The sequence below is a fragment of the Heptranchias perlo genome, chromosome 29, assembly GCF_035084215.1.
Source record: "Heptranchias perlo isolate sHepPer1 chromosome 29, sHepPer1.hap1, whole genome shotgun sequence".
NCBI lineage: Eukaryota > Metazoa > Chordata > Chondrichthyes > Hexanchiformes > Hexanchidae > Heptranchias > Heptranchias perlo.
The window spans coordinates 23,341,210-23,485,388 of NC_090353.1; the positions used below are offsets into that span (position 1 = coordinate 23,341,210).

General features: G+C 43.1%; 2 protein-coding genes across 2 annotated transcripts; one reads left to right on the forward strand and one right to left on the reverse strand.

The window, feature by feature from the left end:
• Positions 1-882: 882 nt before the first annotated feature.
• atp8b3 (ATPase phospholipid transporting 8B3) lies at positions 883-70,958 on the reverse strand. Its single transcript, XM_067968282.1, has 26 exons — positions 70,807-70,958; positions 67,398-67,511; positions 65,718-65,816; positions 62,346-62,407; positions 58,901-58,973; positions 58,738-58,808; positions 56,330-56,412; positions 53,187-53,345; positions 47,155-47,243; positions 44,860-45,053; positions 43,422-43,630; positions 42,413-42,444; positions 40,691-40,847; positions 35,637-35,825; positions 31,569-31,681; positions 27,287-27,451; positions 26,749-26,860; positions 24,884-24,959; positions 23,737-23,881; positions 22,642-22,918; positions 16,089-16,312; positions 14,240-14,323; positions 10,989-11,234; positions 10,366-10,504; positions 7,116-7,246; positions 883-4,433 (listed from the first exon to the last, which is right to left on the reverse strand). The coding sequence occupies exons 1-26, from the start codon at positions 70,942-70,944 to the stop codon at positions 4,194-4,196; spliced, it is 3,621 nt and encodes a 1,206-aa protein (XP_067824383.1). The 5' UTR covers positions 70,945-70,958; the 3' UTR covers positions 883-4,193.
• Positions 70,959-121,032: 50,074 nt separating this feature from the next.
• LOC137299499 (uncharacterized) lies at positions 121,033-138,778 on the forward strand. Its single transcript, XM_067968284.1, has 4 exons — positions 121,033-121,345; positions 131,552-131,753; positions 133,658-133,724; positions 136,719-138,778. The coding sequence occupies exons 1-4, from the start codon at positions 121,113-121,115 to the stop codon at positions 137,087-137,089; spliced, it is 873 nt and encodes a 290-aa protein (XP_067824385.1). The 5' UTR covers positions 121,033-121,112; the 3' UTR covers positions 137,090-138,778.
• Positions 138,779-144,179: the final 5,401 nt, after the last annotated feature.

Consider the following 144,179-nt stretch of genomic DNA (forward strand, 5'->3'; position numbering starts at 1 on the left):
TAGAGCTGATCTTCCTAGTTCATGCTGATGGCAGGAACCTCACATGATGACTCCCGCATATTGGAAAATTATGGTCGTGCTGCCCATGGTTTTCTGTCTGGAATGGGCAGCGTGCCCACAATTTCCTGATGCGCATGATTAGCAGGTGAGGCCGTGAACCAGCGGCATGAACTCCAAATATATTTAGAGCACATATAAAAACATGCATGAAAGTCCAGTTTATATGAAATTCACACATTAACAGGCGACTTCCCCCAAATGTGAACCTTCATATTTGTTACTTTAAACTTGCTGTAGTTTGACGCGCTAAAAAGAGTCATGCAGGATGTCATATCTCCTCTATAACAAAGTCACTGCACTTAAACATATATTAAATGTGTGAAGCATTTTAAGATATTTCAATGGAGCTATATAAATGTAAGTACTTCTTTCTATAAACATTGCAAAAGAGTAATCTAGGCCAGGGGTGCTCGACCTGAGGCCCTTGTGCCATATGTGGCCTTGATCCCTGGCAATCCACCCCTCAAAGCCCAACTAACACAGTCCTATTTGTTCTAATATTTCTTATTTGCAGACTTGTCCTGTTCGAATTTCCTGGGCCAGGAGGTTGTAAAGTGCTATATTTAGTGTTCTGGCCTCATTGGAAGGAAAAGTCCTAAATCAGAACACTAAGATCTGCCAGTATCAGCAAATTCAGATAGTAACAAATTAATGAACATTGATTTAAACTTTACATGTGGCCCAAGGCTCCATGGTATGCTATGCAGTCCATGAGGGCAAAAGCTTGGACACCCCAGATGTGGTAAAAAAAAACAGGAACTTACAACTTTCTCAAAGAAAGGAACTTGATTGGCAGCAGCAGAAAATTGTTTTATAATCTCATTCATTTATTTAACAGAACTATTTACTCAAGTGGAGTAATGTTTAATTACACTTTATTTTCTTACACATAAATATGGGAATAGAAATTACGATCGGCACAATTCTTATACAGATTATTGCCTGTGATAAAATACTGCACAGAAGAATTTGGTAAAAGTGCGTTAAGTGTTTGTATAAGAACAGCGCTCATCATAATTTCTACCCATGAACCTGTTGCACATTCCTCATAGTTTTGTCACAATGATAATCTACTTTTAGGCAAAATACCCTAGCCATTCTTCATCCAAACATATCTCCAATCTACATCTGATCTGGACCTGATAACATTTGTGAAAGGCCATTTATTCATTGAATGTCTACAGTAAAATCATTTTTATGAATGGCTTATTTCAGTCACATTGAATAGGAGTATAAAAATATCAAAATTACAATATGTACAAATACAGCCTCTGTGTAATGAATTCTAATGACATTATTTAAAAATAATATGGAGTATTCTGATTTTTGTCTTCTCACACAACACATGCCACATAAAGGCCAGTAATAAAGCATCTCCCAGCCCATTCTCCAGTCTGCAGATGTTAGATCTTGCAGGCTCAGAATAGTAGGTCTGAGCATGTTAGGAATAGAGGGGAGAAGAGATCAGAATCAATTTGATTTCAGAGTCAGGTTCCAAGTCTAACCAGATATGTGAATTCTGAAGCATCCAAACAAATGGGCATTTGCAACTATTTAGATATGAGGACGGAGGTGTTTAAGTTGATCAAATAATTAGGAGCTGTAGTGGTCGGATCATGAGGAGGCATTTTGGTTCTGGGAATAAAGGGAGGGTCCCTTCCTAACACCTAACTTGCTTTAGTCAAATGGGAGAGAGATCATTTTCCTTCTCTGATCCTCAAGAGTTAGCACCATTGATTAAGGCTGATTGTATGCTGGAGGTTATAAGATTTTCTTTGGAACACATGAGGCCAGACCAGGCTGCAGATCAATGAAGCTCTGGGAACATTACAAAACTACCCAGAGTATAGCTTGCTTTTACTGTCCTCTGTTAACCTTGGGTTCAATAATAAAAAAAAAGTTGATTTGGATTCAACATTCATGTGAATCCATTATTGAAACTTCCTAAAGAACAGTGCCTGAGGCATATAAATCACCTGAGAGTATATGCTAGAGCCTAGACTCATCATTTAGTATGTAATCCCAAAAAAACAGAATATCCTTTGGAACTCCAAACACATAAGTTTAACCATATAATAGTTTGCAAAATAACTACATGCTGGCTACTAATAGCGATGAGTGTTGAATTGAACGTGAGTCCCAAAGTGACTTTAAATGGTCCAATTTGGGCTATTCCTACTCCTAATAAAAAGGCAGCATGCATGTGCAAACAGCAATGCTGAACACCAAATTTTGCTGAAGCCACAGCAACAAAGGTAGACATCATCTGAACAAAATACAAACTATCAGCAATCAAGTGGTGGAAGTGTTGGTCATGGTGGAAGAGACGGTGAGAGGGTATCAATCTCTGACTCCTGGCAGTCTCACGCATAGTTGCATCTGATTACTCAAGGCATTGCAGGAAGTAAGTGCCTAATCCTAGGTGCCCTAGGGGGGGGAAGTATGCATCTAAACCCTGGTGGTTTAGTTAGTGCAGGTGTGGTATGTATTCAACCTCTAATGTTCCAGTGCAATGCTGTCCAGTACATTAGCCACCAGCCACGTGTGGCTAATTGGGAATTCAGATATGCCTAATTGAATTTTTGATGAGTAAATAAAAAATGAGTAATAGACAGTCATTAGGCATGAGATTTCAATACTCCGCATGGCGTATGCTTGTGTACTTTAACATTTTTGTGTGTTTGTTGGTGAAAAGCAGAGTGTGCAAGTGTTTTTTAATCGTTGTGCATGCTTTACTGCCTTGGTTACTGATTATTGGTTAACTGCTAAAACGGTGTGTAACTTGCATGAAAAGACTGAACTTCAGCACCATGGAAACACCAGCAACTTTGTATGGAGGGGGGAGCTGGCGTTGTGATCAGTTTGACCAATTGGAATAACCCCTCCAGGCCAGTAGAAAAAAGCAAGCCCAACCAATAAAGAGCAGCTCCAACAGGGCACGTCATGGCAACGGGCAAGCAGCATCCAACCCCGCTCTGGATGGTGAGCAGGGGTGGGTCAGCAATCTCGCCGATGAAGCCAAAGTACTGCTCGCAACTGCTGGACAAAAACCTAGAAGCTGCACTAAGACAAGCTCGGTCTGGCCCATTCATGTCAGAATTCCAAATTTTGGTGAAAAAGACTACAGAGTTTCGCCTTGAATGGTGGTAGATATTTGTTATTTAAATAAACACGCAAAGTACATTTACCCATATTGTATGTAAAGCGTTTTCTACTAAAATTAGTGCATGTGGCTAAAACAGTGTTGCTGGAGTCATGCTTGTGACTAGTCAGCGATTTCTATTGGACAACACTGTTCTAGTGAGGAATAGGTAGGGATGCATCTGACATTTGGTTGTTTAGCAGTTATGTGTGTCATGTTACTGGAGTTTATTGGGTGATATGTGTTTTGATGCTCTAGTGAGGGTTAATTCCTATTAAGGGAATTTATTTATAAGGGGGCAATTTTAACCTAACCCACCTGTCGTGAAACTGGCGGGATAGGGTGCAATGCTGGTTTTACACCCCGCCCACTTTTACTCTCCATTGATGTCATTGGAGAGTATTATTGGGTGGGATTTAAAACCAACATTTCACCAATCCTGTGGGTTTCCTGCCTGGCGAGTTAGGTTAAAATTGCTCCCTTAATCTCTGATGGTCTAGTATGGGTTATGTATCCAACCTCAAGCATTGTAATGGGGCAGGGGTATGCCCGATCGCTGCAGGTACAATGGCAGATTGTGATGGCCATCTCTATTCCTGGTGGGGGTAAAGCCTCGCTTTCTTTCTGTGTGGAAACTTGAATGGGCTTTGGCTTTCACAAACCAAACAAAGAAATCCAATCACTGATCTCTTACTCCACAGAACAAATTAAAAAATGAACAGTACAAAGATAATCTCTTACTGGATTTAAATAAATTGAAATGATAGAATGTGCAATACGCAGGCACTAACAAATCAGGAGGAGAGGCACTCTGTTTCATTCAAGTTGCAGGGACGAGACAAACTGTTCTTATGGGCTCAGCAATGTCCTCAGTCAGTCAGAATCCTCCAGTAACCTGATATTTTGCATATTTACCAGAATAGCCCATTGAACAGAATCAGAGCACTTTCCAGCATCTTAATAAAAGAATGAAATGAAGTGTGTGATGACTTCAGACTCTTTCATGCACCACATCCTTTTCTCCCTTGGGCACAGTTTGAGCACTGCTGTCCATATCTGCTCCTGACGCAGGCCTTTTCTTCCGTATGCTTGTTCCTGAGGTAATGAGGTCAGCATACCCTTTGTCCTGTGAAAAGACATAGGCCGAGCGGCGTTGTGTTGAATTTCTTCTGAAAGGAGTGGTCTTATTGTCTGACCTCTGTTTACCTTTGTTTGGATCTTCATAAGTTGCCTGGAAATAATCAAAAAGGCTAACGTTTAGTGAAAGAATTAGCATTCCCTCTCAAGTATCCATTTAGGTTACAGTTTGTAAATCTTAACTCATTAAAGGCTGGCCCTTATTCACTTCAATAATTCACCCACAGACAGAATCCTGAGTGAAGCATTGACCTGCTCTGTAGGGCTGTGGCAAAATGGCTTTCAGACATGAGGGGTAATTTTCAACTTCACCGCATGGGCGGTAACCTGGTGAAGTGGATCGCCAGCCTGTTGTAAACCAGCCAATTCGCTTTGCCAGATTACTACCCAGGCGTGGGCTGCTAGCTATGTTTATCTTTCTTCCTTGCTTTTTTCTACCATAAGATCAAGCTGTGACTTTTGTCTACTAACTTAATGATTAGATCACGAGGCTTGTTGCAGGTCCACCTGGAATTATGTTTTACTGCGAAATCCCCTCACGTTGAAGTCACCATACAACAGCATGATCGCAGTTATGGGAATCTTTCTGCAAACCATGCAAAGGTATTTTTACAGACTTATTGAAACAGAGCACTAATTAATGTTTGCATATTTTATTCATTTTTGTTCTCGAGGATTCCCATTTCAGAACTATAACTAATGGAATCAAATGAATCCACAATGCCAGGATTCACACAAATCCCATTTCAAAAGCGGTCTGGTAGAACACTGGCCATCCACTTTGGATCGAAGACAAATCAAAGTATTTTCTAAATGGTGAGAAACTAAAAACTGTGGACAAGCAAAGTGATTTGGTTGTCCATGTACAAAAATCACTAAAAGCCAGTAGACAGGTACAAAAAGCAATCAAAAAGGCTAATGGAATGTTGGTCTTTATCTCAAGGGGGCTGGAATACAATGGGGAGGACGTTATGCTTCAGTTGTATGGAGCTTTGGTCAGACCCCATCTGGAGTAATGCATTCAGTCTGGGCACCACACCTCAGGAAGGATCTATTGGCCTTGGAGGGGTGCAGTGCAGATTCACCAGAATGATATCTGGGATTAAATGGTTAAATTATGAAACCAGGTTGCATAAACTTGTCTTGTATTCCCTTGAGTATAGAAGATTGAGGGGTGATCTAATTGAAGTACTTAAAATGATAGAAGGATTCAATGGGGTAAATAAAGAGAATCTATTTCCTCTGTGGGGGAATCCAGAATAACCAGGCATAATCTTAAAATTTGATCCAGATGGTAGTAGAATACTGGAACTTTCTCTCTCAAAAGGCTGTAGATGCTGGGTCAATTGAAACTTTCAAGTCTGAGATAGATAGATTTTTGTTAGGTAAGGGTATCAAGGGATATGGTCAAAAGAAGGTATATGGGATTGACGTACAGATCAGCCCTGATCTAACTGAATGGTGGAACATGCTCGAGGGGCTGAATGGCCTACTCCTGTTCCTATGTTCCTACTAATTGGCTCAGCAGGTAATGGATTCAGGATTAGTGCTCCTGCTTCTTGCCTCTGAACACAATTTTATCGGCTATCAACAGGTATGCTAGGTGGGATGTTTGCCTACAGCAGGTACTCCACATCAAGATGGAAGCTTTCAATTCAGATGAACAGACCTCATGCAGCAATTGTTGGGATGTCTGCAGTGAAGCTAAAGGAGAATATGTGGAGAAGATGGTTATGGGAAAAATGCGGAAGTCTGAAATACAAGTTTAATTTTGGGAGAATTGGGTAGGGCAGTGAGCAAAAACTCAGTCCTTTATAACGTCTGAATACAGAGACGAACTTATGAATAAGAAAAAAGTGCTTCATGCAGTCCTCTGAGAACCTTCAGAACTCACTGCATCAGACGTCAGACACTCTGCAGAAGTTTAGCTTTGACATCTGAGCAGGCATGTGAGAGGATTTCAGGAATCTGCAGCCCACGTGGCAGCTCCATGTCTATTTGCAACGAGTCTCCCAAAAACAGGAGTCAAAACATATAGAATTAATGGGTGGGGTATCAGCCCTATAACACAGATTAGGATAGTGCTGAATGTTTGAAATTGAGATGAGATTCTTTCTCAGTAGATGCAATGTTTCCAAGCAAATTAATTTGGATGGTCCTTACCCCATTTTTAAGGACCATCATGCCTAGCATAAAAATGTCCAAAATTGACATTTGGAGAATCTAGTGAGAGAAATGGAAATAGAGATGTGACACTACTGCAGTAGGCAACACTCTAGTGAGGTTAAGAACAATGTTGAGGCAGAGTAGAAGAGCTTTAGATGCATCTAATCCTGATGTAGGATTGCTTGAAGTACAAAAGCATTCCAGTCCTCCGGAACTAACATCTTGACAAGCACAAAGATTCACCCCTCAAAAGTAATTTGGAAATGTTGTTTTATATTTTCATCATTATTCTTTAGAACGCTTTAAAATCCCAACTATCTACCAAGGCTGCTCTCAGTAAAGCTCCAAAGGTATGTATGGGACCAGTGTACTGAACTCATCTTCCGGCTTTCTTTCTTCTCTCTGGAGAAGAGTCTTACCTTCACTTGCTGCCTCTCACCAAACATCTTAGCCAAGATTGAGAGCTCATTGCAAGGGAAATAGCAGGGATAAACTTCCCCTATCCATATAATTTAAATGAAGTAATACCGTCACTTATTTTCTTTTTAACTGCAAACAAATACCAGATGCAGTGAAGAAAAACAGACCAATTCAAAGCTGCAGCACTTACTCTTCCCGCATTTTTGGAGCCAAAGACGCCCCAAATTGATCGAATTGTAATAGAGGGGATAAGACTGACAGTAACAGTCAGTAGGATGACGAGCCAGATGTAAGGCTGTCCGAAAGTGTTCGTTGCTGCTTCTGTAAAATAAAAGTCAAAAACATTAAGAACTCAAACTTCTGACACTAATCATATCTTAAGATTATTTGGGCAAATATGAACTACCTTAATGTACTGTAGTACTGCAAAAATTTAACAAAGCAGTCGGCTTGATCGATCACCCCCTCGATCACCAGCATATTGTGGCTACAGTGTGTACTATCTACAGGTTGCACTGCAGCAACTCAACCAAGGTTCTTTCGCCAGAACCTCCCAAACCCATGACCTCCACCACCTAGAAGGACAATGGCAGCAGGTGCAGCACATCCAAGTCACACACCATCCTGACTTGGACCTATATCGCCGATCCTTCATCATTGCTGGGTTAAAATCCTGTAACTCCCTACCTAACAGGGAGTAGTACCTTTACCACACTGACCGCAGCAGTTCCAGAAGAAGGCCCACCGCCACCTTCTCAGGATAACTAGGGATGAGTAATAAATGCCAGCCTTGCCAGAGACGCCCACAACCCGAGAATGAAAAGAAAAAGAGAAGTAGGTCTAGATTTTCCTCCTAAAATCTGCTATTTTCTGGGTGGTCACAGAGCAGTGTCCCAAGGAAAATTGGGAAATCCTAGAAATTGGCCCCCAATAATTTCCTCCCACCCCCAATGATACCGATATCAGCTGCCCGCCCATTGCCTGCCCCGTCACGTGTAAATAAGGCGTGGGACTGTCTGACAGGTAAGTAATGGCCACCACTGTATCCCAGGCCTATGAAAGGATTCACCAGCAGAAGCTGGGCTCATTCTAAGCAGCAGCATTTGGAGATTTCTGCCCTCCTTAATAATAGTTCTGTTCTTTGAGTGGCCACCTGCAGCACTACAACAGTTTCCTTCCCGGCAATGCAGATTCCACTGGGAGCCCGTCCTCTGTATGTAACTGACCCAGTAAAATGGGTCAGGATCTCAGCGAGATCAGGCCAATGGGCGGAAGTCCCACCCCAACCCATTGAGGAGAATCGAGGCCTTTAGTAAATTGTAGTGACCAATGGTAGGAGGCAATTTGGAGGGAGTCTTTAAGAGCAATGTTAAAGCAGAAGTATCTACATTCATTTAATGTTAATTTATTCTCTTGGCAACTTCAGAATTAAGGAACATAAAAGGGCCGTTCAGCCCATCAAACTTGCTCCTTGCACTGTTTATTCTATCCCAGATTCTTCATCACCTGTGTTTTGCATAAAAACTTCCTGATCTCATCTCTCACCTATTTATTCAACGCTGTGTCCAAAAACAACTCCCCAAACTCCCTTAAAACACAGGAGCCATTATGTCCTGTGGAATACTCAGTCTACACTAGCGGTCCTGGTCCCAGCCTATGTGTGGAATTTCCTTGGAGGTTCTCCCGATCTTTTCTGTCGTAACTTCGGCGGGAGATCAAAAGATCCTGGAGAAATGGTGTTACGACAGGAGATCAAAAGATCCCCTCCAGAAATCCTACCCCCAAATGTTTATCTGGCTCCTTTTTGAAGGAATTAATTGATGCAGTACTAACTGTTTTTTTGGAAGCCCATTCTACATTCAGTAGGGTATAGTAGTTTAATCTAATCTGAAGTCTCACTTGATTATGTTTGCTGATTATCAACTTTTTTGCTTGAGCGAAATAGGGATGAGAAGATATAGCAGACACACACATAGAAACAGAGATTCACATACAGAAATACGTGTGCATGCACACAAAGAAATGGAGACACATGCAGAGAAACAAGAGATACATGCACAGGGAAACAGGGATAGGTGCGCATGCACACACAGAAATGGAGACACATACACATGCACAGAAACGAAGATGTACACAGAGACAGACAGACACACACAAAAAGAGAAACATACTTAGACAGACAAACATACACACGCATACAAGCACACTGATACTTATAGTCATATACACAGAGACACAAAGATACATTCATATAAACATAGAGAGGCACACACAGCTCAATCATTTATTTGAAGAAAACTTTCAGCCTTTTCTTTATTTTCTTTTTATTTTACACTATCACAGACACGGAGTACCATAATCCTTCTCTTTTTCTTTCATTCTCTGTCTCTCATTCTTTAATTAATTCTCTAGGTATCTTTCACTTTTTCCTGCCCTCCATTTTCTCCTGTCTGAAAGCATTCGTTCCCACTGGCTACAATTCCAAAGATGTTATTTATCCTCTGTCATTTTGTGCAAGTGGCCATTCTTCGTGTGTGCTGCTATACAGTGAGCATCGGCAGGCTATTCACTCATAGGGTGCGGATACTCACTGTATGAAGAATGTCCACCTGGACAAAATACCTAACTCAATCCTTTCCTCACCTAATATCTGTACATGCTCCAGAAGGCTCACCGATTTGTGATCAGGTGCAGGGACCCTGGCTGATTTCTCCCCTCCTTAGTCTGGAGACACTGAGGTGGATTGTTGTGCCCATGCTGTGTCATCCAGCTGAAATCAGCTAAGTCCATACAAACCAGGAATCAAACCTGGGACTTGCATGGTTTAAATGGCCCAGTTTATCCACTGAATCACTGTGAGAGCAAATCTCCTTCTTTTAGCATATCCAACTGAAAAGATATGATTGCTAAAGACCCCTAGTTAATAACTGCACTGCTACTGTATTAAATTGATATTAATTCAACTTCTTCACACTATGAGGGTCAGTAACGTCTTTGAGCCAGTCTTCCCAATTATATCAGCATTCATTGTTTAATTAGAAATAGTTTTAAAAGACAGGAAGATAAACAAAATGTGTAACGTTCATCACTTTTTGTAACTCCTTGGCACAGAAGATGACACTACACTGCTTGGATGTAAAAAGATATTTATTAAAATGCCAGGTAAGATAAGCACTTGGGAAAAGTGCAGGCTGCGATTAGGGCGTACTTCAGAATGCAGAAATATTATTTGAAGCCCCGCAGAGTCACAGATACTAGAAGACTTCTCAGAGCACTTCAACATTACAGAGTTGAGTGAAAAAGCCTGAAGTAAAATTACAAATTATATTATATTTGCTAATCTTAAATTCTGTTACAAATTGATATTGAGCAAACTACTAAAATAATTCACTTGTCCTCTATTAAAAGAACAGATCAAAACTGACTAATTGCTTTCTTACCAGTGAACTGAAACATTTCTGAATTCAGTCGAGTCAAGAAAGGACTTTGGGTTATAAAGGTGATACAAAAGTATAGCCCAACACTGATGATGATTGACAAAGCAGTGGGAACTGTCCAGTATGAGACCTCCATCATAACCTGTTCAGAGAATAAATTATTATCTAGAATACTTCCAGACAGATACAAACATTTAATGATTAAGGAAGTAGGAACTGCCTCTATTTCTGAACACTTTCAAATGAAGGTACTTTCATTTAGACAAATTAAGCATTTGAAAAAATACTGCACACTAGAAATACTACAGCATTACTTGGCATCTAAATTCTAATCAACATAGCAGCAGATGGCTCCAGGAGATGCCCTTCACTTCCAGGGTGCAACAAAATAGCAACAAGGAATCTCCTTAGGACTTTGGGAGGCTCAGAAAGCCTAGAAATGGAACCTGTACAAAAGGGTTAGGCGGCCACATTACAGGATCTTCTGCTTAAACTGACCACTCTTTCAACTAGCCTGAGCTTCACAAGCATTTATATTTGTCAATAGGATTCTTAGTGTTGAAGGTCATTAAAACAGCTTCCGCTGTATAGTCTTATGATTTCCAAAGATTTAATTGTGGACTTACCTCGATATTAACAGACAGCACCACAGCAGTGCCGACAGTCACTGATAAGGACTGGTAATCTGAGAATGTTGTGCCATCTTGCCCCATAACCTCCAAGAATGCTCCATATGGTATAAAAAATAACAACATTGAACTCAGAAGGCCATGACATACAGTCATTAAGAAGATCCTGTAATTAAATAGCTCATTCCGTTGTCCAATTTTGTAGAGTTTGGGATACTTGATACTCAGATTGTCACTTATATCCTGTAATTCCATAAAAACAGACATAGTACACGGTTAGAAGGAGAAGAAACCATCAGTTTCGAGCAATGGGATAACCCAAAACATAACATAATCCTAAATATTATAAAGGGAGGTACCAATGTTTCCTTGTTTCCAAAATTTTCAGTTTTCATTTAACTTTCAGCAGGTCAGGCAGCATCTATGGAGAGAGAAACAGAGTTAACGTTTCAGGTCGATGATCTTTCAGTTCTGACGAATGGTCATCGACCTGAAATGTTAACTCTGTTTCTCTTTCCGCAGCTGCCTGACTTGCTGAGTGTGTCCAGCATTTTCTGTTCTTATTTCAGAATTCCAGCATCCGCAGTATTTTCCTTTTGTTTTAATGTTTCTTAGTTGCCTGCAGTGACAATGTTAAAAATGGTGGCCTGGGAGTTCCAACATCATTATGAATGAAAATAATGGGATGTGGGCAGCATAGACGAGTCAGCAAAATAAAGTTACTAAGAACACTCACACTCACACTGATGACTATTGTTATGTAGGCATACAATAGTACTTAAAGGGGAATGCACTTATTTTACTGTTGTCATCCACACCATGCTCAATCCATAAGATGGCCAAGTGCTGTTGAAATTTATCCAGGGAGGTTTCAGTGACTATGGGGTTAATTTTAACCTAACCTGCTGGGCGGGAAAGGGGTGGGTTCGGGTCAGCTGTCTGTTTTACACCACGCCTGACTTTACTTACCACTGAAGTCAGTGGGGAGTAAAATCGATCGGGCTGTTAAACGGCTGGCCGACCCGATCAAGTCAGCTTCCCGCCAGGTGAGATAGGTTAAAATTAGCCCTCATGAACGTTCTACTGTCAAAGCTACCAGCATACCCATCCTGCAAGGATGAACTCAAACTGGTGAATCTTTATCCCTGTTTCAGATGGACACGAGCACACTTGAAAAACATTTGCACTGAACTATTCAAAAAGAAATTATGCAGTGCAACAGCGCCATCTTTTGGCAGAAAAATAATAAATATGAATCAAATCTTTCTGTCACATAAAAGGATTCATACCAGTAAAGCCCCTTGGATTATTTATTCCTAGCTTCCTGCTCCACTATATTCAATGTTTTGCTAACCAATTGTCCTTGATTAAACGATAATTTTTGTTTAAAGTTCTTACCACAGTTTGTACTAAATTCCTTTGTCATAAACTTAAACCGGAATTTGGCAGGGAACGAGCCACAAGGACCACCGTCTGAATTTCTAGGATCAGGGTCATTGGCACCTTTTAGGCAGTTCCCTGGCTCCTGTTGGGAAATCCACCTGGAGGGAGGGGGGGGGGTGGGATTGGCCGCAGAAGCTGCTCTGTGGCCAACGGCCTCTTTTGCTGGCTGCAAGTCTTTAATTGTTTTTTAAAATTTTGATGAAAAGGCTCCATTTCTTGTGCTATCGATCACTCTGTGAGCAACTGCATAGGCTTTTTGGCTCATTCATCTTCAAATCTCCTCCTGTTGCCCATAGCAACACTGGATGCCAGGAATGCACAGGCAGCCAGTGTTGCAAAAGCGCAAATGATGGAAAACACGTCACATAGTGTGTTCTTGTCATTGTGTGTAACTATAATACATCCGCCCACATCTGGGCAAGTATTTTATATGCCAGATGTTACTTCTGGCAGAAAATGGCAGAATTGGCGGGGAGAGTAGGGTGCCAGCAGAGCTATTCCCAAAGAAGTTTCTGCCTCATTCCGCTAGAGTTACAGCAGAGATCTAGTGTGCCGTCAGCAGAAAATCTAGGGCTAATCTCATTGACTTGATCCCACCTAGTGATTTCCAATAGTCAGCTCAATATGGCGTCTGGCAACTGGAATGCACTGAAATCTACAAAAAGAACTGGTTTCGCCAATAACAATATTGGCGAAACAAACTAGCGAAATAAAATAAATTTCACGCTGAGACATAAGACAATCATGAATGCCAGAGATCTGAAATAAAACAGAGAAAGTGCTAGAAATGCACAGAAGGTTGATCAGCATCAGACATAAAAATCCAGGCTCGTATTTAGCAGAGACCCTTCAACAGTGGTGATCTTTTAAGAGGACATTTGAAGGCTCCCACCCAGAATATTATCTTATTTTTCTTTTTCAGATTCTGATGCACCTGCTGTGCATTTGCACCTTTTTCTATTCTTTAACTGTTTTTGTCTGCAGCCACTAAGCTTTGACACAACCATTCTCTGGCCATTCCCAGCTACAGAATTATTCAACGTTAGCGTAACATTGAATAATCGTCCACCAATGTGGCAGGTGGAACTTCCACTGTGACCAAATGCACTGGAATTCCGCAAAAGCGAAAAATCCCATTTGTGCCATCCCAGCGGTGGAGGTCACTGACTGGACAACCATCTTTACGGGTTTTAGTTCGAGGTGTGACTGTTTACACGACTCACAAGAGATGGTGTCATCAACGAGTTATGCTCACCTTTGTGATTGGGAACAGATTTAAAGAACGTGGATGGACAGCTACTCGGGTCTTATTTCATGGTTAAACTTTTTGAAGGTTGAGAAAAACCAAGTAAACGATTTGGTTCCACTACGAGGGGGCATAAATATAAGATAGCCACTAACAGATCAAATAAAGAATTTAGGAGGAATTTCTTTGCAGAGAGTGGTTAGAATATGGAACTCGCTGTCACATGCGGTGGTTGAAGCAGATAACACTGATGCATTTAAGGGAAGGCTTGATGCTACATAAGGGAGCAGGGAATGAAGGGATATGGGGGGCAGAATGAGAAGAGGTAATTAGAGTGGGACGAGGCTCGTGTGGAGTATAAACACCAACATTGACCAGTTGGACCGAGTGGTCTGTTTCTGTGCTGTACATTCCGTGTAATTCTATGATGGATCTTAATCTTCTCACAATGCTAGAAGCTCACAAATGTTCTGAGCATGCTCAAGAGCGCCTTATAGATTTTTGCTGATAGAATTTGGTGAACAATGAGAATGTGCACTGAGGTTTGATGACATCTTACCTGATCTAGTATCCCCAATGCCAGCACAGGCATCCAGCTGTATGCAATTTTGTAGAAGGTGATACACCACTTCTCAAAAATAGACTTTGGATAAAACAATAATTAAGAATGTAAAAGTTACTGCGTGCTGGTTAAAGAACAATCAGACACAAAACAAATAAAAAATAAATCATACTAAGGTGCAAGTTTAGATTGATTGGTAAAGAGTGTATTTGTTAGTACATGGAGGCATATTTTGCATTTCAGATTTTTTTTATTCCTGCCAGAGAATTGGCACATTTTATTATTTTTCTACTGCAGTTCGTACACTGCAAAGCAACATACTGGCCGTGAATTTGCTGTTGGAAGATTTTCGAATTGGCTGACAAACTTCCTTCAGACAGTGTTAAACAAGTGTGGTGTGATTAGAAAGTCTCAAGGAGGCTGATTTTCTTGTCGAAAACATCTTCTATCTTTATAAGGGGAGAGGCTGAAAGTTCTGGAGATGTGGTGGCTGAGGTGTAAAGATAGAGATTGTTTTTTTGGAGGCCGGTCACCAGGGCTTTGGAATAGGAGAAGGAAGTTCAATCTTCCTCATTCAGGGTCCAGGCTATCTACATGTCTTTGAGCCCAGGGGTGGGGTCAGGGGCCAGAGCCTGCAGAAGCAGGGCCCTTCATAATTGGGGGCACATCTGCAGTGAAGACCCTGGAAACTGGGGAGGAAGTTGGCCGGTCCGTGGAGGGGGGGGGTGGCGAAATGAGGGGTACAGCTCTCTTCAGATAGCTACAGATAATGGCCCAAGCTGCCCTTTGACCCTCCTCAATTATATGTAGAGCTCCATTATAATTCTGTTTCTACAGACTCAGTAGTTAATAAAAGAGACACACACAGGACTGTTTACAGACTGAAAATTGAGAAAGAGCAGTGACTTTAATATTAAAACATATCATGACCCCTCCCCCGCCCCCTCAACAAATGAGATTTCCAATTTGTGCCAAGCTATGGGCAATTTTGGTCTGTGGACTATACCTAACATGACCTGAGTTGAGACCCAAACTCATTACATGAATTACTTTGCTAGCCAGTAGAAAGAGAGCTTAATCCCATCAGTTGGGTTTAGAAGCCATGTCCTAGATGTGAAAGGAGAGTTTACTAGACCAGTTCGTATGAAGGATTGACTTGTATTGTCTCTTTTAGATGCTGACAGACCTGCAGTATAATTTTGCCATTTATCCCACCGTTTCTTAGAATCCCTCAAATGGACAATTTCTGTTAATTTAAGGTTTTTAAACAGTGCTGATAGTATGTGGGAACATTAGTAGGGAATGTTTACAAACAATTTAACAAATTCAACATTCTAACTCCCACTAAAGAAGAACAGACCCAGGAGAGATTAATGGTAGGGATCAGGTGACCTAGAAACATGTCTCCACTGGGATATCGGAATGACAAACATTTGGAAATTCCATTTTTATTGGGTCTCTAACCTATGAAACATAAGCAGGTGAGAAATTCTTGACCACTTTATGCCAAGGAGACAAAAAATTATTAAAGTTAAAAGAAAGGAGGAGAATTTCCTGCACAATTATGTATAATGAAATCATAATCCCGTTTAAGAACAGGATGCTAATTTAGGTACAAGTGGAAATCTTCTCCCAAAGTTTTATTTATATTTTCATATTGTCAAATCATGTTTGTTTTTGATCAAACAAATTTTGTGGGTTTTAGGTCCTTGAAGTCAGATATTTTCTGTACCAGAAAACTCACAAACTCAGCCTCTGACTGCTTAAACTCCTTGAATCCCCCCCTTTCCCATTATATCTGAACTTTAGAAAAACAAAGCAGCATTATTAAGACATTCGTACTTACCTGACAAGAAAATCCACTGAAGAATGAAAACCAGATTTGGACAAAGGAAAATGCAAACGTCTTGTATAGGAAATATCTCAGGAACTTGCAGATCCTCAAGTAGGCCCACCGCCCGTGAACCAGAAGCAGTCGTTCAAGGTAGCGGAACTGTGCAAGCGAGTAATCGCTGGACAAAACGGCCTGCATGCCTTCCCGCCCGCTGATTCCAACTCCAATATGTGCCGCTGAGGAAAGACACAATAGTTTGTAAAGTCACTCACTATGTACGGGGGCACACATAGTTTCTATCAGACCATTCACAGATTATAGATTGAGATGTACTTTTGTGACTAAGAATGGATTGTTTAAAGATGAACCCAATGCCACTCAAGAAGAAGGCACACGAGCACCTTCTCAGGGCAACTAGAGATGGACAATAAATGTCAGCCTTGCCAGCGATGCCAACATCCCAAGAATTAATTTTTTTAATTCCATAGGTCTATATCAGTAAATGAGTTTTTAAAATCTTTCCTGTTATTTCACTCAGTGATTTTTAAAAAAGATTTCTGAGCTGGAGCTCCTTTATTAATTAAGTGATTTGGTTACGGATGTAACTGCATCAGTATGCTGTTCTCTGGCTGACATCAGTTCTATTGTGCATTCTGGTGTTATCTTGTCACCGCCCGCCCACACAATCCAACATCAGCCCAACATTGTGATCACAGAGCTGATGTGGGACTAGATCTTGTACAGAGCATTGTACATCTAACAACCTAACTATTCTGCACTTTCTGTTCTAGACATCTAGTTCCAAAGCCAGCACAAAGCAAATCTAATTGCTAAATTACTGTCCTAAATTATTGCTGCCAATATTTAATAACAAAAGATCTGGACTCATTGGGGCCGGGGAGGGACTGGGGAAGACTGATCCGTGTCAAGGTGGATGGCGGGGGAGGGGCAGAGAGAGACAGAGAGCAGAGACCAGTAACGCACCCTGCGGGAAACTGATAAGAACATAAGAAATAACAGCAGGAGTAGGCCAAATGGCCCCTCAAGCCTGCTCCGCCATTCAATAAGATCATGGCTGATCTTCGACCTCAACTCCACTTTCCCGCCCGATCCCCATATATCTTAACTTCCCTGGAGTCCAAAAATCTTTTGATCTCAGTCTTGAATATACTCAACGACTGAGCATCCACAACCCTCTGGGATAGAGAATTCCAAATATTGACAGCCCTCTGAGTGAAGAAATTCCTCCTCATCTCAGTCCTAAGTATCCCACCCCTTATCCTGAGACTATGTCCCCTAGTTCTAGACTCTCCAGTCAGGGGAAACAGCCTCTCAACATCTACTCTGTCTAGAATCTTATATGTTTCAATGAGATCACCTCTCATTCTTCTAAACTCCAGAAAGATTCTACTCAATCTTTCCTCATAGAGGAATCAATCTCATCTGAGGAATCAATCTAGTGAACCTTCGTTGCACCGCATCTATGGCAAGTATATCCTTCCTTAGATAAGGAGACCAAAACTGTACGCAGTACTCCAAGTGAGGTCTCACCAAAGCCCTGTAAAATTGCGGCAAGACTTCCTTACTCTTTACTCCAACCCCCTCGCAATAAAGGCCAACATACCATTTGCCTTCCTAATTGCTTGCTGTACCTGCATGTTAACTTTCTATGGTTCATGTACAAGGATACCCAAATCCCTCTGAACACCAATATTTAATATTTTCTCACCATTTAAAAAATATTCAATTTTTCTATTTTTCCTACCGAAGTGAATAACCTCACATTTCCCCACATTATTCTCCATCTGCCACCTTCTTGCCCACTCACTTACCCTGTCTATATCCCTTTGCAGACTCTTTGCATCCTCCTCACAGCTTACTTTCCCACTTAGCTTTGTATCATCAGCAAACTTGGATATATTACACTCAGTCCCTTCATCTAAGTCATGAATATACATTTTAAGTAGCTGAGGCCCAAGCGTCGATCCCTGCGGCACCCCACTAGTTACAACCTGCCAAATCGAAAATGACCCGTTTATTCCTGCTTTCTCTTTTCTGTCTGTTAACCAATCCTCAATCCATCCTAATATATTACCCCCAATTCCATGAGCCCTAATCTTGTGTAACAACCTCTTGTGTGGCACCTTATCGAATGCCTTTTGAAAATCCAAATATACTACATCCACTAGCTCCCCCCTTATCTACCCTGCTAGTTACACCCTCAAAAAACTCTAATAGATTTGTCAAATGCAATTTCCCTTCAATAAAACTGTGTTGACTCTGCCTAATCATATTATGATTTTCTAAGTGCCTTGTTATTATGTCCTTGATAATAGATTCTAGCATTTTCCCTACTACTGATGTCAGGCTAACTGGCCTATAGTTCCCTGTTTTCTCTCTCCCTCTATTCTTGAACAGCGGGGTTACATTTGCTACCTTCCAATCCACTAGGACCATTCTAGAATCTAAATCTAAAACCAATGCATCCACTATCTCTGGAGCCACGTCTTTTAAAACCCTAGGATGCAGGCCATCAGGTCCAGGGGTTTTGTCAGATTTTAGTCCCATTAATTTTTCTAAAACTTTTTCTTTACTAATCTTAATTACTTTAAGTTCCTCCCTCTCATTAGACCCTTGGTTCCCCACTATTTCCGGTATGTTTTTTGTGTCTTCTACTGTGTCGACAGATACAAAATATTTGTTTAACATCTCTGCCATTTCCTTATTCCCCATTATAATTTCTCCTGTCTCTGCCTCTAAGGGACCCACGTTTACTTTCACTAATCTCTTCCTTTTTATATACTTCTACAATCTGATTTGATATTTTTTGCTAGTTAACTCTCCTATTACATTTTCTCCCTCTTTATCAATTTCTTGGTTATCCTTTGCTGATTTCTAAAACCCTCCCAATCCTCAGGCTTACTATTCTTTTTGGCAACACTGTAAGCCTCTTCTTTTAATCTAATACTATCCTTAACTTCCCTAGTTAGCCATGGTTGGATCACATTTCCCTTGGAGTTGTTATTCCTCAAGGGTATGCATATTCGTTGGGAATTATGAATTATTTCTTTAAATGTTTGCCATTGCTTATCTACCATCGTAACTTTTAATTTAATTTCCCAATCTACCATAGCCAATTCACCCCTCATACCTTCATAAATGGCCTTTTTAAGACCCTAGTTTCGGACTTAAATACATCACTCTGAAACTCAATATGAAATTCTATCATATTATGATCACTCTTCCCCAGAGGATCCTTTATTTTAAGATTACTAATTAATCCTGTCTCATTACACCATACTAGATCTAAAATAGCCTGTTCCCTAGTTGGTTCCTTGAAACATTATTTTTAAAAACTGTCTTGGATACATTCCATGAACTCATCCTCCAAATTACTTTTGCCAATTTGGTTTGCCCAGTCTATATGAAGATGAAAGTCCCCCATGATTATTGCATTGTGAGAGCACCTTTACCACCCCGACTGCAGCAGTTCCAAAAGAAGGTCCACTACCACCTTCTCAAGGTAACTAGGGATAGGCAATAAATGCCAGCCTTGCCAGCGACACCCACAACCCGAGAATGAAAAGATTCCTAGAATTCCTCCTAGAATCTGTTGTTTTCTGGGTGGTCACAGAGCAGTGTCCCAAGGAAAATTGGGAAATCCATGATCCTAGAAATTGGCCATCAATATTTTCCTCCCACCCCCAATAACACCGATGTCAGCTGCCCGTCCATTGCCTCCCCGGTCATGTCATGTGTAAATGAGGTGTAGGACTGTCTGACAGGTAAGTGATGGCCACCACTGTATCCCAGGCCTATGAAAGGATTCACCAGTAGAAGCTGGACTCATTCTAAGCAGCAGCATTTGGAGGTTTCTGTCCTCCTTAATAATAGTTCTGTTCTTTGAGTGGCCACCTGCAGCACTACAACAGTTTCCTTCCCGGCTGTGGCGGTCTCCCTCTGCACAGTGCAGTTTCCACTGGCAGCCTGTCCTCTGTATGTAACTGACCTCAACCCAGCAAAATGGGTCAGGATCACAGCGAGGTCAGACCAATGGGCGGAAGTCCCACCCCAACCCATTTCCCATTGGAAGAGGAAAATCCAGGCCGTAGTATATTGTATTGACCAATGGTAGGAGGCAATTTGGAGGGAGTCTTTAAGAGCAATGTTAAAGCAGAAGTATCTACATTCATTTAATGTTAATTTATTCTCTTGGGAACTTAAGAATTAAGGAACATAAAAGGGTCATTCAGTCCATCACACTTGTTCCTTGCACTGTTTATTCTATCCTGGATTCTTCATCACCTATGTTTTACATAAAAACTTTCTGATCTCATCTCCCACCTATTTATTCAACCCTGTGTCCAAATACAACTCCCCAAGCTTCAATGTGTTGCAATGCTGAAGATGATAAAGTAGCTATTATGGAAGCCACCAGATGGTATCACAGTCCCTGTAAACAGTGCTATGCACTAAGTATATTTACATAGATGCAATACTGTAGGTTGAGCCCAATTTTTATGTCTCAGTACTAGCTGCAGGCCACAGGCCTTTCTTGAGGAGAAATGAAGAAGTATTTAACCATAACGTAAAAGGCAAATCCAGAAAATTACATAAAGTAAAATTGGGAGAGTAGGACAAGGGGATACAGGTTCAAACTCGCAAAGGGCAAATTTAGGACAGATATGAGGAACTTCTTCTCATGAAGAGTGATCAATACGTTGAATTAGATTTTGTGATCGAATAGTGGAGGCAAAATCCTTGGAATCACTTAAGAGCCAACTGGATGCTGTAATGGGGGAATTTTAGGATGAACAAACAATGTTGGACCAAATGGTCTTCCTTGTCCATAATTAGCTTGTGATTTTGTGGTAATGCAATTATAACGTGGATAAGTATCTGAATTATGGAAGAGTAACCAATCCAAAGTAGTCTAGGTAGAAGCAAACTTCCAGTATTCAAGTCATGAAGCTACATAGTCCATTTGGAAAAAGATTTGCCTCCCTACACACACAGTGTTACTTTTAATTCCCATCTCTGTAGGCAGCAGCAATGTTGCTATCATTGACTGGAGGAAGAAAACTCCAAGCTCTCTGCTCATTGCACCCCTTTTTCATGATGGTCCATGTGATGCTGTTTGACTCTCGAGGGTTTAAGTAGTGAGAATAATTACAAGCTCATTAAGCATACGTGTGCCTCTGAGTAACCAGCAGTTTAGTGGCACCTGACTCCGTGGCAATTTTTGGGGCCAATATGTATCCAAGTTTTGTGGTGGACATACATTCTAAAGGAGGATTTGCATTGGAATCCCCGGGAGTCCAGTGCCAGATGTGCCTGCAACCCCCTGTCAGTCTGGTCGACGGCCTCTGACTGCCTGGCTTTTAAGCGTCTGATTTGTCTTCTTATCAATAGATGAGAGACATGTGACATTAGGAGTGTGATGGAATACTCTCCACTTGCCTGGATGAGTGCAGTTTCAACCACACTCAAGAAGCTCGACACCATCCAGGACAAAGCAGCCTGCTTGATTGGCACCCCATCCACCACCCTAAACATTCACTCCCTCCACCATCGGCGCACCATGGCTGCAGTGTGTGCCATCTACAAGATGCACTGCAGCAACTCGCCAAGGCTTCTTCAACAGCAACTCCCAAACCTGTGACCTCTACCACCTAGAAGGACATGGGCAGCAGGTGCATGGGAACAACACCACCTGCACATTCCCCTCCAAGTCACACACCATCCTGACTTGGAAATATATCACCATTCCTTCATCATCGCTGGATCAAAATCCTGGAACTCCCTACTTAACAGCACTGTGGGAGGACCTTCACCACACGGACTGCAGTGGTTCAAGAAGGCTGCTCACCACCACCTTCTCAAGGGCAATTAGGGATGGGCAATAAATGCTGGCCTTGCCAGCGATGCCCACATCCCATGAATGAATAAAAAAAAACTGTTATTACATAGGTTCATAGCATGTTTCTAACACCATGCATGTGTCTAATAACGTTACTAATCATTTAAATGCTCAGAGTCCTTATAAAATGAAGTTGCCACCACTTCTGACATTTATAGTCATAGAGTGATAGAATATTATAAAATAGAAACAGGCCGTTCGCCCCATCAAGTCTGTGCTGTAATATTCTATCATTCTAGGATTCTCTGTTGGTGTTTTTCTCCACATGAATCACTTGGTTTATTCCCACTCTCCTGCTTGCTCTTCATAACTGTTAATATTCTTCATTTTCCTCCCTCTGCCTGAAATCCTGCTCCCGCCCGCCGGCACTTCCCACCGAGTTAGGGTGGGAGACCGACTCCGATCATGCGGATAAGGCCCGGGAATTAAGACCTCACGGGCCTCAGGCTGTGGAGGGCCGGTCGGCTTCCCATCCACCTCACCCCTCTCCCACCCCTCGCACCAATCCTGCTCATCCTTAAAATCGTTCCACAGTTGGTGACCAACACCTGTAGAAAACTAACTGCCTTACAATTTTATGACTTATCCCCATTTCCCCTTTTTAAAAGGGAAGTCCCATTTGTAACTTTGTGAGTTTTCTCTTACTTTTCAGCATGTTAACATCATTCGCTCCATCCCCTATGGCCAGTGTGATGGCGCTTTTGTATTTTTTGACCAGCTGCACCACCATGGCTTTCTGCTTGGGAGTGACGCGGCAGCAGATGACAGCCTGACACTGGCAAGCCAGCTCCACGAAGGCTCTCTCATGAGCCTCTTCCTCAGAGTCAACGTCCTCTCTTGTTTTCGGATTAATGGCAGTTCTCAGCTTCCAGCAGGATTGCTTTTCCCTTTTTGATTGTTTAGACTGTTTAATGAATTCATCCTAAACGTAGATTGAAAATGAAGTTACAAATTCAAGGAGCAGGAAGCAAGCACTGCTGAAAGGGAGCCGTTACTTGCAACAAAAGGCAGTGGGAAGAGGCGTTCCATCGAAGCCTCCCTGCTGCTTTATCGCAATCTCTCACTGGCAGTCAGTGCCCGCTGGTGGAGTGACAGCGGGACTTGCTACAGTGAACTCCTCTTGCTGTAGGCAGCAGCGTAGCAGAACAATAAAAGATGCAATTTCCACAGCTTTTTACGATGTACGCAGAATCTTTTACAATAAGATCAGCCTTTCAAAGAATGTTCCAACGGTGCTACGCTCGCAGCAGAGTGACAGACCGCCATGTCGTGGGTGTGATTCATCAGCCACTGACCAATTTCTCCCTCGCAGAGAATAACATTATGCCAATGTAAAAATTTTAAGTCTCGACTTTTAAACAAAATGTAGGGAAAACAATTGGAGAGTCAAACAGACTGGAAAACCCCTGACATTACATTCCTGGGCAGAGTTACTTACAAAGGCCCCATCCACTTCGTTTTATTAATCAAGGCAATTAATTCACTCAATTCATTCTCTGTTATATGGCTGCCTAGTCTCAGCTCCAGATTTTTTTCATGTTATACCCTCATAATGTGTACTGCGATATTGTTACAACATACACCATTAGAACATACAAAATGCTTCCATTTTGTCGTCAGTTGCTGGTCACTGACCCCTCCCCTCTCCCAACCCTCAGCATCGCTACATTCTGCATATGACACAGTTGCTATCCTTAATGGACTCCACAAGTAAACATGTCAAAGAACTGGGTAACATACCAAGAAGTTTCCTGTGATAATCAGTGCCTTGTTGTCACACGACAGTACATCAGGATGCTCGCTGCTGCTTATGGCCCCTGAAATGTTTGCAATGTTGATGTCTTTGTATCTGTAGTTGTTCCTCTGCAATTTCTCTAGGACTTTGCTGAGGTCGTGATATGACAGAAATGTGCACGTTATTGTTGGCTCACCGATGAGACAGCTCACTCTTCACACTCTAGTAGTTAAGTCGGACGCGTGAGAAACTACTCTCTGAGCATTCAGAATGATCAGTGTTAGCGGTCCAATTAAACAAAGAGAATGAGCAGCTGAACATTCCTTGTTTCAAAATAGTCTCTGTGTGAGAAACAAAAAGCACCTCACAAGAAAGCAGGGGTGGGAGGGTGATGGACCCTGATGTTGCCAGGGTTGTAATCTTGAGGGAGAAGGGCTACAAGAGCCATGAGACATTTTTATTTGGATAATTTCACACCCACAAGTGATGTGATGATGTGCTTTGACACATTTGTGTTGTTGTGTCACGTGCTTAGAGACAAACAAAATAGAGTTTGCAATTACTTTTCGTGATTACAGTGGCCCTGAATTTCCACAGGTCTTCCCGTGTACTCCCTCTGGAAGTCAGGTAGGAGTGCGGTGGATGGCCTGGGAACTAGGTCAGGATCCAGATACACCAGGTCCCAGTTTTCACCTCTGTCCACCTCAAAAAAGGTCGCCCACGACAGAGGAGGTCTGGCCGGAAGGAGAGGATTCCCAGACTGGGAGTACGCTCAGTTCTGATCGGGGACCTGCCAACAGGCCAGTACGCTAAGAGAAAGGAGGTGTACCTGCCTTGCCCACAGCAGAAGTGAGTCTCACCTGAGGACCCAGGCCTGGGCCTTGGCCTAGAGCCCTGAAGACTCATACAGGCATTATTCCAAAATCGACCCCTTTTACAATGGTGCTAATAGACTTCAACCAAATGACCGCTGGGTCTGGGGGTTCCATGGCAATTCATAGCAGCAGGCCCCTGCCACTACTTCATTCCCCCCCCCACACCCACAAATGCCAGAGACATTTAAATTGGATAATAACTCCCATACCCCACATACCCTGGTGGGCCAAAGCTGAAGTAATTTATCAATGAAGAACAGTATTATTCATTACTTACCTGATGTTGTGTCCTTCAAAGAGCACCATTCGTTCTGATAGTAACTTACAGGAATATCCAATATTAATTGCTGTTTCTGTTAAAAATGGGAAAAGACAGAAAAAAATGAAAGAAAGCTAACCCCCATTCATCACTCATTATATATATGTCTGGGTGACGGACTCTGCTCTCGCCAGTGGCAGCTCCAAAATAAACTGACTGGATTTGCAGTGCCCACGAGCCAGGAAAACCTTTTTTTTTACTGGGTCTTCCCAACTGCCACTGGTCTTTGGTGCTCCAGTGATCTGGGTAAGAGTCCCTCGCTGTGATGTCATGGAGCATTGGCTGTAGAAGGAATTCTTGGAAGTTTTGGGTGTCATGACAACAGCACCAAGCAATCAAAACCAGTCTGCATTTGTCAGGTTTAAGTTTGCAGCCGGTCTGCATTGAGATCAGAAGCCTTGTTTAGGCATGAGCGTGACAGAGATTATAGCTTAAGTCATTGTTCCAAGACCTGGTCTTCTTGGACCAGGAAAGGTCAAAGTACCTTTAATGTAAGTTTGTGTCATGCAACAACTTCTCAAAAATACGGAGTTTGTACACAGTATCAAAATGAGCGTATATCTATCAGGGGCTTCTAGGCTCTGGTACAATCTCAGGGATCCAAGGACTTGTGACCTATTCTACCTTTATCACGTCCTATTCCCTTTTCACTGGCTAAGGTGATTCTTAGGCATTTACTTTTACTCTTCTTAAGATGATTCTTAGGCATTTATTTTTACCCTTCCTGTCCAGGGATGGAGACCGATCTGTGCCTTTCTCTTCCTTTTGTCATTCAGTTGGACATCGATCATGCTAAGCTCCGCAGTGTAATGTGGAGACCCAATTGTCATTAGGCTACAAATGTGGGAAATTGGCTCCCTGCATGTATTTTATAGGCATGATGTGGAGATGCCGGTGATGGACTGGGGTGGACAAATGTAAGGAATCTTACAACACCAGATTATAGTCCAACAGTTTTATTTGAAAATCACAAGCTTCACTCACTCACCTGACGAAGGAGGTAAGCTCCGAAAGCTCCGAAAGCTTGTGATTTTCAAATAAAACTGTTGGACTATAACCTGGTGTTGTAAGATTCCTTGTATTTTATAGGAATCAGGTACCTGAGCCTCATGCCGGATTCATAATCCACATTTTCATGGATTTACAATGCCATCGGTTCCAGGTAGTTTGTGTCTTTTATATTAAGGAATGCAGCTGAAAGGGAGATATGGCAGCTGTTCTCCTGTAATGTGAAAGTGCTTTACGTATATCACCCAACACTTTCTTGTCCCTTTCCAAATTTTGAAAAATCTATTCAGAGACTAGTAAACCCTTCTTTGTGTTAGTAGTTAGCATACCTTACTCATTACTGTTACCTGCTAGTCTCCATTCCCTTCATTTTGTTCCATGTACTACAATGGTACTAGTTATAATGAAAGGTCTACACACAAAATGTTAACCTGTTGTTTCTCTTTTCAGATGCTGATGAGCCAGCTGTATAATTCCAGCATTTGCAGGTGTTATTGGTCTCAAATATTCTCTGACAACATCTGAGACACCCCCCCCCACCCCACCCCAGAACACCCCAAGATTCTTGCATCCCCATCAGTATCTAATTTCTTGTGGCTTTAGTGGAAACATTTCTGTCCTTCCCGCAACAAAACACATCCCTTGGTTGAAGACAGGCCGCACTCAGAATTAATCATAGAGGAGCTGCCTGCTATCCAGTCAGCTGATGAAAAGTGTGTGGACATGAATGGCAATATGGCAGTAAGAAAATTAGGAGAAACTGGTGAGGAATGGAAATAAAAATATAAATAAATAAATTCCAATAGTTCCAGCACCTTTCTTGTCTCCAGTCAGTACCCAGATTTTAATATCTGCCTCCTTCAAGTTCTGAATGGTTTCAGGGACTCCATCTTGCAATTTATCCTCGATAGCAGTTGCTCCAATAAGCTGCAACGTAAGTTCAAATAAAGACTTAACTCCACTTTAACAAAGGTCTTTTATAGATTTGCAAATATTATATTCAGCATAACAGTGTATTATAGAGAAACATGTCTGAAGATTAATAGAGATGAAGATTCTGCTGCTGTTATATTTGAATTTCATAACATTCATAATTGTCTGGTAACATTTTCATTCTTTCTGCATTCTCTTTAAAATTTGACTTTGGTTTCTAATTTTTCTTTACATTGTTAAAGGCCTGAATGATGAGGTTATCCTGCTGATGGCTGCCTTACTTGAGCGCATCCTAGACTGTATATGCCTGATACTAGAGGTGGTAGTATTCATTAATGTGTCTGTTGCTGGACAAATCATAGAACTTGACTTACAACAACTCTTTGAGGCACATCTCACTCAATGAAAGCAACGGCTTACCATCAGATCTGTTTCAATTTCTTCATACAACTCATCAAGCAATCTTCCACGATTCTGCAGAGTGACGCTGGCTTTATGGTGCCTTTGGCTCCAGTCTTTGAAGTAGTTTTCCTCTATATCTTTGTATGCCAGGCACAATGTCCGCAGTGTTTCCGCAGCAAAATACTGCAAAAAGCATATCAATTTTCATAATACAGCTCTGGCAAATGAAACTTACCTTCAAGCAAGCATTGATTTACACAGGATTTATGTGAGAAAAGATTATTGAAGATGCAGTATTCCCTCTGCTGTCTGCCTCAACAATATTTCATAAGCAAGAGATGCTCTTTCTAATATGACATTTCTAATATCTGCGCTGAGACACTAACACATTTATAATAAGAAATGTTTACAGTACTTCAGGGAGAAAAATCACTCGAAAAGTTAAACTTTAGTTAAGCATTCAAACAGCACTTTGAAAGTGATTTTCATAATTACTGAAAATGTATTTTAAATCTTGCTTGAAAATAATGACCTTTGGCAAAGATAAAGCTTTAATGCTATTTCCCCCCTCCCCCATATTTTAAAAACATCTCCACTGCTGTTTCTAGTTGCCACACATCCTCCCTCAGTGGGATGGGGTGAATCTCGGCCAGTGTCACTCAGGATAAGCTGACAGAAGGATTGATTTTTCAGGGTGGGATTGGTTTGGACACTCCTTCCTTCGCTCCAAGGTGGAGTACTTGATCATAAAGGGATACATCTAGTAGACCAGCAAAGAACGAACTGCTCAGTGACAGCACTCAAGTTGAAATCAAGGTTGAGGCTTTGATTTGTTCTCGACAGATGATATTGACTCACTGGCGTTACCAAGCCACTCGGATGAAGGTTTTTACAAGCATTGCAGATTCTTTCAAAATGGTATGGGTGTAGGCCAATCAAAGAAGCAATATTGAAACTTTCAAAATGGCTCCTGCTGTCCTAATATGGCAACATATGTAATTATCAGCCAATCAGAAGGTCAGGTGATTTCATTCATTCACTGTTCTGTCTGGAGCCAATCAATCAGCAAAATAATTTGTTACCTGACAATGTGACAGTATTACCCAATCTTAACACAGTAACTGTGTCGCATGATGTTACAATGCTATAATCATCAAGATACTTTAATTTGAAACTTGCCCAGTTCTTTCGATTTGACGTGGTCACAACTTTAATTCTTGAAATTCAGCATAAAAGTGGTAAATAGGAGAAGGCTAAGTGGAATTAAAGGGAGCAGTACTCCCCATTGAGTTCGAGATTACAGCAGTATTAAATGATTTTAATTCACTAGCTGCCTTGAACGGAGTTCCCATTTCAAGCTCCTAGTTTTGCCGCTGGTAATAAATTCTGTTTGGCTGCAGTTGTTTGTGTTAATCATTGTTTCCAGCACTTTGATTAAACACCTTGGCCTGCTGCTTTAGAAGTTAATCTCCATTGGAGCCAATTATTGTCTCATACAGTTCTGACAAATGGGAGTTATCACTTATTTTTAGGGCATCACACTGCTGATGTTGTGCTCCCATTATGCATTGCCAAGTGTGAAAAGATCCATAACTCATTACATTAACACTACAAGCATGAGTCCATAACACCATGATTATATTGCATGTCGTTGATTGGATCAGTGCTGAAAATGGCCACAATCCAATCCCCATTGCGCAGCAACGACTACACATATCACAGCGCAAACAGGCAGGGGATGGTTTCACGCTGGCTCTTATTTAGGTAGCCAATGTATGGTTCCTACACAGGGTCTCAGTATAACAAGATCTAAGGCCATTCTTATGAGTGAAAGTACAGTTCTACCCTCCCTCATGATATCATGGGCAGTGGTTTAGAATTGTTTTGAAATCCAGGATATGAAAGTTCACAATGTTCCTTAAATTCATTTTCTTTCAATTGGAAGAAGTTGTTCGCACTGCTTGGCTTTTGTCGCCCAAATCAATGTATTTTTTGAAAATGTACCATCTTCTGCTTAATGCCCAGTTGAGATTTTTTTTCGGTTTTGTCTTATTTGCACATGTGATTGGAATATTCATTAAAAAAAACTAACCACAGCAGCACTGCCAATTTAAAGTTGCCTAATTCCAGTGACCTCTTGTATCGCAATCATCACAGTGAACACTTTGTGACTTTGGGGCTACAATCATATGGGAATTATAAACAGTGGTGTTCCCACAAAGCCGCCCTTCGCCCACATCAGCACTGATGTCCAGTCACTGGTTCGGAGACTTGCTGATCTAAGTCAGGATGATATGGTACTGGAAGACCATATAGGTTAAAGGGTTACCAAAGTAAACAAATAGACATTTTTTTTCCAAGAGTTAGAAGAAAAATTGCAGATTGATTGCATCTTCAGCAAAGTATTTCCTATTATTCACAATTCATATCAGTATTAGTTGTTAAAGAGATAAACCATCTCAAATGTTTATTTTATGCTCAGAATTATTTTGGGCACATGCAGGCTATAAGTATTATAACATATGATATGTGGGTTCTCAGATATTACTTGGATCTTGTATCTCCAATGTAATCTATCTGAACATCTAAATTGTGTCGGACCACCTGACTAGTAACAATGGTCCCGATTTTAAGTCACCCTGCCTGACGGAAACCAGGCCGGGGGCGAGGGGGGGGCAGTTAAAATGAGGGCAGTCACTTATCCCCTCTCATTCCGCTGCATTCCCATCGTGTCCCGATCTTAACCTGCTCTTTTGATCAGGCAAGTGGGAGACCCGCAGGAAGTACCCGGGGTCCGTCTCTAAATGTTGCCAAGGGTACCCGGCTGCGGCCTCCTGCCGCCGAATTCCCGCTCCCGCCCGGTAGTGGATCTGGCCCGGGTTTGGGCGGGGCTCTGGAAGAATTCATGCAAATATGGGCCTGGAGTTAAGATCAGCTAGGCCTCCACATCCCCAGACTCCCCAGGTTCGTCACCCACTTCAGAGCTCGGGGGTACCATACCCTCCCCCCCACTGAAATCGGGGCCGATAAGTTCTATAATGAACCAGTGACAGAACGTCAGTGCTGATGTGGGTGAAGGGCGGCTTTTGAGGGCATACCGCTGTTCATGGGATGTGGGCGTCGCTGGCGAGGCCGGCATTTATTGCCCATCCCTAATTGCCCTTGAGAAGATGGTGGTGAGCCGACTTCTTGAACCGCTGCAGTCCGTGTGGTGAAGGTTCTCTCACAGTGCTGTTGGGAAGGGAGTTCCAGGATTTTGACCCAGCAACAATGAAGGAACGGCGATATATTTCCAAGTCGGGATGGTGTGTGACTTGGGGGGGAATGTGCAGGTGGTGTTGTTCCCATGTACCTGCTGCTCTTGTTCTTCTAGGTGGTAGAGGTCACGGGTTTGGGAGGTGCTGTCGAAGAAGCCTTGGCGAGTTGCTGCAGTGCATCCTGTGGAAGGTACACACTGCAGCCACTGTGCGCCGGTGGTGAAGGGAGTGAATGTTTAGGGTGGTGGATGGGGTGCCAATCAAGCGGGCTGCTTTGTCCTGGATGGTGTCGAGCTTCTTGAGTGTTGTTGGAGCTGCACTCATCCAGGCAAGTGAAGAGTATTCCATCACATTCCTGTCTTGTGCCTTGTAGATGGTGGAAAGGCTTTGGGGAGTCAGGAGGTGAGTCACTCGCCGCAGAATACCCAGCCTCTGACCTGCTCTTGTAGCCACAGTATTTATATGGCAGGGCCAGTTAAGTTTCTGGTCAATGGTGACCCCCAGGATGTTGATGGTAGGGGATTCGGCGATGGTAATGCCATTGAATGTCAAGGGGAGGTGGTTAGTGACCCCAAAGTCACAAAGTATTCACGGTGATGACTGTGTTACAAGAGGTCACTTGAATTAGGTCACTTTAAATTGGCAGTGATGCTGTGGTTAGTTCTTTATGAATATTCCAATCATATGTGCATTCCTGCTTTGGGCAGCTCTGTATCTAACAACCTTCAGAGTAAAGTGCGCACCAGGAAATATCAAATCAATTTATCAGTTCAATGCAGACTGACAGTTCTTAACCTGTGGGATCCTCACTTTCCTTTATAACTTGTGGAACCAGAATATTTACAAGACTGAGGGTCGTTGAAATTACAACGTGGGAAACTGAACAATTTTAAAAAGGAAACTTAAAAAAAATCATTTCCACTTCTAGTAATCTCTGAACAAATTCAAATACTGCTAACTTTTTGAATGATGACAAAGTGAACCCACAAACCTCAAAGGGACAGTTAGTCTAAGTGAACTTGGAAAAAAAATTGTAGCCTTACATCTAGTGCCATTTGAGTGCTGTCCTTGTGGGGGCAGTTGAGACGAAGCCTTTCATATATCACCACATCTGCTCCTTTTGAGTAGAGTTTAATCTTCCCTTCTGAATCTTTCACTGCAAGAGAAAAGGTGCTCTGAGTGTAGAAAAAGCTGCTTTTGAACTTTTACTGCAAGTCTTTTACTTTTTCAAATAATTCACAACATCAATCTTTTGAGATTAGGTTCAGGGCAACAAATAAGAGGAAATCTTGAATTATATCTGGCTTAATGCTATCACACAGGGCAGTGCTTTCCAAACAGGCTTTTTTGGGGGAAAAAAATGAACACAATAAAGTCAGAGCTTGATTTTGAAGTTATATTATTTTCTGATTTTCTGGTTCTAGCAGAGCCCAGGGAATAGGGAGAATATATTTAAAAATCTGGCCTCATACTCACAAGGAGAGTGTTTTACTTCTACACGATGCAGCTTTACTCAGAGAACCAACCCCTCCCCCAAAGAGGTACTGAGCCCTATAAACCAGGAAGGTTTCAGCTTTGATCCCCAGTATGTGCTGAGTTAGAGAGTAGGGTATAATTGGACAAGGCATGCAGATGGAATTCAGCACCATTTTAAAGCCATAGGTTCTGTCCTTATTTGTTTCTAATACTTCGATTTTATATCACTATTTATGGTTAAATAGCAAAACTTACAGCAATTTTGGAAGCACAGAATAGGATAGGTTGGAGCATAAGAGTCTCACTGCAGTACAGGCTGAGGTGCTGAAAGATGCAAAGCTGTGGTGCTACAGCACCACCACTGGCAGGAGGGTGTAATTACAGTGTGATGAGTTTACATAGGTAATTTCTGTTATAAATGCGGAGAAAGGAATTTATAAAGGGAAAAGTTAACACAAAAATGTGATAACAGAAAGTAAGGTTCTATAAACAGGAAATGCACATAGATGTAAATTTTAAAAATATATTACTAGTGGTATTGCACACAGAGAGCAAAGAATTCACTTCAGCACCTCAGCCTGTAGTCGTAAGTACAATAATAAAATCAAATATAATATATTAATCTCCTAACATATTAAATATAGTGTAATCTATCTATATCTATTTAAGTACATCAAAAATCTTACATCTGTGTGCATGTCAAGTTTGTTTTTCATTGTAAATTCCTATCACCACATTTATAAAGACAACTGTTGCAGTGCCACCACTGGTGTTAAGGTGCAATTACAGTGTGACAAGTTTACATGGGCAATTACCATTGTAAGTGTGGGCACGGAAATTTATAATGAGAAATGTTGACGGGATGTGTGCGCAGACATAAGATTTTTTAATATATTATAGATAGATATGTTTCTATTGAAAACCAATAAGAACATTTTTTTTAAAATCAATAAATGACATTAAGTGAAATTAGTAAAAAAGAGTTAACATGGTCAGTGATTAGTAATGGGCCAGTAAAAATATTGGGCTGCCTTTCCAACAGATGCGTGCTGTAAATCCAGTGGAAATCAAGTGGAAGAGCCTGCAAAAGGCTGGGACCCAAATACACGAGGTCCCGGCCTGAACATTTTCCACCTGGTTTTGTAAGGAGTGAGCCTTCACCCACCCTTACAAGGTACTGACAGGGATGGGGCGGGACCATGAGCAGGGTCTTATAAGGTACCGTCCCACTAACCCAAAGTACTCTGGAGGGTCAATGCTGCAGGGCACTAGTGGAAGTGATACTGGTACAACTGTTAGAATCGCATCCCGATGATTTTCAGCCCCAGCGAGATTAAGCAGTTTGTGCGGAAAAAATGACAAAGAACTCCACTGAATTTTAAGAAACGCAAGGATGTAATCAGCTGCACCTAACAGTCTATGGATTGTTTACAACAGTAATAAGAATTATTTAGAAGACCTTCACTAAAAGGCAACATGATGGCACTGTGCATTAGCCCACTAACACTTACTGTTGGCAATAGCAGCGGATGAATGTTTACAGAGTTCATCTGACATTCTTCTGTCCACTTTTCAAATACAGGTGTTAACTTGCGTACTTTAAATGGATTAATACCTCCACTAAAATAGCAGACAAAGGAATGTCATATTAACTGGATGAGCAATCGGAGACTGTGAGTTCAAATCTCACCGCGGCAAAGATCCCTGTGTCAGAACGGGTAGGCCTGAGGCACACTCGATCGTGGGCCATGGGCCTCATTAAAATTAGGGTGGCGAGTTGCAGACGCCTGCTGCGCACAACCAGACAGCTCGGCAATGAAGAAGATTTAAATTTTGAGCCACTGCATTGCTGGCAGTGGCCCTCAGGTAGGTCCTGGGAGAGAGGGGGGCAATCGGTGGGGGGGAGGGGGAGGCGATTGAGATGGGGTGAGGCAATTGGGAGAACGAGGGAGGCGATCAGCAGAGGGAGAAAGATGATTGGGAGAAAGGGGCAGATCAGGAGTTAGGGAGGTGATCGGGAGAGGGGGAAGGTGATTGGGAGAGGGAGGGGGGAAAGGGGTCTGAACGGGGGCCGGCAACGGTCTTCAGGACTGCTGTGGAGCCGAGCAAACGTGCCAGCTCCGTTCAGGGCAGCCCAATTTTGGGAAGAGGTCCTGAAACAGGTTTCAGGCCTCCACTTTGCATGTGCAAAGGGCCTAACGCCTGTTTCAGGCATCATTCCTGGACGCCTATAATTCAGCCTTCACCGATATAGCGGGCGGTGCACTTCTGGCTCGGAATGTGTGCACCGACCACCATGTTGGACACTTAGGTGCCAGTTTTATGCCTGTAATACAGCCGTGGCGCCAATTAATGTTTAGGCTAAGTCGTGTGCTAATTTGTGGACTGGTACCAGAAAAGTATCAATGAAAGCTGCTGTCGTGAAAACCGCACTGGTTCATTAACATCCTTCAGGGAAGGGACCCTGCCACCCTTACCTGGCCTGGCCTGGCCTATATTAACTCCAGATCTTTCCCTGTGCTTATGCCAAGAGGAGGCCTAATGCCTGTTTCAAGACCTTTTCCCAAAATTGGGCTGCTTTGACAGGAGCCGGCACAATCTCTCAGCTCCACAGCAGTCCTGAAGACCGTTGCCGGCCTCCATTCGGTCCCCTCACCACCCCCCCTCTCCCAGTTGCCTATCCCCACCTCTTGATCGTCTTCCCCCACTTCTCGATCGTCTTTCCCCACTTCTTGATCACCTTCCCCCACCTCCCCATCGCCTTCCCCCACCTCCCGATCGCCTTCCCCCACCTCCCGATCGCCTTCCCCCACCTCCCGATCGCCTTCCCCCACCTCCCGATCGCCTTCCCCCACCTCCCGATCGCCTTCCCCCACCTCCCGATCGCCTTCCCCCACCTCCCGATCGCCTCCATCAACACTTAAGTAGACCCTTAATGCTTTCCGAAGTGGCCTAACAAGTCGCTCAGTCATCAGGGCAATTAGGCTTGGACAATAAACACCCCTTGCCAGCATTGCCCACATCCCAAAAACAAATTTATAAACAAAAATTGTTAAGCATTTGTCCACTAGTATCACTGACAGGAAGTTCTAGACTAATGTCACAGAGTAATCAGATTACATGTTCTGACAGGGAAGCACTGTGTTGAGGCAGTAAGATTGGCAGAGGAACAACAACAACAACAACTTGCATTTATATAGCACCTTTAACATAGTAAAACGTCTGAAGGCACTTCACAGGAGGGTAATCAGACAAAAATTGACACAGAGTCAAATAAGATGACATTAGGATAGGTGAACAAATGCTTGGTCAAAGAGGTAGGTTTTAAGCAGCGTCTTAAAGGAGGAGAGAGAGGTGGAGAGGCCAGGAGGTTCCGGGAGGGAATTCCAGAGCTTAGGGCCTAGACTGCTGAAGGCACGGCCGCCAATGGTGGGGGAAAGGAAGTGGGGGATGCAAAAGAGGCCAGAGTTGGAGGAGCTAGAGCAGGTCTTTGGCACGTTCTCTCAGCTGTATTATGGTAAGAATTCAGGGGGCGAAAACGGAAAAGCAAGAAATAACTTTAATTAAAAAAGAAGTTTCACCATACAGAAAAAAAATGTTGAAGTGGCAATGAATTTTTTTTTTAGCTTACTTACAGATAACAGACATTCTCTTTCGGCAGCTGTTGAAGTCCAACATCGCCAGCACTGTGTACGTCCTCTGCACCCCCAGCTCACTAACGGTTATGGTGTCCTGTGTGCGTGACAGAAAGGCGTAGCCAAAGTTTCTTGCTGCAGTGACCAGAGCCTCTTCGTCTGGGGAAGCTGCCTGGTATGTAAGCTGACCTTGAAGGAAGGGAAGTAATGAGAAAAGTTCAATGTCTAAATATGGCCTGGGATAGAGTGGGAACTACTGTCAGATGAGCTTTCTGAGTTCCCACTGAACAATGCAGACCAATTTTGGTAATGTCACGCCAGGCTGGAACAGACTGTTCTTTAGCCATATTATTAATTGTGTCCAGTACTGATTGTTGCATTCTGTAGATTATAAGAGGGAGATCCAAACTGAAACAAAAACCTAAAATCGTCCAGTTATTCCATTTCACTAAGTCACTACCCGATTCCTGCTACTATTCTCCTCCCTTTTAATGAAGAAGCAGAACACACATGACTGCGAATGCATGCCGTTATCTTCTGAATCCTGCTGTAGGTTTCCCTGTTATATTGGCCTGAAGTGAAGAGCAACTCAACAAATGCAAAATAAAGTTAGACAGTTGCAATATATGTGACAAATTTTAACATAGTACTTTGATTTAAATCACAAATACCGAAACAGATTTTGTGGCTGATGGGTTTGGTTCTACTGGCACAAACCCTGTGCATTCCACATCTGTGCCCAGGTCCTATGAACAGTGCACTGCTGCCCTCTGTTGCCTTTGATTGCCAAACGCGGCACCCTTCCTTACACTCACCTTCGAATCACAGAAATTTACAGCACCAAAGGAAGCCATTCGGCCCATCGTGTCTGTGCCGGCAAACCTTAGGTAGAAGCATCTCCACTTCAGCAGCCTTCAAACGCTTCACTCCATCATTTGCCCACAGACTCTATTTCCTGCCTGCACATTTATTTTACTATCCATTGTTTCTTTGCCGGCCACTGCGTTAGCCCGAAAGGCTACAAAAAGAACTTAGTCCCACATGAGGCCACTTACCTGTTAAGTTGCTGCATCCCTTTAATTCTGGTGCACAGCCCTTTAAGGGCTGATGAAGGGTACTGTTTCCTGTCCTACCCCTACTTACAGGACCTAGTTCAGGCTGAGGGCTCACCTCGCAGACTAAATGACATCCAACACCTGAAAGCTCCACCAGGGTAGACCTCCCCAATTCAAGTTTGCTGCATCTTCCTCTGCCACCTCAGCAACAGAACCAGAATGTACACCTGCTTATGACATTGGTAACAGGGAGCCAAACTAACATCACGGAGATGAACCCATTAACCCCGCGTGCTTCAGCTGTCACATTTTTGAGCTGTGCATGTTAATCAGCTGCTTTGTGCAGGAATAACTTGGCTTAAACTCTCATAAGTGGGCAACAACAACTACTACTTGCATTTATATAGCACCTTTAACGGAGTAAAATGTCTCAAGGCGCTTCACAGGAGCGTTATCAGGCAAAATTTGACACCGAGCCACATCAAAAGATATTAGGACTGGCGACCAAAAGCTTGGTCAAAGAGGTAAGTTTTAAGAAGCGACTTAAAGGGGAGCGAAGTAGAGAGGCGGAGAGGTTTAGGGGAGGAATTCCAGAGCTTTGGACCTAGGCAGCTGAAGGCACGGCCGTCAATGGTGCAGCGAATGAAATCGAGGATGTGTAACATCATGCAGCCTGGTATTGTGGTTTATTGGTTTATCAATTCACTGCAGCATGAGTCATAGGACTCACACTTGAACCCCACATGGGAGTAAATTTTCACTCCCAGCGCTAAATTGAGTGGACAGAAAATTGTGAGGGGACACGCACCTGAATTCCCAATATGTATTCCCAGTGATAAAGCTGTGCCACTGGAGATGAAATTATTGCCTGAGGTAAGTTATCAGTTTCAGTCGGGCCCCTTTCTTCACTTCTCAAATCTATGCCAATGTTTTCTTAGCCTTACCTAAAATGTTTACAAAACTATTTAAATGCTTTAAAAGAGATTTTCTTCCTTTAACCTTAAAAGGTTCTGTATGGTTTCATTTCTGTTTCTCTAATTAATTTTCACCTGAGTTTCTCATTTCAATTTTGTCTAAGTTTTCTGCTTTGTTTGAGCACTTCACTTTAGTTACCATTTCACATTTTTGCTGCTTTCAGAGTACTTTATTGGTATATTTTCTCTTTTTGTTATCTACTTGAGTTTTAATCATCTTCATTCCTTCTGCTTTTTTTCAACTTCTCTAAAAAGTTTTATTTTTCTCTGTGTCGTTAACCAGGTTTTCTTCAGTTCTGATTCTAACTTTAAAAAAAGGCCGATATCATTGATAAGGTATCTCCTTCCTTGGCCTGGTGTGATAATAAAGGATTTGTTGTTGTTAGGTGCTTTGCTATGTGGGTGAAATGACAGAGTGCTGATAAATCTGTCAAAAAGATTACTAAAGGATGCATCCAATGAGGATCTATAAGTTGTCTACAAAAATGATCTGTGCATCACAACTATCGTAACAGACACAATAAAAGTATCCATCATACATTAAAAATCTTACATCTGCACACACTTCTTGTCTACAAAATTTGTCTCCTATTGTCATTTTTTTGTGACACATTTGTCAACTTTTTCCATGATGAATTTTTATGTCAACAGTTATAATGGGAGCTGCTTATGTAAACTTGTCACATTATGTTTACACCCTCCCATCAGTGATGGCGCTGCAGTACATCAGTCTTGTGTCTCCCAGATTCTCAGCTTGTACTGCAGGAAAACTCTACCACTCCAACAACTCTACTGCTCAGCTTCTCAAACTGCTGTAAGTTTTGCTATTTTACTATTAATAATAACATATCAAATCAAAGCAGTTTATCAAAATAATAAGTCAGAATGTATGACTTTAAAATGGGGACTGATTTATGTCTGCACCGTGGTCCAATTATCCCCCAGATACAGAAATGTCCACATTTCACATTTTACCACCAGTCTATAGATTTGTCTATATACAAGCTGTCTATCTGAAGCTGTGGCTGTCTGGGATTGCAATGATGAGTATTTTAAAGGGGAATTGTGAAGGCCAATGTTTCAAATGTGCTGTCCTGGTGTGGAACCTCACAGGCTAGGAGCACTTAAGGGAAAATTGTTGGAATGCACCCACGATTTGCCGATATGCGCTCCCAGCTCTGTGCCTGATGTGTGGATTTGAAATATCCTCCCTATCATATAAAACTTAATAGCAACTTTTCATGAGATTGAGGAATTTAGGTGATCCAAGTGCTATTAAAAGTATCTGTATGTCAAAGAATTGCTATTGAGACTCCCTTCACTTCATTACATTCAGAACGTCTCCACTTTCTAAAATTCATTTTCAGGCATCTCAAGGCCGGCATTTATTGCCCATCCTTCAGCTGCCCTGAAAAGTTGATGGTGGTTCTTCTCCTTGAACTGCTGTGTCGTGGGTTTAATATAACTGAGTGGCTCACTGGGCCACTTCAGAGGGCAGTTAAGAGTCAACCACATTGGTATGTGAGTGGAGTCACATATAGCCCAGACTGAGTAAGGATGGCAGGTTTACTTCCCTAAAGGACTTTAGTGAACTAGTTAGGTTTTATGTATGATAAGTAGCGCAATCTTGCAGTTCCTGTTGGAATAGTAATGGGTTAATTTATGCAAAATAAAGAGAGCCTAATTGTTATTGAAAAAATATTCTGTCTGCATTTCTAACCACATTCTGCATAAAATTATAATAAGAACATAAGAAATAGGAGCAGGAGTAGGCCATACGGCCCCTCGAGCCTGGTCCACCATTCAATAAGATCATGGCTGATCTTCGACCTCAACTCCATTTTCCCGTCCGACCCCCATATCCCTTGATTCCCTTAGTGTACAAAAATCTATTGATCTCAATCTTGAATATACTCAATGACTGAGCATCCACAGCCCTCTGGGATAGAGAATTCCAAAGATTCACGACCCTCTGAGTGAAGAAATTTTTCCTCATCTCGGTCCTAAATGGCTGACCCCTTACCTTGAGACTATGACCTCTAGTTCTAGACTCTCCAGCCAGGGGAAACAGCGTCTCAGCATTTACCCTGTCAAGCCCTCTAAGAATTTTATATGTTTCATTGAGATCACCTCTCATTCTTCTAAACTCCAGAGAATATAGGCCCATTCTACTCATTCTCTCCTCAGAGGACCACCCTCTCAACCCAGAAATCAATCTAGTGAACCTTCATTGCACTCCCTTCAAGGCAAGCATATCCTTCCTTAGGTAAGGGGATCAAAACTGTACACAGCCCTATATAATTGCAGCAAGACCTCCTTACTCTTATACTCCAACCCCTTACAATAAACACTAACATATCATTTGCCTTCCTAATTGCTTGCTGTACCTGCATGTTGATTTTCTGTGATTCATGTACAAGAACACCCATTCTGAATAGCAACATTTCCTAGTCTCTCACCTTTTAAAAAATATTCTGCTTTTCTAAAGTGGCCAGTCACCTAACCTGTCGATATTCTTTTGCAGCCTCTTCGCCTCTTCCTCCTAGCTTACTTTCCCACCTAGCTTTGTATCGTCAGAAAACTTGGATACATTACACTTGGTCCCCTTATCTAAGTCATTAATATAGATTGTAAATAGTTGAGGCCCAAGCACTGATCCTTGCGGAACCCCACTAGTTACAACCTACCGACCCGAAAATGACCCATTTATTCCTACTCTCTGTTTTCTGTCCGCTAACCAATCCTCTATCCATGCTAATATATTATCCCCAATCTCATGAACCCTAATCTTGTGTGGCATCTTATCGGATGCCTTCTGAAAATCCAAATATACTACATCCACTGGTTCCCCCTTATCTACCCTGCTAGTTACACCCTCAAAAAAACTCTAACAGATTTGTCAAACATGATTTCCCTTTCATAAAACTATGTTGACTCTGCCTAATCAAATTATGATTTTTTAAGTGCCCGTAGAATAATATTTCAACAGCTACGAAATGAAGACAATCCAGATTTTCTAACTCACCATTTTTCTCTTCCGCCATTACTGTGTGGCAAATAGCCAGTAACTTAAAGAATTCCTGTACTCCTGGGTTATCTCCTGACCGAATCATTTCCAAAAGCGACCAGTCATAGAATTTCAGCTTTCCATCAGCAAATTTGTTCCAGCTAAAGTCAACTACCTGAAAATATCCCAGTGACATTCTCAATGAGAGGTAAGAAGAGTTGCACAACTATTGGTGAACAAGACATTTAGCATCGGTTGAAGCAACGAATTGCTGAACAATTACTGGAATACATTATATGAGAGTTGATAATCCACGTTCAACACTGATGAAGTTTCGCGTCTGATCAATCCAGAGCACATGAGAGAGAGAGTGAATTTAATTTCCTGCAGATATATCATGAACCGAACAAATCCAGGCCAGAAATTTAGGCTAATTGGTGTCTGCTCAGTCTAATCAGTGAATCTGAATCCAAATCCACAAACTTAAAAATCTAAGCCTGATTTTCACTTGTAGCATAATTCTTTAGTGATTTTTGTGGTTTGATCTAGCTTTGTGTTCAAAGTGCTTGTAGTGGTTTGTTTTGGATTATCCCCAATGTGCCGAAAATCCTTGGACGTACTTCGCAAGTGACTTCTACTCTTGACCCCGCCAGAGTATTTGGGGTCAGGGTGGGGGTCAGCCAATTTGAATATCATCAGCAGGCACACGGGCCAGTTAGAAGTGGGGTAGAAAAAGCTGTGTTTGAAAGCCGCTTAGGGTTGCGATGTGCCAGTTATGCCAGCTTCAAAAAATCTTAACATTTTGGCAATCGGGACCCTTTATAAGTAGGTCAATTTGCCAGGATGAATTCTTCTGGAATGTCCAGGTCAGGACCCAGGTGTGAATACCCTCATAGGCCCCACTTGCACCCTTCCAAGTAACAGTAATTCCTTTTTTTGGAATCCAGATCAATGGTGCAAAGGAGGTGGAAATAGCAGGAATTCTGGGAGACAAAGCCATTCCGCTGCCCCACCTCCTTGTGACATCATGTGCCTTCTCTGGTGTGATGGAACTTCTGTTTGGCTTAAGCCCAAGCAGAGACTTGGTTCTGGATGGAGATCCAGTATTCCTGGTCCTGCCTGGCCTTTCACCCCCACCAAGCCTCTTCCACCTGCTTTACCCCCGCATTGCACCTTAGGCCTGAGAAAATTTAGGGCCTAAATATCCAAATGGAGTTTGGGTTATTCATACCTGAACCCAAAGGGCATCAATCGCAGGTAATGTGTACTGCATCATCTCTATACATGCTTGAAATAAAATTAAAACAAGCTATTGTCTATATTTATTGTAAAAAAATGTATCGTTTTCATAAAATGTCTATTGGTTAGTTCAATATGTTTAATCCATTTTTGGAGTGTCTGTTATTTGATTCCCCTGCATCTAACTTGGCTAAACCCTCAGAATCCTACGCTGCAAGACAATCCTCCAGTTTATACTTCAAACTACTAGTGGTGAGTGCATGAAATCTACATCACAAGTTGTAATTATGCTCTGAATGGTTTGTGTGGCAACGATGCTAATTCGTGGGCAGCCCAAGCAAAGTTTTGTGACAAAAGCAATGATGGATGGCAGCCTTCTCTCCCTTCATGTCAGGAACCAGCACTCAATGAGTACAAGGTTTTAAATGAACCTCAAAATTCAAGGTCTGCCAAAATCATAAACTGATCTCTGCAGAATAATTTCTATTAAAAAACACTCACCGTTGCAAAATTGGCATCATCATATTGATTACCTGAAAGGCAAATAATTCAACTTTTAGGTTATAAAACACAAACTATTTTTTACTGAACATCCCTTATACAATCCACAATAACAGGATAATGCATGGAATAGGAAAGGCCTTTGGCCCTTCAACCCATTGCTTCTACAGACCACATACAGCCTGCCATACAATGAATGTTGCCCCATTAATTTGATCTCCTGAAAGGCGGTAAATCTATATTGGGTGAAATTCCAGACAACGTTCTTACAACCTCCATTATTCAATGCTGGCTGGCTACTTTCCATAGATGACACTTCCATGTGCCCAGCAGTATGGGAACCATTGTGTTCCATCACATATCTGATCACCTCAGAGTTTTTTTAATCCTGCCGCCTTCAGTCCCATTTCTAGACAGATATTTGCCAGGTTCTTTATGTTCGTCAACAGAGAGTTAATTGCATCTAACCAACACCCCCATGAACACCATTATGTTTTGGGTCAAAGTGCCTGTTTTATCAGATTAACTGGTCAGTTACCTAATTTGAAGTTTGTAGGACTTTGCTGCGCACAAATTGGTTGTAGCACTGCCTATATAACAGTGGCCGCACTTAAAAAATAATTCATTGGCTGTAAAGCACTTTGGGAGGTCTTGAGGATGTGAAAGACATTATAAAAGTGCATGTTTGTTCTTTCTGGTAGTAATATGTTCCATCGCCATATGGGAAAATGAATTTCTTCCAATCTCTAGAAGGGGCTTGTTAATTTTGTGAAGATTTGCAAGTTGTTTGTCCCCAAGCCCTACAAATTTATGTAACTTCACGATTAAAACTAAAATGGAACTGCAAATCATCACAAATATCTTTTGTAGTTAAAACTCTTTGGAAAATAGTTCACTCAGTTCTCTCCATTCTTAGCCTTTTAAACATTTCAATTGAAGAGTATACTGCTGATAACAGAGCATCAAATATTTCTGACTTATTCATATATATTAGAAATATAATAATTACCATATATCTGGCCACCGATACTGCATTTCTTAAATGCCATGATGTTTTGGGTCAAGGTGCCTGTTTTATCAGAGAAAATGTATTTTATTTGACCCAGCTCTTCATTCAGGGTAGTTGTTCTTGCTTTGGCGGGAGTGTCTCTCTCAGCACAGTACATATTAATATCCCAGTTGATGAAAAAACTCTGGGCCACATGGAGAAGTTCAAAACTGAAAAATAAAATTCAGCCATTCTCTAAATAGGAAACAATAGCAGTAAATAGTGCAGATCTATGCTGAGAAATTTGTTTGCCATGATATGCATGTAATTTGAAGGCAGTCAGATTTACAATTAGTTAAATCAGCTCCATTGAGTCATTGCACTAACAATATTAACAGTAAACATTGTAAATAGAAAGAAGCCATTTTATTAATACTGAAGTTCAATTGCAGTGTTATTCTGTCAGATACAAGATCCACTAAATTATTTTTTTAAATCCTCTGCCACAGAGCAATTTTTAAATATTGATTCTATGGTTCCCAGAATAGAGTGAGCAAGGCAGTTCTTACAACCTCCACTATTCAGCTCTAGCTGGTTGCTTTCCATAGGTGACACTTCAGTGTTTCTAGTAGTATGGGAATCATTGTGTTCCATGGACTATCTGATCATCTCAGAGTTTTCTTAATCCTACCACCTAGGTATACCCCACAGCCCCCTCACCAGACAGCAGAGTAAACCTCAGCATCCTCTTCAGCAATAGTTACAACATCCTAGGCTGCTAGGTTCTAATTTAGTAAAATAGTTCCCTCTACTGGACTGCAACATAATTAACACACATGAACATTACTTTGTGTTTCATACAGTTTGCCCTCATTCTGCAACTTGACTCTGATCTGTACGTGACACAACAGTTGGTCTACATTCCAGCTAAGTCTTCATTGCAGCAATATCAGCTGTTAGGACAACAGTCTTTGATAAGAAAAAAGACATGAGTGTTTCGCTTTTTAGCTGAGACTCCGAGGTTGGAAATGGGGAATGTAGATAAATGTACTGTTCCTATTTCAGAGCCTTAGTATGCTCTAAACTTCTTATCATCTGTGTCAGCAGGTTCAATCCGGATCATGGCCAGAGTGGGATTATTTTTTTAAAGTAGGTGGTATTACTAATTATTCATAGCGTTACCTTCTCTTTTAAAACTGATCAGTTCTGATTGAATTACTGTTGAACACTTTAAATCTACTGTTTTCCAATATATTATAACCATTCTCTTTCTCTTTCTTGCCTTCTCAATTACGAGGAAATCAGTAGAATTGCTTGACCTGCGGCCTGTGGCGATCCTTCGGTTTGCATTTTAAATCACCAGGGAGAAGGTAAAGAGAAAACCATTCAAAACAACTGTACATTTCAAAGAGTTTGTAAGTTGATATGTTGCTTTACAAATGGATAATGACTTGCTTACGTGACATAAAGTGACATTGGTAATATAGAGTTGATGATGATAATGTATCCCCAGAAGGACACAAAGCCTCGATATCCTGGGCTGAACTTTGTGGACTCAGTGACGAGATATGGAGCTTTGCTTCCAAACCACACGTCCCAAACAGCAGCTCCAACAGCAAGGCAGAATGACAAACTGCCAAGAATCAAGAGGATCTGGAAAGATAGCAAATAAATATGGCATGCAGTTAGTTATTCAGTAGCGTTAACCCTATAAGTATACCTCTGATCCCAATAACCTGTTTGGTCAGTTCGGGATACTAAGCCCAGTACAAGTCAAAAAGTAATAAGAAAGAAAACTTTTGGACTTTGCTAGTGTATTTCATGCCCTCAGGATGTCCTAAAGTGCTTCACGGACAATGAAGCACTTTTTTTTTAAAAGTGTAATTAGTTTTGTTTTTGAGGCAAAGCTGGAATGGACAGAGGTTGGAATTGCTGTATGTACACAATATCCTGAAAAGGTTATATCTGCAAATTCCTATTGTGTGCAATTTTTTTCTCAGGGCACGATTCCTTTACATTAATTTAAGTCACACCCTTAATACACAAGTCCAGTTACATTATTGAGTTCTGATTAAAGGTCATCGACCTGAAACGTTAACTCTGTTTCTCTCTCCATAGATGCTGCCTGACCTGCTGAGTTTTTCCGGCATTTTCTGTTTTTATGTCTAGTTACATACTGTTGTCTGGCCTGGTCTATTGCAAAAACTGGAGCTGCACTTTGTACATGGGTTGGTGATTGGTAGGGAGATAAAATACAGAGAGTAGGGATAAAGGGAATATTCTCTGATTGACGGGATGTGACAATTGGTGTTCCCAGATATCTGTACTGGAGCCTCAGCTTTTCACCATGTTTATTATTAATTTGGATGAAGGAATTGAGAGTTGTATATTCAAGTTTTCAGATGACACTAAGAATAGGAGGCACAGTAAGTTGTGTAGATGGGGGCAGGAAGTTACAAAGGGACATAACAGACTAAGTGAGTGCGCAAAATCTATGGCAGATGGAGTTCAATGTGGGGAAGTGTGATCACATTGGATCTGAGAAAGAAAAATCGGAATATTTTCTTAATGGTGAGAGACTGGGAACTGTGGTGGAGCAGAGAGATTTAGGGGTCCATGTAGACAAATGGCTAAAAACTAGTGTACAGGTACAAAACACAATCACAAAAGCTATTGGAATGTGAGCTTTCATCTCAAGGAGGTTGGAATACAATAGTGAGAAAGTGATGCTTCATTTGTGCAAAGCCTCATCTGGAGTACCGTGTTCAGTTTTGAGCATTGAACCTCGGAAAGAATATATTGGCCTTGAAGGGGCACAGCTCAGATTCACCTGAATGATACCGGGGCTTAAAGGGTTAAATTATGAGCACGTTTGCATAAACTTGGCTTGTATTCCCTTGAGTTTAGAAGGTGAAGGGGTGATCTAATCGAGGTCTTTAAAATGATAGAGAGATTCGATAGGGTCGATAAAGAGAAACGACTTCCTCTGGTGGGGGAATCCAGAACATCAGAGCCAGGCCATTCAGGTCATCACCAGACTTTTCTCTGCCGGTCACCCATTTTCCAGTTGAGAAATGAATAGTCTGCAGTTGAAAATTCCACCACTGTTGTATAACAGAGAATAGAGTACAAGAGCAAAGAGGCAATGATACATTTGTTAAAGACAGTGGTTGGGCCACAGTTGGAGAACTAAATGCAGTTTTAGGTCCCCATCATTGAAAGGACATTAAAACCATAGGAAGTGTAGATTTATTAGAGCATTACCAGCGAAGATTAATAATAGTTCTGTGGAGGGACTCGAAAAACTGGGACTATTTCACTGGATGGCTAAGAGAAGATTTACAAGAGGTTTCTTTTAAAAAATGAATGATTTTGATAGAGTGAATTGGGAAAGACAATTTCCTCTGGTTGGAGAATCAGTGATGAAGGAGTCATCAATTTCAGATTATCAGCGAGAGAATGAGGAAAACAATTAGGATGAATTTCTTTATGCAGAGAGTTGTTAGAGCATGAAAAGTTTTGCCACAGGGAGTAGTTGAGATTGGAACCAGTCCAGCTTTTAAGAGAAAAGTGACTAAATATTTAAAGTAGAGGAAGATACAGGGGCCATGGGGAGACAGCAGGGCAATGGGATTAGTTTTGAATTAGTCTAGCAAAAGAATGGCATAGATATGATGGGCCTAAAGGCCTCTTTTTGTGCTGTAAACCTCTATGGTTCTAAAACATAGAACAAGTGGAAATTGATAAAACATACTAGAAGCACCACACGATTCATGAGGTGCTCGATTCTGGTTTTCTTCAAAGTATATCTCCCGCTGTTTTTCATTATTTTTGTATCCACCCCTGAAAATTAAAATGAAATATAAAATAAGCCAAAATGTGTGTGCTCTGAGTGTTATTAGATTAACCTCAGCAATAAACTTATTGGAGGTAATTTTGACTTTGTGTCATCCCAGCATAGTGAAACTTATACACACCATTACTCCATTTACCTCCTCCTCACACACACACACACACACACACACACACACTCTCCTGGGAGAGGCAATAAACCAGAGAAAAACCCTTAGGCCAATTTAGGAACAACTGTGGGAAATTCTTCTCTAACCACAAAGGCAATCAGCTCCAGGAAATCATAATGACTGGTAACATTAGTACTCATTAACCCACCTACCTTTCATATATAGAGATATTTACCACTTGCAGGAACTTGCCTAGTTCCTTTTTGAATGCTTGTAGCAAATGTGCACTCACTACAAGTACCAGCACGTATTCCAGAGGTTAACAACTCTCTGTGAAAAGAAGTATTTCCGAACATCTAACTTAATTCTATGCTTTCATAACTTGTATCGGTGCTCCCTTGTCTGTCTAGCTCAAATAACTTATCCACATGGACAGAATCTAATCCCTTTACTATTTTGAAAATCTCAATCATATCCTCTCAAAGTCTACGCTTTTCCAAGATACAAAGCACCATCTATCTAAGTCTGTCCTGATAACTAAGGGCCCTGGTTTTAACTCGGGGCAGGAGTTGGGCGAGCAGGGGCTCAGGCAGGCGGTAAACCGTCCCGACCTCGGTAGCGGGAGGCCCGGGAGATTTTAATTCCCGGGTTTCATTTGTATAGGTGCAGGCAGTCTCCTGCCCGAAAATGGTGGGAAGTGGCAGCTTTCCAGCAAGTAGGAGCCACCGCCAGGACCAAAAGAACAGACCCCGGCATCCAGGTAAGTCCCGAATTAGGGGTTCAGGGGAGCTTCGCGGTCGACTTCCTGTCAGTCCAGAACATAGAATTTTATAGGAACAGGAGTAGGTCATTCAACCTCTCGGGCCTGTTTCGCCATTCAATTAGATCTTGGCTGACCTGTATCATAACTCCATCTACCCGGCTTGGTTCCATAACCCTTAATACCCTTACCTAACAGAAGTCTATCAATCTCAGTTTTGTAATTTTCAATTGACCTAGTCTCAACAGCATTTTGGGGGAGAGAGGTCCCGATTTCCACACCCTTTGTGTGAAGAAGCGATTCCTGACATCATCACTGAACAGCCTAGCTCTAATTTTAAGGTTATGGCCCCTTGTTCTGGACTTCCCACCAGAGGAAATATTTTCTCTCTATCAACCTTATCAAATCCTTTAATCATCTTAAACATCTCAATTAGATCACCCCTTAATCTTTTTTATTTGAGGGAATAGCCTATGTAACTGGTCCTCATAATTTAACCCTTTTAGCCCCGAAATCATTCTGGTGAATCTGGGCTGCACCCAATCCAAGGCCAATATATCTTTCCTGAGGTGCAGTGCCCAGAACGGAACACAATACTCCAGATGGGGTCTAAGCAGAGCTTTATACAACTGTCACATAACATCCACCCCTTTGTATTCCAGTTCCCTTGAGATGAAGGCCAACATTCAATTAGCTTTTAAATTATTTTTTGTACCTGGCCACTAGCTTTTAATGATTTCTGTTCATGGACCCCTACGTCTCTCTGCTCCTCCATAGTTCCTGGCTTCTTACCATTTAGAAAATACTCTGATGTATCTTTCTTAGGTCCAAAGTGAATGACCTCACATTTCCCCATGTTGAACTCCATTTATAGCTCAGAAGAAGGCCATTAGGTCCATTGCATCAGGGCTGGCATTTGAAACAGCTAAACACTCAGCTTCATCCCCATGCCTTTTCCCCATACCCTTTTAAAAATATGGGTGATCTGAGCACGAGAAAATCTGGGAATTACATCCACATTGACTTATAATTCATTAACATGCATTGTAACATTAAAATGAAACTCTTGTATATTTTGTGTAGGAGTAATCCATTGCTACTATAAACCAGCTGAAAGGTCACATAAGGCACACAATGGACTGAGATCCAGGAAGAATGATCTCTGCCCAATTTCCCAGCCCCCAATTGCCCATTTGATTCCAGCCATAGCAACTGGAACATCAGCGCTATGGACTAATATCTTCACTGGCACTGGCATTCCCTGGCATGCAGCCTGATCAATCTGGCAATACTACCAACATCAACAACAGCAACAATTTGTATTTACATAGCACCTTTAATGTGGTAAAACGTCCCAAGGCGCTTCACAGGAGCGTTATTAAACAAAATCTGACACCGAGCCACATAAGGAGATATTAGAAAGGTGACCAAAAGCTTGGTCAAAGAGGTAGGTTTTAAGGAGCGTCTTAAAAGAGGAGAGAGAGATAGAGAGGCGGAGATATTTAGGGAGGGAATTCCAGAGCTTAGGGCCTAGGCAGCTGAGGCACGGTTGCCAATGGTGGAGCAATTAAAATCGAGGATGTGCAAGACGCAAGAATTGGACAAGCGCAGAGATCGTGGAGGGTTGTAGGGCTGGAGGGGGGTTACAGAGATAGGGAGGGGCAAGGCCCTGGAGGGATTTGAAAACAAGGATGAGAATTTTAAAATTGAGGCATTCCCGGACCGGGAGCTAATGTAGGTCAACGAGCACAGGGGAGATGGGAGAACGGGATTTGGTGTGAGTTAGGATACGGGCAGCAGAGTTTTGGGTGAGCTCAATTTTATGGAGGCCGGCCAGGAGAGCATTTGAATAGTCGAGTCTAGAGGTAACAAAGGCATGGATAAGGGTTTCAGCATCAGATGAGCTGAGGCAAGGGCAGAGACGGGCGATGTTACGGAGATGGAAGTAGGCGGTCTTGGTGGAGCGGATATGTGGTCGGAAGCTCATCTCAGGGTCAAATAGGTCGCAAGGTTGCAAATGATCTGGTTGAGCCTTAGACAGTGGCCAGGCTGAATGATGGAGTTGGTGGCTAAGGAACGGAGTTTGCGGCGAGGACCAAAGACAATGGCTTCGGTCTTCCCAATATTTAGTTGGAGGAAATTTTTGCTCATCCAGTACTGGATGTCGGACAAGCAATGTGACAAATGAGAGACATTGCGGGGGGGCGGGTGGTTGAGAGAGGTGGTGGTGAAGTTGAGCTGGGTGACGTCAGTGTACATGTGGAAACCTTTGCAGATGATTCTCTGGCAATGACTGGCTAGATAAGAATGGAACCAGGCGAATGCAGTCCCACCTAGCTGGACGACAGAGTAGAGGCTTTGGAGGAGAATGGTGTGGTCAACCATGTCAAAGGCTGCAGACAGGTCGAGAAGGATGAGAAGGGATAGTTTACCACAGTCACAGTCACATAGGAAGTCATTTGTGGCTTTAATAAGGGCCGTTTCAGTACTGTGGCAAGGGCGGAAACCTGATTGGAGGGATTCAAACATGGAGTTGCAGGAAAGATGGGCGCAGATTTGGGAGGCGGCAACATGTTCCAGGACTTTGGAGAGGAAAGGGAGGATGGAGATGGGGCGATAGTTTGCAAGCACAGTGGGTTTTTTGAGGAGGGGTTGATGATTGCAGATTTGAAGGGGAGAGGGCCAATACCTGAGGAAAGGGAATCATCAACAATATCAGCTAACATGGGGGCCAGGAAGGGAAGTTGGGTGGTCAAGTTAAAATAGACCCATCCCTGTCCTACTAGACACCATAGAGAATATATATGCAGTCTATATCAAACCGGCAATGATTGGAAACTCCCCTCTCAGAGCCTCTGCCGTGCCCCCACACACACTTTTTTTGTTAAAGAAGAGCCTTGGTGTTTTGGCTTTGGGCATATTCAGCAGCTACTCATCTGCCCTCACCAAACCATGATATTTGCCTCCTGCCCCATGATGTTAGAACATTGATTGTGCAAAAAATGCCAACATGCAGTCACAGAGAGAATTATGGGCTCGATATTAGCACCCGCTATAGGGTGCATTCCTGGCGGGGGGGGGCTTCAAAAATCGGGGATTCCCGGGGCAGGTCGGGAGCCCGGCTCCAACCCGCCCACTTCCGGGTTTCCCACAGACACGCTGACATGTGCGCGCAGCCCCCGCATGTGGGACTCCAGCAGGCAATTAAAGCCGGCGGGGTGCCACTTAAGTTATTTATTTAGGTATTTCAGGTCATTTAGAGACATGATTAAGGAGATATTTTACATGGGGTGGGATTTTGCAAACAACTGGGACTGTTTCCCGTACTGGGGGAAACACTCCCAGTTCAAATGGACGTGTTGCAGCCATCAGCCTGTGGCAGCTGCAAAGGTCCATTTGACAGGTGGGGGTGGCGGGGGGGGGGGGGGGGGGTGGGGGCGGGGTTGGGGGAGACCCTCACTCATTGCAGGAGGCCACGCTGTCACTTTGGACAAAGTTTGGCCTCCACCACCCTCCTGAAGGGGATGTACAAGGGTGTTTGAGGGTTTGTCATGGTTTTTACTTATATTGAATTTCTGAGCAACTCACATCACATATTATATTGGCATCACTACTGCCACGTCTTTGCAAATCTTGTCTGGTTTGTGCAATAATGCCCTTTCCTGAGGATCACTATGAAGACCCACACCTGATGCCACCCATTGTGTCACTGCAGAGTGGGTGTAGGTGTATTTGTAGGGCTCTTTTGTGCAGACGACTGAGAGACGTCGGCGATGTCCCCGGTGGCACCCTGGAAGGATGCGGAGGAGAAGTTGTTGAGGGCAGTGGTGACTTTGACAGCGACAGGTAAGAAGATGGTGCTCAGGCCAGCCGGGAGCAGCTCGGCATGAAGGAGGCTGCAGATGTCCACGACTACATGTCGAGTGACTCTGAGCCTCCGTGTGCACTGCTGCTCAGAGAGGTCCAGGAAGCTGAGCCTCGGTCTGTGATCCTGTGGCGAGGGTAGTGCCCTCTGCGACGCATCTCTCTCTGCGGTTGCCCTCCCTCCTGCTGTGCAGGTGGATGTGTCACAGCACTGTGTTGTGGAGCTCCACGTGTCAGAGGTAGACGGCGTGGCCGGCGAGGCTGGTGATGCTGTTCGCCCTCCGAGGAGGTCATGACTGCAGCTACGGCGGCCCCCATCCGGAAGATGTACATCTGAGGGGGTCTGCAAGGTAGGTACATGTGTCTGGACACCGGTGTAAATGTGCAAGTTGGTGAATTTTCTTGTCAGGAGGAGGGTGGTGGAGGCCAAACTTTGTCCCAAGTGACAGAGTGGCCTCCTGCAATGAGTGAGGGTCTCCCCCCACCCGACCTGTCAAATGGACCTTTGCAGCTGCCACAGGCTGACAGCTGCAACAGGTCCATTTCAACTGGGAGTGTTTCCCCCAGTATTGGAAACAGTCCCAGTTGTCAATAAAATCCCACCCCTCCTCACATATTCACTTAATCGTGTCTGTTAATGACCTGAAATACCTACGTAAATACTCTTAAGTGGAACCCCGCCGGCTTTAATTGCCTGCGGGATTCCCACATGCGGGGGCTGCGCGCGCACGTCGGCGCGTCTGTGGGGAACCCAGAAGTGGGCGGGTTGGAGCCGGGCTCCGGACCCCACTCCGGGATTCCCCGATTTTTGGAGCCCCCCCCGCCAGGAACGCACCCGATAGCGGGTGCTAAAATGAAGCCCTATGTCTTTGCGTGCGTGCTGCCACCTTTTGTTTTGAATTTAAAGTGCCTTTAACTGGCCAAATTTAATTGCAGTCTCCTCCTGATAATTCAAAGGCATTTTATGCATGAAAAAAGTTTGAATTATCCAATAATTTGAATTAACACCATAAAATGAGAAACTAATGCTTAAATGAAGCAATTTTGAATTGAGAAGAGTAGACTGTACTCAAGGACTAACCCAATCGCCAAATTCAAGTTGACCATCCTCCCTTAATATCAAGCAGATAGGATGCACCACGTCCTATTTGAAGACCTGCATTCTGATTGTAACACATTATTATACACAATTCTACTTACCTGCAAATAAAACCACCCCGTAGCATTTTTCCGTATTTCGTATTCTACAGCCTCGCAGTAATATTTTCTCATTGTCAAGTGAGAATTCTTGGTTTTTCCAAAATAGTGTGCCTGTAAATGAGTGCAGGTCACAGTTTGGCCTTTCACAGATTATTGTACCTGTTGGAACAATTCATATTTATTTAAAGACTTCTGGTATTTTTGAACCTAAAATAATTAAATTATATAAACATTTTTTTTTGAAGGATGCCTCAAATAAATATCCAGGAGTGCTGTAGATTATTTCAGTAATATTATGAAGACAGCAACAAGAACTAAACAGTCCAAGAATGACATTGAGTGAGGATATTGACCATTTTCACTTGTCTGGATCTGCCCTGGTTGTTTTTATTATCTATGTGATGAAAAATATAGTTTACATCCTGAGATCATTTACATTTTAAAGCTTTGGCGATGGTGTCCAAGCATTTTCTTGGAAAACTCCAATAGTTCTCCCAGACAATGCGTCTGGTTCAAATCCTCATTAGCTGTTGATCCCAAGTTATAGATTTTTTGGTGGGCAAGAAATGTTTCACATGCTCATTCCATTTCAAATGGTGCTCTCAACAGACAATAAAGCTGCCCAGAAGCTTCAGTTCACACTTTGTCCGCCTAAGTGTTAAAAAAATCCTGCCCACTTATTGAGAACAAATTGTTTGATCTTCAAGGGAAAAGATGTTTTATAACCCACAGACTTTCACAGGATTTTCAATTCCCTTTCTGCCTCGTATTGGGTTGGCTTCAAGTGCAGCAGAGGTGTAGTATCGAGTCTTGCACCAAATAATTTTAGGGACTTGACTGTCCAAGGGAGCCCGGATAGTACAAGTGGGACTGAAAGAGGTACAGCCAGCTGATCCCAAGCCAGGGCCTGGGGAGAGGCAGAGAGAAAGCTCTATCTTAATGAACAATTTGAATTTAAAAAGCCACTTTATCCAGAGAATATGTTCTTGGTCACACACAGGTGCCCGATGTGGCCAGAAAAGGGTTCTACACCAAACCTTGTTCAAGATAAGATAGCCTTATGTATCTTAACTGCTGAACTGGAAGGGTGGCATGTAAAGTGGCAGGAACAACCCATGGAAAAGTCCATGAACAGCAGCCAGGAGTAGTCATGGGACAGTCCTGGTGAAGTGCTGTAATTTGACCAAAGGTCCGATGCAGGCAATTCGACACCAGCCAGGCCGCAAAATGCATGAAACTATGGCAAGAGTGAGCTGCCAGGCATAGGCCTGGCACCTCTTACAGGTAAGTTTCTAAACTGCCTGTGAAATGCTGAGGCCCAGGAGAATCAATAGTTATGGTGGCATCCCTAGCACAGTGTGCACGATCCTCATGAACGAGCCATTGGACTTGCATGGGTGACCCTTTTTAAAAAGTCGGGGGGGGGGGGGGGGAATGATGTGACAAAAATGGATTTTTGTCTGTGTTAAATTTTTATTATTTTGTGTTGGTAGAAAAAGCACGTAAGGGTTAATACCCAAAGTCACTGAACAGAAAAGCCATCAGTTCAGAATCCAGATAGGTTGGCTGCAGGGCTCCACAAGCTGCAAGTTTCTAAGACAAGCACAATGGGTTGTCTGAGGTATTCATTGTTTAACTGACCAGAGCCATAATTTACAATCACAAGCATCTTTGCCATTGTCAAAGGTTGGATATCCATTCAATATTGATAAGAGAAATGCAGCTTTCTGTCAGAGATGTAATCATCCATTGCCTTGTCTTTCAATATAACCTCAAAGGGGTTTGGATCATATTTCTGTGGGTATGCATGTCTGCAAAGTTGGTCCCAAGCCTGGGGTGGAAGGTTTGATTGACAGTAGTGCGGGATGTTTGAGAAAAGCCATTGATTGGCTGTAGTCCACTTTGATGGACAGTTAGGTGGTCAGGGCTCACCGATTACAAGATTATATATTGGGCTTCATGTGTTCAGTTAGAGAATCAGTTTTTTCAGCTCTGCAGTCAACAGCTAGAGAGTTCTGTGTTGAAGTTTTTGTGCCAGCCAGCAGAAAAGAGAAGCTACTTTTCGAACAGCGTAAGAACTGAGTTCATGTTTTAGAATCTGTGTGGGAAATCGGCGGCACCCCGGAGAAATGATAAATGGCCATTTTTTTTTTAGTCATTTACTGTATTTCTTCAGAGTTTCTGCTAATATTCTGCTGAAGTTACGCAGGAGATTGGGAAAACCGCCAGACATTCCAAATGTATGTTTATACAGAAAGTGAGCAGCATATTTATTATTTTATTGTATTTTATGCATTAAACGGGGTATTCACCTAAACTTCCATCAAAGTTACAGCAGCGGAGCAGGAGAAGCCAGAGGAAATTCCCAGCGATAAATACATATCGGAAAAGGTGTGCAAGATGCTCATTGCAGAAGGAGATAAATGTTCAATGCCAAAAAAAAAACTATACTTCAACACTAACTGAAACACCAGCAGCCTTGTTTTAAGAAAGTAGGCCAGGCCTGTTGAAGTGCCATGAGCCTGTTACATAGGAGTAGGGTACATGCTGGGTGGAACTTCACCCAAAGTCTTGAAATTCAGTGTGGGATTGGATTTCAATAATCTAACCATGTAAATGTGGGTTTGGCTTCTTTCACCACCCCAAAATCGCACCTCAAAAATTTGGGCATACTGGAAATCAGGCTCATGGGGTCAGGCACCCAATTTTCTTGCCCACATTGCTGCTGGCAAGGCCCCACACACTGGTTTAGGGTAGAGACATCTGCTTAAACAAAGTGACTTCATAATAGATAGATAGGCCCTTAGATTGCCAACTATGACCCAAGATCTTAAAGGTTAATAGAGATTTTAATTCAAATTTCAACCATTTATTTGTTACTTTGGTTCAAAAATTAAACACGACATAATACACTTGCATTTCTCACCACTCCCAAATCAATGGCTGTTTATCATTTGGAACACAGGACAAATGTCTATGGTCAGATAAGAGATTATAACATGAGAATTTATGGAATGAGAAAAGGTCATCAAGTCCATCAAACCTGTTTTTCTATAGACCATGGACAATTTGCTCTGTTGGAAACGCTATTCAAATCATCTAAACTTTTGAGAGAAGATTCTGCAGCTATAACTAACACTCACCATCAAACTGTGCTAGTTGGTCTGTGGTGTTCACCGCATTGTGTGTGATACTCAGTGCTTGTCTGTATTTAAGGTTGGTTTCACTGAAAGCAAAATTATTTAAAATTATAAAGCTGTTGTATCCATCAGTCATTTTATATTTCAATTAATGCTGCCATGCTGCATGAACTGGCGAAAATCTTGTGCCATTGTCAGGCTTTGCAATCGGTGGGATCTGATGACATCATGGATCTCATAGTTACCATGAGATTTTTGTTCAAAGAGTTAACATTAAAGTAGATGGAGACATGGCATGGTTATCCACTAAAGCAAAATATGAAATCACGGGATCGCAGAGCGGTACAATGTAGGTTAGACTCCCCCTACTCCAATGACTTCTGGTTTCAGTGACACTACTGGGGAAGATGCCAAGCAAAGACTGGTAACCTTCTAGTGGAAGGAGCGGGCATGGAATGGGAACAAAATCTTAGAGTCTGGTGAAAAGGTAACTAAAAAGCATAGGCAGAAAGCATTATAATAGTTATCATTGGTTGCACTGTGGGGAAAATGTTATTATTTACCACTCAAGAGCTTTATATGACAGGGTCACATATTGGGAACTTAGATGCGGAGGTGAGTGTGTCTGATTTGTAACCATTATGATTTTCTCTCAATTTATATGCGCTGTAAACTAGGCATGCTGACCTTTGCACCTGAACTCCTGATATGTGTTGCTGTCACAAGAAGCTCTGCACTGAAACCATCAAAATCTATACATTTATACTTATATGCACTATATTGGGAATTACTTATACATATTTATATTCTTAGTAATGCCTGTACTCATTAAGGCAATGGGTGTCAGTGCTGGTAAATGGAACATTTCAACAATGAGCATCCCTCCTCAAATCATGTCCAACATGGAGCAGATACAAAACATTGCTTTGTTCTTGGCAACTTCCAACTCCCAACAGTGCACCAGCTTGCAATTAGAGGCCTCTTCATGGTCCTAGCTGGTCATGCACTGGTAATTTTTTCATTAAGCTGCATGGTTTTAGCTAATTAAAATCCAACACTACCACTGTATGCATTTGGGGTACCTAAGCCTTGGTTCTGCCAATGTGTGCCTAAGCTCTCTGGACTTATAAAAGTGTGATAGACGTTTAAGGAGGCAATGTTGAAATTGTACCTTGGTGAGCTGAATTATATGGGGAAGTCCAGAGGAAGTCTACTAAACTGGTTCCTGGATTTAGAAGGCTGAGTTAAGAGGAAAGATTGTCTACCCTGAAGAAGAGCAGGACGAGGGAGTACTTGATGAAGGACTTTAAAATTTTCACAGGCATGGAAAATTTGGATCCAGGAAAGTTCTTCTTTTGAATGCCAGATTCAAGGACTAAGGAACATAGTAAGGAATACAGGAACAGGAGTAGGCCATTCAGCTCCTCAAGCCTGTTCTGCCATTCAATTAGATCATGGCTGATCTGTATCTTAACTCCATCTACCCGCCTTGGTTCCATAATCCCTAATACCCTTGCCTCACAAAAAATCTATCAATCTCAGTTTTGAAATTTTCAATTGACCCCCAGTCTCAACAGCTTTTTGGGGGAGAGAGTTCTGGATTTCTACTATCCTTTGTGTAAAGAAGTGCTTTCTGACATCATCCTTGAACATCCTAGCTCTAATTTTAAGGTTATGCCCCCTTGTTCTGGACTCTCCCATCAGAGGAAATAATTTCTCTCTATCTACCCTATCAAATCATTTAATCACCTTAAACACCTCAATTAGATCACCCCTTAATCATCATTATTCAAGGGAATACAATCCTATGGGAAACAATTTAAAATAAAGGGTGTTAAAAGAAAATAGGACAATTAGGCAACAGTTTTTTTAATAAGAGGGTGATAAAATTATGTAAAAAGTTATTAGTGAGATTGAACAGAAAACCATGACAGGATTTTAAAAAGATATGGAGGAAAAGGGATATAGAGTTATTAGTCCCAGAATACAGTAAGGAAACTGATGGCTGGTTTGGAAGGGTAGGCAAGGTAGACCAATGGTCTTCTACTGCCCAAAACATTACTATGTTACTATGACTTAGATATGTAGTTTGTTTCCCTGGGAAGAGAGTGCACAGTTCATATCGCGCAAACAGAAACTCGACAGGTAGGTACAGATTTCTCAGTAGTTTGAATTAGAGACTCTTAAACATAGTGATGGGTTTCTGAATGTGTCAGACACCCAGCTGACCAAACACAAATGTAGTTAAGAAATTGAAACCTTCCAATGCCATTAGCAATTTAATTGTGCATTGGCCATCCTGAGAATGCAGTATCACTGTCAGTAAAGAAAACAGAGTTCCACAACTCCTGAGCACAACACATGCAGGAACATTAAATATAAATAACAATCAGCGAATGCAGAAACCTTACCCATCGATTTCAGCTGTTTCAACATAACACAGGCTATTTGGCTCCGAACTAGACAGCAACATGAGATCAGCCTAGGAGAAGCAAAAATATAAACACTGTTTGACATACTTAAACATTGTAGCTACAGAGAATAAAGAATATATATCTTTAAAAGATAACTCACTGGAACAAAGTCATTCTTCTTCAGACAAACCACATCACCTACTTGGAGTTCTTTCCATTTTGCAGTTGTGAAGCTATAAAAGAAGAAAGAAAGAACTTGTATTTATATCGCACCTTTCATGACCCCAGGACATCTCAAAGTGCTTCAATCAAGTATTTTTGAGGCATAGTCATTATTGTAATATTGACTGACATGGCAGCCAATCTGTATGCAGTGAAGTCCCACAAACCATGAGGAGGGTTTAAGATTCAGAAAGGAGAGAAGCTGAGCTGGAAATGAAAGGCAGAAAATTAGAAAGCGAGTTTGGAAGGCAGAGGAAACAAAGGTCAGATAAATGATAACAAAATAATTTGGCAGTGCTTAATGGTATATATTTCAAGGCAAGGAGTCTAGTGAATAAGGCAGCTGAGCTGAGGGTACAGATAGATACATGGAAGTATGATATCATAGCTATTACTGAAACATGGCTTAAAGAGGGGCAGGAATGGCAGCTCAACATTCCTGGTTACAGGCTGTTCAGACGAGATAGCGAGGGGGATAAAAAAGGAAGGGGGGGTGGCAATATTGGTTAAAGAAACAATTACAGCCGTGAGGAGGGATGATATGTTAGAAGGATCATCAAATGAGGCCATATGGGTTGAGCTAAAGAACAAAAAAGGGGCAATCACACTGCTTTTTTAACCAGTCGTAGCAAGCCCAACAAGAGAGGGGGCGGTTCTGGACTTGGTTTTAGGAAATGAAGCTGGGCAGGTGGAAGGACTATCAGTGGTAGTGAACATAATAATATTTTGGTGGTAGTGATCATAAATCAGTTAGATGTGGAGTAGTTATGGAAAAGGACAAAGATAGAACAGGAGTAAAAGTTTTCAATTGGGGAAAGGCCAATTGTACTAAGCTGTGAAGTGATTTAGCAAAAGTGGACTGAAATCAACTACTTGAAAGTAAATCAGTGTTAGAGCAATGGGAGGCATTCAAGGAGGAGATAATGAGGGTTCATAGCAAATATGTTCCCACAAAGAAAAAGGGTGGCACTCCCAAATCTAGAGCCCCCTGGGTGTCAAGGAGGATACAGGGTAGGATAAGGCAAAAAAGGGAAGCTTATGTCAGATACTGAGAGCTCAATACTGCAGAAAGCCTAGAGGTGTATAGAAAGTGCAGGGGTGAAATTAAAAAGCAAATTAGGAAAGCAAAGAGAGGGCATGAAAAAATATTGTCAAGTAAAATCAAAGATGTTTTATAAATACACAAAGAGCAATAGGATAACTAAGGAAAGAGTAGGGCTGTTAAGAAACCAGAAAGGTAACCTATGTAGGGAGGTGGAAGATGTGGGTATGGTTCTTAATAAATACTTTGCATCTGTCCTCACAAAAGAGGAGGACGATGCAGACATTGCAGTTAAAGAGGAGGAATGTAAATATTGGATGGGATAAAGTGAGGGAGGAAGTATTAAGGGGATTAGCAACTTTGAAAGTAGATAAATCACCAGGCATGGATGAAATGTATTCCAGGCTGTTAAGAGAAGCAAGGGATGAAATAGCGGAGGCTCTGACCATCATTTTCCAGTCCTCTCTGGCTACAGGCATGGTGCCAGATGACTGGAGGACTGCTAACGTTGTACTGTTGTTTAAAAAGGGAGAAAGGGATAGACGGAGTAATTACAGGCTAGTCAGTCTAGCCTCAGTGGTGGGCAAATTATTGGAAAAAATTCTGAGGGACACTATTGATCGTCATTTAGAAAGGAACGTATTGATCAAGGACAGTCAGCATGGATTTGTTATGGGAAGGTCATGTCTGACTTGATTGAATTTTTTAAGGAGAAAACAAAGAGGGTCGATGAGGGTAGCGCGTTTGATGTAGTCTACATGGATTTTAGCAAAGCTTTTAACAAGGTCCCATATGGCAGACTGGTCAGAAAAGCAAAAGCCCATGGGATCCAAGGGAAAGTGGCAAGTTGGATCCAAAATTGCTCAGTGGCAGGAAGCAAAGGGTCAAGGTCAACGGGTGTTTTTGTGATTGGACGGCTATTTCCAGTGGGGTTCCGTAGGGCTCAGTACTAGGTCCCTTGCTTTATGTGGTATATATCAATGATTTAGACTTAAATGTAGAAGTTAAGAAGTTTGCAGATGATACAAAAATTGGCCATGTGGTTGATAGTGAGGAGGAAAGCAGTAGACTGCAGGAAGATATCAATGGACTGGTCAGGTGGGCAGAAAAGTGGCAAATGGAATTCAATCTGGAGAAGTGTGAGGTAATGCATTTGGGGAGGGCAAACAAGACAAGGAAAACACAATAAATGGGAGGATACTGAGAGGTGTAGAGGGACAGAGGGACCTTGGAGTACACGACCACAGATCCCTGAAGGTAGCAGAACAGATAGATAAGGTGATTAAGAAGGCATACAGGATACTTGCCTTTATTAGCCAAGGTGTAGAATATAAGAGCAGGGAGGTTATGCTTGAACTGTATAAAACATTAATTAGGCCACAGCTAGAGTACTGCATACAGTTCTGGTCACCACATTACCGGAAAGATGTGATTGCACTAGAGAGGGTAAAGAGGAGATTTACGAGGATGTTGCCAGGACTGGAGAATTTTAGGTATGAGGAAAGATTGGATAGGCTGGGGTTGTTTTCTTTGGAACAGAGGAAGCTGAGGGGAGATTTAATTGAGGTATATAAAGTTATGAGGGCCTGAATAGAGTGGTTAGGAAGGATCTATTTCTCTTAGCAATGGGGTCAATAACCATTGGGCAGAGATTTAAAGTGATTAGTAGAAGGATTAGAGGGGAGCAGAGGAAACATTTTTCACTCAGAGGGTGGTGGGGGTCTGGAACTCACTGCCTGAAAGGGTGGTAGAGGCAGAAGCCCTCATTGCATTTAAAGGTGCTTGGATGTGCACTTGAAGTGCTGTAACCTACAAGGCTATGGACCAAGAGCTGAAAAGTGGGATTAGGCCAGACAGCTCTTTTTCGGCCGGTACAGACACGACGGGCCGAATGGCCTCCTTCTGTGCCGTAAATTTCTACGATTCAATGAAACAGCAATCAGATAAGTGACCAGATAATCTGTTTTTAGTGATGCTGAATGGTACATAAATATTAACCAAGACATCAGCAGAACTCTCGGAGCTCTTCTTCAAATTGTACCATGGGATCTTTTACATCCACCCAAGAGGGCAGACAGGGTCTCGGTTTAACGTCTCATCCGAAAGCACCTCCAACAGTACAGCACTCCCTTAGTACTGCGCTGAAGTGTCAGGCTAGATTATGTGCTCAAGTCTCTGGAGTGGGACTATGAACCCATAATCTTCTGACTCAGAGGTGACAGCACTACCACTTAGCCAAGGCTGAGACCTGAGAAGACACAATGCTTTGCTAAGTGTTTGCTCTCGATACTCACTATACTGTGTCAGGCAATAATGGATGTCATGCCATTTGGTAGCTTACCTTTTCCCATCAAGAATATCGCATGGTCTGTTGTTGATTTCTTTGTCACTCTTGTGGCGTGCCTAACAAACACAGAGCAAGTCTATTTTTTTTCTATGACATTTGTAGTTTTTTTTACTGTATATAATTAATAATTTAATGAAGTGTCAATTGTTTAATAGTAAGTTAAAAAACAAAAAGCTCTATATGTCTCTGTTAATATATATATATATCTCAGTCAAGTTACAAATATTATTTGTGTTGATTAAATAAAAAGCATATCCAATTTAAACACATTTCTAGAAGGTCCCAATGCATTCCTAATGTGTTTCAATAATTGTAGTTCCATCATGCTATATTTTATCCTTGAGAAGCTAATGTGTATTACAGAATGCAAGAAGAATGATCCCACGTGTAAAGGAAATAAGCAACGAGGAAAGATTGGAGAAGCTCAAGTTCGATAAAGGAGAAAGTTGAGGAGGGACCTCATTGTGTTACATGAAATTTTAAATCGCATAACTAAGGTAAACTCAGAATATTATTTCAAAGTAAATCAGAGCAGGACCAGATGATCTCAAAGTGAGGGTGGAGGTTACTGCGGCGGAGGATAGCCACTATCTGGAACCTTGTCGACCCTGGAAAGGGGTCCAATCTGGTAGCAGAAGCCTCTGTTTCTCTTCAGGCCACAAGCCCTTTCTCTTGGTGTACCGATGGCCAAATGGCCTCCTTCTGTGCTGTAAATTTCCATGGTGCTATATGATGAATGTTCCAAATATATTCTTTCACCAGCTGGCTGGTTACAAGAATATGGTATACCCAAAATAATTTATATAATTCAACATTATCCTACTAATTTTTGAAAACTTTGCAAGATAGTCTGATTCTCACTTTTGCAGAATTATGTTTTTTCATTACAAGAAATCTTTTTTGGAAATGATGAACAATATATCAAGCCAAAACTTCTGTAGGATATTACTATAAGGCTATGCAATGATATGTAAAATATTACACCTCCCTTCTGATTGCCTCTCCTCCACCGAGCTCTCCTGAGGCCCTCTTTGCTTCCGGGGACAGTAGGGGTAGATCTAGTAAGGAAGTCAACTACAGGGAATGATGGTTTTCTCCCTGATCTTATTGCAGACCAGTTTCAAAGAAATTACTGATCAGAAAAGGACCGTGTGGTGTGCTTTATATTTTCTATGTTACGAAGGGAGTTATGGAATAGGTTAGGATTCAGTATAAACTCTGCTGATTCACATATAATTGGTAAAATAAATCAGACTACTGGTTTATAATTGGCCCTGTCTCGCTAGAATAGCAATCAGTCCCCCTTTTGAAAGACAAGAGAAACGCACATACAGGCATGTGCAAGTTTATAGTATCTAGTTCACGTAACTAGGGGTTTCATTGTTACAATGCTTGCAGTGGATTAATAAAAAAACTTACAGTCTCCTCTGTACAAAAGAAATGGTAGAAGGACTGTGATAGGCCCCATTTTAAATGGCAGTGGGGGGGGGGGGGAGGCGTGAAGGTGCACGTGGCAAACCTGCATGAACCAAAACTTACCGTTTCCGACGCGATCGCATGTTGATTGATGATGATTAACGTCCTCTCTGGGTTTCGCGCCCGGCAGCCGGCCTGATTGACAGACTGGCTGCCGTTCAGGAGCTGCAACACCACGGGGGGGGGGCGGGGCAAGCAAGGGAGCGAGCGAGACATCATCCGGCACTGGACTGGAAGACCGGGGGCAGGGAGAGGGGAAGATCGGGGAGGTGGGGGAGAGGGGAAGATCGGGGAGGTGGGGGAGAGGGGAAGATCGGGGGGGAGAGGGTAAGATCGGGGGGAGAAGGGAATATCAGGGGGGAGGGGAAGATCGGGGGGAGAAGGGAATATCAGGGGGGAGGGGAAGATCGGCGGCGGAGAGGGGAAGATCGGGGGGAGGGGGAAGAACGGGGGGAGAGGGGAAGATCTGGGGGAGAGGGGAAGATTGGGGGAAGATCAGGAGGACATCGGGAGGGTGAAGAGTGGGATAATGGAAGGACATCGGTGGGGGGTGATGAGTGGGACATCAGGGGGGTGAAGAGTGGGACACTGGGAGGATGTTGGGGGGGTGAAGAGTGGGACATCGGAGTGGGAGACAGCAGACATCGGAGTAGGGTGCAAAGGTAGGTTCAATTTGTGTTTTCACTTCCGTCTATGGTTTTATATTTAATTTATTTAGTTTCTTGTTCCCTGATCCGGCCCTTCACGTCTGGTTTCGCCAAGCGTGAATCAGAAGCGGTGGGCAAGCCACCCAGGTAAGTTAAAAATCGTTCTAATCACTTACTCTGTCACAGGTAAAGTGCCTTAAGGACCTCGATGAGGTACATTTGGCTCTTTAACTGTTATCCCGCTGGCTTTAATTGCCGGCGGGACTTCCGTTTTCGGGTCGCCCGCGTGCACACAGGTGGGTCCCTGGGAAACTCGGAAGTCGGCGGGTTTGGAGCCGGCTTCCGAACCCAAACGGGATTTCCACGATTTTCGCAGCCCCCTGCCCCCAACGCACTCAAAATTGCCTCCTAAAATCACCTCTCTGGTTTGCAAGAAGTTCAGGGACCAAAAATAAATCAGTCTGGAGGGGTTCTTTTGACAGATGTTGGGAAATACATGGAGTTCAGTGAAACTGAGGATCAAATATCTTCAGTGCACCATATGGAAAATGGATGGGAGGTGGGGAAGGGGACTGGAATCTAGGACAGAAGTGCATAGAGTCTAGGGATCAGCTGTTTTAATGTAGATTCTTTAATGGAAATAGTAATAATAAAATCTTAATAATTAGCAGAAAAAAATACCAGAGGAACTGAAAGTATTAATAGCTTGGGAATGTTGAAGATTCAAGGTTAGCATCCAAGGTCATAGGTTTATGATTTATTATATTTAACACAAACTCAGTAACACATCAGGACTTAACACTTGGCACTATTTATAATACAAGATTTCTTATAATGGACGAGTGCCACCTGTACTATTCAGTGCTAACAGTCCACCTTCCTGTCCATGGATGATGCAGCCTAGACTGAGCAGCTTATCTATGAGGCGAAGCATCGATGTGAATATGAGCCAAGACTGGGATGTGAAATCAAGTCTCCTAATAAAGCCCAACTTTCAGGTATTGCAGCTATTGCCCCCTCCTTCCCAGTATTTGGATTTAAATGTGAATCAGTGAAAGGAGCATAGCTCCTTTTATCCATATGGTAGTGTATTAGGTTAAAACCCTATCTCTTTGACCAAGCTTTTGTCAATTTCTGTCTGATTACGCTCCTGTGAAGCGCCTTGGGACATTTTACTACATTAAAGGAACTATATAAAGGCAAGTTGTTGTTGTTAGCTGATAAATGACAGGGAAATACTCACAATATCATCAATTAGGTCTTTGACTGCTGTTACTGCCAGGACGAATGTGAGTGGAATCATCGTCGTATACCAAGGCAAAGTAGAAATAACAGGGATAGACTAAACAAAAGAAAGAACATTCAAATGAGAAGGAAAGCATTTCCAAATCCAGCAGCAGGTTCCTAATAAACCTTTTAGTTTTGTGCTCCAGTTTCTCTCTCATCCAACTAGATTTATATGGAGCGACACTGAAATAGAAACTAAAAATTCTCAGACTTCAGGGATAACTCTAGCTAATTTTCATCGGCGACAGATTTAACTGTACAGGATATACAGCAGAAAATAATGGCTTCTCCAGTCTATTCCATAAGTGATGAAGGTTACATCCCCCATGATAAGCAAGTCATGAGTGGCTCAGGAAATTACAATGCACTAGTTATTCCATTGGCCCCCACTGTATATTGTCTTAAAAATATTAATAGTTCTACAATGGCTTGGTGGATCAAGTTCTGCCTGATGTAAGAAGGTGTCAGTTTCAATTGTCTGTCTGTACTGAGTTAACTAATTTGAACCAAGGCAGCAGTTGAGGCAGTACAAGCCCCTCAGAAGCAGTCGAACAAATAAAAATGGGCAGCATTCCCACTCTTGATTGCTATGCAGTAACCCTGGTTAGAAGGTGCTGGGTGCATGGATAAAATCAGATCAGATCTGTTGCCCTCTGTTGTCAAACAGCCTATTGATACTCAAAAATGTATATTTTGCAATTACCAGAACGTAGAGAGCACAGTGAATCATGCTCAGTGACTTCTGCATCCAGTTCTCCAACCCATGCTCCCGTCAAGTGAGACTTCATGCTGGGAGTGGAGTCTAACGACTTTTACCCTTTATTGCCTAGGCTCATACATGAATGACCACCTGGGGTGGAGGGAGGAGGAGTGCTGGGGGACAACTGGTGGCCATGGAACTGTATCCAAGCAAGAGTCAGTCGCCAGGAATATCCTCGGGGGGGGGGGGGGGGGGAGGAGGCAGGATTCTTAAGCAAAAGGTCAGCAGAAGCTCCGGAGACAGGCCCAAATAGAATTTTGGCAAATCTCCCGTCTAAGTTACAGCAGCCGATGGCGAGAACCCCCGAGGATATTCCCGGCGGGTCTCATCAGGAAAGGAGAGAAGAGATGAAAAACTTGGAATTGATCACTTGGAATACAATTTAATAAAAGTAAATGTGGAAAACTAGGCTCAAGCTACTGATAGGCAACTTCAGGACTGATACCAGAATATCATCTTCATACAAAGACTGATCATTTTAAAAAATGGACTTCTAGATGGAGCAGCGGAAGCAAAATGCCTGCAGTCCTTTAAGAACCAATTTGATTCCATCCGCTGAGTCCCCATCAGCCGTATTTACATATGTCAGAGTGAGAGCCAATGATGTAGCAGCTGCGTGTTTCCTGGGTCTTGAATTGCTAATGACTTTGGGTAAATTAAGCTGAGGTGAAGCAGGTGCCAGGATCAGTTGATCACAGCAGAAGTGAGTGTTTAACTGATCTCCATTCTTAACCTGTGATTATATTTGGTTACAGAAGTGCATTACAGAAAGGCCACTGCACACCAGGAATACATTTCCCTTGTTACTTCAACTAATTTTTTTTCAAGTGTTGCCAAAATACAATCTATAGAGATGATCAGTCAAGCAGATCTTACCTGGAGGACACAAATAAGCAAGAAGTAGAAATTAGCGATTCGCTGAAACTGCTCAAACAGGTTGCGAGGTAAAAAGGTAATAACATTGTATTTAGACGTCTTAATTTCATTGTCCTGAAAATAAACATACATCAAAATGATGATTATAACAGAAACATGCATTTTCATAATGTACATAATGATAGTTTGATTTCTTCCTTAGCTGCAGGAAACCCTTAATTTTGCTGCCATTTTCAAATTGATATTCAGTAACCCGTCATTTATAGTCAAACAGACTAACTCTCCAGCAGCGATTATACGGCTTTCTAGGAATCTGCCTTTTCTGTATTTAACCTTCCTTTTCCAGCTTTCAGAATTAATGAATGCAGTGCTTAACACCCACTGATAATTACAGTTAGTAAATAAAATATAAAGAAAATAGCTTGAAATTCGGAGTCAGTGATAACTGATAACTCTCTCTGTTTCCCTCTCTCTTTTAAGAATAGTCTATGTTTATCCCAGTTGAGTCAAATATCCCTTTGTAGCCTGGGGATGGCATGAAATGATTTGAGCTGGAAACTTCTCAACATCCATAATCAATGTTGCTCTCTGACTGACACAGCAGCTTTATTCAAAGGTGATAAAGGAGGCTCCAGCAGTTTATCACTCCCCTATCCTGCCATCTAACCACTGAATGAGATGTTTAAGTCATCCTTGTATTGTATTTGGTAAAAGTAACCTTACAAGTAAAACCAGGATTTATATTTTAATTAACTTTCAGCTCTTCCGAGACTTCATTGGGTAAATACACTGTGTGACATTCATTGGGCTCTAAGCAAGGATGGTCTCAGGTTCGATTTGAACCATGTTCTGAGTTAGCCCATCTCTGCCAGACAATAAGGGTGCTACAATTGTCCTTGAGGTTAGGGAGAGAAGGAAGAAGAAAAAAAAAATAGCCAGTGCGCCCCCTCCTTTTCACTATCCAGTGACCACTGTTGCAGCGTGAAGGTGCATGGACATTAGTGAGGGCAGCATCAGGCTCAGCTGGGGTAGGCTAGGGTTGTATAGCTCAGTGACACTCAATGTTCAAGCTCACACATGAAAAATGACTGCTTGTACCAGAGAGCTACTAGTGCCAGTAGAACTGTACTCCAGGTGAGAGAGTGAGGTAGTGGAGTATAGTTTTTGTTGCTTTCTACCCTACGCAGGCACACTGTGCTAACTCAGGTTGGACAAATGTTAAATGTGCAGCCATAATTTGCTATCAATTTGGATCTAATCTGTATAAATAATTTTTCATAAAGATATAAATGCAGCACTAGATGAATTCTTCCTGAGGTCTACTTGCAGTCATGCCATTCTGTACCCATAATTCCACATCTGAAACAAGATCCAGGAAAAGATGGATTCACTGAGGGTAATTGCCCAGGATAGTGCTGCCGGTGGACGAGATTCCCTGCTGTCAATGTGAACCAGGAAAATCATCCCTATTGTTCTCCTTATCCATGCTCCATATCCACAAACATCGAACTGAAAGTTCTAATCCGTGAAACAGTTGATTCCACTCAACGGTAAGGATTAAACCCATTCAGTTGTAAGTATTAAAGCCATTAGATTTATACAGCATCTTGGCCAATATCCTGTGCAATCTGGTGCTGTTTTATGCACTTACACACATGCACGGGTTCAATTTTAGGGGGCAATTGCAGGTGCACTGGGGGCAGAGGGGCTCCGAAAATCGCAGCAATCCCGTTCGGGTTCGGAAGCCGGCTCCAACCCGCCGACTTCCGAGTTTCCCGGGGACCCACCTGTGTGCATGCTGGCGACCCGAAAATGGAAGTCCTGCTGGCAATTAAAGCCGGCGGGATGACAGTTAAAGAGCCAAATGTACCTCATTGAGGTACTTAAGGCACTTTACCTGTGACAGAGTAAGTGATTAGAATGATTTTTAACTTACCTGGGTGGCTTGCCCACCGCTTCTGATTCACGCCTGGTGAAACCAGATGTGAAGGGCCGGATCAGGGAACAAGAAACTAAATAAATTAAATAAAAAGCATAGATGGAAGTGAAAACGCAAATTGAACCTACCTTTGCACCCTACTCCGATGTCTCCCACTTCAATTTCCCCCCTTCACCCTTCAACCCCCCCCGATGACCCCGCCTTCACCCCCCCCCGATGTCCACCCGATCTTCCCCTCACCCCCACCTCTTCCTCCGATCTTACCCTCTCCCCACTGATCTTCCATTCTCCGCCCCGATGTCCCCCTCTTCACCCTGATCGTCCCCTCTCCCCCCCCCCCGATCTTCCCCTCTCTCCCCCCCGATGCCCCCTCTTCACCCCCGATCTTCCCCTCTCCCCCCTCGATCTTCCCCTCTTCACCCCCGATCTTCCCCTCTTCACCCCCGATCTTCCCCTCTCCCCCCTCGATCTTCCTCTCTCCCCCCCCCCGATCTTCCCCTCTCTCCCCCCCCGATGCCCCCTCTTCACCCCCGATTTTCCCCTCTTTCCATCCGATCTTCCCCTCTTTCCCCTTGATCTTCCATTCTCCCCCCGATGCCCCCTCTTCATCCCCGATCTTCCCCTCTCCCTTCCCCGATCTTCCATTCTCCCCCTGGATCTTCCACTCTCCCCCTGCCCCGGTCTTCCGATCCAGCGCTGGATGATGATCAGGCTGGCTGCCAGGCGCGAAACCCGGAGAAGACATTAATCATCAGCAATCAACATACGACCGCATCGGAAACAGTAAGTTTTGTACATGCGGGTTTGCCACGCGCACCTTCACCCCCCCCGCTGCCAACCCGCCATCATAGCAAAACCTAGCCCATGGTTTGTGTTTTCACAGATCTACAGTTCTGTTATCAGGATAAGGGAGGCGCTACACAGACATCAATCTCCGTGATTCGAACTACAGAAGCGGCAAATGTAAAAGTACTGGTGGGGGAGTGAAGGCTACAACTTACCCTGTGGGTCACCCAGGCAACCCCAGTCCATTATCAATTTTTGCAGTTCAAACACACAAAAGAAAGATGCTAGAGTCGTAGCATTTTTCTTCACGGATGTACAAATACAACAATGTTGAATAATTGGAAATATAATTATTAAGGATACAGACCAGGAATTCCCTCTGAGCTGCCCCCGCCACATCGCTGGAAGTGCAACGGAAACCTCGTTAACACATTTAAGCGGGAGCAGCTCCGAGGGAGATCCTGGCCATAATATGAGGTTAAGTATTTGGGCCCAGCAGTAAAGACTTGCTATCACAAATGGACACGAGCTAATCAGCACCGACTATTCCCTGTGAAAGGGAAGGAATGTTCAAGAAGGCGGCTCACCACCACCTTCTCGAGGGCAATTAGGGATGGGCAATAAATGCTGGCCTTGCCAGCGACGCCCACATTCCATGAACGAATAATAAAAAAAGAGACTTACAGCATATTTCCTTTTCTTAAAGCAGAGAAAGAACGGTTCCTTGATTTGACTGTGGTAGGTCCTGTTGTTAGCTTTGACTTCCCAAGTATGGTCTGGAAAGTAGAAAGTCAACATGCATTGAGTTTGAGTTTTATCCATTGATTTCTCCTAACTGCTGCTTTTCTTGTATTCTTCCCTCTTTACATTTGATTTGTGCACATTTCTCTACTGAGGAGGGACAAAGCTTCATTTCTAGAAATCTTCTATTGGTCAGTAAACACTGTTCTCCCCTGCTCACTACTGACTCCCACTGCTCTCTCCCCCAGTACCAGCTCCCACTGCTCTCTCCCTCAGTCTCAGCTCCCACTGCTCTCTCCCTCAGTCTCAGCTCCCACTGCTCTCTCCCTCAGTCTCTGCTCCCACTGCTCTCACTGCTCTCTCCCTCAGTCTCAGCTCCCACTGCTCTCTCCCTCAGTCTCAGCTCCCACTGCTCTCTCCCTCAGTCTCAGCTCCCACTGCTCTCCCCCAGTACCAGCTCCCACTGCTCTCCCCCAGTACCAACTCCCACTGCTCTCCCCCAGTACCAGCTCCCACTGCTCTCTCCCCCAGTACCAGCTCCCACTGCTCTCCCCCCCCCCAGTACCAGCTCCCACTGCTCTCCCCCAGTACCAGCTCTCACTGCTCTCCCCCCTCAGTCGCAGCTCCCACTGCTCTCCCCCCTCAGTCTCAGCTCCCACTGCTCTCCCCCCTCAGTACCAGCTCTTACTGCTCTCCCCCAGTACCAGCTCCCACTGCTCTCCCCCAGTACCAGCTCCCACTGCTCTCCCCTCAGTCTCTACTCCCACTGCTCTCCCCCTCAGTCTCAGCTCCCACTGCTCTCCCCCCTCAGTCTCAGCTCCCACTGCTCTCCCCCCTCAGTCCCAGCTCCCACTGCTCTCCCCCCTCAGTCCCAGCTCCCACTGCTCTCCCCCAGTACCAGCTCCCACTGCTCTCCCCCCTTAGTCCCAGCTCCCACTGCTCTCCCCCTCAGTACCAGCTCCCACTGCTCTCCCCCAGTACCAGCTCCCACTGCTCTCCCCCAGTACCAGCTCCCACTGCTCTCCCCCAGTACCAGCTCCCACTGCTCTCCCCCCTCAGTCCCAGCTACCACTGCTCTCCCCCAGTCCCAGCTCCCACTGCTCTCCCCCACTATCAGCTCCCACTGCTCTCCCTCAGTCCCAGGTCCCACTGCTCTCCCCCACTATCAGGTCCCACTGCTCTCCCCCAGTCCCAGCTCCCACTGCTCCCCCACTCAGTAGCAGCTCCCTCTGTTCTTCCACAGTGGGTACCAGCTTTACTGTTTTGCCATGCTGGGTACCATCAAATAAAACACACACAGGACAAAACAAAATAAACTTAACTACTAAAATGAAAGACAAGGTGACTGGAGGTAAGTAATAAGATACAAAAGGAATATCAGTGTCAATTGTTACAGCAATCTCAATTTTCATAAAGTCCTTAATTTTCTTTTACCTTTTTCACTGTGAGCAACACCATGGATGATCAGCTGGCATAAAGAATGAAAATCATACCCACTGTGCCTGTTCTCTGGATCTACAATACGTCACAGCATCGTTCATGGTCTTCTAAAGGAATTTGCAGTATGTGGCATAAATGTATAGGCTGCTATTTTAAGGTTGATGTAAATATTTAAAAATTAATATGTAATCGGGATACTATCTATGAAATGGTTAGCAACTCTCTGCTGGTCTTTTGGGATGTGTTTTGAAATTAACAGGCTGGCTATAATATTTTGCTTTCATATAAAATGATTTGAGTTCTGCATTAAGACACAGCATGCGGTAGCACTCAGGATTGAAGCCACACGACCGAATCTGCAAGTGAACACTGCAAGGAGGTCTCACGCTGCATCATTTAAAATTAATTCTTTAGTGTTAGCAAAGAGCTGGCTGACCCACTCATCTCTTCTACATTAAGAATTTTAATTTTCCTCCTTTTCTTGAGGCGGAGCCAGCAGTATAACTCTGCACTGTTCGAAGCTGCGAGTACTCGGAGACTCGTACTGAACCAGCAGTGTTACAGAATAACACGCCACAATGAAATACAGTCTGCCTGTAAAGTATTAGATGGCAGGGGCTTTGCATGCTTTCTGTACTGTTGTGAGTGCCCCAAACAAAAAACGTTATATCAGATGTCCAGTAAATTAGTGTTATACTGTGCCAGCTGCAGTATTTAATCTCTGCTGTGGTTACGTACTGAAAACAAAAATCAAACAACCAGAACGAAAGCCTTATCCTAGAATTCTGGTACAATTCACACCACTTTCAGACAAGTACAAAAATGCAGGAGATGAATTCTATGAACCTATGATACACAATAGCCCATCCACATGTATGTACAGTGAAAAGAACCAGGGGACGAGCTCAGAGAAGGGTCCAAGAGATTGTGTGTCACAAGCCATGGTTCAAACCAAGGGATTCATTCTGAACTTTTATATCCTGAACCAATTCACCAAGCAATATGGAAACATGACCATGCAGGTGGCTTCTTAATCCAGCTCCCTATTCAATTTCCTCCTCATTTTCACTAGTCGCTAGGAACATATTGTTGGCCAGGGGCTGCAGAAAGTAACCTGAGACGTCAGCTGCTGGCACACACAGGCAAGAACAACTTTTGAACTAAAGTAACTTGAGTTCAGTCGCTGGCCAAAGCGAGCAAGCCTAAACCAAAGGGAGAGAGACAACACAGCTTGAAGAGATAAGATTCGGAATAAGAATGAAGGATCTGGGGCGTGGAGCCAGAGCGAAGACTCCGGAGACCAACCATCGCAGAAGTGGAAGAACCTACGTCAGGGACGTAGAGACGACGTCGAAAGAGAGAGAGAATGGAACGCCTGGCCAGCGTCAGCTCTCCTTTTCGGGTATTATCCTTTATATTCTGTGACCACTCAGGGAGTGTCAGAGAAACCTAGTGGGTGTGCGTTTAGATCCTAGTTTGGGTATAAAACTGTATAACCTGGTGCAAACTGCATGTCTATATCTAACCAGACGTGTAAGCTATATGTATATGATCTAACGACATAAATAAAGTGAATTGAGAGTTAAGAGAGAATTGACTCTTCTCCTCTTTGTACTAAGCCAGTAACCGTAACCGGTGACCTCCAGTCAACAATATCAATGGCGACAAAGCTATTTAATCCCGAAAATCTTTAACTAAGTCAGGCCGCTGCTATAATTGAAACAAAAGTGGCTGCAGTTTGATCCTGAAGGGTCAGAGGGTCATATTCAAAGAAAACACAATATTCATCCTGGTGTCAGTATGACGACTATTACCTGCTAGGTTACTGCAGGCAGCATGGGGTGAGGCGGGGTGGTGGGGGGGGGGGGTGCGGAGGATGAACAGAGCAGGTAACCAATCTTTTATACTGCATTAAATTCTGTCTGCCCCGAACTTAACAGACCTGCGCAAGTTCCAGAAGGACTGATTTTATTCTCACTATTAGTGGTTACACACATTTTAGTGATGACAAATTACACATTAGCAATTAAACAATGTTTTAAAATTAGATATTTATTCAATATGCCATGCCACCATTGAAAGGTAGGAATGCTGAGGAGGAATGGCTGTATGTCCTGTTATTATTATTAATACTTTCAAAATTATTGCTGTTCACCCTTGGTGACGAGAGCACAAATATTATATTAAATTTGCAAGCAGTAGTAAACAGTGCCTCCATTGTGCTACTACCCATATAGTCATTTTAAAATATTTTTCTGTTATTTTTCTGTTAGGTTTCCCATCTCACATCATGTAACCTGCTCCAAGCCTCGACCAGCACTGCTCTGTGATGGCCTCGCCAGTGACGCCCACATCCCACGAACGAATAAAAAAAAACAACTCTGGAGTACTACTGCTAGCTGCCAGTACACAGAACAACCAATTCTAACAGAGAACTGAAGTGCTGGGTATATAACGTAAATGTACAAATATCTTACCCTTTAGTTGATATGTCTCAAAATTATTTGAATTTGAAGATTCAGAAGAGTTCATTATGGAAACTGCTGTCAAAAGATAAAAATGGCTACTTAATAAACTCAAACTGTAAATTGAACAGGAGAAGCAAATTGCACCTTATGTTATTGAAAAATATATAATACATGACTAAATTACACAAAGAAAATTTTCCTACCTGAAACCCTCAGCAGGGTTAATCTAGAGTTCACCTCAGCCACCTACACTGTAAAGAGAACATATGAAATTTAACATTTGCCTGAATATTGTTTTGTTAATTAAAACATTGTTTGCTGGTCTAATTTTTTATTTCTGATGTTTCTAGTACACTTCCTTCTGATTACTCCCATGGCTATCCCCAATCTTTGAGGCACATTCATGGGAAATTGAGGCACCCCATCAAGAATTCCCATTTGGGAGCTGTGTCTATGGAAGCTCAGCTGCTTTGCAGTTAGATTTTTTATAACCTAATGTATTAAAAAAAAACTAAAGCAGTTAAGGCTGTCATTTTACATTGCCACAAACATCAAGTTATTTTTAATTGCCTTCAAACATTTTATTAATATATAAAAACCATAATTACATAGTAATAATAGAAAAGCAGGAATAAAGCAGATACTAAAAAGGAGATGTAGCTTGATTAAAGGACCTGAGCTGTATCTCAGTTCAATCTCATGTACTTTTGCTGGTCTTTTACTGCTTAATAATCACTTCACCTGCATTTGTGTGACAGCTCCAAATGTATATTCAATGTTATTTGTTACAAACAATTCGAATATATACAGGCCTTGCCTGACTCTACCTCTGCAACCTCCTCCAGCCCTACGTCCCAGCTTATACTGGTGGTCTAGTTTCTTAATACTAAACATTTTTCCTGTGACTTAGAGACACTTAGGAAACAGGGCCCATAATGCGGGCAGACAGCAATGGGATGGCAGATGGAGACTCCAGCAGCAACTCCCTTAAAAGCTTAGGGAAAAAAATGTACACATTATTAAAGAATGACCTTTTATGGAACATGTTCAAGGCTGTAAAGCACTCTTAGCTTTGGAAGACAATGTAAAACACTCAAACTTTGCACCCACAATTTATGATCTCATTCAAATGCCTGGAATGAGTTATAGCTTTTCAGCCATTGGCTATTCTCTGCATAACTGTACAAAGTGTCTCACTATATTGCTTTACAACACTGACTTTTGGTGGGGTATGTATAATACAACCATTCTTGCCAAATTAATTCCATGACCCGACTCCAATTCTGTATTTTAACTCCCCACAAAGTTTATACCATTATAAACACAATAGACCTGGTGACATAATCTGCAGTATTAATAGATTGACATTTTCAACTTAAAAGATACTCCACCAGATTTCAAAGAATGAGACTCTCACTACTTGGTATTGGATGAAATGTTTCTGTCATTACCTTGAAGAGGCAATTTTGTGCCCATCATCAGATTTGAAGGGGTAAGAGTACAATAACTCTGAACTATTGCAGCAAGCAATTAGGCAGCTGCAATAACCTAATAAAAAAGTAGGTTTACTTTCTGTAATTACAGTAGAATCATAGAATTTCCCCACACCCTGTTAAGCTTTTCTTTTTCAAGTATTTATCCACTTCCCTTTTAAAAACTATTATCGATTCTGATTCCACAATTGTTTCTGATTGGACATTCCATGTCCCAAAAAACCCTCTTTATGACCAGTTTTCTCCTAACCTCTCCCTTCATCCTTTTGGTAAGGATCTAAAGTTCATGCATCTGCAGTGACCAACCCCCTAACCATTACTCTACTACCATCTTACCTGGGATGGATGCAAGCAAGCAACAGAGAAGCGAGGAAGACGGAATAAATATAAAATAAGGGGAGGGCTTTGGATTGGCCAAACACATATTTTAAAAAAATGATTGCTTCATGTCTTATTCATTCAAAATGCACCCCACAGAGGACACATTGTATCAATTACATAGAAAGAAAAGTAACTGTGGGAACCAAAGTAACGCTTTATGTCCTTCTGGACATTTCGTTGAAACCTGAACTGAACTGGTTCAACACAACTTTTGCAAAAACATGATTGTACACAGAGACTAACAAAATGGTAAAGAATCAATAAATATAGGAAAACTGATCGTGCAAGCTAACACTGTGTTTCCAATTAAGTCATAAACCTGAAACAGTGAAATGTATTACCATCTAAAGTCTCAGATGTGATATAGCCTTAGTGACACACTACGCATGTTATATTCAATGTGATATATATAAGAATAGTTGGAGTTAAAACATTCATGCTTTCATTGCCTCCAGATTTGATTTCTCAAGTGCTCTCCTCTGGAATTTCTCCCTATACAAACTCCAACATGTCCAAAACTCCACCACCAGCATCCTATCCCACACAAGGACCCCAATATTCCTGGGTTGGGGACATGTAGAAAACAGCCATTTATCCTGCAAGGCAGGGGGTGGAGGATAAGACCTGAAACTGGGGCAGAACCTAGATCCACCAGATTTCTGTCTCATTTGCCCTCTGTCTGAACTCCTGCTCCTCCTGAGATGTTTTATGAGCAATATCAAGCGGTCCCTTTAACAACCACTGGTTAGGCTACTCATCGCCTGGTACAAATTGGCACACTATGAAAGACGTTCAGGGCTAGGACAGGAGGGAGCCTTGGGGAAGCTTGACTTGGTGAACAAGGGGAAGGGAGGCGGGGGGGGATGTAGCAGAGGCAGCAGAACAAATTTAACCAGCCTGTTTCAGGTGGGAGTGCTGCTTGCCCGTTTCCAGCCATGACTGAAAATTGCATTAGGTGGGCTTTGGGCATCAACGGGGCAGCCGAGATGCCCCCCACCACCCTCTCCCCCACAATTTTCAACTGCCGGCCTTCTGTTTTTCCAGGTGGCCCACAGTTCAATACCCACCACCACCCCCACCCCCCAACCAACCACCTACCCCCAGATGACTTTTCCTATAAATGAGCATCATCTGTTAAAAACCCTCAGCCATCTGTCCAAAGAAACTGCTAAGTGTAGATTGAGAACCAACTGGCCTAAGATGAAAGCTATGCATTTCCTTGGAGAGCCTTCTTCAGCTACTTGTATTCAAGTTGAAAATAACACCATGGATTATGTTGTTCAGTTCAGCTACCTTGGTGGTGATATCCACTACAACCATAGAACCACAAAGGTTTACAGCACAGAACACCATTCCGCCATTGTGTCTGTGCTGGCTCCATTAATGCCACTGCCCTGCTCTCTCCCCATAGTCCTGTAGCTACTCCTGCTTTAAATATTTATCTGCTTTTCCCTTAAAAGTTGCAGTGGTCTCTGCCTCAACCATCCTCTGTGGCAAAACAAATTTATCCTAACTTCTCTCCTCACTCTGACTTCTGCCATTTAACCATCTCCTGTTCTCCACCTAATCACTTTACAACTCGTTCTTTTTCCTTTCTTGTGTATATGGTCATTTTATCTCCCTCTCCAACGCCCCCCCCCCCCCTTCCCTTGCTTTGTTTTTTCTGTAATATTTTCCAGTTCTTGTGAAGGGTCACACCTGAATCATTAACAATTTTCCTTTCTTTACAAATGCTGCCTAACCTGCTGAGTGTTTCTAGCACTTTTCAGTGTTTGTGCCAGATTTCCAGTATCTGCAGCATTTCATTTCTTAAGTTTAAAAGCTTCACACTGATGCAAATTATAAAGTATAACCAGCTAATCCCAGGAGTTTGTGTTAATTTGTGCTTGTAAAGTATACAGAAATGCTAAGAGTTTTCTTCTGGCCATTTTATGTTAATGATGTTAAGTAGAATCCTGACAGCCCCATCTAACTAGTGCTAAAGACCACACTTTGTTAACTGTGGTTTGGGAATGAGGAACTCATTAAACTACTTACTGCACTTTGCTGTTGTTTTCCATTGTTCCAATTTGTTTCTTTAAAAACAATGTTTTTTAAGATATGTAGAAGTTATGGATCTTAAACCTTCCATTCACCTATTATATTCACTGATATGCATTTTAAGGCTCTATGAGTTAGCTGCTATGAAGTTATTATAGTTAATGTTATAACTTAAAAGGAACTAATTGAACCACAGTTTTAGAGAAGGTATAGAGGTACTTGTAGGTGGTCTACATCTTTTGTAAGGCCTTCATTTTCAAAGTGGCAAGAGCAACACTGGATAATGCAAAGAAACAATGTATGTATTGCTGTGAAAATTTATTGCTATTCATTTTAAACATTGTTTCTTTAAAAATTACAGACAAGTCAATGGACAAATTTTCAGTTGCAGTCCATTAAATGATGTGATCCAGTCAAGCCCAACTAATATCCTTCGATATTGGAGAACGTCTAGTGCAAGCAGCTAGAACTCTGAGCATATACTGTTTACACTGTGGGATTGACTCAAAATGCTAGCACTGATATTGAGGCAACTGGGCAAACACAAGCCTGTCCATGTTCAATTACTCAAATGTTACAGTTGCAACTTTATGTGTGAGCCTCCCCCACTGGCCAGATAGACCACTGCCTGCACGTGGAACCTGCATTACCGGACTGTATGGACGGGCTGAGAAAACTCTGCCACCTGCAGCTGGGGGAAAATGAGACCCAGACACATCTAGTGACATCAGCACCAGTGGCAAATCTGAATGGCCTTCAGAGGCAGGGAGTGAAACCTCCTAACAGACGGACTTTCCGTGACTTTGGATGAAGCTATGATAGCTCAACAATATTGCAGCATTGCTTCTGGAAGCTGCACTGCAATGTAAACAAGGTATTCATTCCAAAAGCCCAATCAAGAAAAAATACATGACATTGTAAGAATATATTGACATGGCTAATCAATTAAAACAGAACAAATTCAAAATGTTTACGATTTTAAAATGCTTATTTTTTGTTAAACAGAGTAATGGATACCAAGGAATGATTATAAGGCAGTCACTTTATTGAAAGATTTATATAACATCATAAGCTGAGAGTGAAGCTTAATTGGTTTATCATTTGAATCCCTATAATAAGATTACGTTCCTAAAATTACTCCTGTGTAATTATTCCTCATAATATTTGCTACTATTGTGTAGATGACTATATGTTCAGTGTCTGCCTTTTCCGGTGGTCATTTCATGCAACACATTTCAGATGACTAGATACACAAATCATTTAATATAGCATGACATAAATTCACAGAAAGAAATGTCCCTCTCAGTACGTCTAACAGGCAGTAGTTAAGACTACTCACATGAGGTAATCTGACAAAACAAGAACCAAACACAAACATGTTCTCTTCAGTGCTCTGGGTCACTCAGCTCTATTGAGCAACAAGTGCGATAGGCACCTATAATATCATTATTTGTATTCCAATGGGCTGTAATGTGCACCTATGCACAGATTAATTATATAATAACAAATCTTTTACCCATTACGTAATCATATTTTGGTGATTTTTTTCTGTGTGTTCTGTGATGGTTCACACATTTCACAGATCTGCTTTAATATGATTCAATATAATTTCGAGGAATGAGATTCATTGAACCAAAAGGCCCTTTCTTATCCCCGGCATTTCTTTGATTTGGGTAGGGCCTTGTACATCAGCAGTGCAAAACACCATTCAATGATTTATCAGCAGCCACATTCAGAGCTGTGGTGTGTGCATACTAACTAAAATAGCAGGGGCAGCAAACAAACATGCAGCTCAGGTTCCAGGCTTAAAACTACGACAATTATTTTCACTACTTACTGTCTTCCAAAACTCTCCAAATTTTCCGAGTCTCACCTCCAGGTGAAATCTGAGAAAATACCTTCATCAACATTTTTTGTCATCGTGCAAGATAACCATTTTGAAAATATCTTGGTTACAAGAAGTCATGTGAGTTTGTCTAGCAGGTGAATCCCTAGACGGATACTGATACCAGCTACCAGAGTGCCATGGTGTCAGGGGTCCTATTAACCATTGCTTATGGTAGGCAGAGAAATCTCATTAGTACAGCAACAGGAATTGCCATATAAATAACAGAACAAAATAAGATACGTATTAATGGAGGTGATTGCTAGAGTAACTGTGGTAACAATAGTACATGTTTGCAAACTTAACAGGGTAGCAATTGTTATGCATTGTGCTAGTTTATTGAATGTAAAATGGGCACAAAGCATACCAATTTAGCAATGAAATGGCCTGCACCCAATCTGCACAGGCATTGGCCCCACTGACAAATTTGTGGGGCCCATTTTTTATGCGTACCAAATAGACGCCTAAAACTGGCATCGGGCCTGTTAAAGGACCCCTTTGTCAAATTGGTCACCGGCCCCTTGCCTACCAAAGGTAAGTTTAGAATTTTGTTTTTTTAAAACTGCCTTCCTACGAAGCCCGAAGGAACAGGAGTGCTCCTCTGGCTCCACAGGAGTTGTGATCGGCCACCCCCTCTGTAGCCTGCTCCAACACCCCCCCACCCCCTTCCAGGACTTACTTGAGAGCCCCTGCTGGTGAGGCAGGCAGCCCAAAATTGACATTTCCTGCAAGGCTAGCTGCCTGTGGAGGCACGATAAGCACCAGCAGCTCGCCTCAATTATTCAGATGAGGCCTGAGGGCCAATAGCTATCGCTCCCTGAGCTTCTCGCCTCGGGCCCATGCTGCCTACACAGCCTGAAAACAGAGTATTTCTGAGAATTTGCTCATTGCCTACGCATGGAATAATAGTTATTTAAAAAATCACTTATATCATAATTTATGGCTATTGTAAAAAGTCTACATTTAACATTTATGGCTTGTGAATCAGATGTTTTTATTTTTTATCTATATATGTTGTGCTTTTAATGTTGGAGAAGAAATTTAACCTCGTTTTGTCCATTTTTTGGGGGAAAAATTAATGTTGGAGGGATGAATTTCTGATCATGATCTCTCATGCCTTATTTCCCTCGGAAGTCCGCTGTCTGCCAAAGAAAGTAATGAAGAAAGAACTAGCATTCATATAGCGCCTTTCACATCCTCAAAATGTCCCAAAGCTCTTAACAGCCAGTGAAGTACTTTCGGAATGTAGTCACTGTTATAACACAGGCAAACGCTGCAGCCAATTTGCACTCAGCAAGGTCCCACAAACAGCAATGAGGTAAATAACCAGATAATCTGTTTTAGATGGTGTTGGTTGAGGGAGAAATCTTGGCCAGGACTGTGGGAGAACTCTCCTGCTTGTCTTCGAATAATGTCATGGGATCTTTTGCATCCACCCAAAATGACAGATGGGCCCTTAGTTTAACATCACATCTGAAAGGTAGGTTAATGAGAAATGCTCATCAGTCATAAGTTTTTCATGGATTTCTATTGGGTTGGGTTTTGAAGTTTCAAGTCTAGTACTGCTGTGCCTTCTAATCTAGCTGCCAGAACCTGAAGGCATGTGGTTTCATTCAAATGACTATCACTCATTTCTTCCGAGTTGAACAACAAATGAAGCCTATATGCAATATGGCGATATGACAAAAATAATGAAAATTGCAGGGCAGCTGCAACTCACTCATAAAGGACATATTAATAATCTTTTAGATATCTTTTAGATGCTCTCTACTGTTGACGTCTCTCTCCATGCTGTTGGAAGACCTCGCCCTCTGCCATTGATTCCCCCCTCTGATTTAAGAAGGCGTCCTCGAGTGCTGTCGAAGGAATGTTGTTGCATGTCTCTCTCTGCTGTCGTAGCACACTATTATTTTATTGGCCAGACAAGCTCTTGGGATTGGGTGAAGAAGGAATAGCATGGTTTACATGATCAGGAGTGGCCTCAATGACCGAACTGGGACTTAAAGAGTTTGCTACCAAATCGCACTAGTGGCCCAGAAAATCAGGCTGTTGAAAATGGTGACGTTTGTTGCACAAGGTATTCTGAGAAAATGCTGGCCCTAGTTATTGTTAACATATTCTGTAAATCATCAACACGGACTGCACAAAAGGTCAGTGAGATAAAAGATAGTAAGCAGAAAGTGATTACATATCTATAGTATATTGAAAGTCTTATGGAAAGAAACCTGTTGTTATGCTTTTGTCACACTTTTGTGTCAACCTTTCCCATTATAAATTCTGATGTCCATATTTGTAATGGGAACTGCCTATGTAACGGGTCATGCTGTAGTTGCAATCTCCCATCATTGTAACGTTACAGTGCCTCAGTTTTACATTTCCCAATTGCTCAACCTGTACGGTACAGAAATTCCATGAAATATGTACACAAATCATTGAAGATTGTGGAGCAGGTTGAGAAAATGGTTAAAAAAAGCATACCGGATCCTGGGCTTTATAAATAGAGGCACAGGGGCCGGTTTTCGGGTGAAGGAGCAGGTGCATTCAGGGCGGGGGAGGCTCCGAGTATCGCTGAAATGCTGGCTCCAACCCGCTGACTTCCGGGTTCCCCAATGACAAGTCCAGGTGCACGCGTGCCTCCCGCATGCGGGAGTCCCACCGGCAATTAAAGCCAGCGGGATGACAATTTGCATATTTTGTCCGATAGTTGAGGTACTTGAACTACTTGATTGACTAGACATTTTGGCAGGGGTGCAATTTTGAAGCATCCTTAGCGTGTTTCCCGTGCTGTGGGAAACACTCCCTGTTGCAACAGACATGTTTCAGCCAGTGGGAGATGCAAATACTAATTTGACAGGTGGGGAGAAAATGTTATTTGTTGCAGCAGGGCACACTGTCACTTCAGACACAGTTTTGGCTGCAAGATCTTTGTGTTTTCACTCAAAATTCTTACTTTCCACCCAAAACTCTGCTGTTCAAACATATTTAACTAGTTTGCAGATCCCCTCAAACTCACACCATCAGGATGGGGGGCACCACGGCTGCATTCACCACTACATCCTAGGACGAGCAACATCACCAGCCTCGCCAGGCACAGCATCCACCTCCGCCACGTGGAGCTCCGCAACACAGTGCTGCACCACAGGCACCTGCACAAGAGCAAAGAGGGCAAAAACAGAGAGAGCATCGTCGCAGGAGGCACTACCCTCGCAACTGGGTCTACAGACCGAGGCTCAGCTTCCTGGACCTCTCTGAGGAACAGTGCATACGGAGGCTAAGAGTCAGTCACCAGATAGTCGCAGACATCTTCAGCCTCCTTCATGCCGAGCTGCTTCCGGCTGGGTTGAGCAGCATCTCCTTACCTGTCGCTGTCAAAGTCACCACTGCCCTCAACTTCTTTGCCTCCGGATCATTCCAGAGTGCCACTGGGGACATCGCCGGGTTCTCTCAGTCATCTGCACACAAGTGCATAAGGCAGGTCACCGACGGTTTGTTTCGCAGGGCCTCGCACTACGTCAACTTTCCCATGGACGACCTCAGCCAGACGGAGAGGGCAGTGGGATTCCACGCTGTGGTTGGCTTCCCACGGGTGCAGGGTGTAATCGATTGCACCTATGTAGCAATACGAGCATCTCCACACGAGCCAGGACTGTTCATCAACAGAAAGGGGTATCATTCCATCAACACTCAGATCATTTGTGACCACCGCAAGAGATTCATTCATGTGTGCGCCAAATTCCCTGGCAGCCACCACGATTTCTTCATCCTCCGGGAATCCAACATCCCTCCCTCTTCCACACACCCAAGGGCTGGCTCCTCAGGGACAAGGGACACCCCCTGCAGACATGGCTCATGACACCTCTGAGGAACCCCATCACTGACCAACAGTGTCGATATAACGACAGCCACATCGCTACCAGGTCTACAACTGAGCAGGCTATAGGGCTGCTCAAGACGCGATTCAGGTGCCTTGATCGTTCTGAGGGAGCGCTTCAATACGCACCAGACAGAGTGGGACACATTATAGTCGTGTGTTGTGCCCTGCACATCATGGCACAACAAAGGGGGGTGCCTCTTGAGGAGGCCCCATCCCACCAGCCACCCACATTGAGGAGGAGGAGGAGGCGGAGGAGGAGGAGGCGGAGGAGCAACCCATTCGCAGAACAGCGGCTCACCTGGCTGCTCGTGGAGCCAGGGAGTCACTGATATGTGAACGGTTCTCCTAACATCAGACAGTGTGAAGAGTCCAGTCCTCACACCACCTGGATAGAGCAGTGCCCACACCAGCCCCCCAGCCCCCCCACCCCACTCCCTGCACAAAACAGTCCTGCAACTACACATACACCCACTGTAGAGTGACCCAATGGGTGGTATCAAGTGTCAGCGTTCATGGTGAACCTCACGAAAGGGCCTTATTACAGAAGCCAGTCAAGAATGGCCAAGACGTAGCAGCAGTGGTGACAATAATAATATTTAATGTAAGTTTAACAAAAAGCAAATATAAATAAAAAAACATGACCAACCGTCAAAAACCCTTGTGCATCCCCCTTGTGCTTACAAAATTTTCGCCTTTCGCTTCCGACTACTTCTACGTGGTGCATCCCCTGTGGCTGCAGCAGAGGTAGTGGCAGATTGCTCTTGTTCGTGCCCTGACTGATTAGATGATTTGGGCCTATGCCCTCTGAATTTTGGTGCCCTTAAGGGCCCCTCCAAAGACTGCTCCACAGGGGCAGACTCGGCCACCTGGAGAGGAGGCAGCATTGCGGGTATTGGTTGAGAGGGGCAACGGGTGAGAACTGGGAGCGCTTTGAGTGGTGTTCCCACTTCCATGTCCCCTTTTGCCATCATCCCAACCCTGGGCCAAGCCCATACCACTCCCACCACTCTGCTGGATGACAGTTAGGAGGACATGTGTGAAGCCTTGTAAGGCCGGTGCTAGTGTATCTGCCTGCTCATTTAAGGCGGCAGCATGTTGTTCACCCTGAGTCCGAACGGCCGTTGTCGGGGCCTGAATGTTTTTTTTCATTCCTTCATGTGATGTGGGCATCGCTGGCGAGGCCGGCATTTATTGCCCATCCCTAATTGCCCCTGAGAAGGTGGTGGTGAGCCGCCTTCTTGAACCGCTGCAGTCCGTGTGGTGAAGGTTCTCCCACAGTGCTGTTGCAAGGGAGTTTCAGGATTTTGACCCAGCAACGATGAAGGAACGGCGATATATTTCCAAGTCGGGATGGTGTGTGACTTGGAGGGGAACGTGCAGGTGGTGATGTTCCCATGTGCCTGCTGCTCTTGTCCTTCTAGGTGGTAGAGGTCGCGGGTTTGGGAGGTGCTGTCGAAGAAGCCTTGGCGAGTTGCTGCAGTGCATCCTGTGGATGGTACACACTGCAGCCAATGTGCGCCGGTGGTGAAGGGAGTGAATGTTTAGTGTGCTGGATGGGGTGTCAATCAAGTGGGCTGCTTTGTCCTGGATGGTGTCGAGCTTCTTGAGTGTTGTTGGAGCTGCACTCATCCAAGCAAGTGGAGAGTATTCCATCACACTCCTGACTTGTGCCTTGTAGTTGGTGGAAAGGCTTTGGGGAGTCAGGAGGTGAGTCACTCGCCGCAGAATACCCAGCCTTTGACCTGCTCTTGTAGCCACAGTATTTGTATAGCTGGTCCAGTTAAGTTTCTGGTCAATGGTGACCCCCAGGATGTTGAGGTGGGGGATTCGGCGATGGTAATGCCATTGAATGTCAAGGGGAGGTGGTTAGACTCTCTCTTGTTGGAGATGGCCATTGCCTGGCACTTATCTGGCACGAATGTTACTTGCCACTTATCAGCCCAAGCCTGGATGTTGTCCAGGTCTTGCTGCATGCGGGCACGGACTGCTTCATTATTTGAGAGGTTGCGAATGGAACTGAACGCTGTGCAATCATCAGCGAACATCCCCATTTCTGACCTTATGATGGAGGGAAGGTGATTGATGAAGCAGCTGAAGATGGTTGGGCCCAGGACACTGGCCTGAGGAATTCCTGCAGCAACGCCCTGGGGCTGAGATGATTGGCCTCCAACAATTCATTTGTGAGCTGTGCTTGAAACTCAATGGAGGCTAGCCTTCCCTCCATCGCAGACATTCCCACACTTACCTGCGACAGTATGTCAGAGATGCCCTCACGTCCCTGTGACACTATCTCAGAGATGCCCTCACATCCCTGTGACAGTATCTCAGAGATTCCCTCCCGTACCTGTGCCACCATTCCATTCATGCAGGAGTTGGACTCCTCCATCCTCTGCGCTATTGTGGAGAGTGCGCGTGGCACCTTTTCCAGCACTTCACAAATGTGCTGCTGCCCCTCGATCATTCTCCTTTTAAAGGATGGTCCCCAGGGTTCAACATCTGTGTCCAGCTGAGCAAAGCCTAGAGAGGAGTACTCCCACTGACGCGGACTCCCCACAGCTGCCTCTACCACCAGTGACTGCTCGTGCTCACATGTGTGTGGTAACTCACCATGTGCGACCCCAACTAACTGCGGATTAGGACCCACCGAGGTGTATGTATCTGCACTGTGGATGGCTGGCTCAGATGTGACGGAGCACCCTCAGAGGCCGGCAGGTCCTCCGAGGATTCGCTCTCTGCTGTTACAGAAGGCAATATTAAGCACGATCACAGATGTGTCATGTTGCAATGAGCATACTGAGGTGCTGAAGATGGCAAGGCATGTTAACATCAATTCATACTGTGTGTGCTGAATGTTAAAGTTCTGTCACCAGACATTTATCAGGTGCCAGTCTCGGTGTCACCAATGGACAGGCACTCGAGGGTATGGCTCAGCTCCAGCGCCTCCTGCTCCGCGTCTGTGAGGACGATGATCTGTTGCAGCCTCCCTCCGGTCCTCGCCCTCTCCCGTGCATTCTGGGCTCTATTCTCCTATAAAAGGGAGAAAGTACAGACGCGTGAGTAAGTGATAGTGACATGGCCAACCGATGAATGCATTGGTGTGGATGCGGCTGACCGTGAAAGAGACGCATCAGAGGGTGAGTATGAGACAGAGCCATGATATTGTATGAGGATTGGGTTGAGTGGTAGTGGTGGGGTGACTAATGGGGAGGTGAGGAAGTGCAGGTAAGTTGAGGATGAGTTTTCAGTGGGTGTGAGGAGTGATGTGATAGAGTAGTGTTGGCAGTGCAGAATGAGTTGGGGGGTGGGGGCGGTGATGTGGAAGACGGAATGTAGGAGAATGAGGAAGTGTACTCACTTTGGCTGACCTGGTTCGGTCATTGAAGCATTTCCTGCACTGGATCCGGGTGCAAGAGATCAAGAGATGTTGCTTCTGCTGGTGACCTCCTCTGCCACCTTGAGCCAGGCCTTCTTGGTGGCAGAGGCAGGGCACTTCCTCCTGTCCGCCGGGTAGAAGACATCCCTTCACCTCCTCACCCCATCCAGTAGCACCTGGAGTGATGTACCCTGGCTCAACCATCCGTCTATCCCCACTTCACCTCAAGACTACACTTGATCTTGTCACCAGGTGTAAATATTCATCTTCACCACACAGGCGCATAGAACCCAGCCGATTATCACTCCATTGAAATCAATGGGATAAAAATCAGGCGGGTTGCATAATGGCTGCAAGACCCACTCTGCCAGTTCACAGCCCACGTGGTGAAGATGAAAACTTACGCCCCTGTGTGCAATGTCACAGGAGATCAATTAATGTACTATAATAATCCTAAACAATAAAGGGCGGAGTCAACCTGGCTGGTTGATATGGGCATGGTTACCACCTTCTTTCAAAGTTATGAAAATGAAAACTTACATCGTTTGTTAAATCAATTTGGGCAGGTCTGTGTTTCAAGGACATCAACAACAGAAGTGTTGATTCTACAATGCATCTTTGATCCTTGGTAGGATAGGAGCCCTGAACAAAATCCTTTATTTAAGAGTATTAGAAAGTACATTCAATACATACTCTGCAGTTGTTCCTGTGCTGCTTCTTTTATTAGCTATGACGCATTACTTTTTCTTTAATCTATTTTCCACTGAAGTGTTACCCATGCACAGAACATCGTTTAAACATTAAACACAGTAGATAAGTCCATGATGTATGTCTCATAACAAAATCCATTCACATGCAGAGTCAGTTTATCTGTGACCATTTGATCAACAAAGATGTCTAGTAGGTTTTTCAATCAACAGCATGTATATTTGCAAATAAAAGGGTTCAGTTTATGTACTATCTGAACTAAATTTACTGTCACAATAAAGCAGGGATAATTGAAATGGCATCTGCTCATCAAATTATGTTGTCTACTTTCAAAATTTACTTTAAAGAACAGGTTGAGCTAAAGTTTATGAGTGATTGTATGATAAGTCAATCTACAATATATTAACAATCGTACATATGTGAAAACTCTGGCCCTGGGAAGAAAGTAGGGGGAGAATTTTCAGACAGGAAATCTGGGAGTAAGAATTTCCCACATGTCTTGACGATTTTGACTGTAGGACATCTTTAAAATTTTTTCAACAGGTTTCACGCCCGACAGCCAGCCAGATTGATAGGCTGGGAAAGCAGCCACGAAACGATTGAGGTCTTCAGGGTTTGGAGACGGGGTGGGTCGGGGAGAGATCACGGTCTTCAGGGTTTGGATCGGAGGGTCGGGGAGAGATCAGAGTCTTCAGGGTTTGGATCGGGGGGTCGGGGAGAGATCAGAGTCTTCAGGGTTTGGAGGGGGGGGTCGGGGAGAGATCACGGTCTTCAGGGTTTGGATCGGGGGGTCGGGGAGAGATCAGAGTCTTCAGGGTTTGGATCGGGGGGTCGGGGAGAGATCACGGTCTTCAGGGTTTGGATCGAGGGGTCGGGGAGAGATCACGGTCTTCAGGGTTTGGATCGGGGGGTCGGGGAGAGATCAGAGTCTTCAGGGTTTGGAGGGGGGGGTCGGGGAGAGATCAGAGTCTTCAGGGTTTGGAGGGGGGGGTCGGAGAGAGATCAGAGTCTTCAGGGTTTGGAGGGGGGGGTCGGAGAGAGATCACGGTCTTCAGGGTTTGGATCGGGGGGTCGGGGAGAGATCAGGGTTTGGATGAGGGGGTCGAGGAGAGATCAGGGTCTTCAAGGTTCGGATGGAGGGGGTCGGGGAGGGATCACAGTCTTCAGAGTTTGGATGGGGGGGTCGGGGAGAGATCAGGGTTTGGGGGGTGGGGTCGGGGAGAGATCAGGGTTTGGGGGTGGGGTCGGGGAGAGATCAGGGCTTTCAGGGTTTGAATGAGGGGGTCGAGAAGAGATCAGGGTCTTCAGGGTTTGGATGGGGGGGGTCAGGGAGAGATCAGAGTCTTCAGGGTTTGGATGGAGGGGCGCAGGGAGGGATCGGGGTCTTCGGGTTTAGGATCGGGGGGCCGATCGTGGGGGGATGGAGGAAGTCGGACATAGAAACATAGAAAATAGGAGCGAGAGTAGGTCATTCAGCCCTTCGGGCCTGCTTCGCCATTCAAAATGATCATGGCTGATCCTCTAACTCAGTACCCTGTTCCTGCTTTTTCCCCATATCCCTTGATCCCTTTAGCATTAAGAAATATATCTATCTCCTTCTTGAATACATCTAATGACTTGGCCTCCACTGCCTTCTGTGGTAGAGAATTCCACAGGTTCACCACCCTCTGAGTGAAGAAATTTCTCCTCATCTCGGTTCTAAATGGCGTACCCCATATCCTGAGTCTGTGACCCCTGGTTCTGGACTCCCCAGCCATCGGGAACATCTTCCCTGCATCCAATCTGTCTAGTCCTGTTAGAATTTTATTTGTTTTGATGAGATCACCTCTCATTCTTCTAAACTCTAGTGAATATAGGCCTAGTCGACCCAATCTCTCCTCATCCGTCAGTCCTGCCATCCCAGGAATCAATCTGGTAAACCTTCGTTGCACTCCCTCTATGGCAAGGACATCCTTCCTCAGATAAGGAGACCTAAACTGTACACAATACTCCAGATGTGGTCTCACATCATGGAGGGGAGGAGTAGGACATCGTTGTGGGGGTGGGGGAAGTTGGCCATCGCGGGGTCTGATCGCAGGGTGCGTAAAGAGGTTAACTTGGGGGCCACAGAGAAGCACTCCTGCTCCTCCTGGCCCACAAGCAGTGCTGTAAATCCAGTTACCTCATATAATCCGCACCTTCTTGCCTCCGTTTCACTGACGAGTTTCCCGAGCCCAGGAAACAAGTGCTGGAGGCATTCAATTCAAATGCCTGTTGAATTCAATTTAAAATCACCTCGTTACCATGTGCTAATCTAAATGGCCATGATAATTATCTACCCGCCTATCCTAATGATCGACCTACTCGCACTCAGCCAAAAGCATCTCCGTTAAACCTGGAAATGGGTGCATTGGAGTCGGGTTGCGGTCGCACTTCAAATTTCTGCAATTTTTACTTCCCACCTGACCCCAACCCACCCGTTCTTGGGGGTTAAAATTCCTCCCTTCTGTCTACAAAACCTTACTCCCTGTTGTCATGTTTTTGTCCCACTTTTATATTGGCCCAGAATTTTCTGGGAAAATAACGGTGAGTTTAATGCACACGCTGTTATCAGTGTGTAAATAACCCAGCAATTTGTGGCAAGGAAAAGGTACCCAGTGAGTTGCAAATCACCACAAACTGCTGGATGATTTGTGTCACTCTACCATTAGCCTCGTGAAAACGACAGCTCACCCTAAACCTCCCCGTGAGTTTCAAGAAATTGCTGCATTTGTACATTTATCATCAATTAAACTCGCCGCAGCAAGTTAGGGCTGGTACGTAACTGCATAAGGACCCTTGTAATGATGAGATTTAGGTTCCTGCAAAGCCTCCCAACCTCTTTGACCCAGAAATGGAACAACTGAAACTGCAGAGACCTCCAACACCCTCTGGGTGAAAACATTTCTCCTCAGCTCCCCTCTAATCCTTCTACCAATTATTTCAAATCTATGCCCCCTGGTCACTGACTCCTCTCTAAGGGGAATAGGTCCTCCCGATCCACTCTATCTAGATGCCTCATAATTTTATACACCTCAATTAAATCTCCCCTCAGCCTCCTTTATTCCAAAGAAAACAACCCCAGCCTATCCAATCTTTTCTCATAGCCACAATTCTTCAGCCCTGGCAACATCCTCATAAATCTCCTCTGTACCCTCTCTAGTGCAATCAAATCTTCCCTGTAATGTGGTAACCAGAACTGTACACAGTACTCAAGTTGTGGCCTAACTAGCGTTTTATACAGTTCTAGCATAACCTCCCTGCTCTTATATTCTATGCGTCGGCTAATAAAGGAAAGTATCCCGTATGCCTTCTTATCCACCTTATCTACCTGTCCTGCTACCTTCAGGGATCTGTGGACATGCACTCCAAGGTCCCTCTATTCCTCTACACCTCTCAGTATCCTACCATTTATTGTGTTCTCCCTTGCCTTGTTTGCCCTCCCCAAATGAATCACCTCAGATTTCTCCGGATTGAATTCCATTTGCCACTTTTCTGCCCACCTGACCAGTCCATTGATATTTTCCTGCAGTCTACAGCTTTCCTCCTCACTATCTACCACACGGCCATTTTTTGTATCATCTGCAAACTTCATGATCATGCCCCCTACAGTCAAGTCCAAATTATTGATACATACCACAAAAAGCAAGGGACCTAGCACTTAGCCCTACGGAACCCCACTGGAAACAGCCTTCCATTCGCAATAACACCCTGGATCCTGGATAATGTTTTCCCCTCCCTAACTCAGGGGTGCTGAAGTCAATAATGTTTACTCCTGGTGAGATCAGCTAACTGAACACAAATCAGGGATCAAAACTGGAAACTTCTTGGTCTGTCTGGCTCAGCTACTCTCTGGATAAACTTGCTGAACCATGAGAAGCTTTAGCAGATATTTTTCAATTTTTTAAAATGGAGGGCTGTCAAGCAATTAAAAAATGAATCGCAATTAATCTCATAATTAAAATTTTTAATCTCAGTTAATCTCGGTTTTAATCGCATACTACTGATACAATTACTGCATCCATCTCACTGAAGTTTGTTTCATTACTTATACCCAATTTAATTCTTTGCACAAGATGGGGTAGATCAGTATTCACACCCTAAATTCAGTCATTTGTGTTTTTTTGGGAATGGGGATCCAAATTTACCTGAATGCTCCTTAATACTACAAAACTCCCCTGTACAGTAAGTTTATCAAAACAATCCTTAGAAGCCTGGATCATTTTCTTGGTCTTCAAGATACCAAATCTCGTAGGTGTTTACAATCTCTGTTAAAATAGGTACTCTGAGAACTTGATCAATCAGGAGACAAACACATTTCCATCCATACAGCAGACTGAAAGATATTTCTGTGCATATTGAAGATTCTATCATTTCAGCAACTAATATTTTCGATTCTTGGCACTGTAGAAATAAAAGTTGTAACTGAAAAGAGTCAGATGCAAATCTTGACTTGTAATCTCTTAAAAGAGCAAGATACTCGGTTATTTGAAGAGACCAGAGGAAACCAAGGATCTAGAGGACCATCTCTACAAGATCGTCCATGTATCTTCCCAGCTCTGGCAGCTCCTCGTGCCAGCTCTTTGAAAGAGCTATCCAATTAGTCCCACTCCCCTGCTTTTTCCCCTTTTTTTTCCTTTTCAAGTATATATCCAATTCCCTTTTGAAAGTTACTATTGAATCCACTTCCACCACCCTTTCAGGTAGTGCATTCCACATCATAACAACTTGTTGCGTAAAAAAAATTCTCCTCATCTCCCCTCTGATTCTTTTGCCAATTATCTTCAATCTGTGTCCTTTCATTATCGACCTTTCTGCCAGTGGAAACAGTTTCTCCTTATCTACTCTATCAAAACCAAAAGAGAACAAAACTAATCAACAAGTTCAGAAATGGCAAAAGTTGAGAAGAAGGAATAAAGGGAGAAAAAATAGATTGAACCCATCTCTATTTCCCTCTTTCTCTCCTTACCTGTGAATCTCTGCTCCTATTCTCTTTATCTTTGTCTTTCTTTATAGCCAGTCAGTCAGTCACTTTAAATACTCGTAATCCTTGGCCATAAGCCTATTAAGAACAGTGCCATGTGATCAATCTGTTTTGGAAAAAAGTATCATAGACAGCTCATTAAAAATCACAAACAAAACGACAAAAGGAAGAATTAAAATAAACAAGAATAAATCATAAATAAAAGTTATTCCAGAAACACTGAAGAGGCACACCCTGACCTTCATCCCAGAGGTGAAAAGGTCATGGATTATGTTCATTGAAATACATTAATGTATCTTAATGTCACGTTGATCATTTGCACTGATAAACTCAAAAGACTTATCATTGGAAAGTTTCAATCGGATAACATCATTAAATCATTAAACCCTAAAAGGAAGGGTTCAAATTCAGTTCCATATTCAGAATGAAGTGTAACTTGTGTCAGCGTTGGTCTTGAAAGATAAGAGGACACAGTTTGAAATAAATTTAAGTGAAGCAACCTTTAACACATGAAACAACACATTTAGGAGTACCCTGCAACATCTGTGAGATAACAGACACTCTTGTTATATACAACTTTCTTCCTTAGCTAATCTCAGCTCCTGAGCTATTTTGAATGACATCAACTTATGCCTCTCTTCCGTGGCATTGTCCGAGCCTGGGTGGCCCTGGAGAAGGAGCATGCGGTGTCCACCAGTATGTTTGAGGCCTTTCGCGACTGGTGGGCACTGCAGGGACTGGAGTGCGTACTAGACACGGATGGGAACATTATTATTTAAATGGTTAAGTTTCCTTTGTCCTTTTTTTATGATTTGGGTTTTATTAGTTGTGCCCCTCTTAAAAAAAGGGGCACTTTTGTTAGATCTTTTGTTTGATGACACTGGGGCACTCCATTGACTTGGCAACCCAGTGTCTCCTTAAGGGTTAACTAAAAGAGAAAATAACATCAACTCAGTCGTGTCAGTCATATTATGCAGGCTGTACACAGGAAATGGCAGCTTCCTCAGAAGCATTCTCTGCACAGTGCTGTATGTTACCTATGTGTTTGGGCAATAGTGCTTTTCAGAGAAAACTACAGTGACTGGTCTGTACAATTTGTACTCTTGTTTTCAGTCAGCTAATCGACAGTATTATAGATTTTGTTAGGTTGAACATTTTGAAGCAGTTATAAAACATAAAAACCTTTTCCTAAATAAAACCAAAAAAAACTGTACCCTTGCCATATTGTAAATCAGACAGACATCATTTGCAAACTTAATAGATAAAAGTAATTTCCAGAGGCTGGTATAGCCATTGCTCTCACACACCGGCCTAGTTCACGTACAGTAATGTCCTGTAGTTTGATTTTTCAGAAGTGCTACTGTATTCCTCTGGGGCCTAGTCTGTGAATGAGTTCCATTTCTATATTGTTAAGTGTGTGGAAATTACGCTGAATAGGTGGACCTTTAAAAAAAATTATTGGAAGATGCGAGGACAATTTTTTTCAGATCATAGTGCTCTCCTCTGGTTAGCTAATTATTGAATGTTAATGCTGTTTCTATGTGTTCTAATGCTAAGCTCTATAGTTCCAAAGGGCTGTTGTGTCTCATTACATGTGAACACTCACTACTTTGTCTAGGCAGAATTGATCTACTGTTCCGCGTTCTGTCTCAGTTTCCATTCAGTACAGATCCTGAGATGTTGTCTTTAGAAAAATGCCAAGTACCTGTGTGGCTGCTTTCTCTTTCTTGGCGAAGCAGCTCTGCTATATTTTGTTTCTGGTTGCTCAATAATAAAAAAAATGCATAAAATGTGCATGTAATTGTGAGTTGACAGATTACAGGCTGATTAACTCATAATGATTACAATGAACTCTCGGAGCTGAATATCTCCAGTATTTGGACGTGCAGTGAATGGTGAGGAGAAGAGTAATGACTTCAAGAGGACATAGACAGGCTTGGGCGGACACAAGGCAGATGAAATTTAACTCAGAAAAATGCGAAGTGATACATTTCAGTGGGAAGAATGAGGAGAGGCAATATAAACTAATGGGTACAATTCTAAAAGGGGTACAGGAACAGAGCAATCTGGGGTTATATGTACATAAATCGTTGACAGTGATAAGGCAAGTTGAGAAAGCGGTCAAATAAACAGGAGAGATCCTGGGCTTTATAAATAGAGGCATAGAGTACAAAAGCAGGGAAGTCATAATGAACCTTTGTAAAACACTGGTTCGGCCATAATTGGAGAATTGTGTCCAGTTCTGAGCACCGCACTTTAGGAAAGATGTGAAGGCCTTAGAGAGGGGCAGAAGAGACTTACTAGAATGATTCCAGGGATGTGGGACTTTAGTTACATGGATAGACTGGAGAAGCTGGGGTTGTTCTCCTTGGAACAGAAAAGGTTATGGGGAGATTTGATAGAGGTATTCAAAATCATAAAGGGTCCAGACAGAGTAGATAGAGAGAAACTGTTCCCATTGGCAGACGGGTCAAGAACCAGAGGACATAGATTTAAGATGATTGGCAAAAAATCTTTTTTACACAGCGAGTGGTTAGGATCTGGAATGGTAGAGGCAGATTCAAACATGGCTTTCAAAAGGGAACTGAATAAGTACTTGAAAGGAAATAACAATTGCAGGGCTATGGGGATAGGCCCGGGGAATGGGAGCAGCTGGATTGCTTTTGCACAGAGCCGACTCGATGGGCCGAATGGCCGCCTTCCGTGCTGTAACCTTTCTATGATTTGAGCACACGTCGCGATTACCTACAACACTCTCGTTAACCCTTTGAGAACCGGAATGTTAACCAGCTGCAAGTTACACTCGGTGAGTGGTGCTCACTGGTATTGCCACCGCTCTGTGTGAACAAAGCTTAAAGCTGGCGCTTATCAATTTACAGTTTCTCTCTGTACAGCTAGAAAGTAAAGAACTTACCTGCCAACAGTTTTTGTTCCCAGGTATTCGCTGTACACAAAGTTCTCCCAGTGCGAATCACTGTTGCTCAGACGATTTTGCCTTTAATGCAGCTTTTTTTTAAATATAAAAATGCAATAGGGCTCTAATAGAGGGAGAGTATAGACACGATAAAGTTTGATTTAATTGGCAAGTCAAATATTACTTTATCTCTCTCCGCAGCAAGTCTTTAAGCCTGAAACCAGGATGAATCGAACTATCTGGAGTACTGCATTTGGAGTCCTAAAGTACAGTTCTTATCCAGCGAATATTAAATGTAGTTTCAACGTGCCAAGGAGGAAATTGCATCACATGACGCTGTCGAAACTGATGTCTTCTCCTGGGAGCAAAGGCAAAGGCAGAGGCAGTAGATATTTATTAGACATACATTTCATTCATTGGGCTGGGAAGCGCTTTGGGACTTCCCGAGGTCGCGAAATCGTGAAGGGCGCTGTATAAATGCAAGTTATTTTCCTTTGATGGACACAAGGCACTAAGACTTTTTCTAGTATCTTATCCGTTGCGGCGAAGTTGAAATTGAAGTTTGACTTGTCACCCGGCTGCATCCGCTTTTTTTGCCTGAGTATGGAGTGTGTGTCTCAGCTTACATCACAGGAGAATTTCCAGACTTGGGAAAGTAACGCACAGATAAAGCAATTTCCCTCTTTGAATCAGCTCATCCAGGACCAACAGTCACTGCACTTCACAAGTAATTCAAACTGTGAAGGGTTTTGAGAGGTTTTGACACGATAAGGCGCTGTATAAATACAAATGTTACTTATTATTTTAAATACAGGCAGATTTTAACAGGTAATATCATTCCCAATGTTGTGAGTGGGATGGTGATACCATCACTTCGAAGTTACAGGGATTATTAATGTATAACGTTTAATGCGTTACTATGATTTCCTCCCTCTAATATTTTAAAGGCGTTAACATAGCGGAAACAAGAATGTCACATGAATGAAAGCCTTTAATATCAACAACATTAATTTCTAACTTTTTATTCGCAACATAACCATCTAACAAGAATCTAAACTGAAGTATATTGCTAACAAAGAAAAGGTATATCGAGGTGCCCTAAATCATCGCGCCATCCAATCCTCCAGAGTCTGTGCATCTCAGCATAGGTGGTTTAAGATGATGAGACCACCTGTTGACACACAATTTGACTCAAGGAGGTCAGTCTCCTTTCTGTTGAAGTTATGGTGGGAGATGAGGAGAATCCCTGCGGAAATTCCAGGTACATATTTTTGATGCCTCAATTCAAAGCTAAAAAGCTCATGTTTCTCCAGTCTTTCCTCATAACTCAGACCTCTGACGTTAGGGACCAGCTTTGTGGCTCTTCTCTGCAGAGTCCCCAGCACTTGAATGACTTATTTGCAACTGGATCAAAAGCAAAATACTGCAGATGCTGGAAATCTGAAATAAAAACAGAAAATGCTGGAGAAGCTCAGCAAGTCAGGCAGCATCTGTGGAGAAAGAAACAGAGTTAACGTGTCAGGTCAAAGACCTTTCTGACGAAAAATCACAGATGCTGCCTGACTTGCTGAGCTTCTCCAGCATTTTCTGTTTTTATTTCTTTGCAACTGGAACTAGCACCTGCTGTTTGACTAATGCTCCTGAATGGCTTTGGTTGCCTGCTATTCATTGAAGTAGCACACATTTTGAGCTTGACAAATATTAACACCTGTGAAGTATTTGTATATTTGTTATAATTAATGTAAGATGTTTGACCTGTACTGGTACTGGACATATTATGACCAGGGCGTTATAAATTTTGATCACTGCACAGTTACCATTAATTCTCAAACCTACATATCTGTAATTAGGAATATAGGAAATAGGAGCAGGAGTAGGCCATACGGTCCCTTGAGCCATCTCCACCATTCAAAAAGATCATGGCTGATCTTCAACCTCGACTCCACTTTCTGGCCCGATCCCCATAGCCCTTGATTCCCCTAGAGTCCAAAATTCTATATATCTCAGCCTTGAATATACTCAACTCAGCATCCACAGCCCTTAGGGGTAGAGAATTCCAAAGATTCGCAACCCTCTGAGTGAAGAAACACCTCCTCATCTCAGTCTTAAATGGCCGATCCCTTATCCTAAGATTATGTACCCTAGTTCTAGACTCTCCAGCCAGGGGAAACAACCTCTCAGCATCTACCCTGTCAAGCCCCCTTAGAATCTTAAATGTTTCAATGAGATCACCTCTCATTCTTATTCTTCTAAATTCCAGAGAGTATAGGCCCATTCTACTCAATCTCTCCTCATAGGACAATCCTGGGATTGACACCCAGGAATCAATCTAGTGAACCTTCGTTGCACCACCTCTAAAGCAAGTGTATCCTTCCCTAGGCAAGGAGACCAAAGCTGTGCACAGTACTCCAGGTGTGGTCTCACCAAAGCCCTGTACAATTCTATCATATTATGATCACTCTTCCCCAGAGGATCCTTTACTATGAGATTACTAATTAACCCTGTCTCATTACACAATACAAGATCTAAAATAGCCTGTTCCCTGGTTGGTTCCACACCATATTGTTCTAGGAAACTGTCTTGAATGCATTCCATGAACTCGTCCTCCAGACTACCCCTGCAAATTTGATTTGCCCAGTTTATATGAAGATTAAAGGCCCCCACGATTATTGCATTACCTTTGTTACAAACTCCTATTATTTCTTGATTAATACGCTGACCAACGGTATAGCTACTGTTAGGGGGCCTATAAACTATTCCCACCAGTGTTATTTCTTATCTCCACCCACACTGATTCTACTTCCTGATCCTCCAAGCCAAGAACCTTTCTCGCTACTGTCCTTACGTCATCCTTTATTATCAGGGCTATCACCCCCCCCCCCCCCCCCCCCCACCACCGCCATCACTCCTTTTCCATTTTGTCTGTCTTTTCGAAACGTCAAGTACCCTGGAACATTTGGTTCCCAACCTTGGTCACCTTGCAACCACGTCTCTGTAATGGCTATTAGATCAAACCCATTTATCTGTATTTGTGCCACTAATTCGTCTATCTTGTTACGAATGCTTCATGCATTCAGATAAAGAGCCTTTAATTTTAACTTTTTACCATTATTCCCTGCTTTGACGTTATTCGCTGACGCACTATTACCATTAAACTCTCTGTCCCTTCCTGTCACACTCTGCTTATCTTTACCCAAATCGTTACACTGCTCTATTGCCTTGGCTTTACTCTTTAGATTTCTAAATTTCCCCTCATCTGATCCCTCCCCCACCCCCCCCCCCCCACCCCGACCTTCCTTTTTAGTTTAAAGCCCTATCTACAGCACCAGTTATTCGATTCACCAGGACACTGGTCCCAGCCTGGTTGAGACTGAAACAATGGAACAGCTCCCTCTTTCCCAGTACCGTGCCAGTGCCCCATGAATCAAAACGCCTTCCTCCCACACCACTCTTTGAGCCGTGCATTTAACTCTCTGATCTGCTTGACCCTATGCCAATTTGCACGTGGCTCAGGTAGTAATCCAGAGATTATTACCTTTGAGGTCATGCTTATTAATTTAGATCCTAGCTCCCCAAACTCCATCAGCAGAACCTCATTCTTAGTTCTACCTATGTTGTTGTATTGTATTTTTTATTTCTATTCAAATTTTAAATAAAATCTCCGGTCATCGCCCAATTGATAAAAAATGAGTTTGATTGGAGATACAGATATGTTAGTTGTTGACTTAGGTCTGATTGCTAAGATCATGCTGTACTTTAAGCTCTAGTTATCAGATAAGTACCAGCACAGATATTTGAACATTGTTCTGTTAAGTCATTTATATTTAAATGCTATAGTTAATAGCAGGGAGAAAAGGAATAAAAGCTTCCAGAAGGCCAACAATTACTACATAGGACTACATTTTTCTCAGCAAAATATGTGGGATTAAACTGGTGAGCAAATTCTGTAGAAAATAGTAACAGACCTTCCTTCCATATTTACTGTAGCTCAGAATTATGCTCCCTTTTTAACAGAAATGTTCTGTAATGTGATAACATAATAGTTTTGGATTAATTACGTATTTAGATGTGCTTAGCAACCGTCTGGGATCAGTTTTGTACACTTTGAAGCAAAATAAGCTTCCTTTCCAGGACTTGGAAAGAATTGCCAAACTACAATATATATGTCAAATGGCATCATTTTATTTAGTGAATGAATGGTTATGCTGTTACAGTACAGTTACTGTTAGAGAGCCGATAATGTTACAATGCCTGTAGGCTGGGAATTTCCTTGAAGCTGCTCCTGCTCTGCCACCAGGAGAGCAGTAGAAACCCTGCAGTGCTGTGAGGGCATCTTCAAGGAAATTCTGGGTCATAGACCACCATGAAATAAAGGTACAAAGAGCAGAGAGGGTGTTGCAGTGTTAAATAAAGAATAACACTGCCATTGTTTGTTCTCCTTTTCCATTTTATAATTAAAAATATACAAAAGGGAAAGAATTAAAAAGGCAATAGTGAAAACCAGAAAAGAAAGACAAGAAACGAGAGAAGCAATTGAATTAGTTGCAAGTATTAGTTATTTGTGAATAATTCATTGAACATAAACAGCCTCACATACATTACATTTAACCATTATGTACAACTCGGACAATAGACCTAATATATATAATAAAAATAAAGAGCGATGAATTGGCCCAGGCATAGTATCAAGCCATATTATTTATTCATCGGGGTTTGTTTGTTCTTTTTGCAGCATAACAACAGAGTGCAGCCAGAGACAACAATAGCAGCACTGATGATTCTCACAAGATTGACCTGGCAAGGGTTGGCAGCAGAGCACAGTTTGGAGAATTTGTCCCGTGTGCCAGTGTGCAGACCCAGAACCTTCCCAGAACCAAATATGTGCTAAAACAATTTTGGTACTGAAACAAACACTTGTCAAAGAACCTCTCCAACTAGTTATAGGTTATGAAATCAGGATGTAATGCATTTACAATGATTTTAGAAAAATTATGAAATTTTTTGACTCCGGTTATATAAGTTGTATTTAAAACATCAGTCAAATCAAATAACTACTGAGCATCCTGAATTAATGAAAAACTATGATAGAAGACATGAACAGAGGAAGTAAGGGTGATATTTTTCCAAAATGTGCTTGTGTAGAAGCACAGTGAAAATCTACAAATTGGGATCAGTAACAATAACTACAACTTGCATTTATACAGAGTCTCTCAAGTAGAAGACAAGGCCCCACTCCCTTCCACCACCATACACCAATCTTTCAGTCACTATGCCCCTGCTCTTTGGAACTCTCTCCCAAAATTACTACTAGATTGATTCCTGGGATGAGAGGGTGGTCCTATGAGGAGAGATTGAGTAGAGTGGGCCTGTACTCTCTGGAGTTTAGAAGAATGGGAGGTGATCTCATTGAAACATGTAAGATTCTGAAAGGGCTTGATGTGGTAGATGCTGAGAGGATGTTTCCCCGGGCTGGAGAACTAGGGGACATAGTCTCAGGATAAGGGGTCGGACATTTAGGACCGAGATGAGGAAAAATTCCTTCACTCAGAGAGTCGTGAATATTTGGAATTCTCTACCCCAGAGGGCTGTGGATGCTCAGTCGTTGAGTGTATTCAAGACTGAGATCGATTGATTTTTGGACTGTAAGGGAATCAAAGGATATGAGGATCGGGCAGGAAAGTGGAGTTGAGGTCGAAGATCAGCCATGATCTTATTGAATGGCAGAGCAGGCTCGAGGGGCCGTATGGTCTACTCCTGCTCCGATTTCTTATGTTCTTAAAATCTAGATCAGTTCCAGATTGTATGCCAAGAGATAATTTGGTTGTTTTATCCAAAAGTCTTGTCAATTAGCAGACTCTGCAAGGCCAACATTATGAAGAGGGTATTCTAATCCATTGTGCACTGATTCTTTCATTACTTTTAAGTACTGTGCTGATTCAGTACCTTGCTATATTATTTGGCATCTGTGTATTGACCTGTAAATAAATCAAATATCTTTATCCTTTGTACATTGATCTGGTATTTCTGCCTTTCAGGAGAGATGGGAAAATGTGGTGGACATTCCATGTGGTCACCAACAAGCATTATACCACAGCTAGTGGTTAATTGTTAAATCTTGGAAACATTAACCCATATCCATCACATATAAGAGCACAGATTTCAGATTAGTAAGGGACTATGGAAGGAATATTGAAAGAATACAAGAAAACAATGTTGAGTAAAAACCTGAACTATAACATGAACATCTTATTGTGTTTGACATTTATTTATTTTTATGGGTCTTCATCTTCATATTTTTCTGGACTAACTGGTGTAAATATTTTTGTCTATATTAAGTATGCGCATTTAGAAAAGTATTTGGCTCTAGGTGTACAAAGTGTACCAATACCTGCGTAAGGCAGCTCTATATTTATAAATTTTGAAGTTATGAACACTGTGTTATGCTTCACATAGTCTGTGATATTGAGATTTCTAAGTTCAGAAATGTTCTTCAGAGATGGAACAGGATAAAGTGCAACACAAGTCTCTCTACACTAGATGCCAGGCCTTAGCCACTCTCACCACCTTCATACTCACTACAGCCCTTCCACACACCCACACTCTTTATCTGTATCAGATAGAAAATGCAGGACACAAGTGTAATATCAACAAAAGCAGCTTATTTGAAACTCAAATAAAACAGATTATTCAGTTGGTGCAAAGCAACAGCCACTTGTTTTGCTGCTAATCGCCCAGACACACCATGCTCTGCATAGCTTGAATATTACATATTTTGTGGCGTGTCTTATCAATAACTGTAACATTTTATTTGAACCAGTTTACATGTAGCTCCTTTACCTCATGTTCAGACATTTTCTGAATCTTGGTTCAAGGCAGAGACAAACGACCCGCAAACTATCTTATATCGTGGTTCCAGAAGCTGAACTACCTGTACTTGATCATTTCCTTTATATACCATGAAACATACAATTTAAAATATTCTATTCATGTCTATTTGTATATAGCTACATTTCACACTGCATGACAAGCAGGTACAATGCTGTCTCACATTAGCTTAACCCTCTTTACATTAACATGTTTCCTGACCTGGATCCAGATCATAGCCTTTGGCCTCAGTGAGCTGCTGCGAGACCCTCTGCCGCCTCAGCAGATTATTATGGTTACAACCGGGAATGTAGGCTTATCTGGGAATAGCTAAGACATCTTAGGGCTCATTAGGGTTCTTTACTTCCGCCAATCCCCATTAAATAAAAATGGCTGCTTGACTTCTACCCTCTTGTCTTTAATTAGTTTAACTTGGGTACAATTCGTGCACAAAGCAGTGTGATAGCTATTAGTCTAGGTTCGCAATTGCCTCATTTCTTCTGAATGTATTTTTTAGGAACAGGAAAAACCCATTTTTACATAAAAACATAAGAACATAAGAAATCGGAGCAGGAGTAGGCCATTCGGCCCCTCGAGCCTGCTCTGCCATTCAATAAGGTCATGGCTAATCTTCGACCTCAACTCCACTTTCCCGCCCAATCCCCATATCACTTGATTCTCTTAGAGTCCAAAAATCTATTGATCTCAGTCTTGAATATACTCGATGACTGAACATCCACCGCCCTCTGGGGTAGAGAATTCCAAACATTCACAACCTCCTGAGTGAAGAAATTACTCCTCATCTCAGTCCTAAATGTCTGACCCCTTATCCTGAGACTTTGTCCCCTAGTTCTAGACTCTCCAGCCAGGGGAAGCACCCTCTCAGCATCTACCTGTTTCAATACTTCACCTACCCCCTTCCCCCCATATCCCTCAATCCTTTCTCCCTCGAAAAATGCACACCTATACTGTCCATTTTAATGGCTTTCCCTGGTAACTAATTCCACAAGTCTATTAACTTTTGTGTATAAAAGAATACAAGATCACAATGTTGAGTAAAAACCTGAACTATAATTTGAACATTTATTGTGTCTGACATTTATTTATTTTAATGCATCTTTATCTGCATATTTTTCTGGACTAACTGCGGTGTAAAGATTTTTGTCTACATTAGGCATGCAAATTTATCAAATTCTAAATTTTTTAATTTATTGGCAAAATTCTGATTTTATTCTGCTTATGGTGCTGAACGTGAATTCTTGGTAATAATGCTAGTAGTTAGTTTAATGCCCGAAACCATTGATAGCCATTGTGTGTGAACATTATACAAACACCAGCGTATGTGAGATAATCCTACTCAATAGACTTTCTTCATCTGACAACATTTTCAGTGCACTACCCAAAAATTGTGCGTGAGCAGCAGACTCTATGGGCTCGAATTTAGCAGGCCTGCGGGTTCCCAGCGGGTGGTCCTCCGGGAGCGTGGAAAACGTGGACGGCTAATCGCGTGCGTCCCCCACGCGATCGCGGGATAATTGAACCGATTAAGCCCTGCTTCCGGGTTCTCCGCTCCCCAGCTGCGTGCCGGCCGGCTGCGCATGCGCAGTACCGTCGACGCGATGTAGGAGCTCCACTTAAAGGGGCAGTCTCCCAAAGCCCCTCCTGCTGCAATCAAGAGGTTTGAGACGATGGCTCAGCCAAGGGGAAAGGCTGCGCCCCGTTTTTCCGACCTAGCGCTGCAGCTGATGCTGGAGGGCGTGAGGAGGAGGAGGGACACGCTCTTCCCGGAGGATGGACGCAAGTTCCCTGCCGCGGCCACCAGGAAGGCATGGGCAGAGGTGGCGGCGGAGGTGAGCAGCAGGGGCAACACCCCAAGGACTTGGGAGCAGTGCCGCAAGCGCTTCAATGACCTGACTAGGTCTGGCAAGGTGAGTACACCAACGCACCCTCCCACAGCCCGTCCCCACCATCACGCCAAACAGATCACAACCCCTCCTGCACAGCCACCACTGCGCTCCATCAGCAATCCTCACAGCCACTCATTCACCATCCTCACCGTGCACGCAAGTACCCACCGTCCCTGACCCCACCCGAACACTACCACACACCCCAATCCCCATGCAATGGGATGGGCACGTGGCACACGCATCCTCCCATCCATCTGCGCCACGCTCAACCCACCCACACCGATGCTCGATGCGTCTCACGATGCAATACGCACCCACTCACACATCTGTGTTTTGCCTTCACAGGAGAAGAGGAGCAAGAACAATCGCGAAAGGGCACGCACCGGAGGTGGCCCGCCGCAAGTGGTGGAGCTCACCGACACCGAGGTGGAGGCGCTCGACCTCGCCCGCACGCGACATTGCCTGTCGGTGGCTGATGGCGAGTGTGTCGCTGCCGAAACGGCCGGTAAGGGAAAGCTGACACTCAACACCCATGATCGCGAGTGACCGTATCATCACCTGCCATCAGGCGCACTGTCAAGTTGGTCCACATGCCTCATAGTGCCCTCTGTTCTCTTGCAGGGCCGTCTGTGTGTGAAGCGATCGAGGAGGGCGATTCCTCAGAGGACATGGCGGTCTCTAAGGGTGCATCGTCACATCAGAGCCAACCATCCACCAGCGCAGAGACACGCACCTCAGTGGGTCCCCCTCGCCAACTAGTTGGGGTAGCACTTGGTGAGTCACCGCGCACGAGTGAGCATGAGCAGACCCTGGTGGCAGGGGCAGCTGCGGAGGGTCCGCGTCGGTGGGAGCACTCATCTCCAGGCTCTGCTCAGCTGGACCCAGATGCTGAACCCAGGGGGCCACCAGTGAAAAGGAGAGTCGTCGAGGGGCACCAGCTAATTGCTGAGGTACTGGGAGAGGTGCCGCGCGCATTGTCCACAATAGCGCAGGCGATGGAGGAGTCCAACTCCTGCATGCGGGCATTGGTGGCGCAGGCACAGGAGGGTACCGGCGACACAGTGTCGCGGGTAGGTGCGGGACTGTCTGCGGTGGAGGACAGGCTGGCCTCCCTCGAGCGTCACGCATAGCTCCAGATCGAGTCCTTGCAGGCCCTGACAACGTCTGTACGGATTCAGGGTGAGCAACATTCCGCCGCCATCAACAGGCTGACGGATACACTAGGGGTGGCCTTGCAAGGCCTCACACATGCCATCCAAACTGCCGTCCAGCAGGGTGGAAGGGGTGATGTGGGCCGAGGCCATGAGAGGGATGATGGTGACCGGGGACATGGAAGCGGGGACGCTTCTCAAGGCGCCCCCACGTCCCACCCGTCGCCCACCTCTCAACCAGTACCCGCAATGGTGCCTCCTCTCCAGGTGGCCGAGTCTGCCCCTGCCCCAGTGCAGGAGGAGCAGTCTGTGGAGGTGCCCTCACGGGCACCGAAACCCAGGGGCCGTCCGCCAAAAGCATCTACCCGGTCAAGGCAAGAACACGAGCAACCTGCCACTACCTCTGCTGGAGCCACAGGGGTAGCACCACGTAGGGGTACCCGGAAAAGAAATGCAAAGGCGTTATAATCACAAAGGGAATACACCAGGGTGTCTATTAATTTGTACATTTTTTTTTTATATCATGTCACATTGGAGATATTAAATACTCTATTCTCACCACTCCTGCCACCTCTCGTCCATTCTTCCGCGGCCTGTGCAATAGGTGCGTTCCGTGGAGGCCATCATGACGGCGAACACCTGCTGCCGCCCATTGGGCACACTGCTGTGGGTGCAGGAGTACTGGCAACACTCTTCAGTGGAGGGGGCTGGTATGGCCGCTCGCATGTGCAGGTGAGGAGATGCGAGCGCCTTGCAGTGTCTGACTCTAGGAGAACCGTTGACGTATGAGTGCCTCCCTGGCCCGGCGACCATCCCGGTGAGTCGTGGTTCGGCGCATGGGTCGTCCACTATCCTCTGGCGCGTCCTCCTCCTCCTCCTCCTCCTCCTCATCACCCTCGCCATCCTCAATGTGGGTGGCGGGTGTGGATGGGGCCTCCTCCAGCGGCACCCCTCTCTGTTGGGCCATGTTGTGCAGGGCACAGCAGACAACTATGATTCGTCCCACTCTGAATGGTGTGTATTGCAGCGCTCCCCCAGAACGATCAAGGCACCTGAAGCGCATCTTGAGCAGCCCTATGGTCTGCTCAATTGTAGACCTGGTAGCAGTGTGGCTGTCATTGTACCGACGCTCCGGCTCGGTGATGGGATTCCTCAGAGGTGTCATGAGCCACGTGTGTAGGGGATACCCCTTGTCGCCGAGGAGCCAGCCGTTGCCGGCGTTGGGTGCCTGCAGGATGGGCGGGACGGCGGACTCCCTGAGGACGAAGGCATCGTGGCAGCTGCCGGGGTATCTGGCGCACACGTGTAGGAATCTCTGGCGGTGGTCACAGATGAGCTGGGCGTTCATGGAGTGATACCCCTTCCCGTTGATGAACAGCCCTGGCTCATGTGGAGGTGCCCATATTGTGATGTGGGTGCAGTCGATTACACCCTGCACCCGTGGGAAGCCGGCCATGGCATGGAATCCAACCGCCCTCTCCATCTGGCTGCGCTCGTCCATGGCGAAGTTGATGTAATGCGATGCCCTGCGGAACAACCCATCGGTGACCTGCCTTATGCACTTGTGTGCAGAGGACTGACAGACCCCGGTGATGTCCCCGGTGGCACCCTGGAAGGAACCGGATGCGAAGAAGTTGAGGGCAGTGGTGACTTTGACGGCGACAGGTAAGAAGATGCTGCTTGGTCCATCAGGGAGCAGCTTGTCGTTAAGGAGGCTGCAGATGTCGGCGACTACCTGGCGATTGACTCTGAGCCGACGTATGCACTGCTCCTCGGAGAGGTCCATGAAGCTGAGCCTCGCTCTGTACACCCTGTGCGGAGGGTAGTGCCTCCTGCGACGCATCTCTCTCTGCGGTTGCCCTCCCTCCTGCTGTGCAGGTGGGTGTGCCACCGCACCGTGTTGGGGGGCCCCACGTCTCCGAGGCGGACGGCGTGGACTGCGAGGCTGCTGGGGCTGGTCATGCTGTTCGTCCTCCGACGATGTCAACGCACCACCCATCTGGCAGGTGTTGGTCTGAGGGGTTGTGCAGGGTAGGTGGGTGGTTCCTCGGACTGGGGCTGCGGTTTCGTGTCGGTCTGTCCTCTGGCTTGGCGGGGGGTGGTGGAGGGCAGGGGTTGTCCTATGTGACGCGGTGGCCTCCTGCGTGGGTGAGGGCTCTCCCCCGTGGAGCGCACCTTGGCACCTGCCACAGGCTGCTGGCTGCAACACGCCTGGTTGAGGAGGGACTGTTTCCCCCAGTGTGTGAAACTCACTGCCTTGAACCTAAAATCTCACACTTCCTCTTTTGACAGCTGCTTCAGCTCATTAAATGACCACAACAAGCAAGGTAAGTACTCTCAAGTGGAACCCCGCTGGCTTTAATTGCCTGCGGGATTCCCACCAGCGGGGCTTGCGCGCGCAGCCCCGCACGTCAGCGCGGTACCCGGAAGTGGCCGGGATTTTGTCGCGATCCGGTCACGTGACCGGATATCAGGGGCCTGATTTTACCAGGGGTGCGGGTACTCGGCGGGTAGGCCAGCGGGCGCGTTTTCAACGCGCCCGGTGAAATTAGTGGGTTGCCCGCGCGATCGTAGCAGGCAACACACTAATTGGATCCACTTACCTGCTCCTCCGGGTTCCCCGATGCTGATCTGCGCGTTGGGCGGGCTGCGCATGCGCAGTAAGATCTGTCAGCTGGAGGCGCTCTATTTAAAGGGGCAGTCCTCCACTGACAGATGCTGCCACAAACAGCAAAAATTACATCATGGAGCAGCCCAGGGGGAAGGCTGCTCCCAGTTTAATGATGCCTCACCCCAAGTATCATTGGATGGGGTGAGGAGGAGGAGGGGGTGGACAGAGATCTTCCCCCCGGCGGACGGGAGGAAGCGGCCCACCTCTGCCACCAAGAAGGCCTGGCTCGAGGTGGCAGAGGGGGTCACCTGCGCCACAAACATATCGCCCACCTGCATACAGTGCAGGAGGCGCTCCAATGACCTCAGTAGGTCAGCAACAGTGAGAACACGTAGTCTTTCCCGTACACTACGCCTGCCACAACACTGCCCCCACCCCACATCTCCTTCGGCACTGCCAACACTACTCTGTCACATGACCCCTCATACCCACTCAAACCTCATCCTCAACTTACCTGCACCTACTCACCTCGCGAGTACTCATCCCGCCACTACCACACAACCCAATCCTCATACAATCTCATGGCTCTATCCCATACTCACCCTCTCGTGCATCTCTCTCCCGGCCAGCCTCACTCAACCTGCCACCACCTGTGCTGCAGCCACAGGGCATGCATCACATATGTGCAGTAGGCAGCGTAAGGCAAACGTGTTGTGAGCATGAAGGGGATGCACAAGGGTGTTTGAGGGATTGTCATGGTACTTACTTCTATTGAATTAAAGAACAACTCACATCACACATTATATTGGCACCACTACTGCCATGTCTTCGCGAATCCTGTCCGGTTTGTGCAATAATGCCCGCTCCTGGGTATCCCTATGAGGACCCACCACTGATGCCACCCAGTGTGTCACTGCAGAGTGGGTGTAGGTGTATTTGCAGGGTTCTTCTGCGCAGATGACTGAGAGACATCGGGGATGTCCCCGGTTGCAGCCTGGAAGGCTGTGGAGCAGAAGTTCGGGAGGGCAGTGGTGACTTTGACAGCGACAGGTAGGAAGATGGTGCACGGGCCAGCCAGGAGCAGCTCGGCATGAAAGAGGCTGCAGATGTCCACGGCTACATGTCGAGTGACTCTGAGCCTCCGTGTGCACTGCTGCTCAGAGAGGTACAGGAGGCTGAGCCTCGGTCTGTGGAACGTGGGGCGAGGGTAGTGCCCTCTGCGACGCATCTCTCTCTGCGGTAGCCCTCCCTCCTGCTGTGCAGGTGGATGTGTCACAGCACTCTGTTGTGGAGCTCCACGTGTCAGAGGTTGACGGCGTGGCCGGCGAGGCTGGTGAGGCTGGTGATGCCGTTCGCCCTCTGAGGAGGTCATGACTGCAGCTACGGCGGCCCCCATCCGCAAGATGTACATCTGAGGGGGTCCGCAATGTAGGTACATGTCTCCGGACCCCGGCGTAAGTGTGCAGGTTGGTGACTTCGACCATCAGGAGGAGGGTGGTGGAGGCCAAACTTTGTCCCAAGTGACAGAGCGGCCTCCTGCAATGGCTGAGGGTCTACCCCCACCCCACCTGTCAAATGGACCTTTGCAGCTGCCACAGGCTGACGGCTGCAACACGTCCATTTCAACTGGGACTGTTTCCCCCAGTGTGTGAAACAGTCCCATGTTTATCCAAAATCACACACAGTCCCTTAATCAGGTCAGTTAATGACCTGAACAACCAAAGTAAATACACTCAAGTGGCATCCCGCTGGCTTTAATTGCCTGCGGGATTCCCACCAGCGGGGGCTGCGCAAGCACCCCCGCACGTCAGCGCAGAACCCGGACGTGGGCGGGATCGAGGCGCGATCCGGTCACGTGCCTGGATATCGGGATTTTCGGGGCCCCCCCGCTGGAAACCCACAGGAAACCCGACGGTAAAATCGAGCCCCAGGATTTTCGGGGCCACCCCGCTGGGAACCCGCCGGAAACACGACGCCAAAATCGAGCCCTATGTGACTTTGAACCCATTTTATTCTGTTCCTCCCTTTACTCTAGTCCATTTGTTATTCATCTTCCATTTTTCTTCTACGTTTGATATTTTATTTATGCAGGGCTCCAGGAAGCATAGAACGGCTAATTGGCTTTCTCTATACTCTGCATATGAAGGAAATGATGAAAATGAACAAGAAAAACAGAATTAAATAACAGCCCTTGAAAGGTTAATCCTCAATTCCTAGGGTAGGTAATAACTATGTGCATAGAAATGAAGACTTGTTTACAGAATGTAGTATGTGTGAATTGCCTCATTTTAAAACTAGCATAAATAAATATCCTGTATTAGAAAGAATGTGAATTTATATAATGTCTTTAACATCCGCAGAGCATTTCACAGACAGTGAAGTATTTTTTGAAATGTAGACACCAATGCAATGTAAGTAAATGTGGCGGCTAATTTGCCCACAGCAAATTCTCACAAACAGTGAGGAGAAAAATAACCAGATATTTACATAGATTACATAGAATGTACAGCACAGAAACAGGCCATTCGACCCAACAAATCCATGCCGGCGTTTACGCTCCACACGAGTCTCCTCCCACCCGTCTTCGTCTAACCCTATCAACATATCCTTCTATTCCTTTCTCCCTCATGTTTATCTAGCTTCCCCTTAAATGCATCTATGCTTGTCGCCTCAACTACTCCTTGTGTCAGCGAGTTCCACATTCTAACCACTCTCTGGGTAAAGAAGTTTCTCTTGAATTCCTTATTGGATTTATTAGTGACTGTCTTATATTTATGGCCCCTAGTTCTGTTCTCCCCCACAAGTGGAAACATCTTCTCTACGTCTACCCTATCAAAACATTTCATAATCTTATAAACCTCAATCAGGTCACCCCTCAGTCTTCTCTTTTCTAGAGAAAAGAGCCCAAGCCTGCTCAATCTTTCCTGATAGGTATAACCTCTCAGTTGTGGTATCATCCTAGTAAATCTATTTTGCACCTTCTCCAGTGCCTCTATATCCTTTTTATAATATGGAGACCAGAATTGTTCACAGTACTCCAAGTGTGGTCTAACCAAGGTCCTATACAAGTTCCGCACCCATGAGGACGGCCTCAACCGGGATCTTGGGTTCATGTCACGCTACACGTAACCCCACCAGCGAACAAAAGTTATCTGTTTTTAATATACCGGGTCATTTGCTGTCTTTCTCTTCCTTCCGGATGTTTCTGCCTCTCTCTGTTTTTTTGGGGGTTTTTTTTGGTTGTTTGTATATTCGGTGGCCCTGTAGGTAACACCTCTCTGTCTGAACACTTTGATTGCCTTGGCAACGGGCAGTTGGAAAGACTATCTGTAATCACCAGGTATTGTTCTGTGATTTATAAATGCGAAAGGTTCGAGGATTTCTTGACATTCACCTGAGGAAGGAGGAAGCCTCCGAAAGCTTGTGATTTTCAAATAAAATTGTTGGACTATAACTTGGTGTTGTAAAATTGTTTACAACTATACAAGTTTAACATAACTTCTCTGCTTTTCAATTCTATCCCTTTGGAAATGAACCCCTGTGCTTTATTTGTTTTTTGTTATGGCCTTATTAACCTGCATTTGTACATTTAGTAATTTGTGTATCTGTACCCCAAAATCCCTCTGCTCCTCTACCCCATTTAGACTCTTATTTTCCAAAGAGTATGTGGCCTCCTTATTCTTCCTACAAAAATGTATTATCTCACAGTTATCTATATTAAAATTCATTTACCAATTACATGCCCATTCTGCAAGTTTATTAATGTCTTCCTGTATTTTGTCGCAGTCCTCCTCAGTATTAACTATACCCCCCCAATTTGGTGTCGTCCGCAAATTTTGAAATTGTACTTCCGATTCCCGAGTCCAAATCATTTATGTAAATGGTGAACAACAGTGGTCCCAGCAACAATCTTTGTGGAACACCACTTCCCACCTTTTGCCAGTCTGAGTAACTATATTCAACCCCTATTCTCTGTTTTGTAGCCAGCTTGCTATCCATTCTGCTACTTCTCCGCTGACTCCATATGCTCTGACCATAGTCATGAGTCTACTATGTGGTACCTTTTGAAAATCCAAATATATTACATCTACTACATTACCCTTGTCTACCCTTTTGGTTACTTCTTCAAAGAATTCAATAAGGTTGGTCAAGCATGGCCTTCCCTTTTGAAATCCATGCTGACTATTCTTTATTATATTTTCGGTTTGTAGACGTTTTTCTATTACATCTTTGAGTAAGGATTCTGTTATCTTTCCTACCACTGGCATTAAGCTAATCGGTCGTATAGTTCCCTGGACTTGTTCTATCTCCCTTTTTAAATATAGGAATCACATTAGCTGTCACCCATCCTCTGGCACTATTCCCTTTTCTAATGAATTTTTATACATACATGTAATTTATGTAATATCTGTAATATATATTTGGACCACAATTTCCTGGATTGCACTTACACAGAAACTATGCCAAAATTTATGTCAGTTGCTGCACCAATCTTGCCGATGGGAACTTACGCCCACATTTCTTGTGGAGTTCACTTGCCTGTGCCAGAACTTAAAAACTGACGTAAAACAAGCGCAAATTCAGCAGTATTATCTTGCATTTTAATTTCTATATTCTAAATGGCTAGATAGAGGCTTAAATTAATGGCTATTTCAGTCATGTCCTAATAAAGTTGATTAAAACTATACATCTGTATGCTAACATTTTTACTTTATTGTATATTTCTTTAAATAATTAAACCTGCTAATAAATTAAAATTTGTTCTTCACTATGTCAGTCCTTGATAAGTGCAATTAATTCAGGAAGCCCAAATATAAATTTTTGGAAAATTAGATTTGAATAATAGTTACAACTGTATCACATGGTTTCATACACCCACCTTTATAATTGTATTGCTGAATTGGACTCGTATTTATTTTGATAAATACTCTCAAAATCTCTCCTACCCAATGCGTCAATCTCTATCACATAATAATGAAGAAGCAAGTGATTCTAAGAACTCTGAAGTTGGGCTTTAGTTATTTATAAAACATAAGTGGTAGAATGAAACTTCATGACCACAATTTTTTATAAATACACATGTGAACTAATGCAGTTCCATGAAGAATGCTCTGGATCTAGCAATTTAAGTATTGTCAGAGGGTGAACCTTCGTTACACCCCCTCTAAGGCAAGTGTATCCTTCCTTAGGTAAGGTGACCAAAACTGCACACAGTTCTCCAGGTGTGTTCTCACCAGAGCCCAATATAATTGCAGCAAGACCTCCTTACTCATATACTCCAACCCCCTTGCAATAAAGGCTAACATATAATTTGCCTTCCTAATTGCTTGCTGTACCTGCATGTTAACTTTCTGTGATTCGTGTACAAGGACACCCAAATCTCTCTGACTACCAACATTTCTTAGTCTCTCACCTTTTTAAAAATATTCTGCTTTTCTATTCTTCCGACCAAAGTGGATAATTTTACATTTCCCCACATTATACTCCATCTGCCACCTTATCGCCCACTCACTTCCCCTATCTATATCCCTTTGCAAACTCTTTGCGTCCTCCTCACAACTTACTTTCCCACCTAGCTTTGTATTGTCAGAAAACTTGGATACATTACACTTGGTGCCCTCATCTAAGTCATTGATATAGATTGTAAACAGCTGAGGCCCAAGCACCGATCCTTGTGGCACCCCACTAGTTACAATCTGCTAACCTGAAAATGACCCGTTTATTCCTACTCTATTTTCTGTCCGTTAAGCAATCCTCAATCCATGCTAATATATTATCCCCAATCTCATGAGCCATAATCTTGTGTAACAACTTTGTGTGTGGCACCTTATCGAATGCCTTTTGAAAATCCAAATATACTACATCCACTGGTTCCCCCTTAACTACTCTGCTAGTTACACCCTCAAAAAACTCTAATAGATTTGTCAAACATGATTTCCTTTTCATAAAACCATGTTAACTTTGCCTAAGCATCTTATGATTTTCTAAGTGCCCTGTTACTACATCCTTAATAATAGATTCTAGCATTTTGCCTACTACTGATGTCAGGCTAACTGGCCTATAGTTCCCTGTTTTCTCTCTCCCTCATTTCTTGAGGTTTTAACAGTTAATTTTAACAGTTTAAAGTATTTATATGGAAGGAAATAAAGATGGTATTTTTGAACAAGAAAGTGTCTATACTTATAAAAATGTATTTTTATTTAAAAATATTGTAGCTTCAGACCTGAGAAATGCAGTTACTCCTCCATTTGCACTGATATCAGGTGACTTCAGTCCTGCTGCACCTAAAGTTTGTAAACAATTTTACAACACCAAGTTATAGTCCAACGATTTTATTTTTAATCCCACAAGCTTTCGGGGGCTTTCCCCTTCCTCAGGCAGTGTGGAAAAGACAATTGGGAAAGCCCCCGAAAGCTTGTGGGATTAAAAATAAAATCGTTGGACTATAACTTGGTGTTGTAAAATTGTTTACAATTGTTAACCCCAGTCCATCACCGGCATCTCCACATCACACCTAAAGTTTGGGGGATAAATCTATGCCAGCACATTACAGGTGTAAAAACAGGAAACTCACGTGAGCTAGTGTTGTGCAGAGGGGCAGGGTTATGTTAATAGGTGGCAGAGGGTTTCAGAGCGCATACCTCTAGGAAATTTGCACATAGTGATGTTTCAGTGTAAAACCAGCGTAAATCAGTTACGTGCAAATCTCCTTGGAAAAATGGTGCCACTCCACTCTTACAGAATAGGTACACCAAAAAGTTCCAGGAAATTCCAGGCCATTCTCTTCTAGTGGTGTTGATTGAGGGATAAATATTGACTAGAACACCAGGAGAACTCTCTTGCTCTTCAAATAGTGCAATGGCATCTTTTACATCCACCTGAGAGAGCAGTCAGGGCATCAGTTCAAAGCCTCATCTGAAATGCAGCACCTCTGAGAGTGCAACAGTCCCTCAATATTGCAATGAAGTGTTAACTCAGAGGCGAGAATGCTACCACTGAGCCAAGGCTGACACCTAATTTGTTGTGTTATTTACCTTCTAACAATGAACATGATCTATTTCACAGATGATGGAAAACAGATGGTGCAACATTTTTAATATCCAGGAAACTATTAATATATAATTTGTTGAGAGACTCTCTTGGTGTACTGAGAATTATACCTGATCATTTTATAGCCCCAAGTCCTCAACAGCTTCTTAATTGGTTGCAATAAACTGCCAGATTCAAATTATCATTTAATGGTCTTCTGCTTCACATTTGCATTTAGATTATGCATCAAAAATTGCCCTTTGGTTTCACTACATATATGTTGCATGTTAGGTACTGAGGATTCTTTTTCACAGATTGAGGAATTTGGTCACTGATTAGTCTTTTCTACAGGAACTCTTCAGACTATGGTTAGCCTTTTGTTTAAAAGCCATTTCTATTGGTGCTTGATACATGTTTTGAACCACTAACTAGCACAGTAATACATAGTAAATAGAAAGATTCATTCAGTAGATATATCCTTTTAAGCTTCATTGATGTAAATTAACATTTCCAATTATATAAATGTCCCAACCAACTTTATGCAAGAACGTTTTGAGGCAATAGACTACTGTAAATCCTTACCCTATTGACAAACACACACATATGCACACACATATATACACGCACACACACATATACACACATACATACAAAAAAAGAAAAAAATTTGCAGGGCTACAGGGAAAGGGCGGGGGAGTGGGACTAGCTGGATTGCTGTTGCAGCAAGCCGGCATGGACTCGGTGGGCCGAATAGCCTCTTTCTGTGCTGTGACCATTCTATGATTCTATGATACACATACATATATACGCACACACATATATACATATACACACATACACACATATATATATACACACACACATATATACACATACATACATATACACACAAACATATAGACACACAATATCACGTATGCTAATCATAACTAAAATGGGAGTTTCCAGCAGGAATAGACATGTAGCATATGTACCTGTACATAAATGTGAAAATAACTCACAGCAAAAAGAAAAATTAAGTTTAAAACATTCTCTAGGATGTACTACAAATAATTTCATCTGAGACATAAAAGTATTATTAGTTTGTTTGGCAAACTCGACACTGGTCATAATTACTGTAAACATGGTTGGAGGGCCAGCATTCACCCTGCCTATGCCACCAGAGAATTGATGCCACAATGCTCAGAATGGAGCATTGTTTTATAATCCATTGTCCAAAGGTAATGCTACTTGATTTACCTCAACTTTTCTTCTTGTTCTTGGTGGTATCCTACACTATGGACTTTTGCATTTCATCTAGATTTCTCAATAACAAAATATCCCAATTAAGGCACTTTACAATGAGGAAACCTTGTCCCTCAATAGCAAATGATGGTTTAATTTTTAATTTGGATCTTATCAGCATGTGGCAAGTGCAAAATCAGATTATATGACAGGAAGGCCTTATTTCAGTAAGGCCTTCAATAAAGTCCCCCACAGGAGACTGGTCAAGAAGGTACGAGCCCATGGAATCCAGGGTGCCTTGGCACTTTGGATACAAAACTGGCTTAGTGGCAGAAGGCAGAGGGTGATGGTCGAAGGTTGTTTTTGTGACTGGAAGCCTGTGGCCAGTGGGGTACCACAGGGATCGGTGCTGGGTCCCTTGCTGTTTGTGGTCTACATTAATGACTTGGATATGAATGTAAAAGGTATGATCAGTAAGTTCGCTGATGATACAAAGATTGGTAGGGTGGTAAATAGTGAGGAGGATAGCCTCAGTCTGCAGGACGATATAGATGGGTTGGTCAGATGGGCGGAACAGTGGCAAATGGAATTTAACCCGGAAAAGTGCGAGGTGATGCACTTTGGAGGGACTAACAAGGCAAGGGAATACACAATGAATGGGAGGACCCTAGGCAAGACAGAGGGTCAGAGGGATCTTGGTGTGCAAGTTCACAGATCCCTGAAGGCGGCGGAACAGGTAGATAAGGTGGTAAAGAAGGCATATGGGATACTTGCCTTTATTAGCCGAGGCATAGAATATAAGAGCAAGGAGGTTATGATGGAGCTTTATAAAACACTGGTTAGGCCACAGCTGGAGTACTGTGTGCAGTTCTGGTCGCCACACTACAGGAAGGATGTGATCGCTTTGGAGAGGGTGCAGAGGAGATTCACCAGGATGTTACCAGGGCTGGAGCGCTTCAGCTATGAAGAGAGACTGGGAAGATTGGGTTTGTTTTCCTTGGAGCAGAGGAGGCTGAGGGGGGACATGATTGAGGTGTACAAAATTATGAGGGGCACAGATAGGATGGATACTAAGGAGCTTTTTCCCTTCGTTGAGGGTTCCATAACAAGGGGACATAGATTCAAGGTAAAAGGCGGGAGGTTTAGAGGGGATTTGAGAAAGAACTTTTTCACCCAGAGGGTGGTTGGAGTCTGGAACTCACTGCCTGAAAGGGTTGTGGAGGCAGGAACCCTCACAACATTCAAGAAGCATTTGGATGAGCACTTGAAATGCCATAGCATACAAGGCTACGGACCAAATGCTGGAATATGGGATTAGAGTAGACAGGGCTGATGGCCGGCGCGGACACGATGGGCCGAAGGGCCTCTATCCGTGCTGTATGACTCTATGACTCTATGACTCTATGAATTATCTCAAATCAAAATTGTTGGAATGGCTTTAGTTATGTTTCTTCTCAAACTACAACCTGAATAGTCAAACAGCTGGCATCCTTCAGGAAGTAGACAATAGCCTCCAGCAAAGCACAAAGAGGGAGTGGAAAATCTGATTTCTGCCTGGGGAGCCCAGGAATTTAGGGTGTGTAGGAACAGTGCCTTGTAAATTGCATGAGCATTCTTAGGGGAAATGTCCTGTAAGCTGTCTGAAATGTGTCCAAAATGGAGATTTGGTTCAAAACTACCCACACAAAATGGAGTTCAGCTGTTGAACTGAATGCTGGGGAGTGGTTACTAATTCAAACCATAAGGCTTTTTAGCTAACACAGGCTTTTAAGTAATTAAGTCGTAAAGCTTCTAAACTAATTACATTATGATGGTTATACAACAGACATTTCTTACTAGTGTGAGAAGGCATTATTCCTGATCTCAGACACCTTGATAGATAACTTGCCAACGTGGCACGACGTCTTGAAATCCTTGAGAATCCATGCTTCGCCAACTCAAAGATATCCCCGAGATTCTGGGATGTTTATTGAACAAGTTTTGACACCAAATGGAACCTTCCCTTTTGACAAATGTGCCACTTGGACTGCTGGGAATGACTGACACAAAAATGGTGAAGTCTTCTGATATATGTCTGATTGGTTAATTGAATGGACAGGGTTCCTCTTTGAAATGAAGGTATAAATATATACCTTAAGGCTTTGCACCCCTCCAGTCCATAGTACCAGATGCTCTTTGTCTTTGTTGGAAGTACTCTCTTGTAGAAGTAGTAATAGAAGTAGAGTCTTTCTCTGTCCTTCTTAGACTCTCTTAGCTTCTCTTGATATGTAGAAGATTCTCTTTGTCGTCTTCAAAAAGAATCTTTGCCTAGCAGATGTAAAAGATTGTTTTCTATCTTCTAAGGAGGATTAGTTAAGCTTATAATTATTGGAAATCTACAGTGTGACATTGCTACTGTCCACTTATCCATTTACTGTTTAATAAATATGTTCAGCAGTTTATAGCATAAGGCATGGTTTAACAGAATATATATTTTACCGCATTCTGATGTCAAAGAAAATCAGATGAGAGCACCTGATGTGACCAGTGGGTGGAAATACAATAGGCCAGGGCTTACTACTAATGATCTTATTAGGCTGATAAAAAACACACTCCAGCTCATAGAGAACAAGGGCTTATCTATGGGAGTGGTCTGAGATACTGAACCAAGAAAAATATATGAAGTAAAGCCCAAAGATATAACAGTCTCGTTTAGAAGGTACTGTAATGACCAACCCCATTGACAGAAATCATTTTTCCTATATTGAAAATCCATCACTTATGAAATAAGAAGGTTTTGTAAAATTAACCACAATACACCAGCTTTAATATAAAATTATAAAATCTTCAAGGGTTTCATGACTCCAGACTTCCCCCTCACCCCCAAAAAATGCTTATGCTGGCATGTTTGGGGGTGGGGGGACATGGAAGGAGTGTGTGCAGTTTAACATCTTCCTGCTAACATCACAATTTATGCTTTTTAGAATTCCCATGCTTGCCCAATAGGAGAAGTTGTTCAGTTGTTACACATTGGCTCAAACATTTGACAATTTAAAGTTAAAAAAAAGAAACTTTAAAATTTCTCACTGAGCAATCTCAATCATAAAAGAGTAAGGAGGGGCATGCAATGACTATTGCTCACTTGTGATAACATTGACCTGGACAAGTTCATGGACACAGTTTGTTCCCCATTGCAGGAGGACCACCGCATTCATCCCAAAGCAGATATAACAATTGCAGAGGTACCACTGTCATGGTGGAAAGGCATGGTTTAATTTGTTGAGAAATCAAGGTTTGATCTAAGCAAGATGGTTCCCAGGCTAACTAACACAGACTTCCTAGGTCAACAATATTCGAGAGGGGACTTTAACTCACAATGAACATGCACTATTAAAAAATCTCTTTTTCAGTCGTCCAGATGCCAATTTTAAATTTGTTTCTGTTTGCTCACACAATCAGCTGAGTAGTTTATGGCCCCTCCCAGTCTGCAACACTTGTTGGCACCAGCGTGGCCATTACATTCCTTTATTGCCATCCCTAGAGGGAGATTCAAATGTATTGGCATCTGGCAGGTTCTGCACGTTAGTTCCATTCCCTTGCTTTTCTTTGGGTAAGGAAGGATTTGTAAACCATTGCAACCTGGTTGTGAATGACTTTCCTGACACCTGCCCTACATTTACCATACGTGGGACTTGCAGCTAGCTGCTGTTGCTATGATACCGTTTCTATATTTATAACTTGGCGGGGGTTCAGTTTGAAATCATTTCACAGCAAGTCCATCACTGTGACGTCAGGGAAATTTGTTGAAACAACGTTGTGATGGCTATCTGCAATAGGCAAGTAACATGACAATATCACGTCCAAAGACTCGGTCTCACCATTTCTACCAAATGACTCTATCTAGGAATGTTGCACCAGTGTGATATTTCCAATAACCAGTACCGGTCGCTCTGGTCGGTGGATTTAATCAAAAGTCACGAAGCTTTGTTAAATGCAGCGAGGAGAGATGCTGTAATTTTGCTCAAGTCAATCGGAAATGCATCTAAGCAGTGGATCAGCAGACCTTCTAATATCCTGCTGCTGTATTATCGTTGGAAATGGGCTGATGCTCTTAATGATATCGTCAATCTGTACCGAAGGTAGAGCTTTTAATGTTGGTTTCTGTGGTTTGAATGTGTTTTTCAGAGACATTTAGAAAATATGTTGCATGGTGGCGCAACTCACTCTAAAAAAATGCACTGCGGATGCATTCTTAATCTAGATTAGAAAAAATATCTGCAAGCACAATTGAGTCAAAGCCACGGAGGGATTTGACATTTGGAAATAGTAATAGATTATCGTGTTTCTATATGTGAAGTGGTTACTTTGTACACTGGCAGATCTGTGATCACAATACTGACCTGGACATTCAATCTTGTATTTGTTAACTGCAATATGTCGAGAAGTTTCTAATGCTCCATTTTTGGTTGTTTCTCAAAAAATATTCCGCTCTTTGATACAGTTTCTGCAACACATGCTCCAGATCGGGAGGACTGGTTTATTTCAAATAGTTATAAAGGGTTTGTAATCTGCAGGAGTATCAGGGAGTACTGCAAGCGATATCTCGAAAACCATTATGAACATTGTGGGTTTAATATAAATGACTAATCTAACATGTTTGATGGGATTGGGGTTATCAGATCCCTAAGAAAGTTATTAAACCTTCTGATTATAAATTAATTCAGTGTTCAAAAGTGTGTTTATTGGAGAATGCTTGTCTGGTCGCATAAAGTCCACGTGGTCAGACTTACCGTACGATATTTAAAAGGGTCAATAAACCTGTAGGCGAGAGGTGACCTAGTTATCAGTAACTAACCAGTGTTTCGATCCGTAGCATTTAGTACTTCATAAGTGCGATGCCAATGCTTTTTAACAGCCTAATCTAAGTAATTGCCCGAACGTTGCAACTTTTACATGTGTATCGATACGAGAGTAAATAGAGTTAACACTTATGTTGTCCATAGCTCTATAAGCTTGAAGAAAGATTTGGTGATTATTGTTGCTGCACGTGGCGCTGTGATTGCAGTAGTTACACCCTTTCGTATTTTCTGTTCTGTGAGGTGCAGTTGAGATGAGACTGTTCCCAATCCAAACAGGACCAATTTACATGAGGTTATGGATATAGACCAGACACACCGAGCTTCTATATGCTATTTTTTGTGGCAGACCCAGCTATCACGAGATATTAGAGTGGTGCAAGAACATTTCACAGGTTCAGTTGATTAATATATTGTAGCTTTTCCGTGCTAATTTGGTTTGTGTGATGTATTTGACTTATTCTTGCACCTTGTGATTTATGCACGTGAGGAATATTTTTTGACTTTCATCTTGATCTGTGGCGTGCTGTCGAACTGAAGCTGCACACATTTTCTTTAATGCATTTTTTAATTATTGCTCTTTTTCTTATCAAATGTTCTAAATGTGTATTTCAGCACCAGATAATATAGAATAAGACATGATCATTAATAGTGGGAATCAAACATAGTCATAGAGATGGCACTTATGTGGCACAAATGTTCCTTGCCACTTGTCAGTCCAAGACTGGATGTTGCCCAGGTCCTGCTGTAGGTTGACATGGGCTGCTTTGTTATCGGAGGATTGTGAATGGTTCAGAATTAACAAGCATAAAAGAAAAAGAAAAAAACTGCAAAAGCTGGAAATCTGAAGTAAGTACAGAAAATGTTAGAAGCATACAGCAAATCAGCCAGCATCTCTAAAGAGAAAAGACAGGTTAATGTTTCAGGTGTATACCCCTCTTCAGAACTGTTCTGAAATAGGTTGTAGACCTGAAATATTGACCTCTCTTTTCTCATTTAAAGAGCTGACTGATCTGTGTACTTCCAGCAATCTCTATTTTCATTACAGAATAAACAAACCTCTTCAAGTAAGACTAAAGATTGATAAAGTGTTGCCCCAGATTAGTAGCTATATGGAATGCACTTTCTAGCAAAAACAGTAAATGCTGTATTTACTAACTCCCTTTTTAAAAAGAGCTGGGTAAATGTCTGGTTAAAATAATATTTTAAAAAACTATAGGAATAAGTACAAATACTTCATGGGTCAAATACTCCAACTTACTGTGCTGGAACTGTCATCCATGGAAACGAATCGTCAAGGATTGATTAAGAAGGTTGTAAGTTATCTTGGGATTTCACTCCATGACTCTTGGGGAGTTAGGGAGAAATCATGCAGAGCTTTCCCATCTAAGATTAAATAAGTTCACAAGATAAATATAAATGAGAAATGCCACTCCTCACTCATCCATATAGAAAATCCATAGCCCCCAACATCACAGCATCTCTTAAATCACTCCAAGTTTTTTTTGCTTGCTCTACCCTTTAATTATTGTTTACATGAAGAAAAATAATCTGGATATCAGTATTAAATTTGTTTTTCACCAGTTTGAATCTAGACTAGAAAACAGTGGGATACGACGACAGGAAAGCAAAATAACCAGCTTCAGGAGAGCAGAGGACGGGGGTAAAGGAGAGGGAGGATGAGTGGAGAAGAGGAGGAAAGGATTGAAGGGGAAAGATGGCATAAGTCTTTGTATGATCTCACTTTTTTGTGTATAGGGTCTCAATTTTTTTAATGTATGGAGCTTGCCTTACGTTGTATGGAATTTCAAATTATTGTTTAATCATATGCAGCCCACTGAGTGGTTTTGACACATGTATCCATCCCTTAGCTATCAAAGGTTGGACTTCTCTTTAAGGTTTCTTAGCTCGCCCCTGATTGTTATGTTACTGGGAGAACTTTTTTCTGTTTATTTCCAGATTCCACTTTTCCTACCTTTCTCCATTGGGTTTGTAAAATCCATTTTTCTTTCCCATTTCATTGTGGATTACTTTGTTGATCCATTTAGGATCTTGCTTGCATAGCCTGTAATCCTAGTTCTTGGTATATATTTTACACACAGTAATTTGATAATAAAGATACTCCACTGAGCTCTCCCCAGGAAATTTATTTAAACTTGTCCATAATTCTTTTGAAGTTGATCTTTTTTTCAAATTCTATACTTGGCTATTAATCTTCCACATTTTGAATCCCAGGTCATACTGAACTTAATTAATCAGGGATGCCATAGCTTCCTTTCTCTTTATGCTATCAGGTCACTTACCATTGCCAAGTCAAGCTGTGCGTTACCTCCTATGGCTTCCCTGTTGCATTGGATCATGAATCAATTACATATTCATTTATTATCTTGGAATCTAAACCACTTGGGCATTCCAATTAGAACTATATTAGATTGCTTGAAATCCCCAACTAATATTATCTTTCTGTTTACGCATACCCTTCTTGCTTCTTCATACAGTAAACTGTCCTACTTATTCTGACCTATAAAACCCCTAGTGTTATGTTTGCTCTTTTCATGCTAAAACTAATGGGGGATAGAATTCAGATGGAGACCCGTAACCTTGGATCTTTACATCTTTTGTGCCTGCTACTTATTTCCTGCAGGCACAGGAACTTCATTATAATATTTTTCACTTCATTGTACCCATTGATGTAAGAACTCCTTCCAGCTATAATAGCAGGCCCATGCTACTTTGAAATCATGGCCATTTAAATGTGCATCTAAGGTTACTAGGTGCAGAGCCACATAAGGAAGTATGTTCAAAGAGCCTAGAAATAAGATTGATTCAATAGTTTTAAAGTCATTTCTGCACTGTTTTTCTTTTTTGTTTGTTTTTTCCTGCTTGCACTTGGTTCCTCATGAGTCTTTCTGCCAATTTGTGTAATTATTTTGCCCCAGCGCCATCACTGGGATTGCAACATGGGTTTTCCAATGGGAATTCCCCTGTCTACCACGTTTGGAAGAAGAGAAGATTAAGAACAAGAAGAAGAGGAGGCTGCCAGGCAGATGCAAGCCTACTTATTGTAATGTAGTGTAGTGTATCAAAGTTTGCTGACGATACAAAGCTAGGTGGGAAAGTAAGCTGTGACAAGGGCACAAAGAGTCTGTAAAGGGATATAGACAAGTTAAGTGAGTGGGCAAAAAGGTGGCAGATGGAGTATAATGTGGGGAAATGTGAGGTTATTCACTTTGGTAGGAAGCATAGAAAAACAGAATATTTTTTAAATGGTGAGAAACTATTAAATGTTGGTGTCCAGAGAGAATTGGGTGTCCTAGCACAAGAAACACAAAAAGTTAGCATGCAGGTACAGCAAGCAGTTAGAATGGCAAATGGCATGTTGGCCTTTGTTGCAAGGGGGTTGGAGTACAAGAGTAATGAAGTTTTACTACAATTGTACAGGGCTTTGGTGAGACCTCACCTGGAGTACTGCGTACAGTTTTGGTCTCCTTATCTAAGGAGGGATATACTTGCCTTAGAGGCAGTGCAACGAAAGTTCACTGGATTGATTCCTGGGATGAGAGGGTTGTCCTATAATGAGAGGTTGAGTAGAATGGGCCTATACTCTCTGGAGTTTAGAAGAATGAGAGGTGATCTCATTGAAACATATAAGATTCTGAGGGGGCTTGACAGGGTAGAGGTTGAGAGATTGTTTCCCCTGGCTGGTGAATCTAGAACTAGAGGGCATTGTCGCAGGATATGGGATCGGCCATTTAAGACTGAGTGGAGGAGGCATTTCTTCACTCAGAGGGTTGTGAATCTTTGGAATTCTCTACCCCAGAGGGCTGTGGATGCTGAGTCATTGAGTAGATTCAAGGCTGAGATAGATAAATTTTTGGATTCTAGGGGAATCAAGGGATATGGGGATCGGGCAGGAAAGTCAAGTTGAGGTTGAAGATCAGCCATGATCTGATTGAATGTCGGAGCAGGCTCGAGGGGCCGTATGGCCTACTCCTGCTCCTATTTCTTATGTTCTTATGTAATACTCCACAATTTAATTGTCTCCATCACTTGCTTGCAGTTTTCTGCTCCCACCCCTGGCGAGTCCCTTGCACTTGTCCAAATCTGCACCTGGAGAGGTGCTTTGTGCCCACCTGCAAATACCTCCACATCTGCAGCTGCAAATAGAGGTGACTATACCTTGATTTGCTGGATGATTGTTGCATGTGAATGTCCAGGTGGGTTGTAGCAGCAGCCCCATGACGCAGGTACATGCGAAGGCCTGATGAAGCATGAGCTGTTAAACACTTACAGTTATATGCTGATTCTTTTTATAGAAAATGAATGGATGGTTCTTCAGAATTACCACAATTGCAGTATATCATGCTTTACATGGTATTGAATAAAATAAGGCATATTACGGTAATCATCAGCCAACAATTGGCCAGACCTGCCAAGAAGCTAGGAACCATATTTCCAGGCACTGTCACACATTGGTAGTGACTGTGGGAAATTTTTATGATGCACCAACAATAGTTTGCGTTTAAATGACACTTTTAACATAAAAATAAAATGTTCCAAGGCTCTTCACAATGGAAATAGATGGAGGAATGGATGTTAAGCCGTAGAGGGAAAAATTGGGAAGGGTGACAGGCAGCTTGGTCAAAAAAATTAGTTTTAAGTAAGATGGAAAGAGAAGCGGAGAGGTTATGGATTTATAGAAGGCGTTTCAGAGAGTGGGACTAAGACAGTTGAATGAATTGCCACCAATGGTTGGTTAGAGGGCAGAGAAGATAGACAAAAGGCAATAGCCAGAGGACCTTAAGATGCAGAAGGGGAATATAATACTGTAGGAAGTTGCAGGAATAGGGCAGGATAGCTGTGGAGGGATTTAAACACAAGGATGAGAATTTCAAATTTTATGCATTGGGAACAGGGAACCAATATAGGTTAGTAAGAGAGAGGGAGTGGTAAAATGGCGAGTAGGGCTTAGTATGGCACAGAATATATGCAGTAGAATTTTGGTCAAGTTGGAGTTTATGGAGGGTGAAGGATGGGAACTGTCAATCAGGGTATTGAATTAGTCAGTCTAGAGGTGTCCACAGCGTGGATAGGATGTAAGTGAAAGGGGGACTGAGATTGAGGTGGAAACGGGAAGTTTTGCTGCAGTGGAAGTAAGTGGTCTTAATGATGAACAGGATGTGGGGTTTGAAGTTCATCTTTCAGCCCAACAAGATGCCAGGGCTGTGCAAGGTCTAGTTCAGCCTGACTGAATGGCTGCAGAGGGCGATGGAGTCACTGGCAAGGGAGTTTACGATGGCGAGCAATAATGATGACTTTGGTTTTCCCAAAGGTCATTTGGAATCCTGATGCAAACCACCTTCAGGTGTGAACTGTTGCAGAAATGCAGCATATTTTGGAATGAGGTTCCAATCTGACTATAGATGTACCAAAGCTGAGAGGTATAAGAGAGTATGAGACCCACTCAGGGAGCCTCCCTCACACCACTTACACAGTATAACTCCAGTGCTGTGTAAAGCTGGGTCTTAAAGTGCTAGCACAGTCTGTCAGATTTCCTGGGCACTTTATAAACTTACTGCAGTGTCTTTTTAAAGTAATGATAAAATGGAAACTGCCATCTGTGCTTTAACATTAAAAAACAGCCTTCACAGGACTGAAGCTCTGTACATGTAGAGTGCATTTCACCGTCTGCAATATTATCTCATCTACTGGTTTCCAATGGCAGTGCAATATAATGACATTCCTAAATATATCCAGCATTCTCTGAATATTCTTCAATATAAAAATGAATCCAAGCATACAGATATAAGGGCTGATTCCCCATCCAGGTAAGGGCCTGTGCTCACGGGGAATGCTGGTCAGGAAATCATTTGACCTTTCATCCATTTTAATTAATTTCTGATTGATTAATTTCAAATTGAAATTGACTTTAAGGAGGCTGTATCACACTGTAAATAATTTTATAATCTATATATGCAACAAATTAAATATTAAAAGATGGTATACTTCCAGAGAGCCAGTATTTCAGTTATTAAATACTTTTTCCTCAGAACTGGCATTACGTACTGAAAATGCCAAGATCATTCAATTGAATTATTTTCATGTTAACTCCATTAGTAACAGAGAAAACAGCGTGGGAGTATTTTGTCAGAACGGTAATTGTTTATCTTTTAACAAGTGATTTTAAAAAATGTACGGTCAAGCTTCACTAGGTAGGGAAAAAAAAGTTTTATTTGATTTACCACATAAGGCTCGATTTTGCAATGGTGGTGGGTTTGCAGCAGGGTGTTGGCCAGGGGCTGAGAAAGTAACCTGAGCCCAGCTGCTGACACACAGGCAAAAGCAACTTTTGAACTGAAGTAAGTTCAGTCACTGGCCTGAGCTGGCTGGAACCGGTTTGAATTAGCTAAGTTTTGTAAAAGTCAAAGAAGATGTGATAAGACACAAGTCCTTATTTAGAAAAGGGGTAATGAGGTCATGCTACCTAAGTCCTTGGGACAGAGCCAATGAGGAGAAAACACAAGACTAGGCGAGCAAGCCTAAACCAACGGGAGAGAGAGAGAACACAGCTTGAAGAGATAAGATTCGGAATAAGAATGAAGAATCTGGGGCGTGGAGCCAGAGCGAAGACTTCGGAGACCAACCATCGTGGAAGTGGAAGAACTGACGTCAGGGATGTAGAGACGACATATATTCTGTGACCACTCAGGGAGTGTCAGAGAAACCTCGAAAGAGAGAGAGCGAAGACTCCGGAGACCAACCATCGCGGAAGTGGAAGAACCTACGTCAGGGATGTAGAGACGACGTCGAGAGAGAGAGAGAACGGAACGCCTGGCCAGCATCAGCTCTCCTTTTTGGTTATTATCCTTTATATTCTGTGACCACTCAGGGAGTGTCAGAGAAACCTAGTGGGTGTGCGTTTAGATCCTAGTTTGGGTATAAAACTGTATAACCTGGTGCAAACTGCATGTCTATATCTACCCAGATGTATAAGCTATATGTATATGATCTAACGGCGTGAATAAAGCAAATTGAGAATTAAGAGAGAATTGACTCTTCTCCTCTTTGTACTAAGCCAATAACAGTAACCGGTGACCTCCGGTCAACAAGGGGTTGAAGGTGCGCGTGGCAAACCTGCATGAACAAAGCGTACCATTTCTGACGCGATCACATGTTGATTGCTGATGATTAACGTCCTCTCCGGGTTTCATGCACAGCAGCCAGCCTGATTGACAGGCTGGCTTCCTGCAGGAGCTGCAACGTGAGGTGGGGGGTGGGAGGCAATAAAGAGAGAGAGCAAGACGCATCCGGCACTGGACTGAAAGATCAGAAGGGGTGGGGGGGAGAGTGGAAGATCCGGCGCTGGACTGGAAGACCGGGGTGGAGAAGATCAGGAAGGGAGAGGGGAAGATCGGGGGGGGGGGGGGGGAGGGGAAGATCGGGGGGGTGTGGTGGGGAGAGGGGAAGATCGGGGGGAGAGGGGAAGATCCGGAGGACATCAGGGGGGGTGAAGAGGGGGACATCGGGAGGGCATCTGGGGGGTGAAGAGTGGGACATCGGAGAGGGAGACATCGGAGTAGGGTGCAAAGGTAGGTTCAATTTGTGTTTTCACTTCCGTCCATGTTTTTTTATTTAATTTATTTAGTTTCTTGTTCCCTGATTCGGCCCTTCATGTCTGATTTCACCAGGCATGAATCAGAAGCGGTGGGCAAGCCACCCAGCTAAGTTAAAAATCTTTCTAATTACTTCATCTGTCACAGGTAAAATGCCTTAAGTACCTCAATGAGGTACATTTGGCTTTTTAACTGACATCCCACCGGCTTTAATTGCTGGTGGGACTTCCGTTTTCGGGTCACCTGTGCGCACACAGGTGAATCCCTGGGAAACTCAGAAGTCGACGGGTTGGAGCCAGCTTCCGAACCCGAAAGAGATTTCCGGGATTTTTGGAGCCCCCCACCCTGCCCCAAACGCACCCACAATTGCCTCCTAAAATCACCCCCATAGTGTTCACTTCTTTTTATAGTACATTCTTAAATCATTTGGTAAAAGGCAAACAATTATTATTTTCACAAAATATGACTGCACTGTTCTCAGTTGGACCTCTGTGTATTCTCTTCTGAAGTTAGGGTATAATTGTCTTGTTTGGATTCAAGGCTTTACTTCTTGCTTTCTTTGTTTTAGAAAGACATAACTTACATTTATATAACATCTTTTGTGTCCTCAACCACATCCCAAAGTTCTTCACAGCCAAAGAATTACTTTTGAATTTAGTTACTGTTGTTATGTAGGCAAATGTGGCAGCTATTTTTACACACTGCAATGTCTCACAAACAGCAAAGATATAACTGTCCAGTTAATCTGTATTGGTGGTGTTGGTTGAGGGATAAATGCTGGTCAGAATGTCAGGAGAACTCCCTTGTGCTTCTTCGTTTTGTGCCATAGGATTTTTTATATCCACCTGTATACATTGATTGGCCCCAGTCTCATTTGAAAGACGGCAACTCCAGCAAGGCAGCTTTCCCTCAATTCTGCACTGAAGTGGGGGAGACTTTCAATTGCCAGCCGTCCGTTTCTCAACTGAAAAATGGGCAACTGGCAGTTGAAAGTCTGGTAGGGACCATTTGCCCTCCTGAATCAACTTTCAGACAGGCCTTTAAATGGGCGCCTTTGCTTGTTTTAGAACCCCGATTGCAACTTTCCAGGAGACATATGTGAAGCATGCACAGCGCATGCCAATCTCATTTCTCCAGGCCTAACCAGCGGTCCTTAAAGGGACCATTGCAAGCCTCTCCCAAAAGGTAAGTTTTTTGTTTTTTAAAAAGATTTTTGTGGAGCCAGAAGCAGGAGCACTCCTCCAGGCCTCTGAAAATATTTCATCCCACTGCCGGCCCATTCTCTGAAAATCTGAAACAAAATAAAATAAAAATTGCTGGAAGTTTACAGTAGGTCACTCAGCATCTCTGGAGAGAAAAGGTCAGCATTTTACATAGAATTACATGGAATGTACAGTGCAGAAACAGGCCATACAGCCCAACTGTTCCATGCCAGTGTTTATACTTCACATGAGCTTCCTCCCACCCTATTTCATCTCACTCTATTAGCATAATCTTCTATTCCTTTCTCCCTCATGTGTTTATTTAGCTTCCCCTTAAATGCATTTCTACTATTCACCTCAACTACAAAAGGAAAGGCCCTTTTCAGTCTGATGTTATGGAACAGGCTAGATGGACCAGTGGGCCTTTCCGTCAGTGATTTTCATATGTTCGTATGATGTAGGTGTCTTTTGATGTGTGGTCTAGTGAGCATACTGACTGAAAATGTCATTCAATCATTCATTCGAAAATTCTTCATGTAAATTGATATTGTAAATAAAGGATTTACTGTGCAACAAAGTTACCATCACATCAATGAAAAGGACATATAATGTTCCGACCATTCAACTATCAATTTTTCTGAAATTGGAAACCGTTTTCTGTCACTGTATTGTAGATGGAATGGTACAGAGTCTGCAGAAACCACCAACAGCATCACCACCCTTCGACGGAACTGGAGTGGAAAAGTATTTGAGCTCCACCGAAAAGGTGTTACTGTTATTGAACTGAATTCTATTGAGCAGCAACATGTGAAGTTTATCTCAGAATTTATATATTTACAAAAAAGAAATCTACGGCATGCAGCAATCACCACTGAGGTAAGAAACTATCACTGTTAAAATTATTTGTAATAAATTTGTCTACAATATAAAGATATTCCCTTCTATAATAGGCTTCCAATTCTATTCATCGTGTCTGACAGCTGGAGCCAGCACAGCATCCAAGGAATTAATTAATATCTGAATCCCAACATGGTGAATGCAGAGAAGACATATAGCTGTTGCTTGGAGTTCAAGGTCTCTAGAACCTCAACCACAGCATTCATTAACAAAGCTATGGCTAAATTTAGGATCTCGGCAAAGGAGCCTCCTCTGCAAAGAACCTTGGAGTAGCCACCTTCTCCATGGTTATCTGTAGCTTGATCAGGTTGGTTATCCAGCACCACACAGATGTGGGTTGTGAACTCCTTTATATATACTGTGCAGAATATTTGGTACACTCTCAAATGACTGCATGAACCACAGATGCTGAGCTACCAGGGTAGATTTATTGACATGTCCACTCAGATCCAAATTCATGGGCTTAGGAGCGACTGGAGCCCTCATGTTATCTCCCCAACCAGCAGGATGTGGATCCTTGAATTCCACCACCATTTGCTCCTTCTGATTCATGCTATTCACCAAGTGCTCCGTCCTGTAACTCACTAACTGACCCCCCCACCCAGGAGTGGATGTATTGGTGTTTAAGCTATCCGCTGTAGGAATGCATGTGATGCGGGCTTTGAGACTAGACATTGAGCTCTGCCACTTCCTCCTATTGGGAACTTAGAGGAGCAGAACAAGTTCTAGAATGTTAGCTGTAACACCCCCTGAGAAACTGCATACATCCACTATATTATGTGAAGGAGTGACAGTGATTAAGGAAATAAAAATCATATGTTAAGTAAATCCCCCTCCAGTTAGTTTGTAAAACTGCCATTTTGTGCAACCTTCTCCTGCCACATCCCATTCTTCTACCAATACCACTCTATAACAAGCCATTAAGAGGTCCACCAGAGCTGCACAAGTTGATTCCTGCCTATTGTCTCTCACTCCCCATGGGGAAGTGTTCATCCTCCACTTTATCCTTTTGCTTGATAGCCTGGTTGAGATTGTGAACTTGCCATAATAAGACATTGTTCAGTTTCAATAGCCCAAATTTAACTGGGGACAATCGGTTCGCTGACATGAGGCCTGGACCATTTGAACTCTCAGGCCTTATTTCCTTATTTAAATACATTAGACTCAACCCCCGCCAAACCAGGTGTCAGTGAGACCCCAGCGGTTGGGAGCAGGCAAGCATTGCAGGAGGCCGCTGCCAGGGCCTGCGAGAACAATCCCCAGTAAAAATATATCTGGGGGGGGGGGGGTGTGGAGGAAATCACAGGGGAGGGAATGCTCTAGGTTTCCTTGTGGGGCTTGGAAGAGCCTTTTTAACTTATCTTTTTGGGCCTGCTGCTTCTTGGCGCTTGGAGCTGCTGGCGGGGTGGGCACCAGGCGCTGACCTCACTCAAAACGTGTTAAAATGGCATTGAGGTCTGAATGACATATTCAGACCCCAACTTTTGTATTTCAATTAGGCCCTTTCTTGCTGGGACAAGGGTCTGAGACACTGCCTGAATTGCGCCGATAAAAGCAGTATCATGCTGCCATGATTTTAACCCCGTTCTCATCGGGCACAAGAGGGTTAAAATCAGGGCTAATGAATCAGAGGTCTTAAGAAGCTGAATCATTTTCTCCCCTTTACTGCTCACACTGAGACTGAGGGTAGCTGGATCACTTATCCCATTACATTGTAAGGAGGCTCCAGTGCATCTAGTAAACTAATGCTCAGCAGAGAGAAGCAGAAGAATCCTTAATATTGCAAACTACTGAAACTGAGGGTTTTATTTTCAGCAATCTGACAAACATAATAACAGGAATAGAACAAACCATTTGCATCTTTCCTTCTTTATTTACAACAGGAATTGATACATATGCATAACAAAGAAAGCCAGACTGTTGGGAGCTGTATTTCCGAATCCAATGCTGGTACGTTCATTTGTTTTATTTTCCTTTATAGTGGTATGCCTGTTCTAAATAAACCAATAAGGAGACATTGGGTTACATAGAATCTAGAGTAGGCCATTCGGCCCTTCGAGCCTGCTCCGCCATTCAATATGATCATGGCTGATCCTCCAGTGTCATCAAATAAAAACCAAGCAAAAGTGCCCCTTTTTTAGAGGGGTACAACTAATAAAGAACTTAACCATAAAACAAATGAAACTTATAAAATTAAATATTATTCCCAGTATCCACTATGCCCTCCAGTCTCTGCAGTGCCCACAGGTCACAGAAGGTCTCAAGCGTACCAGCGGGCACCGCGTGCTCCTTCCCCAGGGGCCACGCAGGCGCGGACAAGACTTAATAGTGTTACATGATTTCAGACTACACTGACCATGTTTTTTTCTGGTGGGGTTCAAATCATTGGTTGCTGCACCACTTTCTTGACTGATGGCAGCTCTCTTTTTTACAGTTTCCTTATCTTCTGAAGGTTCTAACTCATGATGTAATATGAGTCTCAGGGCACCAGCAGCCTTGAGGTACCTCACCGAAGTGTCCATTCTTTATATGTATGAGCCAAACGGTGATCAGGTTATTCAACTGTGAGAAGCGTTACAATCTTACCCTCATCAGAAGGTTACAGGTGGGGAGAGAGGAGGAGGGGACGGGGGAGTTGTGGGTTGGAAGATGGGAGCAATAGGCATGGAGATGGAGAAGAGGAGGGGCGGTGGTTGGTGGTGGGGGACTGGAATGGGGAAGTGTGGTTGGGGAATCGGGATTTGGGAAGGGGCTGGAAACTACTGAGGGGCCAACCTGCTAATCAGTAGAGAAAACCTAATGATTATATGTTCAGTAGGGGGCAACTGGAGGCCTGGTGAGATAGGAATGGGGCAGATAATGCCACTCATTTGGGAGGGGGGGATGTTTGGGGAAAGAGACAGAATGCTGCTCAGGAGGGGAAGGTGCAGGGAGCTACCATGTTGCTCAGAGGGGAGGGTGTTCATATGTTGCTAGCGGCCAATTGGAGGAAAGAGAATTTCAGAAAAGTGGCACTTGGGAGTAGGCAATTTGATTGACGTGAGGCTGAGGGGTTGCCCAACAAGGTATTGTGCGAGGCTGGTGCTATCTGTCCAGTGGGTGGGGCAGGTAGGTGGGTGGCCCAGGGGTTGGGAGTTTACATAAGAACATAAGAAATAGGAGCAGGAGTAGGCCAATCGGCCCCTCGAGCCTGCTCCGCCATTCAATAAGATCATGGCTGATCTGATCCTAACCTCAAATCTAAATTCATGTCCAATTTCCTGCCCGCTCCCCATAACCCCTAATTCCCTTTACTTCTAGGAAACTGTCTATTTCTGTATTAAATTTATTTAATGATGTAGCTTCCACAGCTTCCTGGGGCAGCAAATTCCACAGACCTACTACCCTCTGAGTGAAGAAGTTTCTCCTCATCTCAGTTTTGAAAGAGCAGCCCCTTATTCTAAGATTATGCCCCCTAGTTCTAGTTTCACCCATCCTTGGGAACATCCTTACCGCATCCACCCGATCAAGCCCCTTCACAATCTTATATGTTTCAATAAGATCGCCTCTCATTCTTCTGAACTCCAATGAGTAGAGTCCCAGTCTACTCAACCTCTCCTCATATGTCCGCCCCCTCATCCCCGGGATTAACCGAGTGAACCTTCTCTGTACTGCCTCGAAAGCAAGTATGTCTTTTCTGAAGTATGGAGACCAAAACTGTATGCAGTATTCCAGGTGCGGTCTCACCAATACCTTATATAACTGCAGCAATACCTCCCTGTTTTTATATTCTATCCCCCTAGCAATAAAAGCCAACATTCCGTTGGCCTTCTTGATCACCTGCTGCACCTGCATACTAACTTTTTGATTTTCTTGCACTAGGACCCCCAGATCCCTTTGTACTGCAGTACTTTCCAGTTTCTCGCCATTAAGATAATAACTTGCTCTCTCATTTTTCCTGCCAAAGTGCATAACCTCACATTTTCCAATATTGTATTGCATCTGCCAAATCTCCGCCCACTCACCCAGCCTGTCTATATCCCCCTGTAGGTTTTTTATGTCCTCCTCACTCTCCACTTTCCCTCCCATCTTTGTATCATCTGCAAACTTTGATATGTTACACTCGGTCCCCTCCTCCAAATCGTTAATATAGATTGTAAAGAGTTGGGGACCCAGCACCGACCCCTGCGGAACACCACTGGCTACTGGTTGCCAGTCCGAGAATGAACCATTTATCCCAACTCTCTGCTTCCTGTTAGATAACCAATCCTCCACCCATGCCAGAATATTACCCCCAATCCAGTGATTCTTTATCTTGAGCAATAATCTTTTATGTGGCAACACAACGAGAGATGGGGGCAGGGGGGGGGAGGGGAGGGCGTGGGCATGTTGGAGGTGAGGCATATTGGGAAGACTAAGCAAGCGAGTGGTTGAATCAGGGCAAAGTAGATTGTCCGTGTTTGATGCATCATGGAACTGGGGTGCAAAGAAAAGTCAGCTAACAGGGTGGGGTAGAAGAAAAGTTGGGAGAGTTGTAATAAATTTTACAAAAGAAAGTTACATTTGCCTTTAAACATAATTAATTACCTTCTAAACTGATTTATACCCAATGGCTGCTGGCTATCACAAGGGAGCTATGGTAACTCCCCATCAACAATCAGTGGCCAGAGCCTGCAGACTAAAACTTTTGTTTTAGTATTAACTCTCAACACACTTTTTGACAGCTATTGTTTTAGCAGCCAATGTTATGTGACATTTGACATTGAAAAGCCCTCTCACAGCACCACTTGCAGGTGTAACACATACCTGCAATTAAATGTTGATACTTTTATAATGGATTTTGCCATATACAAGAGTCTGACATCGGAGTTTTCAATGCAATTTGAAATGGAACCTCGCGACCCACTCCACAGTTTCAATTTATAATAGATATATATAAAAAACATCCTTTCTATTTTTCTTTAGAACAGTCCTTATTCTGCGTATTTCCAGAATCACTGGTCTGTTTGGAAATGTTCTGCAAAGATGTTATGGAGCTCTCTGAGGAACTATACAAGAACTCTGTCCATGTGCTGGAAACAAATGCAACAGTTCTGCCTGATCCTGACCAGGAATGGTGGAAAATAAATCTTCCAGATTGGATGCAGTATGTCAGTAGGGTGTTGCCTGCATTAGAGGACACAATTATTAACATTCGGAACATAACACATCAGTTTCTGGAATATTTTAAAACAACTTCTATAGCTTGCAGCCTGAAGAGCCATCCAGATGTGGGGTACTATGTCAGTGACTACGGTTTTAAAGAGGCATACATGAAGAAAGTGTGGCATTTGTAATGATGTGCAAAAAGTTATTCAAAACAATATGGAGGGTGAACAGTCTGTGTAAGTCTGTGACATAAGGTTGAATGTAAATAAAAACAAGAAAGTAAAACAATCAGCTCACATTTGTTTCATCTCATCCCAAAAAGGTTTGAGGGAAGAGCGTGGAAGAGAATCAATGGGCCAGAATTTGCTGTCAAAATAACGACGAGGCTAATGGCGCTCACCGTTTTTTATGCGTAAATGCTACAGCAACTTTAGGGGAGGGGCAGATGCGCGGTTAAACGTGGATATCCAAAAATTGCTGTCCGAGATGCACCGCTCCGCCGTTAGCTTCACAAAACGGCATCTCGCTGTCTGCCTCACCATTGACATGCATTGAATGGCGTGAAGTTCCTGTATTTGCGCGGTAAATACGAACTAAACTCGCCACAGAAAGTTCGGGCTTGTCCATTTCAGTCTAAGTGCCCTTTTAACGACGTGATAAGTGTTAATTACTACCAGTCAAACTCTCTGGCACTGAAAATTAACTATCACAAGTGTGGAGTCTCATTCCTTCAGGTATTACTTATTGTTGGAGATTTTAAAAATGTAAAATTTTTAATTTTTAAAAAACTTTTCTGTCTTTTTTTCTCTCGATCCAATCTTTCTTTTCCTCTCTTTATTTCAATTTCTGAATCTGATTTGACATTGAATTCAACCACTCTAATTTACACTTCCTTCTCAGTCCTTGCACTGTTAATTTCACAATCCTTCAATCTGATTGGTTAAGGAGAGACCCTGTTGCTTGCCCTGTTCACTCAGGTCCCAGATGCTCTGTTTCCCTCACTGCAACGTTATCAGTTTGCACTTTCAGCAATTTGCCACGCAAAAAATATAAAAGCCTAAACACGCAAGGGCAAGTCTAACATACGACAGATGCCATTATATGCCCTGCTACAGCAAATTATGGCTCAATATATATCACCTCGGAAATTGAGCCAATGTAATCAGTGCAGTTGTTCATTGATTAGTTGTTCATTTTAAATGAAGTTAGAACACCAGGGTCTATATTTTCAAATGATCATATTTACCAAATGACTTATTAAATCCATTGACTTGCTTTCTGTACACAAACTTTAGTCCAATCGAATAATTATACTTCATGTCATCTCCTGTAAAATAATTAGTTGTTACTGTCCCCCTAGAACATTATTCATTAATAACTCATTCAGATTTCCTTTGTTCAAAGGCTGTTGAGAACCCGGACCTGTAGTCACAGCTTCTGTCAGGGCAATCTAAAATGGCAACAAGATAATTATGATTATATGATATTAGGATAATTGGGTTGGAAAGCAGATCTTGTATTATGGTCAATGATTCCCTGTTCAACCATATGTCATGACTGTACTACCAATGACTTATCAAAATCTAGTTTACAGTTGTTCAAAATCCAATACCTTGTATGTGACAGAGTATATATAGTTTGTGTCACTCGCGTTTCATCAAAAACTCTGCATATATTATTGCATAATACCAATACTAACTGAAAAAGTATATAACTTTCCAAATTCATACTGGTTTTACTAAATTGAATGTAGGATGATTTTCTTCCACTGTACTTTATGAAATACTATGTAGAATAATTGTATGTGATTATTATGCACAAAGAAACTGTCAAGTGGATCTGTTGTGCATATTTTTGCCTCAAAGAAAAACACTAAGTTACATGTTCATTCATTAAATACTTGTGTCTGAAAGTACATTTGAAGTTTGTCTTTTAAGTCTTAACTTTGCCATTTTTCTGAAACAGTTCTTAATTTTAATATGTAAATTTGAATCAGTTCTGACACATTACCTAACTCAATTATTCTACGTGAAGTCTTAATTCCACAATCCAGAATAACTTCACATAGTTTTGTGGTGATTTTAATAAGAACGGCAGTTGAATAATAAGAAAATGTGCTGTTTGGTACAGCTTATTCCCATTTGCTCTGACACAACTGTGTACCCCTTCCAAACAATGTCTTTGATGTGGATTATGGATCCTTTTAAATAGGTAAGTGGGAATGCGTTGCAAGAGAGATTGTAACTTTAAATTCATGTAGTTATTCAATGGAAATAATTATTGTTATCACCTTTCACTGATGAGTAACAGTGTAGTGTTGGCTCAATTTTCTTTATATCTTAAAATTCTTTGTATACTTGTATTCTTACTATGGTTTGCCCTTGCAGGAATACAGGATATCATTTGAGATATCTATTAAGTATAACAATTATATGTACAAAGTAATCAATTATATAGCTATAGTGAAGCTATTGGCCTTAGACTGGCATCTGTGGAGTGAAAAGAAGTGATAAAACCCAAATTACACTGCCGACTGTGGGCTACACAGAGGTCAGTGAGAGAGCAGCTCTGTGCATGTCTGCTTGGGTGCATCTCCACTGTTCCACTTTATGAACAGCTAATTTTGAATGTTAAGAGAGTGGGCTGGAATGTCTGCAAGAGATTATTTCATTCTAATGGTAAGGGCATTGAAATGTAAGTTTATAAAGTGTTCAGAAGGCCCAACAAAGACCATCTGCAAAATGCAGCATCGCACAGGGCTGGTGTTCTATTGCACCTGGTGTGAATTCAAACTGATGTAAGTCAGCTTACTGGCGGAGTTCTCATGGCGCTTGGCTTAGATCAAGACCTGACTCTCAAGTTACGTTGCCACTTTCACATCCACGCGCACTGAAAATTGCTTTATTTTTGACAAAATGGTGGCAGTATAATTGCATCCTTAAAATATTCACTCCTTTCACAATTGCATTCTTTACATCAGTTGAGGAACTCAAGGTTATTCTCTCCTCCCCAGATTAGAAATTAAATCTTTTGGTTTATATATTATAGGTAAATATACAGCACTTAAAAAATGTCTTAATTGGAAGAGAAATTTAAATTCCAACAACCAGTCAATGCATGTTAAGAACGGTCATTCTAACACTTTTAATTTAAAATGTTGAATTTCTGTTTGGTTGCTATAGTAACAATGACCTTCATCAGTGACCTTCCCTCCATCATAAGGTCAGAAATGGGGAATTTCGCTGATGATTGCACAGTGTTCAGTTCCATTTGCAACCCCTCAGATAATGAAGCAGTCCATGTCCGCATGCAGCAAGACCTGGACAACATCCAGGCTTGGCCTTATAAGTGGCAAGTAACATTCGTGTCACACATGAGCCAGGCAATGACCATCTCCAACAAGAGAGAGTCTAACCACCTCCCCTTGACATTCAATGGCATTACCATTGCCGAATCTCCCACTTTCAACATCCTGGGGGTCACCATTGACCAGAAACTTAACTGGACCTGCCACATAAATACTGTGGCTACAAGAGCAGATCAGAGGCTAGGTATTCTGTGGCGAGTGACTCACCTCCTGATTCCCCAAAGCCTTTCCACCATCAACAAAGCACAAGTCAGGAGTGTGATGGAATACTCTCCACTTGCCTGGATGAGTGCAGTTCCAACAACACTCAAGAAGCTCGACACCATCCAGGACAAGGCAGCCTGCTTGATTGGCACCCCATCCACCACCCTAAACATTCACTCCCTTCACCACTGGCGCACTGTGGCTGCAGTGTGTATCATCCACAGGATGCACTGCAGCAACTCACCAAGACTTCTTCGACAGCACCTCCCAAACCCGCGACCTCTACCACCTAGAAGCACAAGGGCAGCAAGCACATGGGAACACCACCACCTGCACGTTCCCCTCCAAGTCACACACCATCCCGACTTGGAAATATATCGCCGTTGTTTCATCGTCGCTGGGTCAAAATCCTGGAACTCCCTACCTAACAGCACTGTGGGAGAACCTTCACCACATGGACTGCAGCGGTTAAAGAAGGCAGCTCACCACCACCTTCTCAAGGGCAATTAGGGATGGGCAATAAATGCTGGTCTTGCCAGCGACACCCACATCCCATGAACGAATAAAAAAAAATGCTAATTATCACCTGCCAGACAGAAACTGGGAAGCAGCATTCATAAAATCCAAATCCAAGTGTTTAGAATCAATAAATTAAACTCAGCACTTGAAAGACGACAACTACATATAACGATTACAATCATTTCATATGATGACTCAGCTGTCCAGTTTCATTGAAAAAAGGAATCCTTTTTATTAATCACATTTTCTCACAAATTGATTTTTTTAATATAATACAGACCTAGGGCATTCTCTTAAGGATACCAAATTTTTAGATAGGACAATTAAAACAGTTGCATGATCATAAAGTGAAGATTGTAGCTTGGAACAAGGGTGCCCAATGTACACATCAACGTCTATCTGTTGATCTTGGACTATGATTATATCAAACAGACCATAAAAGATTAAGCACCATTACACAACACACAGTGAAAAGTCCTGAGCTCATGGAACACAAGAATACTTTTACACAATGGTAATGTGGTTGTAAAAGAATAAGTTGTACCATGGGAAATAAAGATATGTTTGATGTTAATGTACAAAAACAAATAAGATGTAAACATTAATACTTTTAAAAATTAAAAATACATAATAGCCAGCAAAACAAAGATAAGTACAGTGAACAGTTAAAGAAAATTAAGGCAGCTATTAGATCAGCTAAAAGATTATTGGAAAAAATGACAGTGGACAACTGTGGTAGTAATGGGAAAAGCTTTTTAGGCTATGTCAAGCGTCAAACGACCATAAAAGACTGTATTAGGCCACTGAAAGATGTTCAAGGACCGGTTAGAAACAACTCACCAAGTATGGCAGAGATACTAAACAGTTACTTTGCATCGGTCTTTACTCTCGAAGATGATGCTCAACTGACAGCATTATGTGGTGCTGTTAACAGTAAAATTGTTAATATTAAGATTGATGAGGTTATGTCTTAGATAGAATAAGGGACCTTAAAATAGAGCAGGCTGCCAGTCCAGATGATATCTACTCGAGTCCTTAAGAAAATGGGACATGTGCTATGTGAGTCCCTTGCCTGTATCTTTAATAGCTCGCTGGAGTCAGGGACCGTTCCCCTAGGCTGGAAGGATGCTAACGTAGTTCCAATTTTTAAAAAGCGTGATAAGGCAGAACCAGGTAACTATATGGCCATTAGCTTGACTTCAATGATACGCAAGATGCTTGAAAGAATCACTAGGGTTGCCCTATATGACTACAGATAGAGAAGGCCATATCGGGGGACACCCAACACGGCTTTCCGAAAAGGTCTGGGTAACGAATTTGATTGAATTTTTGAAGAAGTCACCAGGTTAGTAGATGAAGGAAACCCGATAGGAATTGTCTACCTAGATTTTCAGAAAGCTTTTGATAAGGTGACCACACAAGAAGCTTCTCTACTAGATGGAATCTTGTGGAATTAGTGGTAACCCACTGTGGTGGATTGAGAACTGGCTGAATGCCCGCAGGCAGAAAGTTGTAGTCAATGGATTTGGATCTGCTTGGAGACTGGTTACCAATGGTGTCCTGTATGGATCGGTGTAAGGACTTCTGCTATTTTCTATTTTCATTAATGATTTAGACATCGGTGTTGGGGGAATGATCCGCAACTTTGAGCTTAATGCCACGATATGTGCAAGTGTTGAGACTGTAGAGGATGTTCAATTACTGAAGGCAGATCTGGATGTATTGGAAGAATGGGCCCGTGTTTGGCAAATGATATTTAACTTAGAAAGGTGTAGTATTATACACATGAGAAGATCAAATGCTGAATGTACTTACACCCTACAGGGAACAGAAATATAGCCAGTGGTGAAAGAAAGAGATATGGGTGTGTTAGTGCATCACTCTCTTAAAAGTTCTTGGCCAATGCCGTAAAACTATAGCTAAAGCAAATGGGGTTCTAAGTTGTATTCACAGGACAATTCACTATAAAACAAAGTATACCATTTTGTCCTTGTACATGGCCTGGCACATGTGTGTCCAGTGTTGGTCCCCTCACATGGTGAGGCTCTGGAAAGGGTGCAAAGGAGGGCCACATGATTAATACCTAGTTTAAAACACATTAGTTACCCAGAAAGACTCAAAGAGCTGGGTCTGAATACTTTAGAAAAGCGCAAACTCGGGGGAGATTTGATCTAGGATTATAAAATAATGAACTAGATTGTGTTTATGTGGACCAATTATTCAACTGGATAGGATCAGGAGTCATGCTTATAAGTTATTTAAGGGCAGAACTAGGTTGGATGTTAGGCCTTTTGTGCTGTATGATTCTGTGGGTTGTGCTTTTATCTGATTTTTCACCTCTCCCAGATTACAGGTGAGGAAAACAGGTGGGGAAATGTTTGCGTCACTATATGGGACAGACTAGATGGATCAGTGGGTCTTTTCCCATCACTCATTTTCATATGTTTGTATGTTGAGAAAATACACTGGGTGACAGTCCATCATTCCAGTAACTCACAATATGGCTCCAAAGATGTCACAACATTTGCAGGATGTGTTCCTGTCACTCAGTCCTCCTTTACTGTACAGCTGCTCAAGCACAACTCCTCCTCCTCCTCCTCCTCATCATCATCAACATATCTCTTTCAAAGGGGTAACTTCAGGAGGAGCCTTATAATCAGAAAGATGGCCCAACACATAGATAAACTATGAAGTCATCTAAGAGCTGAGTGAACATTAACAGATACTCTTTATTTAAACTGACATTTCAATAATTCAAAAAGTGTCTGCTCTTCACAGTGGACCTCTTTTTCCCCATCACTGCTTTTAACTGAGTGGACATCCAAACTGGTTAAGCCCTCCCTATATAGAATTAATTGTACTATATATTAGGTTCCATGCTGCATTAATATTAATATAATATAGCTTGAATTAAGGCAGTGATCAAATTATTCACTGAACAGGAGTGTTTCCCTTACTGTTCATATAAAAGGCACCCACTGTAGTTGTATAGATTCCCCCTGCCAAAGGGGTCAAGGGGAGACATCCCTTGTTCCTGGAAATGTATACTCAGCAGGTTTGATAATAGAAATCACTCAACATTTGGGAGAGCAAGCATGAGAGACACGGGGACATAGATCCATCATTAGAACACTGAAGCACTGGCTGGAACAAAGAAAAAAATTGTGACCTATTCTAGTCCACCCGGA

What these genes read in the sequence shown, in the direction of transcription:
- atp8b3 (XM_067968282.1), bottom strand. Translation starts at nt 70,944, where the DNA reads ATGGATAAAACTCAAACTCAATGCATGTTGACTTTCTACTTTCCAGAC. An exon ending in CCAACTAGCACAGTTTGATG is followed by an intron (nt 53,346 to 56,329) that starts GTGAGTGTTAGT and finishes TTGTTCCAACAG; the next exon opens with GTACAATAATCTGTGAAAGG. An exon ending in TCAGTGGATTTTCTTGTCAG is followed by an intron (nt 14,324 to 16,088) that starts GTAAGTACGAAT and finishes TTTTATCCAAAG; the next exon opens with TCTATTTTTGAGAAGTGGTG.
- LOC137299499 (XM_067968284.1), top strand. Translation starts at nt 121,113, where the DNA reads ATGTTGCACCAGTGTGATATTTCCAATAACCAGTACCGGTCGCTCTGG. An exon ending in ATCGTCAATCTGTACCGAAG is followed by an intron (nt 121,346 to 131,551) that starts GTAGAGCTTTTA and finishes ACTGTATTGTAG; the next exon opens with ATGGAATGGTACAGAGTCTG. An exon ending in TATTTCCGAATCCAATGCTG is followed by an intron (nt 133,725 to 136,718) that starts GTACGTTCATTT and finishes ATTTTTCTTTAG; the next exon opens with AACAGTCCTTATTCTGCGTA.